Source organism: Arachis ipaensis, chromosome B3 (assembly GCF_059453495.1).
Source record: "Arachis ipaensis isolate K30076 ecotype BB chromosome B3, ASM5945349v1, whole genome shotgun sequence".
Lineage (NCBI taxonomy): Eukaryota > Viridiplantae > Streptophyta > Magnoliopsida > Fabales > Fabaceae > Arachis > Arachis ipaensis.
The window spans coordinates 20,636,676-20,753,245 of record NC_142438.1 but is presented as its reverse complement, the minus strand read 5'-3'; the positions used below and the strand labels follow the sequence as shown (position 1 = coordinate 20,753,245).

The 116,570-nt window shown below is 33.7% G+C and overlaps 5 protein-coding genes, 1 long non-coding RNA gene and 1 other non-coding gene across 10 annotated transcripts; 4 read left to right on the top strand and 3 right to left on the bottom strand.

Moving 5' to 3' along the window:
* The first annotated feature begins 16,392 nt into the window (after positions 1-16,392).
* LOC148569999 (small nucleolar RNA R71) lies at positions 16,393-16,500 on the top strand. Its single transcript, XR_015908711.1, has one exon. It is a non-coding gene; the product is annotated as a small nucleolar RNA R71 (small nucleolar RNA).
* A 13,795-nt stretch (positions 16,501-30,295) lies between these two features.
* On the bottom strand, positions 30,296-32,229 carry LOC107632655 (protein FAR1-RELATED SEQUENCE 2-like). The gene is made up of 5 exons (XM_088506778.1): positions 32,197-32,229; positions 31,859-32,094; positions 31,597-31,688; positions 31,030-31,149; positions 30,296-30,978 (listed from the first exon to the last, which is right to left on the bottom strand). Exons 1-5 carry the CDS (start codon positions 32,227-32,229, stop codon positions 30,296-30,298), a joined length of 1,164 nt encoding a protein of 387 aa, XP_088362904.1.
* A 15,088-nt stretch (positions 32,230-47,317) lies between these two features.
* On the top strand, positions 47,318-52,066 carry LOC107629900 (external alternative NAD(P)H-ubiquinone oxidoreductase B1, mitochondrial). The gene is made up of 10 exons (XM_016332844.3): positions 47,318-47,623; positions 48,166-48,436; positions 48,608-48,811; positions 48,990-49,240; positions 49,811-50,030; positions 50,227-50,331; positions 50,548-50,811; positions 50,893-51,014; positions 51,610-51,729; positions 51,827-52,066. Exons 1-10 carry the CDS (start codon positions 47,529-47,531, stop codon positions 51,912-51,914), a joined length of 1,740 nt encoding a protein of 579 aa, XP_016188330.1. The 5' UTR covers positions 47,318-47,528; the 3' UTR covers positions 51,915-52,066.
* Positions 52,067-55,051: 2,985 nt separating this feature from the next.
* On the top strand, positions 55,052-61,382 carry LOC107629901 (external alternative NAD(P)H-ubiquinone oxidoreductase B3, mitochondrial-like). 2 transcript variants are annotated; one of them, XM_088509405.1, is made up of 10 exons: positions 55,052-55,143; positions 55,947-56,199; positions 57,374-57,580; positions 57,783-58,033; positions 58,123-58,342; positions 58,614-58,718; positions 58,797-59,057; positions 60,148-60,269; positions 60,351-60,470; positions 61,150-61,382. In XM_088509405.1, exons 1-10 carry the CDS (start codon positions 55,052-55,054, stop codon positions 61,235-61,237), a joined length of 1,719 nt encoding a protein of 572 aa, XP_088365531.1. In that variant the 3' UTR covers positions 61,238-61,382. The 2 variants fall into 2 exon arrangements, with proteins under 2 accessions (XP_088365531.1, XP_088365530.1); XM_088509404.1 differs by having other exon boundaries at positions 55,944-56,199.
* Positions 61,383-62,111: 729 nt separating this feature from the next.
* LOC148569998 (uncharacterized) lies at positions 62,112-63,083 on the top strand. Its single transcript, XM_088508490.1, has one exon. The coding sequence runs from the start codon at positions 62,112-62,114 to the stop codon at positions 63,081-63,083; it is 972 nt and encodes a 323-aa protein (XP_088364616.1).
* Positions 63,084-84,225: 21,142 nt separating this feature from the next.
* LOC110270021 (uncharacterized) lies at positions 84,226-87,333 on the bottom strand. 3 transcript variants are annotated; one of them, XR_015906935.1, is made up of 10 exons: positions 87,080-87,333; positions 86,678-86,717; positions 86,479-86,592; positions 86,004-86,376; positions 85,822-85,902; positions 85,332-85,435; positions 85,090-85,160; positions 84,795-84,840; positions 84,585-84,663; positions 84,226-84,480 (listed from the first exon to the last, which is right to left on the bottom strand). It is a non-coding gene; the product is annotated as an uncharacterized LOC110270021 (long non-coding RNA). The 3 variants fall into 3 exon arrangements; XR_015906934.1 differs by lacking the exon at positions 84,795-84,840 and having other exon boundaries at positions 84,288-84,480; XR_015906933.1 differs by lacking the exons at positions 84,795-84,840; positions 85,332-85,435 and having other exon boundaries at positions 84,288-84,480.
* A 4,917-nt stretch (positions 87,334-92,250) lies between these two features.
* LOC107629902 (uncharacterized) lies at positions 92,251-92,874 on the bottom strand. Its single transcript, XM_016332846.3, has one exon. It carries the CDS (start codon positions 92,684-92,686, stop codon positions 92,405-92,407), a length of 282 nt encoding a protein of 93 aa, XP_016188332.1. The 5' UTR covers positions 92,687-92,874; the 3' UTR covers positions 92,251-92,404.
* Positions 92,875-116,570: the final 23,696 nt, after the last annotated feature.

The following is a 116,570-nucleotide window of genomic DNA, read 5'->3' as shown; positions in this document are numbered from 1 at the left end:
CACTATTCTCATTACTTGTGTTTTCTACTCTTTAATTTACTATTTAATGCTTTTGAACCCCAAAACATCACTTTCTGCTTGCCTGACTAAGTGAATCATTCGACTATTATTGCTCAGTCCATCAATCCTCGTGGGTATTCGACCCTCACTCACCTGAGGTATTACTTTATACGACACAGTGTACTTGCTGGTTAGTTTGTGAGTATTCAAAAATCCACATTAGTCTTGCCTAATTTTTTTATATTTTTTATATATTTGGTTATTTACTTAATTTAATATTATTTGTTAATTAAATTTATGTTATTATGCGTTAGTTTGTAGTTTTTTATTAATTAACTATTTAATTACAATTTTATATTATTTATACCACAACGCTAGAATTATTGTTCTGAATTTTAATATCTTATTTTGAATTAAAATATAATTTTTATATTTTATAAAGATTATAGATTGTAATTTACACTTTTTGCTAAACATATTTTTAATTATAGGAACTTATTTGGCCATTTGAATTATGGGTAAGTTCAAAATCATTGATACGTTTTTTAAAAGAAAAGACCAAGGGAATGAAGATGCTTCTACTATTACTAATCTAATACTTGAGAGGTTATCAAATTTCATTACTTCAAGTTCTGCATTGAATAGCTCAAAGCGTATCCACAACTTCTTCCTAATCAACTGGATGTTTTTTATTTGGAAAGAGATCCTGGAATGCGACCAATGATTTGGAAGTTTCCTCCAAATCAAAGAGATGAAATCCGTCGGGCTTATATTAAAGCTGGGCCAAATCAACCAATTCTTGATCACTATCCATTTTCTGGTGATAAAAATCATTGTCACTTTCAAGCTTCATAGTTAAAATTTTTCCCATCTTGGTTAGAATATTCTATAGAAGATGATGCCATATATTGTTTTCCATGCTTTCTTAAGGAACCTTTGATCAGCACAGGTTCAAATGCTTTTATTGAGAATGGTTTAGGAATTGGAAGAAAATAAATAGTGAAAAAGAATGTGCTCTTTTGAATCACATTGGCAAATGTCCCAACTCATTCCATCATAAGGCACTAAAATCATGTGATGATTTGATGAAACAATCACAACATATCGACAGACTTCTTCATAAGCAAACATCAAAAGTGGTTGAAAATAATCGAATTCAACTAGGAGCATTTGTAGATTGTGTTAGATGGTTGACATTTTAAGATTGCGCTTATAGAGAATATGATGAAAGCCACAGTTCAAGCAACAGAGGTAACTTTTTGAAAATGTTAAAATTTTTGGGATCTTACAATGAAAGAATGAAAAAGAATATTTTGAAAAATGCTCCAAAAATGCTAAGTATACTTCAAATGATGTCCAAAAAGAAATTCTACATATTCTTGCTATTAAGGTGAGAAATTCAATTAGAGAAGAGATTGGAGATGCCAAATTTTGTATTATTATTGTTGAAGCTAGAGATGAATCTAAAAAGGAGCAAATGGCCATTGTTTTGAGATTTGTTACTCTAGATGGTTTTGTTAAAGAGAGATTCTTTGATCTTGTGCATGTCACTGATACTTGTGCAATAACTTTAAAGAAATAATTGAATTTCTATCATTTCTCATTATAATCTCCAATTTGAAAATATTAGGGGTCAAGAGTATGATGATGCTAGCAACATCCGGGAGTGAGTAGAATAGTTTGCAAGCTTTGTTTCTTAAAGTTTCTTCACAAGCATATTATGTACATTATTTTGTTCATAGGTTATAATTAGCACCGATGGCAGCTTCAAGAGAGGTACTTTAGATTCATAAATTTTTTATTCAATTAAACTTTATTGTCACTATTGTTAGTGCTTCTTCAAAAAGACATGATCAATTACAAGAAGTTCAAGCAATTGAAAATGTAAACTTGATTGCTCAAAATGAATTAGAAACAGGCAAATGTGTGAATCAAATAAGCACTTTATAAAGAGTTGGGGATACTCGATGGAGCTCTTACTTTAATTGTACGAGAAAGTATGGGGAACCAATGAATTTAGTGTACAATGTATACAATAGGGGTAAAATTGAAATTAACATCAAATGATAAATAAATAATTAATTTTTAATAATTACCAATTTGAAATTCAAAATAAAAAAAATTTGCAACGGTTACGTAAACTCCAAAATCGCCTCATTCTCCCCCATCTGATGTGATTATCTTCTCGCCCAGTCTCTTCCTCTCTCACCGGTGCCGCGCCGCCACAGACATTAGCCGCCGTCGCCCATAGCTCATGCCAACGTGCGCACCACGAACATCCAATAGCACTGTCGCGCAGTTTGTGTTGTTCCTGCAGTCCCGCATCGCGCCAGTCATGCAGCCCCTCTCCCATACCGACGGTTTCTCCCTCTCTACGTCGTCATTCACGATGTATAGGGGACACACACAAGTGTGTTGTTTTCATAAATGGAGACCCTCCCTTAACACACATTGCGTCCGTCACACAGCCCAAGACCGCCATGGCCGCCGCCGCGAACGACGTCGCATCCCCCTACATAAGTATAGGTCCAAGATCAACGTAGAATAGCACAACAATAATTGTTCAAGCAATTAGTTTAGTTCATAATGCTCCTGTTTTTGTACATGCAAACGTATCCCACTTAAAAAATGTCATGTCTTGTGTGGCCAACTTGGTTTTTTTGGATTTCGCTTCTCTTACATCTTCAAGGTATATACATCAACAGATGAATTTAGATGCTAGATGTTCAATTCACTAGGTATGTAGATGGCTATTTTAATTTTTAATTGGATGGTTATTTTGTTTGATTCAATTTAAGTATATACAATTAACAAACGTTGGATGTTCATTTCACTAGGTAGTCGGATGATTATTTTAATAACTATATGAATGGTTGTTTAATGGCCAGTGAAGGAGCTTCTAACGTGGGAGAAGTGGGATGATTAATGAGGATGGGGTAGCAGGCGTTGGGGGAGAGGGTGTTTGGATAAATTCTATTGGTAAATTAGGGTTTGGATGGTTAATTTTTTGAAATAACTATTTAGATTTCTTTTTCTTCTTTGTATTGGGCTAAATTTAAAACCCATTATACACATTGTCAAGATTCTTCATTGTCTTCCTAGTGGAATTCTAATTCTATTTGCAGTTTGGTAAAAATGTTCACTCGGTCTCCTTTAACCAAGTTAAATCATCGTAGCCTCCTATGTTTTTATCAAAGCTGAATGGTTGCAACAAATGATTTATTTATTAGAGTAGTGCTAGGTAGCCAAAAAATAGTGTATAATGTAGATATAGTACAGAATAAATGCCAGTTTCATGATAAGCGAGTGGAGTACACCTGCTTATCAATAACATACTTATCACTCAACCTTCTTCTCCATGCCTAGAGTAATTAATTTCATTCCCAAAATTAATTTCAGTTTCCTCTAAATCAAATCCCTAAAATCTCTTATCTACATTTATATCAATTAAAATGCAATTTCTATCTAGTGGATTAACATACGAAAACACTACGAAATTAACCCGAGTGAAAGATCAAGACTTTTTTCCCCATTTTATTCGATCCATAAGCCCACAACCGAGAAAAACAAAAAGACGCATAGAGGAGGAAACCCAGCAGCTTCGTCATCAGAGCATCGCATAGCCTTGTCTTCGACTCCTATAGGTATGTTATCTAGTTTCATGTTTCGATTCATTGGCATATTGGGGCTCCATTATCTGTTGTTGCATATGGCTGGATTCAATGTTAACGATGAAAGTTTTGGTCTTTATCTCACATTGATGGGTTTGGAAAAAGGAAAAAGCTTGCAAAGATGGCATTTTGGGGGTGGAGATGCAGGGAAGGCATCAAAAAAGGGTTTTTTTTTTTCGTTTTCATAAGCAGCCATGATTACGGTTCCCCTGATTTTTTATCTGTTCAACCGTGGTTTGAATTGCTATTTTGCGTGCTTGGTGTTGTGCTTTCTTTCAAGTTATTAATAATGTGACAAATATGAAGCAGCCATTTCGTTCAAGTTGCCTCCATACTTCGAAGGTCTCTACTGGAAAAGCCGAGCATCGCATAGCCTTGTCTCTAACTCCTATAGGTATGTTATATAGTTTCATGTTTCGATTAATTGGCATATTAGGGCTCCATTATCAGTTGTTGCATGCGGTTGGATTCGATGTTAACGATGAAAGTTTTGGTCTTTATCTCATGTTGATGGGTTTGGAAAAAGGGAAAAACTTGCAAAGATGGCATTTTGAGGGTGGAGATGAAGGGAAGGCATCAAAAAAGAGTTTTTTTTCGTTTTGATAAGCATTCATGATTTTTCTGGGTGTTACGGTTCCACTAATTTTTTATCTGTTCAACCGTGGATTGATTTGCTATTTTGCGTGTTTGGTATTGTGCTTTCTTTCAAGTTATTAACAGTGTGACAAATGTAAAGTAGCCATTTTGTTCAGGTTGCCTTCATACTTCGAAAGTCTCCACTGGAAAAGTCGCGATTGTGTCTCTAAATGATAAAGTTGAGGCGAAGGAGTAGAGCAAGAATGAAATTGCTTTCATTCTAACTGCTTTAGGTACCTTTCATTTTTTTCTCTTTGTCAATTCTACTATGAGACAGAAAATAATATGAATAAAGTATTTTTTTCATGTCTGTCACTTAGATTATGTATTTTTTAATAGTTGACTGATTATGGTAGTTAACTATAGTGGGAGTACATTAGGAGTACTTAAGGTTAGTAGCAAATTATTTTTTTTCATATTTCTATTTTTATTCATGTAAAAATAATCCTTCTAGATACGGATGCAATAGAGATGTTATGCCTTGATATTTTTTTAGTGTGAATTGCTTTATCTTTATAAAAGGTTGCGTTGGAATAGATTAGTACACATTTCTACATAATTGGTGTCTGCTAAGAACTGAACATAGATACATATATACATATATGACTATTTAAATAATGGTATATAGTTAAACAAGTTAATTCACTCAATTTTGATTAGTTACTTTAGTGAAATGTTTATGAGAATGATGGATACATAGTAAATAATCATGATTTTTGTATTGAACTAACCTAACTAGTGTGGTTAGCACAAAAATCACGGTAGGAATAGAGAATGGGATATGAGGGAGGATCATAATTTCATATGTAATCTCTTGATATCATAGTTTTGTTTAAAGTTATTTGCAAGCAAAGTTGTTAGTTCAGGTGGGTATCGAATTTAAAATTTTCTAGAAATTAACAGTAAACTCTCAAAAAGTTGGACATATAAATGGTATTTTGAGGGGCCATTGTGATAGTTTAATGATAGAGCAAGATATGTTTCAATCATAGATGTTATACTAAGCAAAGTTATTAGCGTATCTATGCTATTGATAAACATGTTGGTATGTTATGATTAATTTAAGTGGGTTATTTAAGTATATATAGCAGTTGCTTGTGAACAAGTGTTCAAAAAACAAGAAGTAGGCATGGCTCGTATCAGGAGCAAAAAAGAGACACATAAGAATAACACTCCCAAAAGAGGACCGCAAAAAAAAAAAAAAAACTAGTGGACCAAAAAAGGTACGTTGAACGGTTAGCGGTGAATTAATTATAAACTCGGGATATTGTGTTTTAATAGTAAATGTTAAAACTGACATTCTCCTTCGTTGTCACTTTGTGCTGATTATGAATGTTTGTGTAGAAACCACTGGTATCTAGGTGCTCGCCATGTTGCGTGGCTTCAGTTATGAAGCAATTAGGTTTAGACGCGGGCAGAGAGAAAATAATGGAGGTGCAGAACATGGGATTTGGCTGGCTGCAATATGTGCCTGAATGGGCTGTCAACCAAGATATGATGGTGGCATTAGCATCATCATATAGTCGGGATGAGAAGTCTTTGATCGTCGGAATAAGAAAAATCCCATATCGGTTCAATCCATTGCGCGGTGTTTTGGACTACCGAACCATGGTAAGCAATCTCCCAAATAAACTAGGGAGAAAAGGAAAAAAAATTATTGATAATAATCTTGTTGAGTATATGTTTTCGGTAAAATTAGCCATTAAAGATTTGGACTGCATTGACTCATTTTGTGTTTGGCAGGGAATAGTTTCAAAATTTCAGAAACACCAGCAGAGCACCGACTTTTTAACAGCTTCACAGGAAAGACACAAGCAGATTTAAAAAGGGATGTTATCACATGCTCGATGCAGTATGATGTCGATAGAATCAACTTCCGGAGACAGTTCATCATGTTAATAGCGAAGCGTTTGTTCTTTCCCTCGCCGAAGGCCTGATAAACCCATATTTTATGATGTATTTTGTGCTCAATTTAAGTGATTTATTCAATCCTTCACCCACTTATTCATGTAAATTGCATGGTTTTACTTTCCCTTCCTTATTATGTGATATATGTGAAAAACATGTTTCCTATGCTTTAAACATATTAATTTTAATTACCCTTTATTACTATTCGATGCCGTGATCTGTGTGTTAAGTATTTTCAGATCTCCTAAGGCAGGAATGACTTAAAGGATGGAAAGAAAACATACAAAAATGGAAGGAAAGCACAAAATGGAGAAACTGGAAGTGACGTGTCTGCGTAGACGACGCGAACGCGTGCTTTGTGCAAACTGGCATACGCGCGAACGTGCGCATGACGCGGACGTGTGACTCGCGCGAAGTACAACTGATGTGGAAGCGTGCCTGACGCGACCGCGTGGAAGAGCAGAACTCCAGATGACGCGGCCGCGTGACCTACGTGGATGCGTGACAGACGCCACGTGCAGAAACTGCAGAAAACGCCCCCAGCGATTTCTGAAACCTGTTTTCGACCCAGTTTTCGGCCCAGAAAACACATATTAGAGGCCATAAAGTGGGGGAATCCATTCATTCATAATGATAAGCTCATAATTCACAATTTTAGGATTAGATGTAGTTTTTAGAGAGAGAGGTTCTCTCCTCTCTCTTAGGATTAGAATTAGGATTTAGGATTTCAACTTCTTCTCAGGTTCAATATTCCTTTTATATTTTTATTTATTCTAATGCTTTTATTCGTATCTGACTCATGTTACCAATTTGGCTTATGAACTCTTTATGTTTGGATTGATTTTCTTTTATTAATGCAATTGAGGTATTTCAGATTTATGATTCTTATTTAGCTTTTTATATTCTTGGCTTTAATTGATTAACTGGAGGCTCTTGAGTTATCAAACTCATCGTGATTGATAATTGTTATCTTTGCTAATTGACTTGAATTCTACTAACTCTAGTCCTTAACCTTAAGGATTGACTAGGACTTGAGAATCAGACTAATTAGTCCACTTGACTTTCCTTGCTTTAGTAAAGGTTAACTAAGTGGGATCAAACTTAATTCTCATCACCACCGATAAGGATAACTAGGATAGGACTTCCGAATTTTCATACCTTGCCAAGAGTTTATTTTATAATTATTTATTTATTTTTCTTATCATTTAAATTACCTGTTCCTTACTTTCAAAACCCCCGATTTACAAGACTCATAACCAATAATAAGAACATACCTCCCTGCAATTCCTTGAGAAGATGACCCGAGGTTTAAATACTTCGGTTATCAATTTTAAAGGGGTTTGTTACTTGTGACAACCAAACGTTTGTATGAAAGAACTTTTGTTGGCTTAGAAACTATACTTGCAACGAGGATTTATCTGCGAATTTCTAGACCACGCAAAAGTTCTCTCATCAAAATGGCGCCATTGCCGGGGAATTGCAAACGTGTGCCTTATTATTGGTTATTGTAAATATTTTCTTTTACTTGTTTTCCTGTTTTTATTTTTAATTTATATTATTTACTATGAATTCTCACCCCCATCGCTTTGAGTTTGGTTCTAATGCTGTCATAAGGAATGGAAGTTATAACAGGAACATGCATCAAGGTCGGAACAATCAAAGATAGATGGAGCCACGAGGATCTGATCAACCCTTTAGGCAAAAAAACCTTCCAAACTACCATGGACAACAACCATTTACCAATGCATGTCGAGACAACAGTTATGGTGGACCCCCTTGTAATTACCGACAAGCCCCACCATACACCTATGAACCACCTCCTCCATACAGCTTTGAACCACGACACTCACAAGCCAACTACCACCCTTCAACTCTACAATTCCAATCCAATTACTCCCAAGAAGAACCACCTCCGTATTATGAGCCTTCTCTCCCAACCAATGAACCCTCATCCACCCCAATCTCCAATAGATGAAAACCTTCGTGTTCTTCTTCAAGGGCAAGCGAAGATGCAAAGGGACGTACTGGAACTCACTACTGCCTTAACCGAGGTAGTAAATATAATAGCTTCCTGGCATCTGAGCACTCAAAGTACTCCCATGGCTACATGTGGAGAATCAAATGAAGAGCGTAGCATGAAGGAGACACTAGAAACTTCGGTGGATAATGAGGAGCATGGCTTTGTATTGGAACAAGTGGAGGAAGCCATAATAGTTGTAGAAGAAGAAGTGGTTGAAGATTTAGGAGATGCTGAACCTCCATGGGAATCAAGAACTGTAAAAGATTCCGCCGAGAAGTCCGAATTTGACGCCAGGGAGGATAGTGCAAAACTTCCGAAGCATATACCTTGTGAAAAATTGGACAGAACAGACCAAAAATTTGATTCCATAGGCAGTGATGATCATGAATTAAGCTCTCCTAGTCATGAACTTGCACCTGCAACTGAACCCCTTGAGCCTGAAGAACCTTATCCAAGTGAATACGAAGATGACGTCGAGGTAGATTTCTCTCAACCTCCAACGTATGACTTGAGTGACGAGGAAGACATAGAAGACTTTGATCAGGACGCAGTTGCAGTTGAAGAATTTTGCAAAGAAGTGGAGGAATTCACAGAAGAATATAAGGGAGTAGAGCTTACAGAACCACTGGAAACACCTATCCCAAGGCCATTACCACCTAATACAAGCTTCAAGTGGGTACAACCCTTAACCTTTATCTTTACTTTTCCACTTGAATACGGTTTGCTTGAAACAGATGGCCAGCTTAGAGCTCTCTGCGGCTTTAAGAGTAAGAGGAAAATGGCTCGTACTCAGAGCTGGTGTGCAAGATTCAATAAGGTTCCACGCTTCAATTCGAAGTGCATGGATTGGTATCAAGTTCAATTGAATGGGTCTCGGAAGATGTTTGGTCATCTTGATGAGAATACATTTTCTATACTGCCCGGATGGAAGAATATAGATCAAGACAAAGGCGGATTTAAAAGCAAAGTTTGGGATCCTAGAATCTACTCTGACATTCAACACCCCGGGAGCCTGAGAATATGTTTACAGCTGCTCAAAAGCTTTACATGCCTAGTTTGGGACTACGGAGGCTGTTGGAATTCCAAACATTGGTGGAGATTTCTGGATGAATTTAAGCACAAGCCACCATAACAGGAAGCTCATCAAATATCCAACTTAAGGACTTTAACTAAAAATGCTAGGTGGGAGACAACCCACCATGGTATGATCGTTCCTGTTTCAATTTTATTTCATTTTGTTGTTTTTATTTTATTTTTATTTTATTGAACCTGGATATTTTTCGTAGCATTTGCATTAGCATTGCATACTGCATAAAAAAAAAAGAAAAACCCCCACGCGAGCGCGCAAGCCACGCGTGGGCATGAGAAGGAAATCGGCGTAAAGATCCAATGCCTAGAAAGTTGGGCTGGAATCGTGCAGCTGTTGTGCGTTTAGCACACACGGCCCACGCGTTCGCGTCCCTGACGCGAATGCGTCACTTGCAAAACACTCATCCCACGCGAAAGCGTGAGCGACACGTCCACGTCGCGTGGATACTATGGCCCCTTAATGGAGATAGAGAGTTGCGCTGAAACGACGCTGGAAGTGTGTGTTTAGCACAATTTTCAGCAACGCGGTCGCGTGCCTCACGCGTCCGCGTCACCCATCTTTTACCCAACCCACGCGATTGCGTCAATCACGCAACCGCGTCGAACCTATTTCACCCTAGTCACACGATCGCGTGCCCCACGCATTCGCGTGGATTCGAATCCACTAACCCCAAGTCACGCGAACCCTAACCCCATCGCGTCGCCCATACCCCCTTCTCCTTCTCTTCTCTGCAACCCCTCCCTCCTCTGCCACCTGGTGCATGAAATTGTGATCATCAACAATGGCACCAAAGGACTTGGAGCTCTTAAACGTGAATCACACTTTGTCATAATTCCGCACAACTAACCAGCAAGTGCACTGGATCGTCCAAGTAATACCTTACGTGAGTAAGGGTCGATCCCACGGAGACTGTCGGCTTGAAGCAAGCTATGGTCATCTTGTAAATCTCAGTCAGGTAGATTCAAATGGTTATGGAGTTTAAGGTGATGAAAATAAACATAAAATAAAGATAGAGGTACTTATGTAATTCATTGGTGGATTTCAGATAAGCGTATGAAGATGCTTTGTTCCTCTTGAACCTCTGCTTTCCTATTGCCTTCTTCCAATCATTCATACTCCTTTCCATGGCAAGCTGTATGTTGGGAATCACCGTTGTCAATGGCTACAATCCCGTCCTCTCAGTGAAAATGTTCAACGCACTCTGTCACAGCACGGCTAATCATCTGTCGGTTTTCGATCATGTCGGAATAGAATCCAGTGATTCTTTTGCGTCTGTCACTAACGCCCAACACTCGCGAGTTTGAAGCTCGTCACAGTCATTCAATCCTTGAATCCTACTCGAAATACCACAGACAAGGTTTAGACTTTTTAGATTCTCAAGAATGGCCGCCAATGGATTCTAGCTTATACCACGAAGATTCTGATTAAGGAATCCAAGAGATACACACTCAATCGAAGGTAGAACGGAGGTGGTTGTCAGGCACACGTTCATAGGTGAGAATGATGATGAGTGTCACGGATCATCACATTCATCAAGTTGAAGAACAAGTGATATCTTAGAGAAGAAGTAGGCGTGAATTGAATAGAAAGAGAGTAGTAATTGCATTAATTCATGAGGAACAGCAGAGCTCCACACCTTAATCTATGGTGTGTAGAAACTCCACCGTTGAAAATACATAAGAACAAGGTCTAGGCATGGCCGAATGGCCAGCCTCCAAAGGAGGGTTCAATCATCAAAACATGATTCCAAGATGATCAAAAGATGATCAAAAGATGATCAAAAGATGAAAATACAATAGCAAAAAGGTCCTATTTATAGAAAACTAGTAGCCTAGGGTTTACAGAAATCAGTAATTAATGTAGAAATCTTCTTCCGGACCCACTTGGTATGTGCTTGGGCTGAGCATTAAAGCATTTTCGTGTAGAGACTTTTTTTGGAGTTAAACGCCAGCTTTTGTGCCAGTTTGGGCGTTTAACTCCAGCTTTTGTGCCAGTTTTGGAGTTAAACATTAGAATTCTTGAGCTGACTTGGAACGCCTGTTTGGGCCATCAAATCTCGGACAAAGTATGGACTATTATATATTTCTGGAAAGCTCAGGATGTCTAGTTTCCAACGCAATTGAGAGCGTGCCAATTGGGCTTCTATAGCTCCAGAAAATCCACTTTGAGTGTAGGGAGGTCAGAATCCAACAGCATCTGTAGTCCTTTTTCAGCCTCTGAATCAGATTTTTGCTCAGGTCCCTCAATTTCAGCCAGAAAATACCTGAAATCACAGAAAAATACACAAACTCATAGTAAAGTCCAGAAGATTAATTTTTATTTAAAAACTAATAAAAACTAACTAAAATATACTAAAAACATACTAAAAATAATGCCAAAAAGCGTATAAATTATCCGCTCATCACAACACCAAACTTAAATTGTTGCTTGTTCCCAAGCAACTGAAAATCAAATAGGATAAAAAGAAGAGAATATACAATGAATTCCAAAAATATCTATGAAGATCAGTATTAATTAGATGAGCGGGGCTTTTAGCTTTTTGCTTCTGAACAGTTTTGGCATCTCACTTTATCCTTTGAAGTTCAGAATGATTGGCTTCTATAGGAACTCAGAATCCAGATAGTGTTATTGATTCTCCTAGTTAAGTATGTTGATTCTTGAACACAGCTACTTTATGAGTCTTGGCCGTGGCCCTAAGCACTTTGTTTTCCAGTATTACCACCGGATACATAAATGCCACAGACACATAACTGGGTGAACCTTTTCAAATTGTGACTCAGCTTTGCTAGAGTCCCCAATTAGAGGTGTCCAGGGTTCTTAAGCACACTCTTCTTTTTGCTTTGGACCTCGAATTTAACCGCTCAGTCTCAAGTTTTCACTTGACACCTTCACGCCACAAGCACATGGTTAGGGACAGCTTGGTTTAGCCGCTTAGGCCAGGATTTTATTCCTGTGGGCCCTCCTATCCACTGATGCTCAAAGCCTTGGATCCTTTTTATCACCCTTGCCTTTTGGTTAAAAGGGGTATTGGCTTTTTCTGCTTGCTTTTCTTTTTCTTTCTTTTCTCTTTTTTTTTTGCCTCTCTTTTTTTTTCGCAAGCTTTTCACTGCTTTTTCTTGCTTCAAGAATCAATTTTATGATTTTTCAGATCATCAGATAACATTTCTCCTTTTTCTATCATTCTTTCAAGAGCCAACAATTTTAACATTCATAAACAATCAAATTCAAAAATATGCACTGTTCAAGCATTCATTCAGAAAAACAATAGTATTGCCACCACATCAAAATAATTAAACTGTTTTAAAATTTGAAATTCATGCACTTCTTTTTCTTTTTCAATTAAAAACATTTTTCATTTAAGAAAGGTGATGGATTCATTTTCATAGCTTTAAGGCATAGATACTAATGATTATGTAATAAAGTAAAGAACAAGGAAATTAAAGAACGGGTACACCTTAGTGATGGCGGCTTGTTCTTCCTCTTGAAGATCTTATGGAGTGCTTGAGTTCCTCAATGTCTCTTCCTTGCCTTTGTTGTTCCTCTCTCATGGTTCTTTGGTCTTCTCTAATTTTATGGAGGAGGATGGAATGCTCTTGGTGCTCCACCCTTAGTTGTCCCATGTTAGAACTTAATTCTCCTAGGGAGGTGTTGATTTGCTCCCAATAGTTTTATGGAGGAAAATGCATCCCTTGAGGCATCTTAGGGATTTCATGATGAGGAATTTCCTCATGCTCTTGGTGAGGTTCTCTTATTTGCTCCATCTTTTTCTTAGTGATAGGCTTATCCTCATCAATGAGAATGTCTCCCTCTATGTCAATTCCAACCGAATTGCAAAGATGACAAATGAGATGAGGGAAGGCTAACCTTGCCAAAGTAGAGGACTTGTCCGCCACCTTGTAGAGTTCTTGGGATATAACCTCATGAACTTCTACTTCCTCTCCAATCATGATGCTATGGATCATGATAGCCCGGTCTATAGTAGCTTCAGACCGGTTGCTAGTGGGAATGATTGAGCATTGGATGAACTCTAACCATCTCCTAGCCACGGGCTTGAGGTCATGCCTTCTTAGTTGAACCGGCTTCCCTCTTGAATCTCTCTTCCATTGGGCGCCCTCTTCACAAATATCCATGAGGACTTGGTCCAACCTTTGATCAAAGTTGACCCTTCTAGTGTAGGGGTGTGCATCTCCTTGCATCATAGACAAGTTGAATGCCAACCTTACATTTTCCGAACTAAAATCTAAGTAATTCCCCCGAACCATTGTAAGCCAATTCTTAGGGTCTGGGTTCACACTTTGATCATGGTTCTTGGTGATCCATGCATTGGCATAGAACTCTTGAACCATTAAGATCCTGATTTGTTGAATGGGGTTGGTGAGAACTTCCCAACCTCTTCTTCGGATCTCATGTCAGATCTCTGGATACTCATTCTTTTTGAGCTTGAAAGGGACCTCGGGGATCACTTTCTTCTTAGCCACAACTTCATAGAAGTGGTCTTGATGCACCCTTAAGAGGAATCTCTCCATCTCCCATGACTCGGAGGTGGAAGCTTTTGCCTTCCCTTTCCTCTTTCTAGAGGTTTCTCCGGCCTTTGGTGCCATGAATGGTTATGGAAAATAAAAAAGCTTTAGCTTTTACCACACCAAACTTAGAAGGTTTGCTCGTCCTCGAGCAAAAGAAGAAAGAAGAGAGTAGAAGAAGAAGAAATAGAGGAGATGGAGGGGGCTTTGTGTTTCGGGCAAGGGGGAGAAGTGGTGTTTAGGTTATGTGAAAATGAAGGAGTGAAGATGGGTTTATATAGGAGTGGAGAGGGGGGTATGGTGAGGTAGGTGGGGTTTTTGAAGGATGGATGTGAGTGGTGAATGGGTGAAGAAGAGAGAGAGAGGTGGGGTAAGTGGGGATCCTGTGGGGTCCACAGATCCTGAGGTGTCAAGGATATTTTATCCCTGCACCAATTGGCGTGCAAAATGCCCCTTTCTGCCAATCCTGGCATTAAACGCCAGGCTGCTGCCCATTTCTGGCGTCTAACGCCAGCTTTTTGCCCATTCCTGGCGTTAAACGCCAGTCTGGTGCCCATTTCTGGCGTTAAACGCCCAGAATGGCGCCAGACTGGGCGTTTAACGCCCATTCTGCTACCCTTACTAGCGTTTAAACGCCAGTAAGTTCTCCTCCAGGGTGTTCTATTTTTTATTCTATTTTTCATTCTATTTTTGCTTTTTCAATTGTTTTTGTGACTTCACATGATCATCAACCTACAGAAAACATAAAATAACAGAATAGAAATTTAACATAGATAATTAAATATTGGGTTGCCTCCCAACAAGCGCTTCTTTAATGTCAATAGCTTGACAGTGGGCTCTCATGGAGCCTCACAGATGTTCAGAGCAATGTTGGAACCTCCCAACACCAAACTTAGAGTTTGAATGTGGGGGTTCAACACCAAACTTAAGGTTTGGTTGTGGCCTCCCAAAACCAAACTTAGAGTTTGACTGTGGGGGCTCTGTTTGACTCTGTATTGAGAGAAGCTCTTCATGCTTCCTCTCCATGGTGACAGAGGGATATCCTTGAGCTTTAAACACAAGGGAATCTTCATTCACTTGAATGATCAATTCTCCTCTGTCAACATCAATCACAGCTTTTGCTGTGGCTAGGAAGGATCTGCCAAAGATGATGGATTCATCCATACACTTCCCAGTCTCTAGGATTATGAAATCAGCAGGGATGTAATGGCCTTCAACCTTTACCAAGACATCCTCTACAAGTCCATAAGCCTATTTCTTTGAATTGTCTGCCATTTCCAGTGAGATTCTTACAGCTTGTACTTCAATGATCCCTAGCTTCTCCATTACAGAGAGAGGCATGAAGTTTATGCTTGACCCTAGGTCACATAGAGCCTTCTCAAAGGTCATGGTGCCTATGGTACAAGGTATTGAGAACTTTCCAGGATCTTGTCTCTTCAGAGGTAATCTCTGCCTAGTCAAGTCATCCAGTTCTTTGATGAGCAATGGAGGTTCATCCTCCTAAGTCTCATTACCAAACAACTTGGCATTTAGCTTCATGATTGCTCCAAGGTACTTAGCAACTTGCTCTTCAGTGACATCTTCATCCTCTTCAGAGGAAGAATACTCATCAGAGCTCATGAATGGCAAAAGTAAATTTAATGGAATCTCTATGGTCTCAGTGTGAGCCTCAGATTCCCATGGTTCCTCATCAGGGAACTCCATGGAGGTCAGTGGACGTCCATTGAGGTCTTCCTCAGTGGAGATCATTGCCTCTTCCTCCTCTCCAGGTTCGGCCATGTGAGACGTGTTTATGGCCTTGCACTCTCTTTTCGGATTCTCCTCTGTATTGCTTGGGAGAGTACTAGGAGGGAGTTCAGTAATTTTCTTACTCAGCTGTCCCACTTGTGCCTCCAAATTTCTAATGGGGGACCTTGTTTCAGTCATGAAACTTTGAGTGGTTTTGATTATATCAGAGACAATGGTTGCTAAGTCAAAGTGGCTCTACTTAGAATTCTCTGTTTGTTGCTGAGAAGATGATGGAAAAGGCTTGCTATTGCTAAACCTGTTTCTTCCACCATTATTGTTATTGAAACCTTGTTGAGTTCTCTGTTGATCCTTCCATGAGAGATTTGGATGATTTCTCCATGAAGGATTATAGGTGTTTTCATAGGGTTCTCCTATGTAATTCACCTCTTCCATTGCTGGGTTCTCAGGATCATAAGCTTCTTCTTCAGAGGAAGCTTCCTTAGTACTGCCTGTTGCTACTTGCATTTCAGACAGACTCTGAGAAATTATATTGACTTGTTGGGTCAGTATTTTATTCTGAGCCAATATTGCATTCAGAGTATCAATCTCAAGAACTCCTTTCTTCTGAGTTGTCCCATTATTCACAGGATTCCTTTCAGAAGTGTACATGAATTGGTTATTTGCAACCATTTCAATGAGTTCCTGAGCTTTTGCAGGCGTCTTCTTTGGATGAAGAGATCCTCCAGCAGAGTTATCAAATGACATCTTAGATAGTTCAGACAGACCATCATAGAAGATACCTATGATGCTCCATTCAGAAAGCATGTCAGAAGGACACTTTCTGATCAATTGCTTGTATCTTTTCCAAGCTTCATAGAGGGATTCACCTTCCTTTTGTCTGAAAGTTTGGACTTCCACTCTAAGCTTACTCAATTTTTGAGGTGGAAAGAATTTTTCCAAGAAGGCATTAACTAGCTTTTCCCAAGAGTTCAGGCTTTCTTTAGGTTGTGAATCCAACCATGTCCTAGCTCTGTCTCTTACAGCAAAAGAAAAAAGCATAAGTCTGTAGACTTCAGGGTCAACACCATTGGTCTTGATAGTGTCACAGATTTGCAAGAATTCAGCCAAGAACTGATGAGGATCTTCCAATGGAAGTCCATGAAACTTGCAATTCTGTTGCATTAGAGAAACTAATTGAGGCTTAAGCTCAAAGTTGTTTGCTCCAATGGCAGGGATTGAGATGCTTCTCCCATAGAAGTCGGAAGTAGGTGCAGTAAAGTCACCAAGCACCTTCCTTGCATTGTTGGCATTGTTGTTTTCGGCTGCCATGGTTTCTTCTTCTTTGAAAAGCTCTGTTAAGCCCTCTAAAGAGAATTGTACTTTAGCTTCTCTTAGCTTTCTCTTCAAGGTCCTTTCAGGTTTAGGATCAGCTTGAACAAGTATGCCTTTGTCTTTGCTTCTGCTCATATGAAAGAGAAGAGAACAAGAAAGTAGGGAATCCTCTATGTCACAGTATAGAGATTCCTTGAGGTGTTAGAGGAAAAGAAGAATAGAAGGAGGAGGTAGATGGAAGAGAATTCGAACATATAAAGAAGGAGGGAGTTCGAATTGTACCTTGAGGAGGAGTGTTAGTCCCTTAAATAGAAGGATGTGAAAAGAGGGGAAGAATTTTCGAAAATAAATTAAAAAGATTTTGAAATAATTAAGAAGAAATTTGAAAATTTGATTGAGATTTTCGAAAATTAAGATTAGGAAAGAAATTAAGTGATTTTTGAAAGAGATTTTGAAATTAGAAATCAAAAAGATATGATTGAAAATTAATTTTGAAAAGATGTGATTGAAAAGATATGATTGAGAAGATATGATTGAAAATCAACTTGAAAAGAGAAAGTTTTTGAAATTAAAGTTGATTACTTGACTAACAAGAAATTAGAAGATATAATTCTAAAATTTAAAGTTTGATCCTTTCTTAATAGGCAAGTAACAACTTGAAAATTTTGAAGTAAATCATTAATTTTAGCATGGATTTTCGAAAATAGTAATAAATAAAAAAGATGGAAAGAAATTTATTTTGAAGATATATGATTGAAAAGATATGATTTGAAAAAGATTTGAATTAAAAACAAAATCTTCCCTGTAGTGTCATCCTGGCGTTAAACGCCCAGAATCCATTCTGGCGTTTAACGCCCAAATTCCTACCTTTTTGGGCGTTAAAAGCCCAGCCAGGTACCCTGGCTGGCGTTTAAACGCCAGTCTTCCTTCTTCACTGGGCGTTTTGAACGCCCAGCTTTTTCTGTGTAATTCCTCTGCTGAATGTTCTGAATCTTCAATTCTCTGTATTATTGACTTGAAAAGACATAGTTTTGAAATTTTTTTGAATTTTTAGTAATGGTAAACAAATAAAAAAATGCAACTAAGATCAAATAAACAATGCATGCAAGACACCAAACTTAGAAGTTTTGTATTAGAGACTCTAACAAATTGAGAATGCATAAGAAAAACAACAAAATACACAAAACAAGAGAATTTAAAGATCAGAGCAAGTAAATCATCAAGAACAACTTGAAGATTAATGAAGAACATAATGCATATATTCGAAAAATGCAAGAAGAATAAAGACATGCAATTGACACCAAATTTAAAATTAGACACTAGACTCCAACAAGAAACATAAAATATTTTTGATTTTCATGATTTTATAAATTTTTTTTTGTGCTTTTTCGAAAATTATATGGAAAAGAAAATAAAGGGATTCAAAACTTTTAATAAGAATTCAGGGAATCATGCAATGTTAGTCTAAAGCTTCAGTCTAAAAAGATTAGACATGTTTGGCCAAGCTTCAGCAGGACATTACATTCAACAGCTAAATTGATGGGAATCAATCAGCTTTTGTGATGATAAAAACATCACCTTGAAACTCTAGAATTCATTCTTAAAAATTCTGAAAAGTACCTAATATAAGCAACAAGATGAACCGTCAGTTGTCCAAACTCGAACAATCTCCAGCAACGGCGCCAAAAAGCTTGGTGCACGAAATTGTGATCATCAACAATGGTGCCAAAGGACTTGGAGCTCTTAAACGTGAATCACACTTTGTCACAATTCCACACAACTAACCAGCAAGTGCACTGGGTCGTCCAAGTAATACCTTACGTGAGTAAGGGTCGATCCCACAAAGACTGTCGGCTTGAAGCAAGCTATGGTCATCTTGTAAATCTCAGTCAGGCAGATTCAAATGGTTATGGAGTTTAAGGTGATGAAAATAAACATAAAATAAAGATAGAGGTACTTATGTAATTCATTGGTGGATTTCAAATAAGCGTATGAAGATGCTTTGTTCCTCTTGAACCTCTGCTTTCCTATTGCCTTCTTCCAATCATTCATACTCTTTTCCTTGGCAAGCTGTATGTTGGGCATCACCGTTGTCAATGGCTACAATCCCGTCCTCTCAGTGAAAATGTTCAACGCACTCTGTCATAGCACGGCTAATCATCTGTCGGTTCTCGATCATGTCGGAATAGAATCCAGTGATTCTTTTGCATCTGTCACTAACGCCCAACACTCGCAAGTTTGAAGCTCGTCACAGTCATTCAATCCTTGAATCCTACTCGGAATACCACAGACAAGGTTTAGACTTTCTGGATTCTCAAGAATGGCCGCCAATGGATTCTAGCTTATACCACGAAGATTCTGATTAAGGAATCCAAGAGATACACACTCAATCGAAGGTAGAACGGAGGTGGTTGTCAGGCACACGTTCATAGGTGAGAATGATGATGAGTGTCACGGATCATCACATTCATCAAGTTGAAGAACAAGTGATATCTTAGAGAAGAAGTAGGCATGAATTGAATAGAAAAAGAGTAGTAATTGCATTAATTCATGAGGAACAGCAGAGCTCCACACCTTAATCTATGGTGTGTAGAAACTCTACCGTTGAAAATACATAAGAACAAGGTCTAGGCATGGCCGAATGGCCAGCCTCCCAAAGAGGGTTCAATCATTAAAACATGATTCCAAGATGATTAAAAGATGATCAAAAGATGATCAAAAGATGAAAATACAATAGCAAAAAGGTCCTATTTATAGAAAACTAGTAGCCTAGGGTTTACAGAAATCAGTAATTAATACAGAAATCTTCTTCCGGGCCCACTTGGTGTGTGCTTGGGCTGAGCATTGAAGCATTTTCGTGTAGAGACTTTTCTTGGAGTTAAACGCCAGCTTTTGTGCCAGTTTGGGCGTTTAACTCCAGCTTTTGTGCCAGTTTTGGAGTTAAACGCCAGAATTCTTGAGCTGATTTGGAATGCCTGTTTGGGCCATCAAATCTCGGGCAAAGTATAGACTATTATATATTGCTGGAAAGCCCAGGATGTCTACTTTCCAACTCAATTGAGAGCGCGCCAATTGGGGTTCTGTAGCTCCAGAAAATACACTTTGAGTGCAGGGAGGTCAGAATCCAACAGCATCTGCAGTCCTTTTTCAGCCTCTGAATCATATTTTTGCTCAGGTCCCTCAATTTCAGCCAGAAAATACCTGAAATCACAGAAAAACACACAAACTCATAGTAAAGTCCAGAAGAGTGATTTTTATTTAAAAACTAATAAAAACATAATAAAAACTAACTAAAATATACTAAAAACATACTAAAAACAATGCGAAAAAGCGTATAAATTATCCGCTCATCACCACCCAACCACCAACACTTCCAGCCACCACCGCCGACCACCGTGCCATCCCCACCACCCCACCCCATCGCTGATAACCACCCTCTCTCTCCTTCTCTTCTTCCTCCACCGAGCTCTTCCACTCCCCTCCGCCACTGCCGCCCCCATCACCGAACACCACCACCGCGGCCACCACCCCCAACCACCCAGAACTGCCGCCAACACCCTCGCCCCCTTCATCTCACCATCACCGTTCCCCTCCACCATTAAACCCTACCCGAGCCCCTGCCACCGAACCGCCACCACCGCGCCGCCGTGCCCCTCCCCAGCGCCGCCGCATCACCACCACCATCTCTCCACCCTCACCTCTGTTCATACACATAACAGGTTCCGCCGAACACTGATTTCCCTATCATCCGTAGTTAATTGCATATTTTTCTGATTTTGTTCAAATTAGGATAGTTAGAGATGCATGTTGTAGTGGACTCTAGGTGGTTAGGTAGCTAGGATGTGGTTAGTGGATTTAGGCCTGATAATTGCGCCGTTCTTGTTACTTGTTTTACCTATTCTGCAATTTTGATCTGGCTGTGATGTTCATATTATTCATACATTGTTCTTCCATGTTTCTTGCTGCTGTTACACTGCTCTTTCATGTTCATGTTAATTGTGTCTAATTGCAGCTTTATTTGAATTTATATGAACTATTTTTCTTGCTGTGTATTACCCAGGAACATCCAATTTTAGCCGGAATGCTGCCCAATTTTCTGCAAGTTGTTCCATTTTTACATTCATGAATTGGTTTTGGCAATTTTAAATTTTGCACTACTTAGCTCCCACTAAACCAATTCATGAATGCACGGGATAGCATTTTTATTCCTTTTTGATTCCCTGGTTAATAAATTACATTATTGATGATTTCATTTTACTTTTAGCTACTCCTGTATCTATATGAATTATCATCAATAACCCGATATCCTTGCTTGAATATGAGTTGACTGTTCTTTAAATTTGTGAATTCCTTGTTACCTAGGTAACCGATTATCATGCCACTTACTTTAACTTTCTTTTACTAACTCACTGCTTTCACTTTCTAACTTCCTTTACACCTATTACCCACTTTTAACTTTCTAACTTTTCTCTTTGCTTTTTAACTACCTACTTTAACTTTCTAACTCAAGGCATGATTATTGTTTTTCCTAATTAACATGTATTCTACTTATATTATATTTTGGATTGTGATTTTTTCACCTCAGATTTTTCACTCAAATACAGTCCAAACTGTACATACACTTAAGTCATTTCATAATTCTACTGCTTGTTTGCCTTTATGCTTACATTGATCAATCCCATTTGCCTACTTGTTTTTCTGCTTTTGTTCTTCAATTAAATCCTGGAATTTCTGCTTTTCAGGATGTCTGACCCTCAGCGCAAGGGAAAAGGCAAAGCAACCACTGGCAAAAGGAAAAGAGGCGAATCCTCTATGGCCATCATCGACATGTTGCATGATGACTCCTGGTGGAAAAAGAACTTTACCGCGCAGGAAAAGGCTGACCAGCTCCTCAGTGCCACAGATCCGGTAAAATTTACAAACAGATACTGTGAGCTGAAGTATCCCGTGTTTGCCACTTCCAGGAACCTGTACCTGGAGAGAACTCTAAAAATCCCAGAAGAACTACAGCAGTACACCTCCGAACAGATAAAACACAGAGGCTGGTTCTTCTTGGAACGAAACTTGACAGAGGTCAATGCCTCCTGGGTCAGAGAATTTTACTGTAACTATTTCAAGACTTCCCTGGATACAGTGCACCTCAGAGGGAAACAGATTTTGGTCACTGAGGAAGCCATTGAGGATATTCTACAACTTCATCCTAAGTCAGATCAGCCTGATGGTTACCAAAAGGCTGAGGAGGATATGCGATTTATGAGATTTGACTGGGATGCTGTGAAGCAGAGGATAGCCCTTGATCCGACTGTCCCATGGGTCATGGGTAAGAACACAGCGATGCCTAAGGGAATCAAGCTGATTTATCTGAATGATGAGGCTCGGCTCTAGCACCAGATTCTGAGCAACTATGTGATGCCGAGCACTCATGAGACGGAGCTGCCTGCTGCTATGATCACCCTCATCTGGTGCGTGATAGAGGGTAAGGACCTGTATCTTCCACGATTCATCCGGTATTACATGGCCAGGGTCCATGTCAGGGGCACTCTTCCCTTCCCTTATCTGATCACCCAGCTCGGCCGTCGAGCTGACGTGCCTTAGGAGCTTGCTGATGAGAAGCCACCTGCTGCAGACTGCAAGAAGATTATCCCTCACAGCAGGAAGTTTCAGGCTTTCGATTACAGACCCCATTCCTCACCGCTTCTGATGAGACCGCTACACCTTCAGCTGCCCCTTCTTCATCCACTGCTGCTCTAGCTACCACCACTGCACCTCCACCTGCCTCAGGGCCCATTTACCACCTTGTGCACCGCCTATTCCAGCAGCTAGACCAGATGGAGCGCCGCAACCAGCGGCGATATGAGAGATCTGAGCGTCGCAACAAGCGACGCTATGAGCACCTCAAGTTGATGATCCGATCCGGCAGCGACATCCCCTCCGAGCCTGACATCCCTTCTGATATATCTGAGGTGGAGGAGGATAATCATGAGGAGGAGGCACCTACCCAGGCTGAGCAGGCAGGACCAGAGCAGGCTGCGCCACATTCTGAGGAGCCACACTAGATCCAGGCTGCAGACCCGGAGATTCCTCTACAGTCAACGCCTCCACTGCAGCAGACAAATCCTCCTACACTCATCCAGCCTGCAGATCCTCAGGCCACCACAGAGACACCAGCAGCCCATCCTTCCGGTGATGACACTTCTTCACACCCAGCTTGAGTGAGCATCGAGGACGATGCTATATTTTAAGTGTGGAGAGGTCGCCATCCCTGGCTTATCTTTTTTGGTGAACCACTACAGACTCTTTTTATCCTATTTTGTTTATTTTTTTGTATTTTTATTTTTATTTTTATTTTTCATTACTTGCACATTGTGATTTTGCTGTATTTTTACTTTATTTCCGCATTTTGCACTTTAGTTTATATCTTAGACATTTAGTTTAGTTTGCAATTCTGAACTTATTAGTTATAAAATATGTGGATTAATTAGTATAGTTTACCCTTTTTAGCATATAATAGTTTGGTTTAATTGAAAATAAAAGGAGTAAACTAGAAACTTTAGTAAATTAAAACAATCCACACACCTTGTATATATAGCATTACATGTTAGTTAGTTAACAACATTTCATCAAGGAGAAACACTAAGATTTTAAGGGCCACCCTAATATTTACATTGAGAATAATGGGAATTCTTGATTTCTACTTGCATGACATACATAACTGATATATGATTTTTGAGCTGGAGAACACACAGCCTGTGAGTTTTGAGCTTAATTGTATGGTTACATTCAAATCATAAATTTCATTTCTGTGTGTTTTGCCCTTCTTTTTCATTCTGATGTTCTTTACTTTATTTTAATCTATATGTCCAATATAGAATATAGATACATACCAAGAGATGATTGAGGCCATCATTTGAATTTTTCCTCACTTATCCCAAATTAGCCTACCTTTTACATCACCCTTGTTAGCCCCCTTGAGCTTTTTAATCCTCTCTTGTTCTATAACCATATTACTAGCCTTAAACAGAAAAATAAAATAAAAATCCCAAGTTAAATCCTTGGTTAGCTTAAGATAGATATTGTGTACAATTTAAGTGTGGGAAATTTTATGGAAACATGGGATGATAGAAACAAAGTAGGAATTTAAAAAGAATAAGTTGTTTCAAAAACAAAAATTTGGGAAACATGCTCATGTGAAATCAAAACAATTGAATTACCATGTGCATAGATTAAAATAATAATAATAATAATAATAATAATAATAATAATAATAATAATAATAATAATAATAATAATAATAATAATAATAAATAAATAAATAAATAAATAAATAAATAAATAAATAAATATTTTCACTATTTAAATGAGGGGATACAAAAAAATTCCCCAAATGCAAAATAAAAAGAATCAATGCACATGGGACAAAATTTTGAACTTAAAGTTAATGCATGAGCTTGTAATACAAAGTGGAAAATTTTGGGTAAATAGGTTAAGAAACTTTAAATTATATAAAGTATGTATGTTAGGTGAGATCTTAGACTAATCAAGGATTCACTTTGTTAGCTCACTTAGCCTTATACATATACCCTTACCTTTACCTTGACCCCATTACAACCTTGAAAAAGATCTCATGATTTTTGTATGTCTATATTCCATGATTGTTGATTGGTTAGATGAAGAACAAAGTTTTAGAAAGCAATGATAGAAAAAGAATTGAGTGATTAACCCAATAAACACTGAGTGACTAGAGAGTAAACACTAAATCCGGTGAGGGTTCAATAGCTCATCACCATATATCTCTGCTTAATTGTTAATTGTCTTGCAAGTTTGTGAAATACTTTTCCCCATCTCAATTCTAAAAGTGCTTTAACACTATCTAAGGTTTGGCTATGCATATATGATTCCTTGAGGATATGAATTAATTTAACTACATGTGAGTTTTATATACAAGTGAATAAAAACTAGAATTGCATGACTCATTTAGGTAGCTTGCATTTAGAATAGATTGCATTGCATAAAATTCTACCACCTTACCTTATTCTTTATCTTGGATTTAGCATAAGGACATGCTAATGTTTAAGTGTGGGGAGGTTGATAAACCCATATTTTATGATGTATTTTGTGCTCAATTTAAGTGATTTATTCAATCCTTCACCCACTTATTCATGTAAATTGCATGGTTTTAATTTTCCTTCCTTATTATGTGATATATGTGAAAAACATGTTTCCTATGCTTTAAACATATTAATTTTAATTACCCTTTATTACTATTCGATGTCGTGATCTGTGTGTTAAGTATTTTCAGATCTCCTAAGGCAGGAATGACTTAAAGGATGGAAAGGAAACATACAAAAATGGAAGGAAAGCACAAAATGGAGTTTTTGAAGAAACTGGAAGTGACGCGTCCGTGTAGACGACGCGAACGCGTGCTTTGCGCAAACTGGCATCCGTGCAAATGCGCGCATGACGCGGACGTGTGACTCGCGCGAAGCACAACTGACGCGGAAGCGTGCCTGACACGACCGCGTGGAAGAGCAGAACTCCAGATGACGCGGCCGCGTGACCTACGCAGACGCGTGACAGATGCCACGTGCAGAAACTGCAGAAAACGCCCCCAGCGATTTCTGAAACCTGTTTTCGACCCAGTTTTCGGACCAGAAAACACAGATTAGAGGCTATAAAGTGGGGGAATCCATTCATTCATAATGATAAGCTCATAATTCACAATTTTAGGATTAGATGTAGTTTTTAGAGAGAGAGGTTTTCTCTTCTCTCTTAGGATTAGGATTAGGATTTATATTAGGATTTAGGATTTCAACTTCTTCTCAGGTTCAATATTCCTTTTATATTTTTATTTATTCTAATGCTTTTATTCGTATCTGACTCATGTTACCAATTTGGCTTATGAACTCTTTATGTTTGGATTGATTTTCTTTTATTAATGCAATTGAGGTATTTCAGATTTATGATTCTTATTTAGCTTTTTATATTCTTGGTTTTAATTGATTAACTGGAGGCTCTTGAGTTATCAAACTCATCGTGATTGATAATTGTTATCTTTGCTAATTGACTTGAATTCTACTAACTCTAGTCCTTAACCTTAGGGATTGACTAGGACTTGAGGATCAGACTAATTAGTCCACTTGACTTTCCTTGCTTTAGTAAAGGTTAACTAAGTGGGATCAAACTTAATTCTCATCACCACCGATAAGGGTAACTAGGATAGGACTTCCGAATTTTCATACCTTGCCAAGAATTTATTTTATAATTATTTATTTATTTTTCTTATCATTTAAATTACCTGTTCCTTACTTTCAAAACTCCCGATTTACAAGACTCATAACCAATAATAAGAACATACCTCCCTGCAATTCCTTGAGAAGATGATCCGAGGTTTAAATACTTCGGTTATCAATTTTAAAGGGGTTTGTTACTTGTGACAACCAAACGTTTGTATGAAAGGACTTTTGTTGGCTTAGAAACTATACTTGCAACGAGGATTTATCTGCGAATTTCTAGACCACGCAAAAGTTCTCTCATCAAGGCCACCATTTCAGACATACATATATGGGTTGCCATTGATGTATCGAACCCAAGGAAGATATATTGGATGAGGTACATTTATGATTTTCTAATTGAGGGAGTTATGAGGTTTTAGGATGTAGGGAAGAAGACAGTGAATGGATGGATGTTCGCATTACTGGTGAGCCGTATATCCCTAACCTTTGATTTGTTGTTTGTTATTCTATAGTATACCTTGTTTATAGCAATTACTATAATTTTCATATTATATATCTCCATGCTAACAAGAATGGATATTTAGGAAGATATAATGGGAGAGAACCGTGGATCAAAGACTGGTCGCTTGCTGATCTGAAGAAGATGGATGAAGAGGAAAGCACATCTCACCCGGTGAGGCATATAATAGATATATAATCTTTTAATAGTGATAAGTGTGAAAGATATGTTAATCGGAACACTTCTTTTAAGCTCTAATGAAAATAAAACTTATACTTTGTCCACTGTAGGGGCTTCTAAATTTAATTGGAAAGATGTCTGGGTTACCGAAAAATCACAACCGTGTATCAAAGAGAGGATGCATTAGGAAAAAAAGAAAGTCTAATAGAAAGACTCGTAAAGAAGCTCCCACGGTAGATGAAACTGAGACCGACATACCGGCTGATCATGCATCACCTGCTAAATTTGATGAACATCCTTTAAAAAAAAGGTAATTCAATGATTTTTCAATTTTGTTATAAAATTTTATTGCTCTAACCTATGTCTTTTTAATAGTATTCTAGTATAAATATTTTTTAGTTTTTGCGTCTTTTTAATCGTATATAAAGTTTTACCATATATAGAGTAATTAATTATTTATCTAATTTTAGAAGTGTGATATCAATGCTGTAACTTGTAGATCTATCTTTAAAAAACTGTTGGAGCTACTTATCTTAAGCATGGCAATAGACCTTACACATGTAAATACATCTTTTTGTGTTTTAGCATCCACTTCATAAAATAATAACTTTGAAAACTATGTGTACTCTCCCTTATATGCATAGCTAAAAACTAAGCTGCTTTGGTTTTAATATGCAACATGGATGACAGTTTGATGAGCGTTATTCCAATTAAATAAAGATCTAAGTAATACCAATACTAGTTACTTTAAATAGTATTTCGAATAGCTAATTTTTGTCTTATTATTTTGGATGTTATGTATGCCTGACACCTGATGTTATCCGTGTGGCCTTATGGATGTTAAGTGATTGGAATTACGGATGTTATTGTCTATTCTGTACTTTACTCGGCACGAAGCAGCCATGGGTAAACTTTCGAATTAAACTCATTTATATATTTAGGTGTACTAGATTTACTTGATCGGATTATATTTGTGCTAGGTGACCTTTTTTATTATCACTTATAGTTGTTCAACCTCTAATTTATTTAAACAGAAATTGTAGCCAAGATTCACAAAACGAATGCATTAGTGGGGATAAAGTGTGTATGAACAAGACATGTATGGAAACGCTCACAGGGGAGGAGACATTGGCCGACATGCCAATGGTAAATGCAACAGATGATAATGTTGATCAAGGTCCTTACGAGGAAAGGCAAGTTACTGATTTTTCAGTTATAGTATGAAATTTTAATGCTCTAACATGCCTCTTTTTAATAGTATACTAGTATAATTTTTTTATTTGGGCATCTGCGTTGACATAATTAATCATTACATTTGTTTGTATATAAAATTTTACCATCTATAAAGTAATTTTAATATACATTACCTACGTATAATATTCCCAGCTGAGGGCTATGAGTGTTGCTATGCAACAAGGCTCCAAAAACAGCCAAATTGGTAAGTCTAGAGATGAAAACGAAGAAGGGTTAAAAAATCAACCCACACAAAAATTTTAATATGTTGGCACAACTTTTTGTTGTTTGCGTTGCATAGGTGGGACTGTGATGTATATGTCATTAAATGGATGGAAATGTGGGATCCAAAAAGCTTGGTAGAGGATGAATTGAACATGCCTATTAGGACGACGGTTAGTGAAATCCAAAACATATGTCGATGCTTATTTGCGTATTTAATAATTGATAAATAACTTTTTTTAGATGAATTCTAATTATGATGGCTGGATTTATATTTGCTTCTTTAAAGTATTTTATACCAAACACATATACATCTGTTTGTCACCATAGGCCCAGCTGCAACAAATTCGGAAAGAAATTGTAACTGACATACTAATTTGCAAAGACAATATCTCTAGGAGTGTGGTAGAGGGTGTACTCAATGTGCCATGTCGTCATGTGGAGGATAGGGGAAAGAAGAAAAATATTGAAGACCCTTGGACGAATCCAAGGACAAGATCACTGGTTCGAAGGGCGGAACGGGCTAAGAAAGCTAAACAGAACTATAAGCCATAAATTAGGATTAGAGTTGGTCTGTATGTGTTTTCTGTTCATTTGATTTCAGAATTTAATGGATGTTATCATGGAATACAGATGGATGTTATTAGACTTAAACCAAAAACGGATGCATCTTTTTTAAAAGGTCACCTATACTAGACAGCAGGATAAATATATCTACAAATAATTAATTATGACTAGAGTTGCTCTGTGTATTTACTGTTAATATGGTTGCAGGATTTACTGGATTTTATCATGAAATACTTGCGAATGTTTTTGGACTTGGACTGGAAAAAAAACACAAGAATTCAATATCACAGTAAAAAATTATGTATGAAAAAAATTGTTTTTAAATTCTTAGTTTTTTTTTATATGTGTTTGGCTTATTTTTTCTCAAATCGAGAATACGTTGATTGAAGTTTGAACTTTTTTTCGTATATCTACTAAAAATTTTTTAATTGAACTTTAAAATTATCCATACTTAACAGCCAGCTAAAAATATCTATGCCCAAGTAATAAATGCTCGATCGTGGTTGTTATTCTAATAAATTAGAGGATATTATTGGATGTAAACAAAATACATGCTTGGATATGCCTTTTTGATGCTAATTTTTTAAATAATAAAATAAAGACCTTATTGTGTACGAATACTTTTAAAATTCAAGTTTAAACTTCATGTAATGCACTAAATTATCATAATTATTAAATTATCAACTGAACATTTATTATTTTAAATATTAGTAAGAAATAATAACGATAAAAAGGAGTAAAAGAATAAAAAAATTGTATATTAGTTGCCCAAGTCTGTTATTATATTTTGTTTAATAATGGTATATGAAGTTGTAGCAAGGTAAAATAAAGTTGAGTATATTAAAATATATAAAACCAACCTAATAAACCACCAAATCATGATAACGTAAAATAACGTTAAAGCATGGGCAAAGTACAAAATAGTTGCTAAACTCTAATGCTTATGATATGTAGTGTTGCTAAACTTCGAATCCTCCAAAAATGCTTTTTGTGGAAAAAAATTTAAAAACAAAACAAAGAGAAAACAATAAATAAATGGACATGACATTAATGCTATGAAAAATACACTAGGTATACATACACAATTGTTCAGCATTATAGAATGAATTCAATAGTGATATGAAGGAACCTGAGTGCGTAGCCAAATTGTCTGTCATTTCTGAACAAGCCCGTTGCGTATCTTTGTAGGTTGATGACACATTGGTAGGAGATGGTTGTGCATTACCATTAGGTCACTTAACACACAAATCATATTGAAAAATAACATCATAAGTTATCATCCATTCAACACACTTAAAATAAACAAATGACATGAAAAAAAGGTAGATCTCATATTTACCTTGTTGTGATTGTGAGTGTTCTTGTGTTTGCGTGTCCTCTTTTTAATAGATTTTTCTAGATCTGTCCCAAGTCTGGTGGACGTTGGACGACCTCGCGTAGGAATACGACGTGGGCCCTATAGCTCATCCATGCTAACGGGACACTCATCATGTGTATGTGAGTTAATTGCAGTTGGTACATGTGTAGCTTGATGCTCGGATTCCTTGTGTTCTTTGAGCTTGTGCCAAGCACTGTCCATGGCATCACGCAATATAGCAGCAACCTCTAGAGTAGCCACAAATTCCTGAGCAACGTTGTAAAAATCATAACACAATTTCCTAAAAATGGTCATGCTTTCATCAGAATGGTCTATGTCAATGCTACTCCTGATGTATGTGTGTCTCTGACTAATATTCTTACTCCATTGGGATAGAATGTATTGTGAGGACACTGCTGTTACACGAAAATATAGAAGAACAGCAAGACTGTGGCAGCATAGAATACCATTCGATTGGAACATAAAGCAATCACATTGAACTTCTGATAACTGCGAGTAATACACGACTTGGTATCTGCTATACACTAACATGTCAAACACCATCTTTTGTTGGTCAACTTCACAAACTATACTTGTGCCATGATGGTTGATTGAGGAGATGTCACAATCGGCCTTTTTTATAAATTGATCCTGAACGTCTCGAAACATGGAATTTGTATATTCTTTCTGGAACTGCTTCTCTATTAGTGAGCTGGAAACACAAGGGATAATCCCCTTTAAATCAGCAGCATCGTCACACTCAAGCTCCTTTTGTTCCTTGTCTATAACACAGTTTTGGTATTGGTGAACAAATTACAACAAAGAGCTCTTACTGTTTAAGTACTTATCGAAAACTGAATGCATGCTCTCACTACGCTGTGTGCTCCTCATGCCAGCCCAGAATTCGTCCTTGAAAAATACTGGCACCCACATATGTCGGTCAGCAAATATATCTGCCAATGAATAGAAAAAACAAAAAAATGCAAAAAAATAGCGTAAGTTAATCCATAAGTGCAACATCCATATTGACTATAAAATAACATCTATAAAGAAAGCACACAGAGCCAGCAATAAACCGGAAGATTATACTACCATTTAGCCACCTAGAATTGTGGAGGTCATACTCTTCAATAAAATCATGCCAATCTCTCTCAAATGAGTCCTTAGATTTGGATTCAAACACAATCCTCTTCATGCATGTGTTGAGTTGATCGAAACAACGGTAACCTACTAGCTTGTTTGATATCTTCTTTAGGATATGCCATATGCACCATCTATGGCGTGTGTTTGGTAATGTGGTCTCTAGCGCAGAACGCATCTGCAGGGATTGATCTGTTATAACACATATGGGGCATTACCCATGCACTTCAACTAAGTACGAAAAAGCCATTGGAATGTACGAGTGTCCTCATTCCGCAATAATGCGCACCCAAGAAGCGTAGACATCCCATGGTGGTTAACACCTACGAAAGACCCAAACGGCATATCGTACCTAAACAATGGAAATATAAAAACATGTAAAGTAGGTGTAAAATCCAAATGCCTTAGATGAAAAAAAATCTAATTAAGTCGAACAAAAAAATAATAATTTGGTACCTATTAGTCTTGTAAGTAGTGTCAAATGTCACGACATCACCAAAATATTCTCATGCAGCTCTACACCGAGCATCGGTCCAAAACACATTTCTAAGGCTATGGTTTTCGTCCACATCTATTTCAAAGAAAAAGTTCGAATTGAGCTCCTTCATCCATGAGAAGTGCGTAAGTAACTCTTTTGGATCCGTCTCATCCTCAGAAATGCGTAAGTAACGACTAATGTAATTTCTAACATCCTTCTCTGTAAAGGTGAGGTTGGCAGGGCCACCGGCAACATTGGCTAGTGCCTGGTACGTCTTACTCTGTCTAATACCAGCTTAGTCGTTTTGCTGTATCAGGTTCTTCTGACGGTTTGTTGAGAATATTCCAGATAGCTTCGGATTAAGCGGGTGTGAGTGGGATACCTCTACTCGAGAAATCCTCCACTGCCCTGTCATCTTATCTAATGCCAAATAGTAACGGGCTTTGCAGTTTGTTGAGGCCACCGTTTTCCTTCTCTTGGGTGCCTTTACACGGGATGTGCGGTATCCATCTCCATTACAATGCAAAGCCTGATTAACAACCACCCTCTGACCGTTTTTAGTCTCCCAACCGGTGGTTTTATTTTGACGACAAAATCAGTCCTAGCCGCATATCGGTAATAATATGCACGCGCATCTTCTAATGTGCCGAAGCACATTCCCTCCTCGGGCTCTAGCTCCTCATCACCAATAGCTTAGTTTATGACCTAAAAAAAAAAGAAGAAGAAGAAAATAAATGAAACTCTACCTAATAGTTAACTATACAAAAGTGGCTAATTTCACTATCGAGTTAACAAATAAAACACACTATTATAATTTTTAGGTGCTAATTTCATGCCATTATATATGTTAACGTGGATGTTAACTTCGTGTAATTATGGATGTTATTCATATGAACTTATTGATTGCATAAAGTATGAAGTTTACACGAATGTTATGCATATAAATAAAGTGTTAAAATTGACAATTCACTAAATAGTACAATATAAGTATAAATGAGGATACAATTAGTATCATACTCGATACAATGAACATTGTATGATTGTGCTGGTGGTTGAAATAATAATAACAATAGAAATAATAATTTATATATAGACATAAAAACATGATATGTCTGTTTTGATTTTTTTTTTGTCTAATAAAAATTTGTCCATAAATAAAATAAAATGTTCCAATCTTTTAAAAAAATAATATAAAAATTTTATAATTTTTTTTATAGATTAATGGGCTGGTCATGATAAAATAATTTTTATATATTTATTTATTTTAAATTTTCTAAAAAAATTATTATTATTAAGCAAATTAAAATAAAAAAAATTCATAATTTAGTAACTAATTAATCATAAGAAGAAGGAATTAAAAGCATGATTAATTATATCAAAAATAACATAAATATTTATTTAAATAAATATTATTTCTTTCGTCCACGTATGCAAAAAAAAATAAACAGAATAAAAACAAAAAAGCCATAATTGGCAGGATTTTAGACCAATAAACTATAATGCTTAGTTTTTTCTTCCTGTTGTCTTATTTGTTTCCTTTTTCTATTTAACAAAAAAAAATTAGTGAGCAAATTCAAAAGATTTAAATACTAATTACCAACAAAAAAATTTAAATACTAAAAAAAATACTTCTTATTTTAGAGATCAACATGATAAAAATATTTTTAAAAATTAAAAAAAAATAACAAAAATAATAAAAAATTTTATTTTTCTTTACATAAATAGCAAACAAATAATGATCAAGAATGTTATGCATATAACTAAAGTGCTAAAATTAGCAGTTCACTAAATAGTACAATATAGGTATAAATGCGCGTAAAAATACACAAAAAATAATTCGGGTTATTACTATACCTCATCAGAGCTAGTGTAGTTTTCCATATTCTCAGAAATTGATTGCCTGACAACAATCTCGTCGGGTGAGTCCGTCTGTTATTCAAATTCTTCAGCACCTTCTGCCTAGGTACTGTATTAAGGTCGAATTCAATTGTCATACAAATTGCAATGATAAAGACGATTTCTTGTAAAATTTTCTTAGTTTATACACTATTGTGCTTATAATATTCTTATGATTTTTGAATGAACATGATTGAATTAACATAAGGTATATATTAGAGTAGATTTCATGTTTCATATCTCCAATAATTGATAATAAATACCATAACGGACAAAGAATCAATTGCAATTATTTAATGTAATTGATATTATAATTACCGTTTTTAATTATTATTATTATTAATCTTTATTGTATTTTTATATATAAAAATCAAATTATAAAAAGAAATATTAAGTATTGATTACAAGAATACCTAATAAAAAGGGATATGATTTTATAATTAATATCATTAATAAGTGGATTTGATAAGAATATGATAAGTGGAATGATAAGAGAGTAGGATAAAAAATAAAACTGTTATTAAGTGATGTAAATAAAATAAATTAAAAAAATTTAACTAATTATAGATAAAAAATTTTGATTACCAAACTTTTCCCTATTTAATATACTCCAAGTAACTTAAATCGTGACCGTCTCGCACAATTTACTTGAAAACCTAATTCGTTGTTAGCTATAACGATTTACATAAATTAAATTAGGATAAAAAAATAACTAATTTGATATAGAATATTTGTGTAATATTATGATCGGTTTATTTTATTTATATGATTTATTCTAAAAATTATAAAAAAATAATTAATTTTTCTTTGTCATTGAAAGTGAAGGTAAATATAGAATTTACATATTATTATTATTATTATTATTATTATTATTATTATTATTATTATTATTATTATTATTATTATTATTATTATATAAAGATTTGACACTAATAAAAATAAAAAAATATTATGTGTATATAAATATGTGTTATTTAATTTAATTTTAATAAATATTTTATATTCTAATATATATTTTATATCATAGACCAATTTGATAATTAATTTTTAATATATACATAATATTATTGATAAAAATATTAGTCTGTTTACTAAGATTAACATGTATCTTTTAAGTTACTTTAAAAAAGAAAAAATGTATCTTTAGGTTCAATGGAAAAATATTTATATATGACTTATCAAAAGAACCTTTGAAATAACAAAAGATTTAGATCCGCATCCTCAATCTAGTTTCCTAATAAAATGGAAAATTCAATTTTTGTTGAAATATCAAACTTGCTAAGAGACAATAATGAGCACAAGATGAATAAATGGTCCTCCTCCAGCTCTTTTGTTTTGGACAAAATCAACATTACGAAAAAGAAAAAATAATACTCACTCTCATTCATGAGATCTATTCAACACAATCACACGACCTGAAAGCTGATTGTTCATACCATATCCCAACACTAAGGTCTAGGTCCAACTTAAGGCCCAATTCAAAGATTGGCCCTCATTCGACACCGACCTTCTCTCGAGAAGTCGGATTTAACCACGACTTGCTCCAAGGAAGTCGGAGGTGAAGATTAGCTGGCAGATAACACTTATTTAAATAAGTAACTGCCCCTAAAATCTCTCAACCCACTTCCAGGAGCCATATTCCAACTTTCCTAAGATAAAGGGACGGTTATCCACCTTAAAAGGTGGAACTACTCTAATGATGGTTATTGGTTCACCACTATAAATACACTGACACCTCTCAGGTATCTCTAAGTTCCAATACTTTCTAAAAAACTTGTTTAGACCCTTGCTGACTTAGACATCGAAGTGTCTTTGCAGGTACCACCCCTATTTTCGCACGTACACAAGTCGGACGGAGGCTCCCAGACGCGAACCTAGTCAAAGGGCTTCCTCCCTCAGACGATTGGGCCAACCTAACAAATCCATCCCATTAATCTCCAGTTACCCATCGTAACATTGGCGCCATTGCCGGGGACCCGAGAGATCAACCAGTAATGGCAGACAATTCATCCGAAGATGGCCACACAGCGTCTGATTCTGAGCAAGAGAATCTGGACGTTGGAAACAACAATGAGGATGTCGACGCTCGCCAAGGGGTGACCAATCAGCATAAAGAAGGCACCTCAGGACTGAAAAATCCCAAAACAAACTCTTCTGTGAAGGGCGCAAATCAGGAAAGGAAGGACAACCCCACGCAGCTGATTTCATGGGATTGTTCCACGGCCACCAAGGGCGCCTGGAATAGTTGGAGCAAGAGCTGGAACGACAGCGAGAGGCAGAGAGAAACTTGAGAAACGAGATAGAGCGACGAAAAGAGCTAGAAGAAAAGCTCTTAAGGCTGGAGTCTGCTCTCAAAAATTGAAGCTCCCGTAGCGACCGAGAAGATTCTCCCTTAGGGGAGAAGACCCATTCAGCGAGGACATAATGAGGGCAAAAGTTCCAAGGAACTTTAAAAGCCCTGACATGGACCTCTATGATGGAACCACTGATCCAAAGCATCATTTAAGCAACTTTAAAAGTCGGATGTACCTGACTGATGCTTCTGATGCTACTCGCTGCAAGGCTTTCCCGACCACCTTGTCGAAAGCAGCGATGAAATTGTTCGATAACCTTCCCCCAAGGTTGGTCACTAGCTTCGATGACCTCTCGCGAAATTTCCTGATGTGATTCTCCATCCAGAAGGACAAAGTAAAGCATGCACCGAGCCTCTTGGGAGTAAAACAGGAGGTCGGAGAACCTTTAAGGGACTACATGAAAAGGTTTAATAAAGCGTGCTTGGAGATTCAATACCTGCCCACGGAGGCAGTGATTATGGGCCTGGTAAATGGACTTCGAGAAGGACCCTTCTCCCAGTCCATATCAAAAAGGCACCCGACCTCCCTAAGTGATGTACAGGAGAGAGCTGAGAAGTACATCAACATGGAGAAAAACGCCAGGCTTCGAGAGCCAAGCTGGCGACCTGGGCACTCTCACTCATCAAAAGAGAAAGAAAGAGAGCCCAAGAAAAAAAGAAGAAATCGGCCCTGAAAGGCTTAGGAGATATCACTCCTATACTCCTCTACGAGTTTCCCTGGTTGATGTCTACAGGGAAATTTGCCATACTGAAAGACTACCACCCCCTAGACCCATCAAAAATAAAAAAGAGGGGGGGGAGTCGAGGTGACTACTGCGAGTACCATAAGATATATGGTCACTCAACGAACGAGTGCTACGACCTAAAAAATGTGATAGAAAAGTTGGCCAGAGAAGGTCGGCTGGACAGATATCTCGTTGAAAGGTCGGATCATCATGGGAAGAGGAAGCGAGATGATGAGGACCGAAGAGATCCACCACCACAGACCCCGGAAAGACATATACATATGATCTCGGGGGGATTCGGTGGAGGTGGCCTCACAAAGTCATCTCGTAAGAGACATCTGAAAGAGGTCTACCAAGTCGGGGGTGAAGCTCCCGACCTTCCTACTATCTCTTTCACTAAAGAAGACGGGCAAGGAATCGTTCCTGGACATGATGATCCAGTTGTGATAACTATGATCCTTGCCAATGTCCATCTTCAAAAAACCCTGGTGGATTAGGGAAGCTCAATCGACATCCTGTTCAAACCGGCATTTGATAAGCTGGGGTTGGATGAAAAGGAGTTAAGAGCTTATCCTGACACCCTGTATGGACTGAGGGATGCACCAATAAAACCACTAGGATTCATACCCCTTTCACACAACTTTTGGAAAAGGGGCAAAATCCAAAACTCTGAGCATCGACTTCATAGTCGTCGACGTGGGGTCAGCCTACAATGCCCTAATCGGCAGAACTACCCTAAATCGGCTCGGAGCAGTGGTATCCACCCCTCACCTCTACATGAAATTTCCAACACCAGAGGGAATAGCAACGATCAGGAGAGACCAGAGATTGGCAAGGAGATGCTACAATGAAAGCCTGAACCTGAGAGAAAAACGCAAGGAGGTGCACACCATTGAGCTCGGAGGGGTCCGAGCCAAGGAAGAATTGTGACCACAACCCGGGGGAAAAAATTGAGGAAGTACAGGTCGGAGAAGAGGAAGGAAAAAACACAAACATAGGAGCCAACCTGAAAGAAGATTTGAAGAAAAAGCTTATAAGGCTCCTACAAGAAAATTCCTACCTCTTCTCCTGGAAAGCTTCCGACATGCCAGTGATAGATCCCGAACTCATGTCGCATAAACTATCAGTATACCCCAGTTCGCGACCTGTTCAGCAAAAAAGAAGGAAACTTGAACCTGAACGAGCTCAAGTAGTGGAAGAACAAGTGCAAGTCCTCCTAGAAGCCAGGTTCATCAAAGAGGTCAAATATCCGGCGTGGCTGGCAAATGTGGTGCTAGTCAAAAAACAAAACGGCAAGTAGAGGATGTGCGTCGATTACACTGACCTGAACAAGGCGTGTCCCAAAGACCCATGTCCACTCCCAAGCATTGATACCCTAGTAGACTCCAGCTCAGGGTATCAGTACTTGTCGTTTATGGATGCATACTCGGGATACAATCAAATCCCGATGTACAAGCCGGATCAAGAGAAAACATCATTCATCACGCCTAGAGCAAACTATTGCTATGTGGTCATGCCTTTTGGACTGAAAAACGCTGGAGCCACATATCAAAGGCTGATGAATAAGGTGTTTGCACCTCACCTTGGGAGATTGACGGAAGTCTACATAGACGACATGCTAGTAAAAACCAAGGATGGGGCCGACCTCCTGGCTGACCTTTCGCAAGTTTTCAGCACCATAAGGATGCACGGGATGAGGCTAAATCCTGCAAAATGCACCTTTGCGGTGGAGGCAGAAAAATTTCTAGGATTCATGCTAACACAAAGGGGAATTGAAGCTAATCCCGACAAGTGTAAAGCAGTCTTAGAAATGAAAAGCCCGACTTGCTTAAAAGAGGTCCAGCAGCTGAACGGCCGACTTGCCGCCTTTTCCAGGTTCTTGGCGAGATCAGCATTGAGATCCCTACCACTCTTCTCTCTACTAAGAAAAGGATGCCAGTTCGAATGGACCCCTGAGTGCGAAGAAGCATTCCAGGAGTTCAAAAGGTTTTTAAGCCAACCTCCTATTCTGACCCGACCTAAAGTTGGGGAAGAACTCATCTTGTATTTGTCCGTAGCAGACAAAGCGGTGGCATCAGCTTTAATACGGGAAGACGATGTCGGGCAGCATCCTGTATACTTCACCAGCAAAGTCCTACAAGGCCCTGAATTAAGGTATCAAAAACTCGAGAAGTTTGCGTATGCCTTAATAGTAGTCTCTCGAAGGTTACGGCCTTATTTTCAAGCTCACATAATAAGAGTTCGAACGAACCAGCCCATAAAGCAAATCCTCCAGAAGACGGATATTGCGGGTAGAATGGTTCAATGGGCAATAGAGCTATCCGAGTTCGACCTACAATACGAAACTCGGACGGCAATAAAAGCCCAATGCCTCACCGACTTCGTAGCAGAATATGCAGGGGACCAAGAGGAAAAATCCACTACATGGGAGCTATATGTAGATGGATCCTCAAACAAAATAGGAAACGGTGCAGGCATAATACTGAGATTTAACTTAAGGCCCAACACTAAGGCTTAGGTCCAACTTAAGGCCCAATCCAAAGATTGACCCTCATTCAACACCGACCTTCTCTCAAGAAGTCGGATTTAACCACGCTTGCTCCAAGGAAGTCGGAGGTGAAGATTAGCTGGCAGATAACACTTATTCAAATAAGTAACTGCCCCTAAAATCTCTCGACCCACTTCCAAGAGCCATATTCCAACTTTCCTAAGATAAAGGGATGGTTATCCACCTTAAAAGGTGGAACTACTCCAACGGTGATTATTGGTTCACCACTATAAATACACTAACACCCCTCAGGTATCTCTAATGGTGTGTTTGTTTGAGGTGAAAATGGGAGGAAGGAAAAGGAAGGGAAAGAAATTGGAAGGAAAATAGTTATTTTCCTTTGTTTGGTTGAGGGGGAAATGGGAGAGGAAAGAAAATGAGATAGAAAAATATTAGTGGGACCCACCAATTTTCTTTCCCTCCAACAATGGAGAGAAAATGGAGAGAAAACTAATTTTCTCTCTCTACTTCCAATATTATCCCTTTACTTTTTTAATATATTTTATAACATAAGGGTAAAATTATCTTTTTATACTATTTCTTTCCTTCTTATTTTTCTTTCATCCAAACACATCTAAAGAAAATAAAAATCCACTCAATTTCTTTCCTTTCATTTCTTTCCTTTCTATTTCTTTCCTCTCTATTTCTTTCCTTCCAACCAAACATAGCCTAAGTTCCAATACTCTCTAAAAAATTTGCTTAGACCCTTGCTGACTTAGGTATCGGAGTGTCTTTGCAGGTACCACCCCCCATTCTTGCACGTACACAAGTCGGACGGAGGCTCCGAGATGCGAACCTAGTTAAAGGGCTTCCTCCCTCAGACGATTGGGCCAATTTAACGAATTCAACCCATTAATCTCCGGTTACTCATCATAACACTGAGTAATTAAATATTTTTTTCCAACACTTTTGGTCTTAAACCTTTCTTTTTTTTTTCAATTTATTTGTCTTAAACTATTCTTTCGTTTATTTCATTTTCATGTCACTGTTTGCAAACGGGGATTTTTTTAAATAAATAAATTAAACATAAAAATTACAGACATCACATGACCCGCGTTAAAAATTTTACGTTTTTATATTTTATTATTTATCTCGTTTTTAAATAGAACGACCAACGTATCTCATTTTTAGTAAAACTAAAATAGGTAAAAAAAAATAAATACGTATTTAGTCCATAAATAAAATAAAACACTACAATCATTTTATAACATATTTCGTTTATAATGAGGACAATATATATATATATATATATATATATATATATATATATATATATATATATATATATATATATATATAACTATCTTGTAATAAATATGTATTCGATCTTAAATGAAGGACGAGATACGTAATAAAATGAACTATAATTCAACATTTTTATTGAAAATATTTTATAGTTCACCTTACTTAGTAAATAATGATCTAGATGTTAGTTTTTGATAAGTGATCTAGATGTTAGTTATTGTTGTATATACTTTATGTATGCATTCCTAACATCTTTATAATAAGATATTTTTAATACAAATATGCTTGTGTTTTTTTTTCTTTGTCCCACACACAGATATGAGTAAATATTTTTATTGATATATACCTTGGTTATTATGTCTAGATTTAATAGATCTTTTTGAATGTGTTTATATTTTAAAGTTTGATGATTGAGTTGTTATTAATGAAGTTTAAATGAATAAAAATACAATAATTCGATGTCTTTCTATATATATATTATAAAGATAAGTATATATTTTGTTAGTTTAGGTTAGATAAAAACTAAATGATTTTATACGTATTTTGTCCTCATTAAAAGACAAGATAATTATATATGTATTTCATCTTTATTATAGATTAAATACAAGTATAATAGTCTGTGCCATGCACGTGATAAGATTAAGATTATAATTTTAAATTTTTTTGTTAAGATTAATTTGAATTATAATAATTTGATTAACAAAAATGTAACATATTATGTATTGTTTATTTTTTTTCTTAATCTAGTATTAAATGTATTAACTCCAAAATAGTTATTAATTAGTTTTAGTAATTTACTTTTTTCAATAAATCAAACATATATACTCAATGTGACCATAAATAACCTAGTAATACTTAGACCCACCAACATTTTTTTATATGTTGTTTTACTGTCAAGTAAGAACTATCAAAATCAGCTCAAAATAAATAATAAATTATTAGAGAATTCTAATGCACAAAATTCTCTAATAAACAATAAATAATTTAAACCCACTAAAAAATAACTCAACACTTTTTTTTTATACCTGCAAAACATATACCTGAAATAATATTATATCAATGTTAGTATATAGTTTTACAATCATCAACCGTATTTACTATATGTAACTCCTTAAAAGTTATTCTACATACGTGTGCAGTCGAAATAGAAATTACTGGACTTTATTTTATTTTTCTGAATTACTATAATTATGCCTTATTCATTAAATGCTACTTGTAATATAATTATAATATTGTAATATAATTATAATAAAGATATTTTTCTAAAATAAATTTAGAAGAGAGAATAGTGCTTTCATTTTAGAGGGAAAATGAATTTATGAGGAATTGACACTTCACTTTTATTAGTTGATAATGTATTAAATATTGATTTTATATAATTATAATAAAGATATTTTCCCAAATTAGTATAATCATGCATTATTCGTTAAATGTTAATTTTAATATAATTATATTAAAGTTATTTTTCTAAAATAAATTTAGAAGAGAAAATAGTGATTTCATTTTAGAGGAAAAATGAATTCATGAGAAATTGACACCTCACTTTTATTAGATGGAGAAAAAATCTAGTTTTAGTATATTTCTCGTTATTATATATTTTTCTCTAATCATATATCCACTGTTTTCTTTCCTTCGTTTCAGCATTTTGAATCTGGGTTTAACTTGTCATAGTTCTCACTTCTCAGTCATTTTATTAGATGTAGTTGATAACTATTGAAATTCTTTGATTAACATAGGAGAAAAATATATTATTATATGATAGAATTAATATGAGTATATTTTGTTATTAAATACACAAAGTTAATGTAAAATAAAATTACACAAAAAAAGCAAAGAAAATAAAATTAAAACAGCAAAAACGATAAAAAGATTATTTTTACAATTTTATTTTGTCATTTTTATGTATAGAAAATTAGAAAATAATAAACTTTTGACTAAATTAATTTTGTATTTGTTGTATTCAAATTAAATAAGTAATAAGTTATATTATTTTAATTTATTCCTTAAATTTATATATCATAAAAATCAAATTAATATACATAATTTTAAATTGTGTGATACTTAAATATCTAATCAAATCAATTAGTTGATATAATTAATGCATCATAATTAATTGTATTTAATGAGTTAAACAAAATAAATTAAGAAACACTCTCAAAAACATGCTACTTTGACTCTATCATTAAATGTAAAAAATCGATTTTTATATAATAGAATCGATAATATAATAGACGGTGAGAAAGAGAAAGATAAACATTTTAGATCTTAGGTTGTTTCATTTGGATGTTGTAATGTGGGTATCACATTATTTTATTTATTCTACCCTATGGACCTTTTTATAACTTTATTTCAGTATCAATAGAATTTCATCACCTTTTAGTAATAAATTAAAATTCAAAATAAAATTAAAAAAAATAAAGAATATAAAATTATTGATTGAAATTTTATTTTATTTTTTGTTATTATAACAGGTATTTTTATTTAATATACCAACACCATACAAAATTAATCGTAAAAAAAGTATAAAATATAAATAAATATACTGAATTAAGAGATAAAATTATATTTGTTATCTCATTTTTACTTTTAGCAGCACAATAGAATATCATGTACTCAACATAATTTAAGATGCAAATTATAATTAATTATACTTTTTATTTTAAAATATTTAAAATTAATCTTAATATAAATAAAAATAATTTAATATATTAAATAAATTAATAGAATAATATAAGTTAACTATTTTTTATTAATTTTGTTGTTTTTTTCTGACTACTTTTAAAATTACGACTTTTTTTTAATTTGACCGTGAAATAAAATTAGAGTTGTTGGTCTACACCATTGAAAAAAAAATACTATGTAATTACATTTGTACATATAACATGTTCCTAAATTTTTATATGCTAAACTTAAGATTCTGTATTTCTTTGTTTATGCCATAAATAAGTATTATTTACAATAATTCGTATTGATTTAAAAGCTTAAAAATTTTTGTATGTATTAATTTTATATTTAATATTAAAACATGAAAATTTACTATGTTATTTTACTATTAATGTATGTAGTATTACATTATAAAATATAAAAATTAAAATAATTATTATATAATTTAGATAGATTGAACTAAATATAAAAATATAAAATAAAATTGTATTATTAAATTTTAGTAATTTTAGTTAGTTAATAATATAAAATAAGATAGAAGTGACTATTTATAATTGAATAGTTTTGGTTGATTAGACTAAAAAGATCAAAAAATATTCTAAATAAAAAATCAAATTAACTTTAATATTAAATTCATTAATACGATTTTAATTTTATATAATAGTTAGATAATAAATTATTAAAAGCAAATGGAAGGATGGCTTTAATTAGTATTTGAAAAAATATTCATTTAGAATAATTAAAAAAAGTAAAAGTATGATATTATTAAAAAGAGTAAAGTATCGTTTTTGTCCCCAACGTTTATGGTAAATTCTATTTGTGTCCCTAACGTTTAAATTGTCCTATTTGTATCCCTAACGTTTGTAAAAGTGATTCAATGTTATCCTGTCGTCAATTACACATCATGAGCGCTTTAGTTTGAGTTTTAAAAATCTCTTCTTGAAGTTAGAATACAAATGTTTGAGATAGAATCGATGATCTACTTCGAAAAATAGCTCATCAAATCTTGAAACTAATTCCTACAACATTTACATAATTCACTTTTCTAGGGACATAATTGAATCTAAACACAAATAGTGGATATAATATTAAATCGAACACATCCAAATGAGACCTAATTGAGAATGAATACATCCAAGTGAGAATAATTAAAAAATATAATCTAATTTGTTAGTATAATTGATAGTAGGATAACATTGAATCACTTTTATAAATGTTAAGGATACAAATAGGACAATTTAAACGTTACAAATAGGACTTACCCCAAACATTGGAGACAAAAACGATACTTTACTCTATTAAAAATAATACATTTTATGTTTAAAATACATTTAAACAAAATATTTATAAAATATAAAATTTAGAATAACATAGCTTCATAAATATTAATCATTAATCAATTATGAACTAACATAAAATTATAATATAATTTATTGAAAAAAATAATCAACAATTAATATTAATAAATATAAAAATCATCCAAACACTTTGATTAAAAGTATGAGTGGTTAATTATCATTTATTATTAATAATATTTTGTTCATAACTAAAACTAAAAATATAATTATTCATATTTAGATTTTAGAAGAATAAACGTATAAGTAACAAATAATCTATTTTATCATGCATATTATAAATTAATGAATTAAACTAACTGATATAATGAATTATAATTAATTAATTGGTATAAATTATAATAAATTATATGATATTTAAAAAAATAAAATGAATAAGAAGAAAATAAAAAGAAATAGAAGAGATAAAAGACTACAATAAAATAAACTAAGTGTGAGAGTTTTATTTTTTTTTTTTTACAAATTTTATATCACATCCGTTTCAATAATAATAAATAAAAATACATCAACTTGATATCTAAGAGAAAATGATGAGATAAAATTATAACACAGTTCTAAAACAAAAGCTTAAATTAGACCATAATATCATTGCACAACACAAATTGAAAGTAATTTCACACTATAATATACCACACAAACAGGTAAATGACTTAAGCTTAATTACGGAATTTTTTTTATTTATGCATACATGATAACACCATGGTCTATAAATGCTTCATGGATAACATATCATATATTGCTTTGAATGATGAGCACGGGAGTTGAAGAGGGTGTGGTGGTTTGTGTCCACGATAGTTGACTTCTTGCGACGAAGCCTCATAGGAAGAAAAAGAATTATTGTAAAAGCTACCTAATGAAAGAGTAATTGGTAAAAGAATGATATTTTCTTCTAGCATATATGGTCTTTTATAGTGGTAAAATAAAAATAAAAAGAATAAAATTTTATATTTTTATATTCGAAATAGAATTTGATATTTATCGTAATAAAATTAAATAACTAATCAGTTATAATTCATGTATTTAAATAAATAAAATAAAAATATTTTTAAGAATTAATCAAATCAGTTAGTTGATACAAATAATTAGTATAATTGATTTTATTTGATTTATTGAATTCAAAAAAATAAATTAGGAAATAATTTATTAAATTAATTAGTTGATATAATTAATTTATTATAATTGATTGAATTTAATAAATTAAAAAAATAAATAGAAAAACATATGAGACAATGATTTTTTTAACTAAATTAATCTGTATTTATTGTATTTAATCATTATAAGTAACAAATCATCTATGCTATTATGTACCTTATAAATTAATGAATTAAAATAATTGATATAATAAATTACAATCCTTTGATTGATATGAATTATAATAAATCGTGTGATATTTAAATATCTAATCAAATCAATTAGTTGATATAATTAATTTATTGTAATAAATTGTATTCAATGAATTATAAAAAATAAATTAAGAAACACGCTCAAAAGTAATGACGGATCCAAAAATTTTAAATAGTAGGAGTAAATATATAGCATATAAAAATAATAAAAAATATTTATAAATATATCAAAATATATAAAAATAAATAATATAAAAATATTAAATATTAAATAATTTGTATGTAATCATTATCAATATTAATATATTGATAAATAATAATATGGTTATTAATTTATCTTTCTGTAAATTAATAATAATAATAATAATAATAATAATAATAATAATAATAATAAATGAAATTAATCAAAATATAAATAGGTTATCTTCTAATCAATAATAAAAGTGAAGTATTTTTTTTATGAAATATATACAATAAATGATATTTTAAATAAATGATATTTTTTATGTTATATTTTTTCAATAAATGATATCACGGGTAATTATCATTATTATATATTATTATTATTATTATTATTATTATTATTATTATTACTATTATTATTATTATTATTAAAATGATTAAAAGTATTTTTAATTGATAATTGATAAGTAGTTTAATAATGTATTAAATATTGATTTGATATAATTATAATAAAGATATGTTTTTAAATTAGTATAATTATGTATTATTCATTAAATATTAATTATAATATAATTATAATAAAGATATTTTGTATAAAATAATTTAGAATAGAGAATAGGAAAGTTTATTTTAGAGAGAAAATAGAATCACGAGAAATCAACACTTCACCTTCATTAATTGGGAGAAAATCCAATTTTAGTATATTAAGTAGATAGATATTTAAAAATAATCATAGTATCTTAACTTTCTTTAGATCAGATACTTGTTCATTCTTTCTTACTTATTTCTTATTCTTCAACGACTAGATACATTTGTAAAAAAATTGTCGACCGAGAGCATAAATAATAATGTGTAAAGAGTAACAACGTAGCGCGTGTCTATCTCTATATAATTTTAGAGAAAGTTTAAGGATTAATAATTTGTGTTTTGTGGTCAATATTTAATCATTAAAAGAAAAATAGGTAATTTTTTATTATTGGATGTAATCTCGTACCATTAAAAATATTATTAATGACTAATTAATAATTATAAAATAATTAAAAACACTATTAATAATTAATTGATAATTACAAAACACAAAAATTAGTAATCTTCTAATACTATTTATTTTTTAAAAATCTGTTCGCAGACTATCTGGGAACAATAATAACTCCAATACGAAAAATTATTCTGCAAGTCAACTTTATTGCCAAGCGGTTACGTCCTTGTTACACGTGTCATAGAATAATCTATGTCAGTTTCCAAATCTGAAAAGTGAGAGAAACTTTCTAAACAGAAACGAACTTTGAGAGATCAGAAAGTCGCTTTTGGTGTGAGCTATCAAATTCTGAACTCTTTCATATTCACCTACCTGCTGTGACTCCATTGAAGAAAATCTTCATCAACTACTCAACAAACTAAGATGAAGATGGGTTCCTTCTTCATGAGGGCCTCCAATGCTCTCAAAGGCTACCCTTCATCCTCCAAGCTTCTTCTTCTCTGCACTCTCAGCATCAGGTCCCTTTCTCTTTGACCCTTCAATACTGTTTCTTTCTTTCTTCTGCTTTTGATGAAATTAATGTTGGAGTATTGCAAAGAAATGGGGAATCTTGGACTAGTGAACTTTATTTGTGTGTCTCATATTAGGAAGATAGAACCAATCTGAGATCTTGAGAATCATAGAAAGAAAATTACTCCATGTGTGTTCAGGCTACTGGCCCTGTTGACCAAGTATTGACTTTTTGACCTTCACTCTTGTGCCATGGGTTGTCCTCCTACACATGTAAGAAATAATTATTGTAGGTGAGAGTGGGATGAATACTATGTGCAATTTGCAAATAAGAGGATCTATTTCACAGAATTGGATCTTCCACTGTGAGTGTGACATGGTATGGTACTTATTTTACAACAATATTGTGGATGTATGTGTAGTAGCATTTTGGAGGGTCATTTGTGTGGATGAATCCATCAATGTATTTCATTATTCTTTTTATGCATATGTGATGTGTTCAATAGTTTCATTGAGTGTGATTGAGTCTATATGCCCTTGGAAACTGCAGTGGTGGAGGTGTAGTGGCATACTCAGAATCACGATCAGAAAGCGAACATCCTATTATTGATGCTCATGTAGCCCCAAAAAAGAAAGTAGTGGTTCTTGGAACAGGATGGGCTGGTACCAGTTTCCTTAAGGATCTGGATGCCTCACGATACGATGTTCAGGTTGTTTCGCCTCGGAACTACTTTGCATTCACTCCCTTGTTACCCAGTGTCACTTGTGGAACAGTTGAAGCTCGAAGCATCGTAGAGCCAGTTCGGACCTTAATAAAAAAGGTGGAGGAAACAAAACCATAGCTCTAAGAGTTACTACTGATATGTTAGATTGTCATGTGTCTTGACATTGTCTTCTAATGATATGAAGAGTATGTTGAGTAGTTAATCGATGACTAGTGTGGTTTTTCTTTTTTCTTTTGTATAAATTTTCTTTCTTTTTTCAAATTGTAGAATAAAGGTGAAATAAAATATTGGGAGGCAGAGTGTGTCAAGATTGATGCTGCAAACAGAAAGGTCTTTTGTAAAGACAATATCAACAACTTAGTGGGAAGGGGCGAATTTTCGTTGGACTACGACTTCTTGGTTTTAGCAGTAGGATCACAAGTAAATACTTTTAACACCCCTGGAGTGAAAGAGAACTGCCACTTTCTGAAGGTAAATATATTTTCTTATGCAACATCTGATCATTTATGGTTCCAAAAAGTTCTGATTGTTGATTCAAATATTCGGTAAATCTTTGAAATTGTTGATGACAAAATGTTATTATCAGAGTTCTTTTGTTTTTCTTAATCTGTCTCTGACTAATCCAAAGTGTGTATATATATATATATAGGATATCGAGGATGCTAAGAGGATCAGGCTGTCTATCACAGATTGCTTTGAGAAGGCTGTTCTTCCTAGTCTATCTGAAGAAGAGCGAAGGTCGAATCTTCATTTTGTAGTTGTTGGTGGGGGTCCAACTGGAGTAGAATTTGCTGCAGAGCTCCATGATTATGTCCAAGAAGATTTGACGAACTTATATCCAGCCGTTAAGGATTCGGTGAAGATAACATTGATTCAATCAGGAGATCACATCCTGAATACGTAAGAAAATCATAAAATTGAAACACTTTATCTTCCTCAAATCACATTTTTTTAGGTAGTCTTTATCTTATTAGTTGTGCTGTTATATATTACATCCCAAAATCACTTCTTTTTTTTTTTATTTCTAACATGGCATACAAAAATAGTGGAATAACTTTTGAGTGTTTGTTTTGGTATTATGATTGGTATTTAGCCTCTGCTTCATTATCAGGCATCATAAATCACTTGGGTTATCAACCAATTAAACTTTTAGATAAGTGCTTTTGATTCAAAAAGGACTAGTATGATGAATTGGTGATATATTCCTTGTAACTTTTCTACATCTCGGTAACTGACACATGAATCGCGTAGCCCATCCGTTTTCTAATTATAACATGTAGTTGGTCCTCTTTAGCTTTGATGGAAGATTGTATTTACTATTTGAAACTTATAACTCAAGCAACAACATAAGCCTTCTATCATTTGATGCATTCTGCCAACATTAATAATTTTCTTAAGTTTCTGGTATTACTTACCTCATAAAGCATGTATTTTCCAAGACTCATCAAAATGTGATCTTTGATCCTGTAGGTTTGATAAAAGAATAAGTACATTTGCTGAGCAGAAATTTTCAAGAGACGGTATAGAGGTTCAAACAGGATGTCGTGTCATCAGTGTTAGCGACAAGGAAATTACAATGAAGGTGAAATCAACAGGAGAGATATGCTCTGTGCCGCATGGATTGATTGTCTGGTCCACTGGCATTTCAACTATTCCTGTTATAAGGGACTTTATGGAACAAGTTGGTCAGGTGCTTCTCCATTCCATGATTTTCTAAAACACAGCCCCTCTTTTCTTCTTCACTACTTGTGTTTGGGGTAAGATAGTCTAGAATATTCTATTTACATGCGCATGAAATATCGGTATTTTTTATTTTACCTTGCCTTCAAATCATAATCAACTGTTATTCGGGTATCCTGTATAAGCTAGACTTGCTCTATGTGCAGGGTAAAAGACGTGTACTAGCAATCGACGAATGGTTGCGAGTAAAAGGATGTGAAGATGTGTATGCTGTTGGTGATTGTTGTACAATAGATCAACGAAAGATCATGGTATCGTTTTGATCCTAAGTGTATTCTTGAATATTAAGCATATATTGTCAATTGTAATTTTCCTTCAAATTAATACACATTTGACCAACTTATAATACAGTTTTGCCTTTCAACTTTTGGATGAGAATGGAGGAAAATACAAGACCTTCTTTAGACAGATATAAATCGCAGTTGAGTTTATCTATGTCATAGTTAACTCATTGCCTTTGTTTTTAGGATGATATCTCAGCCATATTTGCGGCTGCAGACAAAAATAACTCCGGTACCTTAACCCTGGAAGAATTCCAAGATGTGATGGATGACATCTTATTAAGATATCCACAAGTTGAACTTTTTATGAAGAAAAAGCATCTTCTTGATTTCACCTCTCTGTGGTTAGATTCACAAGGGAATGAAAGAAAAGAGATAGACATAGAAGGGTTTAAGCAGGCTCTTTCTCATGCGGATTCACAGATGAAGAGTCTTCCAGCTACTGCACAGGTTTGCATTATGTCACCACACCAGTAACCCAATGCTTGTTATCAAAGATTCCTTTTTAAAGGTTTGGTTTGGTTTGTTTAGGTTGCTGCCCAACAAGGTACCTATCTAGCTAGATGCTTTAACCGCATGGATCAATGTGAAGAGAATCCTGAAGGTCCACGGCGATTTAGAGGAACCGGACGTCATAAGTTCCTTCCCTTCCGGTACACCTTATATTCTGTTGTGTTATGGTTTTGTCTGATTTGTGTTCCTATATATATATATATATATATATATTTTGAAAAAAAGAGTTCAACACAATAAAATAGAGCTTACTACAAACTAAGAAAACACAAAGAAAACAAAAACAAAGGTACTCAACACGGTATTCAACTACTAACACGTACTCTACTCCTACATTGCCACTAGCTAATACAACACAAAAAAGCTGAATGAGATACAAAAGAAATATAGTAGTGAGTAGTGTTTGCTTCATAGTTAAAAGCAAGGGACACTTGGAAACAGTGCAAAACAAATGCATAAGTTTGCAAAAATTCATATATAAATGTCTATTTTATTTGTGCTAATCTAACATGCAACCTGGTTAGATATGTAATTTCATGATGGAATATGAAGAGTGAACTAACCAAAAAGTAAGGAACCGCACAAAATAGTTATGAACTCATGATTCACAATTGATAACCAAGTGGGTGAATAAAGATATATAGATTAGCATTTTGCTCACTTAAGATATTTATGCCATTTCCTTGCTTTAAACTCAACTAATCAGTGAGATGTTGGTGGATTGTTGTCACAAAGGTATAAGCATTTTGGGCAATTCGCACCGTTGGGTGGCGAGCAAGCGGCCGCAGAACTTCCCGGGGACTGGGTTTCCATGGGTCACAGCACTCAATGGCTCTGGTATTCTGTATATGCAAGGTAATCTTCAAGTACAACCATGCTAAGTGTACACAAAATATCGGCTACCAACTCAATCATGCTATGTATTAACTAGTTTTATTTGAACAACATACAGCAAGCAAGTGAGCTGGCGCACAAGAGTATTGGTCATATCTGATTGGACTAGAAGATTCATTTTTGGAAGAGACTCAAGTCGTGTTTAATGGGATTAACAAATTAAAGTCTGAATAAATTTGTGGCAGTGTATCTGTTCATTCTTATACATGTATAGTGTGATAACTTTTGGAGGCACAATTATTAGTAACATTTAGAGAACTGCCATGATCTTTTGGATGAAAATTGCTTCTTCAGCTTCCACTTAATTTGTCACCGATGAGTTTGAAAAACTTAAAATTATTGTGATGATCAAACATTGTTAAAAATATTAATTAGAAAAATTATTTATTTGATTTTTGCTTCCAATTGTTTGTTTAATGATTTTGTCTAGTGTGCAGATTTTGATTATTGGGCTAAAAGTAACATAAGCCCAATATGTTGAGAAAATATTTAGTCTTTGTACAAAAAGAATTCTAAACATTGTAGCTGAATTATTTTGCAAATGTTATTTGGGCCAAGTATCATGTGAATAGCCCAAATTAATTTTTGTTGTGATACCAACAAGCCTTGGTCCGAAATTGAAAGGAAAAAAAAAGTAGTGGAGCATGCTTTCCACGCTTACCTTTCTCTATGGGTTATGAAATTCAAAGTTTAATTAAATTGAATGCATGCATTGGTAACAGGAAAGAGAAAATTTAAATTGATTTGATTGCATTAAATGTTCCACACGTTACTATGCATAGGGGAATGGAAGTGGGATTTAATTTGGTTTAATTTCATTCATTGCTTCCAAAGTTTCTTCTTTCTTCTCTCTCCTCTCTCTCTTCTTCATTCATGTCAGCAGGAAAGAAGAAGGTAAAAGTTATCAGAGAAATTATCAGAGGAGCTAGGAAGAAGAAAGAGATTAGGATGATGATGGCCTTGAGAAAAGAAGATCTAAAGCATGGCTGTGGCAAGATTGTTGCCACTAAAGGCAAGATGTGAAGAAGAAGATTCAAGATCTTCATATCAAAAATAGAAGCAATAAGCTCGGTCAGAGAAGAAGATCTCTGTGGTATGGCTCGATTCCACTTTTGTTCATCCAAGACAGAAGGTAGTTACTGTAGTTACGTGGAGGAAGAAGCAAAAATGGAACAGATGGAGCTGTCAAGGATCAAAAGTTCATCAAGGGTCAGAATTCTTTCTTAGGGACAAAGTCAATATGAAAGGCTCAGATTGATGAAGTTTGATGAGAAGAGATGAGAGAGAGGTAAATACATGTTGATTTGCTTTCGGTTTCCTTCTCTCTTCTCTCTGTCCGAACCGGTTTTGTGTGATGGAAAAGATGTTGGTGGCTTGGTTGAACCAGTTTCAACCTTGGAAGCTTCCCCTTCTATAATAAGGGTGCACGGCCAAGGGTTGAAGTAAGGAGAGAAAAGCACAGAGTTCTCATAGCTACCCAAAGTTTACAGAGTTCTTCTCCTTCAATGAGTTTTATTTTGTATTCTTTTCTTTAGTTTTGTCTGTTTGAGTCTCATGGTGAAAAAGGCAAATAGAGTGAGGTTTGTAAGAAAAAACCAGTGAGAGAAAAAAGGTAGAGATTTCAAAATTAAAGAAAAAGCTATAGATGTCTAAGAATTTCTTTTTACATTTGTATGTTGTGTTTCATGATCTTGTAGGGATTCCCTTACAAGTTGGGTTAGCACTTTGCAATTGAAAGCTTGGTAGTTGTCTAAGTTAAGTTCAGTTTTGGGGATAGATTTTGGACTTCTCCCGGATAGGAATGGGTAGTTTCTAGGGAAGAATTGGTGTATGTAATCTGTTGATTATAGTGAAATTCTGTCACTATTGTAATGGAGATTGGACGTAGGCTGCATTGCACTTAGCAGCTGAACCAAGATACTTCTGGGTGTGATTCTCTCTTTCTCTTCTACTCCATTTCTATTTCTGTTGCGTATGAGACAAAATTGAAAAATATCTCCTAACAGGTTACGAGACAAAAAAAAATGTCTCTTAACTTGTTATGAGACAAAAAACAGAAATATCTCCTGAAGCTATACTAAAAGGCAGAAAGTAATACTCAGAAAAAATGGGCTAAGATTCAACCCCATTTCTCTTAGCCACTAATTACCATCAGTCACAATTGGAGATAAGTAATTTTTAGTATTTTTAGTTATTATTTGGCCAGCATAAACACTAAATTGTTTTTAACAAATAAATTTTATTAATTCATATGTACAAACTCTGAAAAATGTGAGTGCAAACTGTATTTGTTTGTGTGTAAAATTAATAGTAAATAGATGTGTAAATTTATGTTTCTTGTGTGCAAAACGTCTATAAATATAGGTGTAAATTATTACTAGTTAATAAATACGAACAAAAAATAATAATATTTATTGACTATGTAGCATTGTAAAAATATCATATCTGATTGAAAATTTTATTATTATTATTATTTCTAACTTTTATGTCAAGCATAATATGATAATTTTAGTCTCCCTAGTTTTTTAAATTGAAGAAAAGTTAAAGTAGACTAAAATTAGGATGGAGGAAAATAAAATATTGGCCAAAAGTGTATATTTTGTCGAGTCCAATATTCTAATAGAACTGGATATTCACACTTATAATGAACATTGAGTCAATTTATTCTCCTTTATTATTAGATGGAGTATGTGATTTAAATTAACTAAATATAATTTCTCACCCTATCCAAGATAGGAAAACGTGAATACAAAACTAACATTGATGTCAAAGATAGACTATATAGTCTATAGTATCACAAATTCACAATTTTGTTTGTTGCATGATTTATTAAATGAATGATCCGTGAATTAAGCCTACAAAGTGTAATGTTTTCTTAAAACATGAAGAACCCGATTCAATAGACTACTGTTCCACTTCTTTTTTCTTTTCTTTTTTTTAATTATTATTATTTCAAACATGATCCAATCCAAGTCCTCATATATTGGAGATCTGTATCTCTTACAATAGGCAAATGTCCTAATTATGTTACAATAAAATAGGCAAGTGTATGTCTTAATTAATCCTTTCAACTTGACAATGTAACCGAACAAAATGCATCATACACTACGTGGCATTAACACTTTCAATTTGACCAGGTGCGGGGTGCCCCAGTATTTAAAACTGTACCTCAAAAATCTGTTACTAGTTTTTGGTTGCACTCATTTGCAAGGAATGAAGATATAGAAGCAATCACAACAAACACAAAGGCACAAGAGAAGAGAAATTAATCAAGGGATTCAGAATGCGTTGGTCATCCTTCTATCACACAGCATCAAGGGTTTTTAATGAGTATCCCAGTTGGTCCAAGTCTGCTATTGTATGCACTGTTATCAGGTCCTCACACCTTCTCAATTCTCTACTTTTGTTTCTTTCTGTACTCTTTTCCTTTTCTATCTCATGCTTCTTCTTTTTCTCTCTCTTTTTTTTAATGTTTTAGTAGCCATAGTATTGTATATTTGTATCTGAACAAATTAAATATGCCGAATACAAAAATGCATGAAGCGAAAAGTGATTGTAACAGATAAATAAATAAACGAAGACTACTCCTTATTGTTTTTTTTTTTGTTTTTTTGGTGACTTGACTACTCCTTATTTGATTTAGAATTTGATGCTTTTATGGTTCAAATAATTAGAAATTTGTTTTCTTTAAACATCTCGAGTTATTTGTGATGACAAATCCAAATGTAACAAGTTTGAGTCTTGATGAGTTCTTGACATATTATGATTGTATTTGGATATGTCTCTCAAATAAAAATATAAAGACAACAGATAAAAAAACGAGTTTATGTTTAAATTGGTTCTTGAAAAACTATGTTAGAGTCAATAGAAAATCTCTAAAAAATCATGTTCTTGAGAGAAAGTTAACAGAAGGATATATGTTTTCTAACAAAATTGAGTAGTTGAATTTTTTAAAAATTAAATCAAGTTGACTCTTGTGCGTAATTTTTTACAAACTATTTTGAACATTAACCCTAAAAAATTGTTTGATTATGATTATAAGTAACAAAACTTCAAAAAACACAAATTTTGTATGCCTTAAAAGATCAAAACAGCAGAATGGATCAACTCTAGCAATTAATGATCATTTCTTATTTCCTGTGATGATTATATTATTTTGTTTTGGGGGTTTGCAGTAGTGGAGGCCTAGTGGCATACGGTGAAGCGGTACAAAGTGAGAATGTGAAAGAAGCCCCAAGAAAGAAAGTGGTGATTCTTGGAACTGGTTGGGCAGGAACCAGTTTTCTTAAGAGCATCAGAAGTTCATCTTATGATATCCATGTTGTTTCACCTCGTAACTATTTTGCATTCACCCCTTTGTTGCCAAGTGTCACTTGTGGCACTGTCGAAGCACGCAGCATTGTTGAACCCATTCGCAACATCTCAAGAAAGGTACTCTATTTGGGTACGTTTTATTGGGGCGTAAAAATTGATAAACAATCGCATCTTGTAGACAGGGACGGATCCAGAAATGATATTATAGGGGCCAATAATACATATAATATTAAAAATTATGTAAAAAAATTATATAATATAAGATGTATTATAAAAATATACGGATAGAGAATATATTTTAAAGTAAAAAAAATATGTGTATACTTTTTACTAACGAAGTGGTCGATTTTTTGTATCATAAAATTCACCGATAATAAAATTTGTGTCAAAATTTTCAACAATTTTCTTTTCAATATAATTAAAAGACAATTAGCAAGAAATTCATCTTTTATTTTGTTTCTAAGTTATTTTTCACAATATTCATAGTTGAAAAAGATCTCTTAATTGTAGCAGATGAAACAGAGAGAATTAATACCAAACGAATAAAAAAACGGCCACAAGAAGAAAAAGAATTCACTTTATGAGATTTAAAAATTTTTATTTAATTAAAAAATATTAGTAATAATATATTTTTCAGATTTTTTTAATATTGTTACTTATTTTTTAGATATTAAAAATTATTAATATTTAAATTAGATTGAACTTTTATTTATATTAAATTAAATACTAAATATTTTTTTTAAAAAAAATAAATTATACATAATAACTTATTACTATTAAAAAAAGTTGGGGGCCGAGTCCGCCACTCCCCTTATCCCCCCTTATGTCCGTCCCTGCTTGTAGATAGTACAAAAAATGTCCTTTTTTCGTGTACACCATTTGTTCAAACCGTTATGGTAAGAAGACAAAAAATTAAAAAAAAATCAGATAAAACTGGTTTTAGTTAATTTTTATTAATTATTATAATAATTAATAAATAAAAAATAAAATAAATTTTAGTTGTTTCTTATTAATTTATTTTAGTTATCAAACATTTTCAATAAAAAATTAATTACTAAAATCAGTTATTAGTAAAAATATGTGTTGAAATATAAAATACATATTAAATAATAAATAAATATAAATATAAATATATAGATACACTTAATATTTTTGTATTTTCAAACGTGCATGTTCGACTTTTTGTTGCTTCATGGTAAAGTAAAAATAGCATGATTAAAGTGAAAACTAGTGATCGAATATGGAGTCATGAGATAAATAGTGATTAGTACACACCTTTAATTTGCAACAGAGTGGTGTAAATATTGAATTCAGTGAAGCTGAATGCTATAAGATCGACCCGAAGAACAAGAAAGTTTACTGCCGTGCTGATCCAGAGAAAAAGATGGGTGGGATTGAAGATTTTTCCCTTGATTATGATTACCTTGTAATAGCCATGGGAGCACGTTCTAATACCTTCAACACACCTGGAGTTCAGGAACATGCTTACTTCTTGAAGGTATATATATATATTATACATCTTTCTTTCCCTTTCACATTTTCAACAAAAGCAATCTCTTTAGGTAACACATAGAGATTTACCTCTCTGGTTTATAGTTAGAAGTATAAAAATTACTTTATAGTTATGTCTTTTGTGTCTTTATTTTGGAATCATCGAAATTATGTTAATAATTATTCTTTGGATTTGAATGTATGTGAAGGAAGTGGATGATGCTCTAAGAATCCGGCAAAAGGTGGTTGATCTTTTTGAGAAAGCAAGCATTCCATCCATATCTGATGAAGAGAAGAAGAAGCTTCTGAGTTTTGTGATTGTTGGAGGAGGCCCAACTGGGGTAGAGTTTGCTGCAGAACTTCATGACTTTGTTCATGAGGATCTTTCTAAACTCTATCCTTCTCTACAACGTTATGTCAATATCACTTTGCTGGAGGCCGGAGATCATATCTTAAACATGTAACATTTTCTTTCTTTTCCTATTTGTTACGTTGTTTTGTTCCAATCACATAATGAGTTTAAAAAGAGAAAGATGACATTTTTTGCAGGTTTGACAAGAGAATCACAGAATTTGCTGAAACAAAGTTCAAAAGGGATGGCATAGATGTGAAGTTAGGATCTATGGTTATCAAAGTAAGTGAGAGAGAAATCTCGGCCAAAGACAGAGTAAGCGGTCAAGTTGCTTCCATACCTCATGGAATGGTAGTTTGGTCCACCGGCGTCGGTCCTCGCCCAGAAATAATTGAATTTATGAAACAAGTTGGCCAGGTTTGTCGCTTCGTATTCACAGAGTGCTAGGCAAACAATGACCATCTTGAACAACATGAACAACTACCAATCAAATAAAAATACACTACATCCTAATTGAATGCTACTAATTAAATTTAAGATTAATTTACTCTTTTAATCCTATTAATTCATATTGTTCACACATTGTTCAAAAATGTTGATGATTATCTATACTTTTTCTATTTTTAAACTAAGAAAAAAGTGTTGGTTATTTAATTGTTTTTGTTGGTTGGAATTGTTTGTGTTATAGAGTAATAGACGTGCATTAGCCACTGATGAATGGCTAAGGGTGGAGGGATATGACAACATCTATGCTTTAGGTGATTGTGCCACTATAAATCAGAGGAAAGTTATGGTATGTGCATCCTTATATGCATTAAGCTGAGAAGGATTTATTATTATTATTCCAAGCTGAGATAGTTGAATTGAACAGGAAGATATAGCATTGATATTCAGCAAGGCAGACAAGAAGAACAGCGGGAAGTTGGATCTGAAAGAGTTTCAAGGCGTAGTGGACGACATAATCGAGAGGTACCCTCAGGTGGAGATTTATTTAAAGAAGAACCAAATGAAAGATATTGCCACCTTGCTCAAGTTTTCTCAAGACAGCTCAGTTACTGTTGACATTGAATCCTTCAAATCTGCACTTTCCAATGTTGATACTCAGATGAAAAATCTCCCTCCAACAGCTCAGGTAAATTCTACGAGCTTCCCTTATAAATCAAAAGAGCTTCTATGTAAGATACAAGGTTTTGAAAACCCAATGCTCCTTAATTTCGAACTAACAGAATTAGAAATTTAAAAATTTAATTAAATTTTAATTGAAACTGAATTGGATATAATAAAATAATATATTTATATATAAAATAAAGTATATTTTTTATTTTTAATGTTCGTAATTTTTTTTAAAAATATTTTTAATATTTAGTTTTATTTAATTTTATCTCGAACATTTTTAATTTGTATCAAAATTATTTTGGACGTTAATTTTATGAAAAATTTTAAGGGCAAAATTAAAATTTTAAAGACAATTTTGATACAAATAAAAAATATTAGTGATAAAATTAGATGAATCCAAAACGTAAAGAACAAAATTAAACGAAATTAAATATTAAGGATATTATAAAAAAAATCAATATTTGAGACAAAAAAAATATATTTTATCAAAATATATATTTTTTTAAAATAATTTTTTTATTATTTTAAATTGACTAACCATTAAAAAATTGCATCAGTTCAACCGATTAATTTTTTTTTTTTTTTGAATTTTAATTTATTACTAAACAATCTTTATCTTAAATTAAAGAGTAATATTACACATTTAAATTTTTTGTATGAATTAAGTACAATTAAGTTAAACAATAAAACTTAGAATAATATTAATCATAACCAATTTTTGTTATGTTAGACTAATTTAATTAAGAGGTTGCAGGTTCGAGTCTCCTATTTTTGGTAAAAAAAAAGACTAATTTAATTAAATTTAATTAACAAAAAAACTTAAATGTGAACATTATTCTGCCAATGAGTAATAGTTCAAATAGCATAGTCTTCCTATACTCAATTAAGAGGTTGCGGGTTCGAGTCTCCTATCTTTGGTAAAAAAAAAAAATAATAATGTGAACATTATTCTAAATTAAATCAAAGAATAGTATCAGATATTCAGTTAACCGAATGGAACCAACTAATTCAATTTTATTCTCGTAACTATATGCCCTTTCATTTTTGCGTTCCCACAAAATATATACTAGTATTTAAAGGTACTTACAAATTTGAAGAAATTATAGGTAGCTGCTCAGCAAGGAGCGTATCTTGCAGATTGTTTCAACCGTATGGAGATATGCGAGCGGTATCCGGAAGGTCCTCTTAGATTCAGGGGAACCGGACGCCATCGCTTTCATCCCTTCAGGTACCAATTCAAGATGCTTCGCCCTTTCATTTTACTTAATCAAACCACATAATGACATCAACAACTTCATCAATCTTCAAGGTACAAGCATTTTGGACAATTTGCTCCTCTAGGAGGAGAACAAACTGCAGCTCAACTTCCGGGAGATTGGATTTCAATTGGCCATAGCACTCAATGGTTGTGGTATTCTATATATGCTAGGTAATTTATTTTAAACAATTTTTCGTCATATTTTTATTTTCTATGTTTATTTTACTATTTTTTATTTTTAGAATTTGATAAAAAATAATAAAAATAATAAAATTTTATTTTTTTCTTGTTTTTAATTTTTATTTACAAAATTCTAAAAATAAAAAATGATAAAAATAAAAACAAAAAATATCAAATATACAAACTAAGCTTACACTAATTATTTTCTATGTGGGTCATAACTCATAACAGGGTGATATATTCTAAAACAAAGATGACATGTCAATTTTAAAAAATCTGAGGTGCTTCTAAAAGTTACTATTAGTGATTTGTTTTTCCTTCTAAAATTATCATTGGCAATTTAATAGGATAAAAACACATAGGAGATAGAGCTTGTGTAGTGTTGAAAAAAATACTGCTTTATAGTTGGAAATTTGCCAGGTCCATATTCACAAAAAAAAAAAAAAAAAAAAAATCGTTTGTTGAGCCATTTTGTGGAATTTCACCAAGTTGGATCCATATTCAAATGGTTGAGATACTAAACATACCTTAAATTAAAGTATTACTCATGGCATTTTGTTTGAATGTTATTCTTATAATTTGGTACAATATATATCAAATGACAAGTAAAAGAAATGAAGTCGTGTATATGATTTAATCCTCTAATACTTACTGAAACATATATATGCAGCAAACTAGTGAGTTGGAGAACAAGAGCATTGGTGGTATCTGATTGGGGAAGGAGATTCGTATTTGGGAGGGACTCAAGTCGAATCTGAGATTATCACATCTAATCCAAAACCATGCATGTAGATTTGTTGGCACAACAGAGCAATAGAAGGAACTCGAAAAAAACCAACACGGTGTTTAATTATTTTTCTCATTCAGAAGTAGTTTCTTATTATATAGTATGTACTAGTACTTTGATCGGTAACCTTTTTCCTTTTTCGGTCTTGATTTATTTAATTTTTTTTTTTCAGTTTTACTCTTATATAATACAAGCTATTACCATAAGTTTGTGATAAATTCAAACCAAAAGCTGATCAAGTAGGATCAAGAGATCATCCAATTGATGCTTACATTATATTAATTTGTCACCGCATAACTCAATAAGTAGATGGTAGAAGCAATAACAAATCCTTATCACACAGTGATAAGTTTAAAAATGTGATGAACATTATGGGCGGCTGATTTTTCCTATGAAAAAATAAAGCCTCAAGACAAATTGAGATTAAATAGAGTTTGAAAATGTCAATACTTTACCTCTATAAATAGTGAGGTATGAGAAAATTGACGTACAACAACAAAACATTAATAAAACAAATATTTTCTCTTTTTTTCTTATATACATTACAATAAAAGCACTTCTTTATTTTTCCTTTCATATACTACTAATATAACATTAATATATTATTATCTTTATAGTAGTATAATAATATTGACTTTTATTATTTCTCCTTTCATATACTACTAATATAATATTAATATATTATTATCTTTATAGTAGTATAATAATATTGGTAAATATTGATAGTAGTACTTTTCTATTCATATTTTATTTTATTACCTCTTCTTTATTTATTTTACAACACGTTATTAGCACGAGACTCTAATCAAATTTTTTAAGGAAGACTCAGGTAACAAATTTTCATTATGTCGAAACTCTCTCATCTTGAATTCGATGCTCTTGATATATTTGGAAACAATTATTTATCATGGATACTAGATGCTAAAATTCATCTTGATTCAATGGATCTTGGAGATACCATTAAGGCTGAAAATAATGCATCCCAGAAGGATAAAGCCAAAGTTATGATTTTTCTTCGTCGTCATCTTGATGAAGGATTGAAAAATGAATATCTCACATTAAAAGATCCTGCAGATCTTTGGAAAGACCTTGAAGAAAGGTACAATCATAAAAAAACGGTGATACTGCCTCAAGCCCAATATGAGTGGACGCACTTGCGTCTGCAGGATTTTAAATCCATAAATGAATATAATTCTGCAATGTTTCGAATCACCTCACGAATGAAATTATGTGGGAAAAAGATAACTGATCATGATATGTTGGAGAAAACTTTCTCAACCTTCCATGCCTCGAATGTGCTCCTGCAGCAGCAGTATCGAGAAAAAGGGTTTAAAAAATATTCTGAGTTAATTTCTTGCCTTCTTGTTGCTGAACGCAACAATGAGTTGCTCTTGAAAAATCATGAAGCGCGCCCAACTGGCGCCGCCCCATTTCCTGAAGTAAATGCGGCAAATTACCTCAGAAGAGGTAAATGGCAAGGTTTTAATAACAAGAAAAATTATGGAAGGAAAAAGAATTATATTCAAAAGAGAGGATCTCACCAGAAGTGGGATAAAGAAAGAAATTCTGGGCAAAATAAATCAACAGAGGATAAGTGTTTCCGTTGTGGTGGAAAGGGCCATTTGTCACGTACCTGTCGTACCCCAAGGCACCTAGTTGATCTTTACCAGACATCTTTGAAAAAGGATGACAAAGAAAAGGAAACAAATTTTGTTTCAAATGATGCTGAAAATTCCACCACTCATTATGATGTATCTAATTTCTTTAAGGATTCTGAAGGAAATATTGGCTATTTGATCAATGATGGAATAGTTTGATATGTATATGTGTTTGTTAAGTATTCATGTAAATAATTTTACTGTGCATGTACTTCTACTCATTTTATTATTATTATCATTTGTCTTTGAAGAAAATGGCAAGGATATATAATGAAGATATATGCCTTGCGGATAGTGCAAGTTCGCACACCATTCTCAAAAGTGATATATATTTTACCCATCTTGTGCCAAAAGAGGAATATGTTAATACTGTTATTGGCTCAGGCAATGTGATAGAAGGCTCCGGAAGAGCTATAATTTTGTTTTCTGGAGGAACAAAATTTATAATAAATAATGCACTATTATCTACCAAGTCCTTGAGGAACTTGTTGAGTTTCAAAGATATTCGCCGAAATGGATATCATGTTGAGACAATGAATGAGGGAAATCATGAGTATTTATGTATTACAACTTATGATTCAAATAAGAAAGTTATATTAGAAAAATTACCCTCACTTTCATCTGGGTTGTATTATACCAAGATTAGTGCAATTGAATCACATGCCATTGTAAACCAGAAGTTTACTAACCCAAATGAATTCATAACTTGGCATGATAGATTGGGTCATCCGGGAACAACCATGATGAGGAGAATTATTGAAAACTCTCATGGACATTCACTAAAGAACCAGAAGATTCTTAAATCTAGTGAATTTTGTTGTGCTACATGTTCTCAGGGAAAGTTAATTTTAAGGCCATCACCAGTAAAGATTGGATTTGAGTCTCCTGAATTCCTAAAAAGGATTCAAGGTGATATATGTGGACATATTCATCCACCATGTGGATCTTTTAGATATTTTATGATCCTAATAGACGCATCTTCGAGATGGTCACATGTGTGCTTATTATCTTCTCACAACCTCTGCGTTTGTGAGATTACTGGCTCAAATTATTCGATTAAATCCAGAAAATCCAATCAAAGCAATTCGTCTTGATAATGCTGGTGAATTTACTTCCCAAACTTTTGATGCTTATTGTATGGCTAATGGAATAAGTGTTGAACATCCAGTAGCTTATGTTTCATACACAAAATGGGTTAGCAGAATCACTTACTAAGTGTCTCCAATTAATTGCTAGACCCTTGCTTATGAGAACAAATCTCCCAACCTCGGTTTGGGGGCATGCTATTTTATATGCCGCAGCACTTATTCGTTTGAGGTCAACGAGTTACCATAAGTTCTCTTCTATGCAATTAGCTTTTGGCCAGCAGCCAAATGTTTCCCATTTAAGAATATTTGGGTGTGCGATATATGTTCCCATTGCACCACCTAATCGCATCAAAATGGGACCCCAAAGAAAATTGGGGATATATGTTGGATATGATTCTCCCTCTATAGTGAGGTATCTTGAGATACAAACTGGAGATGTATTTAAAGCCCGGTTTACGGATTGTCATTTTGATGAATCAAAATTTCCAATATTAGGGGGAGAGAATAAGCTTCCTGAAAAGAAACTTAATTGGAATGCATCATCGTTGATGCATTTAGATCCTCGATCAGGCAATGTGGACTAGAAGTTCAAAAGATTATACATTTGCAAAGAATAGCAAATGAATTGCCTGATGCATTTTCCGATACAAAGAGGATAACCAAATCTTATATACCAGCGGAAAATGTCCCAATTCGAATTGATATCCCAGTAGGACAAGTAGCCACTAAAGCAAATTCACGCCAGAAGCGTGGCAGGCCTGCCGGTTCCAAAGATTAAAATCCTCGAAAGCGAAAAGAGGTAAATATTATTCCTGTTGGAAAAGACATAGTAGAGACACCTGTAGTTGTCCAAAATTCTGATATAATTTTAACTCTAGAAGACGTTCAGGTACCTCAAAATTGTGAAAATGATGAGATCTTGATAAATTATGTCTTTATAGGAGAGAAATGGGACCGAAATAAGACAATTGTCAATGAAATATTTGCATATAATGTGGCATTAAATATCATGCATGAAAGTAAGGATCTTGAGCCAAGATCAGTCGAAGAATATCGACAAAGGAATGATTGGCCAAAATGGAAAGAAGCCATGAAGGCTGAATTAGACTCACTTGCAATACGTGAAGTCTTTGGACCTGTAGTCCGTACACCAGAAGATGTAAAACCTGTTGGATACCGATGGGTATTTGTGAGAAAACGAAATGAGAAAAATGAAGTTGTGCGCTACAAAGCCCGACTTGTTGCACAAGATTTTTCACAAAGGCCCGGTATAGATTATGAAGAAACGTATTCCCCTGTAGTGGATGCGATAACATTGCGTTAGTTGGTCAGTTTATATGCATATCATAAACTGCATATGCATTTAATGGATGTGGTAACAACCTATTTATACGGCTCATTAGATCGGGATATCTATATGAAAGTCCCTGAAGGACTAAAGATATCTAAACCATCCAATGAATATTCACAGGGATTATACTCAGTTAAATTGAAAAGATCTTTATATGGTCTAAAGCAATCTGGACGAATGTGGTATAATCGTCTTACTGAGTATCTGGCCAAAAATGGATTCAAGAATGATGATATCTATCCATGTATTTTCATAAAGAAATCTGCATCTGGATTCATTATAATTGCTGTGTACGTTGATGATTTAAATATCATTGGGACTCCTGAAGAGATTTCAACAATTATAAAAACTTTAAAAGAAGAGTTTGAGATGAAAGATCTTGGAAAGACTAAATTTTGTCTCAGCCTGCAGATCGAGCATATAAAAAATGGGATCTTTATTCATCAAACAACATACACAGAAAAGATCTTGAAAAGATTTTATATGGATAAGTCACATCCATTAAGTACCCCAATGATCGTAAGATCTTTGGATGTGGAGAATGATCAATTCCGTCCTAAAGAAGAAAATGAAGATATCATTGGTCCTGAAGTACCATATCTTAGTGCCATTGGAGCGCTAATGTATCTTGCCAATAATACACGACCCGATATATCATTTGCCATGAATTTACTAGCAAGATATAGTTCATCTCCAACCAGAAGACATTGGAGTGGAATCAAACAAATCTTTTGATATCTTCATGGGACGGTTGATATGGGATTATTTTATCCCTATGGATCCAAGTCACAACTAGTTGGCTATGCAGATGCTGACTACTTGTCTGATCCACATAAAGGGAGATCTCAAACAGGATATCTATTCACATATGGTGGTACAGTTATATCATGGAGGTCCACAAAATAGACGATAGCAGCAACCTCCTCTAATCATGCTGAAATACTCGCGATACATGAAGCTAGTCGCGAGTGTTTTTAGCTCAGGAGTTTGATCCAATATATTCTGTCATCATGTGGACTGATTGATCATAAGATAGCTCCAATTGTCCTGTTTGAAGATAATACAGCATGTATTGCTCAACTTAAAGGCGGATACATCAAAGGTGATAGAACAAAGCATATTTCTCCCAAATTTTTCTTCACCCATGATCTTCAAAATCAAGGGACAATTGATGTCCAACAGATCCGCTCAAGTGACAATTTGGCAAATTTATTTACAAAGTCACTCCCAAAATCCTTCTTTGAAAGATCGGTACATGAGATTGGGATGCGCCGATTTCGAGATATTAAATAAATTGTACTCTTTTTTCCTTGGTCAGGTTTTTTTCCCATTGGGTTTTTCTTGACAAGGTTTTTTAATGAGGCAGTCCCTATCAAAAAGGATATTGTACTCTTTTTCCTTCACTAAGATTTTTTTCCTACTGGGTTTTCCTTTAGTAAGGTTTTAATGAGGCAATAATCCTAAATGGTCATCCAAGGGGGAGTGTTGTAATAAGTTCAAAAATGTGGATGACCATTATGGGCGGCTGATTTTTCCTATGAAAAATGAAGCCCCCAAGACAAATTGAGATTAAATAGAATTTGAAAATGTCAATACTTTACCTCTATAAATAGTGAGGTATGAGAGAATTGACGTACAGCAACAAAACAATAATAAAACAAATATTCTCTCTCTCTTTCTTATACACATTACAATAAAAGCACTTCTTTATTTTCTCCTTTCATATACTACTAATATAACATTAACATATTATTATCTTTATAGTAGTATAATAATATTAGTAAATGTTGATAGTAGTACTTTTCTATTCATATTTTATTTTATTAACTCTTCCTTATTTATTTTACAACAATCACAACATAGTCAAGTTATTTTTCTTTTTCCCCTGAAAAAGACATATGTGAAAATAAAAACCATAAACTAAACCTACAATTTTTACTAGAAAAGATGCTCTAATTTTCAAATTCTAATGTGATTGCTAAAATTATCGGTGCTCCATGTACATATTTACATAAAAAATTTGTACATGATGTCAATACGGGTTGAGAGATGGATTGGAAATTTGTAGGTTGGGGTGGATGTCGGATCTTTCGACTGGAGTAGAAAAGGGAGTGGTACCTGCAAAGACACTCCAACGCTCAAGTCAGAATAGATCTCAGAGGTATAAGGTGTGTAGAGTGAATGTCGTACATGAGGAGTCTGGGGCTTCCCTTTATATAGGTGGTGGTCATTATCTTTATCTTATCTTATTTGGTTAAGATAAGGGAGATATTTGAATTTGATTGTTGGTTAGAAGCTCTTAGCAGGCCGGTTCCAGGCCTTCTAGAAGGGTGAGATGGGTCGAACTGGATAACCGAATTTGGAGACTATTCCGGGTGTGGAGTCCGTAGGCCGAATTCGTAACAAAATTCATAATATATATACAGTTCTACAAGAGAAGATCAGTACAAAACCATGACTTATCCCCAAAAAAATATATAATAAATAATAAAATGATTACATCATAAAAAAGACAAAATAAACTTTAATTATTTAGCAGGTCAAAACACATTAATAAATTTTTTGAATCACAAAATTACATGAATCTCCTAAAGAAAAAAATATTACGTGCATACTCTCATAAATATTTTTATGTAAATCAAATTGATTAAAGTTGATTTAGCCATTATACTGGTACATCGAATCAATCAAATTCGAACTACTAGGATTATGCATAGATCGAGTGGACTAGATTCGATTTAGTTGATTTTGAAATCCATCCATCATAAATTGAAACCATTGACTTCGAATTACACACACAGTTTTTGTCCCCTAGTAATTCGAATTGAGTGGATTCGAATTAAGCACTAGTAAATTAAATGGACTTACTTCGATTTACATTAAATGAAAGCTAGTGGTAAATCGAATCTACTAGTTTTGATTTAATGTTTATATACCTATATAAAGAATTCGAATCTACTTATTTTGAATTATATTTCACCAAACCACATCCCCCCAAAAACGAATTCCAGAGAAAATTTGCGCCAAAAAAGCCATAGGATTGAAACTGTGGAAACGGAAGACTACCTGAATCATATCTATCGGTTAGACGGCATCGCCCATATTACTGGTTCCATCCATGAAGAGGTTAGTTTCCAAAATTGAATATCTGTAAAAAAAAAAAAAGGTAATAATTTATGATGTTAAGTCACTTAGAATTTTGTTATATGCACTTCTGAGATTTTTAAACTACAAATGGTAGTTGGAGTAGTGGTTTAGTGTTTTGCTAGATTTTTAAAAGTAAAAATGCACAGTGAAATAGTGATTAACAATGCTTATTAGTTAGAGTAGTGATTAACTAGATTAGAAGTTTTTTAGGAGTTTAGGTTAATCTAATTTAGGTTTCTAATGTTAGATTAAATAGGCAGTAGAAGTTTAACAAAAATGTAAAATAGTTTAATTTTTTAGATTTAATATAATTCCTAAACGTTAGGTTAACGGACCAGTAATTTAGTTTATTTTTAATTTATTTAAAATTAATTTAGTTTGGGTTATTTAAAATTTTTATTAATTTAATTTAGTTTAATTTATTCAAAATTAATGTAATTTAATCTCTAAATGTTAAAGATTAAATTAATGTAATTTAATTTAGTTCAATTTTGTACTTTATACTTTAGTGTAATCGAATTTGGTTGAATGCAATTTAGTTAAATTATTGAACGTTAGGTTGACTATGTCTAGGGTTGCAACATAATTTACATTAAAGTTTATTTTTAGTAGAGTTGTCCATTTTAGGTGATTTTTGATATAACTCGGATATGATTTTGTTGAAAAGGATCTGTATTATTTAATGGTTTTTTGGTGAATTGATTTGTTACTTGTGATGGTTCTAAAGGACATTTTTTCATTGTGGTGCAGCCATATCGATGTATCACCAGCATGAGGAAGCAGCATGATATGCCCTTGGATGACAGGATCATACCATACCTGCAGACGGCCGGCTTAGCCCACCTCGCGAGACTCAATGACCACTAGTTTATGTTGGATGAGCTGCTAGTCAGTGCATTTGTGCAGTGGTGGCGGCCTGAAACTCATACTTTCCATATGCCATTCGCGGAGTGTATATTATGCTTCAAGATGTTGCATACCATTTAGGCCTTCCCATCGACGGACATTACGTTAGCGGATGCCTAACGGATTTTCAGCAGTTCATTGATGGTGGGCAACCTGTATGGGATTGGTCCAAGAGTTGTTGGGTGTGTTGCCTCCGGCGAACTGCATTGACAAGTTCACGGTGAAGTACACCTTGATGCAGGAGACGTTCAGTCACCATACCACAGCTTGGTGGAGTACAGCATCATCCAGCACTCAACATTGATTTTCTGATGTTGAAAGATGACAGAGGCGGAGACCGATGGTTTCCGGAAACTCTACAGAGTTGGTACATACATTAGACCAGGCAGGCCGACCATGTGCTACGATTTGATGTGGTCGCAGACCCAGGACCATCACAGGCTTACTTGAAGTGGTGGCATCAGTATGGGAGGAGATTCTTATTGCCGGAGCTCTTTCTCGGAGACCCAAGAGAAGATCCTATCCCGACCAAGGCGACGCAGAGAGGTCTAGGCTGAGTACCTGAGATGGATCAGGTGCCAGATGTTCCTGACAGATTTGAGTGGATAGAAGATGTCGTGTTGGTACACGAGCCAGTAATTGTGAGTGGAGGACAAGATCATACCATACCTGCAGACGGCCGGCTTAGCCCACCTTGCGAGGCTCAACGACCACTAGTTTAGGTTGGATGAGCTGCTAATAAGTGCATTTGTGCAGTGGTGGCGGCCTGAGACTCATACTTTTCATATGCCATTCACGGAGTGTATATTACGCTTCAAGATGTTGCATACCATTTAGGCCTTCCCATCGACGGACATTACGTTAGTGGATACCTGACGAATTTTCAGCGGTTCATTAATGGCGGGGAACCTGTATGGGATTAGTCCAAGAGTTGTTGGGTGTGTTGCCTCCGGCGGACTGCATCGACAAGTTCACGGTGAAGTGCACTTAGATGCAGGAGACGTTCAGTCACCATACCACAGCTTGGTGGAGTACAACATCGTCCACAGCCCGCACTCGACATTGATTTTCTAATGTTGAAGGATGGCAGAGGCGAGGACCGACGGTTTCCGGACACTCTACAGAGTTGGTACATACATTACACCAGGCAGGCCGACCATGTGCTACGATTTGATGTGGTCGCAGACCCAGGACCATCACAGGCTTACTTGAAGTGGTGGCATCAGTATGGGAGGAGATTCTTATTGCCGGAGCTCTTTCTCGGAAACCCCAGAGAAGATCCTATCCCGACCAAGGCGACGCAGAGAGGTCTAGGCCGAGTACCTAAGATGGATCAGGTGCAAGATGTTCCTGACAGATTCGAGTGGATAGGAGATGTCGTGTTGGTACACGAGCCAGTAATCGTGAGTGGAGGTGGCTCGATGATGCAATTGACGCCATAGAGGGGAGGCATCGAGGTCGTCGACGAGGTAGAGGGCGCGGTCGAGAGGGAGAGATGGGTGGACGTCGAGGTAGAGGTCGACATATTAGGAGAGCCGAGTATGACGGTGGTGATGGTGGGGATGATGGTGGAGATGACAGTAGTAGAATTGATGATGAGGGTGGACCTGGAAGTGGTGGTGGAAGTGGTGGCGGAGGCGATGATAGTGGGGCGGTGGAGGTGGTTTAGAGTTTGGATCTGATGTCGGTAAAGGTGATGGGGTTTATGGAGGTGGGGGTAGGGGTGGTCTTCGGTGTGGTACATTAGGGTTAGTGGATGGTGGAGGGGTTCGGGGTGATGGGAATTTGGCAATTATTTTGTTGGTTTCCCTTACTGTGATATGTCTATGCATGAGAGTCAGACATTCATGAGCACGAGTGAGCTCCTTTCGAATTTGCTAGCTAGCGATGGCCTTGATAGTGAGTTCGGAGGATCCATCTTCCTGGAGGAGATTAGCGTTATTATCCAAGAGGATGAGGCGGCTTGACGTGGTTCAGATGCCCCCGGCCACCAGACACCCTTTGATATGGACCTGAACGAGCCTCTGTCAGGTCTTGTGGACGAAACATTTACATTGGGTGGCACTCCTCCCTCAGCAACTCCAGCTGCAGCCCCAGATCGTGCAGGTCCATCCGCCCCCTCCCCTGGACTGACCCAAGACGATGAGGAGGTACTTTTAGCACAGAGAGCACAGAGGATCAAGCGCCCACGCTGCTGCTTCATAGGGTTACATCTATTTTAACTGTTCAGATGACTGTTTGATTGTATGTTATTATGTTAGCTACCAGATTGTCATTGTGTTGTTGTATTCAAAATTATGTTAGTCCGCTATGTTATCATGTTATTAAGTTACCATCCTATGTTATCATGTCTTGTATGCTATCATGCTATGTCATTATGTTTTACTTGAAACACGCAGAAAAATATAACTTCAGGATGTTATTGATTGATGACTGTTGAAATTTCACCGTTAAAAATAAAAAGTAAAGGCAACACCATTATGAGAAAGAAAATACCATCATATTAACAACGACAGTTCGTCCTACTAGATAATAAACGCAACAACTACATACATCTCGATAACAAAACATAGAATGCCACAATCATCTCTAAGCAACAATAAAGCGTAATACGGTGGATAACCGATAAAGCAATACAATAGAAAGTGATACAGGATACAAAAGTGAAGGCAAAATAATACAGAAAACACTAAACTCCACTGCCTGCGGCAGAACCCCTGGCTCCTCCTCCCTGTGGACAACTCCGCCTAATATGACTAAGCTGTCTGCATAGCCCACACCGCTTTAGTCGATTTGGATCGACCTCGTCCATACTAGTGTGAATTCTAGTGCTCCTCAAACGACCTTTAGATGTACGTCTTTTACTAAGATCAGAGATGATGTTGGCCCATCATATAGTGGCCAGAAACCTTTTGGAATCGGGGGATTGAATCCCATCATGTAGACATTAAACATCGTGCTGAGGCGATATACGTCGTGGACATAAATTGCCCAGCTCAAGCGAAAATATGCATAGCAAGCAACTGCATAGCGACATGGGTAGTGAAGACCCAATTTAATTTCTCTATCTGTTTCATTCCTTGCAGACTCAATTTCTGTAGAACGGTATTTTGAAAATCAACGAGACTCATAGAAGCTCTAATAAAGACACTCAATAGATCTTTGTCAGTAAATTTTATATCCGATCATTAGATAACTCTCTTTGCTAGCCATTGTGAATTTACCTCAATTTAACACTCTAATTCTATTTATATAGCACATGCTCCTTAAGTAAATCGAATTAAATCAGTTCGATTTAATCATATGCCTTGCTTTCTTAGTAACTCTTTATGTAAATCGAATCATATAGATTCAAATTATATGTATTGGCCTTCCATAGCGTAAATCAAATCATAAATCAAATCATGTCGATTCGAATTGCATAATTCCCTAATAAATCGAATTATATTATTTCAATTTATGCGGAGTGAGTGTAAATTTATTTCGATTTACATAGAAATAGGACATACACATAATATTTTTCATTTTAAAAATTCCAAATAATTTTCTCCTCCAATTCATTTGTTGAAATAATTTGCCCTATTTATCATCTGAAACAACTCATCTTTTAAAACATTTACGACTATTCAATACTCCAAAATTACATCATTAGAAAAATAAATTATATATCTCAGATAATGAATGATTAGAAAATTTGTGTTGGATATTTACTAAAAAATAAATTGGTTAAATTATTGTTAATGATAAACTGAATTATAAAGTCAAGTCAATTATTGAATCACTTGATCCTTCACAACTCTGTTATATTTGCATTCAATTTTTACAAAATTACAAGATACTGCTAAGTTATTGTCTATGTATATAATTTACAATTTACACGACCAAACCTAAAAACATTCGAGTTACGAACGAGTGAAGCAGTGAGTCAGCTCAGCCCAGACCCCAAATGTTCAAGTACATAACTTTGCGGAGGGAGTCGTCAGCTTGTCCAACCCGAAGACTGTTAGTCTCGTTTCCGATGGGAACGAGCTCTGGCGCTGGCGATTCTCCGGCGAACAAGAACCTCATCTGGTTGTGTTTGCTGTTTAGAGAGTGAGAGTTGCTCTGCGTTCCAGCCACGGTTCTGGCCATCCAAAAACGGATCAAGTTACTCATCCTAACTGCTTTTTGTTTCGGAATCACCGATTATGAAAAACGTTGCTCTTGGTGTTGTGGACCTAGGGATTTGGAAATAGGATAAGTGTGTTTTGGGGAGTGAGTGTTTTTTATAGAGAAAACCAGAGGCTGTAGGCTGTAGCAACTAAACAAGTGGTTTTCCTTATGAGAGAGTAAAAATGTGGCTAGAGGCTAAAAGGATATTGAATAGTTTGAATACACCTAAATGGTTTTGGTGATGGGCCATTGTGGTGGGTCCCATTTGTTTATCTGGACTTTGGAAATGCTCTAATATTAACAATGTTCTTATTCTAAATCTAAAGTTGTATTATACTATTATCTGACCCCAAAACAAAAAACTAAAGTTGTATTGAATAATTTTACTAAGAATTTATTTAAAAAATTAACTATAAATAAAAATCCAAGCTAATCATTTGTCATTAAAAATATTTAACATTTAATAACTATACCAATTAATTTTATATCTTAGTAGGTAGCTGATTGTTGGGATTTGGGAAATTTGAGTGAAAAATGGAGGTTACATAAACTTGGGGTCTGGTGAGTGGTGAGTGAGTTCCGGAAATGTGTGAGAGAGGGTGAAAGGTCAAAAATCAAAATACAGGAATAACAGGATAGCATAGTACTAAAACAGGTGGCGGGCTTATCCCAAAACACATGCATCATGGATGACTGGGTTTAGATTTACAAGAAAAAATATCAAAATTTATTATTTTAATATTATTTTTAGTTTAATAATTTAATAATATATTTTAATTTATATTTTAAATATTAATAATTAATTAATAGATAAAAATAATAAATTTTTATAATTTTCTAATATTTTTTATTTATAATGCAAAAATTTAATTTTTCTCTTTTACTTTATTTTTTTGGTATTCTCTAGTGATTTATATTGATCATGGTATTTACTATTTAGATTCTATAACCGACTAACTGTTATTTAAAAGAGAATTAGATGAGTAAATAGTTAAATTAGTCCTTAAAAGATTATTATATTTTAAATTTATTCTCAAAAGAATTTTTAATTAAATTCGTTTTTAAAATATTTTAAATTAGTCATGTTAGTCATTTAGTCAATTTCATTGCTAATGGTGTTAAAATTTGTTAATATGATATATTAAGTAATATCACAATACACATCTAGTAGTCCTAATTAACTATTAACATAATTAATTTATAAAATTAGATCAGATTAATTCCAAATTGAGGAATTCTAATACCTCAAATTCTCCCTTTAATTAGGTTTTAATTTGATCTAATTTCATAAATTTATTATCTTGATAGTTAATTAAAATTTTTAGATGTGTGTTGTGGTGTCACTTAATGTGTCACTTAGTAAATTTTGACACCATTAACAAAAAAAGTGACGAAATGACTAACATAACTAATTTAAAATTTTTAAAAGAACAAATTTGATTAAAAAAATTTTGGAAACCAATTTAAGAAAGAGTAATTTTTTAGAGATTAATTTGACTATTTATTCAAATTTATATATAACTGAAAGAATTTATTAATTTTGACAATTATTTTTAATATTAATTTAATTTTTTTAATTTAATAATTTAGTAATATATTTTTAGTCTATATTTTTAAATATTAATAACTAATTAATAATTAAAAATAATAAATTTTACCAATTGTCTAATATTCTTCTATTTAAAAATCAACACTTAGTTAATGAAAAAATAATGTTTATTAATATCAATAAATAAATAAATAAATACATTGTTTATTTTTTATAATTTAATATTTCTTCTTGCCTGCTTCATTTGTTGCACACTTTTTTTTTAATGATTCTGTCGATATATTTGAGTTAATATTTTGATCTCTAAAATTGAATTCGTATTTTAAATTTATCTAAATTTAATTTATTTAATTTAATTCTAAATTTGATATTTATAATTTACATTAATTCTTTTAATATTTCTTTTAACAATATGCTAACGTAACATACTGTAGAGAAAATTTATTTGATAATTATTAACAATTTAAATTTTTCGTTGCAGAAAATGTTTCATTTTAATAAAGATAGTAGAAAAATTATCAAACATGCAATATTAAAAAGTATAGGGAGGTTCTGGAAGGAAACGAGGAACAGATTGTACTATAACTATTACGACTCAGAAAAGATGATTAAACAACATATTGAAAAGCGCCTACCGAGAATTAGTGCGGATCATTGGAGATGGTTCTTTCATTATCACAATAGTAATGACACACAGGTATAGTATTTTTAATTCGTAATAAACTAAGTCTATTTATATTGCATTGAGTTGGTAAAAAATGTGTCTAGTAACTTTTACTTTTGATGATATGATAGGAGAAGTGCAGGAAAAGCACAGTGAATCGATCGAAGCAATTATACACTCACACTGACGGTTCGAAAAGTTTGGCAAGATGTAGAGAAAAAGAGGTAATTTACGTTTGAATTCATTTTTTGAACAATCTCTTCGTCTATATATTCACTTTTTAAACTATGTTATTATAGTCGGAACTACAAGGGAAAAAAGTTGGTAGAGGAGAGTTATGGATCTCAGTGTACGAACGACGTGATGGCTCCTATATCCATGAAGAAGCTCGGACCATTGGTGTAAGTAATACGCTGAGAATCATTATGTTGTTTTTCGTTGGTTTTAATTATAAAATTGTGGTGAAAGTCTATGTGGTTGTGCTCTAGCTCGTAATGCTTATGTTTGCTTATCTATGTGTGTAGGAAAGAATTGTAGAGATTGAGTAATATGATAAATCCTCTAGACTGTTGTCTCAGAATGATTCGCTTGCTCAAACTCTCAGAAAAGAGCACCCGAGTAGAGTACGTGGTGTGAATTTCGAACCAACTTCTAGTCAACTCTTTGGTACGACTTCGCATCAGCCGGGCAATGGAGTTCAAAGAGAAGAGACCCAAAGGGTGCTGCTTGAACTACAAGCAGAGCTGGCGACCGAGAAATTAAAAAGGAAGGTGATGCGTGAGCATCTTTTCTATATTTTCATAGTAATTTAGATGTGGATTTGTGGAGTTTTTATGAGATTTTGGTGTTTTAGACCATCATGGATGCTACTTTGAGTTGCACTGTTGTTTTGATGATTTCAGGAAAAATTCGGATAAGTTTGACAGAATTCGAGTAGAAAAAAATGAAAAAAATTGATGCTCCTAAACGCCACTGCTCGACATTTAGCGCCATAAGCCTAGAAGTTCATGCAAGCTCTCTGTTTGGTGGCGCTAAATGTCAGGACGCGACGTTTAGTGCCAAATGCTTCGTAAAGTGTGCCAAGATCATGCGCTAGTGGCGCTAAACGCTCCTACCTGGCGTTTAGCGCCAGGTACCCAGAAACATTGAAAAAGTTCTCTATCCAGCGGCGCTAAATACCACTACTCGACGTTTAGCGCTAGTAGCGTGTCCTCAACTCTCCACAAAAGTCTTAATTTAGTTTTTAATTAATTTTCTTATATAGTTTTTAAGGTTTTAGCTTTAAAAATTTTAAAAAATTAGGATTAGATATAAAAGAAGACAAGATTCAGACCTGCAAGCTCTCTCTTTTCTCTTCTTTCTCATTCCGCACTTTTACAATTTTTACTCGAGGTTTTTCTCTGAGTCATGAGCAACTAAACCTCTACTGTTAAGGTTAGGAACTCTGTTTATTTTAATGGATTAAATCATTCTACTCTTAATCAATGCACTTATTTAAATTTAAGGATTGATTTCATTGTTCATCCTAGAAATTAGAGTATATTAGAAGATAATTCTTTTTCTAATTGAATTCTTGTTGAATCTTGGAAAAGTTAAATCACTTGCACAACTTGAAATCAATTTCTCATCATTCTCTAATTTATCTAGATTTAACGAGATACGTGACATATAATCCCCTTATTTTTGGGTATTTAGGGTTTGTGTGGTTCATAAACTAGAATTAGACTTAATCTTCTAATTTAAATTAAGTGACCAAGGAATTGACGGTTGATTAAATTAGATGATATTAAATTACTAAGGGATTAGGATTTAATCACTTAAAGTTTACCATGACACTACAAGAAAAACACCCATTCAGGTACACTTGAAAAGTGTAGCCAAAAGTGAAAAAAAAATTATGCCTTAGGCTACGGCTACGCTTTCTGGGCTACGGCTACGTTTTTTGGGGTGATTCCTATTCGGCCGTTACCTATTCTCAAAGGCTACGCTTTTCTACACCAAGGGCTACACTTTTCTGCACCAAGGGCTACGCTTTTGGCGTTTGGGAATAGGGTGCACTTTTCAAGTGATGCTGTCCAAGACTAAAGGCTACGCTTTTCAGCTTCCATTTTTACCAGAATAGGCTACGCTTTTCAGGGCTACTGCATCACCTGTAAAGCGTAGCCACATTATATACCATGGCTACCGCTTATAAGTATAGCCTTAGGTCCCTTTTTTTTGTATACCATAGCTACTGTATATAAGTGTAGCCTTAGGTCTCTCATTTTTTTTTCTGTATATATATATATATATATATATATATATATTAATAATTTTTTTCTAAAACCTAATATTTAATAATATAATTATATATATAATCCTATATTTTTAATTAAATTAGTAAAATATTATAAAATAAAAATAAATACATAACAATACTATGTAATATTCTTTAAATAATAAAAATTATCCTTAAACAAGATTTAGGTTGTCATAATAAATTAGCAGCCATAAAATCTTCTATTTGAGAATAATACAAATTATTTCTCTAAAAATAAATTACTTCAAACATAAGATCTTCTATCTCGGAATAATACAAATTAGCAGCCATCATTCTAGCTAGTAAACAAATATCCCTTGTCACTTCAAGAGTCACTCTCTGATTACCCGCTCATTTATCCCTATGTTCTTCATTTATGGTGGAAGTATCCCATTCCTGCTCTCATCTCATCTTGTGGAGGAGTTCTCCTGATTTCGTCCGTTCGAAATGCAGTTTGAATCTACACAAACAAAAGTTACATAAGAAGTTTATCGGAGATATAATTCTCTGCATAACAACTTCAAACACGGATGATTAATAAAAATGCTTCACCATGTGAAAAAATAAATCTTGGAATTACTTTAGTTGTCTTTGTTTCTTTTTTAAATTCTTCAATTGTAATAAGCTCCACTATAAGTGTTGAGCTCTTTCTTTCTTTCAAAAAGAAAAAATCTTAGAATTATAAAAAATGAAGCACTTGATACCATTGTCTATACTCTTGATTGAATAAATATCTTAGGAGTATATTTTCAGTACTTTAAGTACACAAATTAAGAAAGAAAAAGAAATCACCAAATTTGCTTTCTAGTTTGCATTGTTGAAATGTACTTGTCCTGTTCTAGTGTAAAAGATCAGATAGCATATGAATGACCAATTTACTTTAAGTGCGAAAATTGTAATTTCATATCTAAAGGTGTAAAAATTGAATTACCAACTTACCTCCTGCTGCAAAGCCTCATCAAGCTCTTTCTTATCATCAGGAGTGATGTCTTTGGCGTACAGCTGAGATAAACAATTTCGGATCCTAAAGAAAGCATTAAAATTCAATTTTAACCATTCTAAGTAATTAAAAATGTTGTTTCCTTAACGTCTAGATGCAACATTCAAAAGTGGTTACATTGGTTTAACAGAGAACTTGGCTATGGCTTCAGAACAACAAGCACCACAAAGATTAGGAACATGAAGCTCAAATCAAAACACATGAAATTAGTTAATAGATAGAGTGAAGAGGAGGTACTTGTCACAAATTTGAACCTATTCCATCATGGAGAAGAAACTCAAACCCAAGGAACAAAATTAAAACCAGTTAACCAATAATAATATAGGATGAAACTAAAGACCAAAAAGAAATAGAAAGCAAACAAAACTTAACTAAAGATGAAGCAGAAATTTGTGCAGAAGATGAAGCTAAAGACCTTGTAGTTCTTCTGGGAATTTGTACAGCTTCCTCTGATAAAATCAACAATGCAATCATCAATTTGGAATCAAAAGTGATCAGAAGCACTAATAAAAATTAAATAAGCAAGAGTGATCAGAAGCACTAATAATATGCCTTATAATAAAAAATAATATGTATAATAAACTAAATTCACTAATGAAACCAACAAGAGTGATCAGAAGCACTAATGAAGCAGAGCAGTTTTTTTAAGAATTAGCAAGGAAAGGAAACTAGAGATGATAATAACATAAAAATTAGCCATTTTTTTCTGGTGAACTTTCATCATTTACAGTGTTGAAATAATAACATACGTTCAAATTTTGCAAGTAATAAAATTAAGAAAACAACAATAACAAAGGCAGTTTCAAAAACAGAACTAGAAAAACTAGCAGTACTATGTAAGAAACAGGACCAGCAACATTGCAACAAAAAAATTTTGCAAGTTACAATGGTGGACACAGTAAGACAATTGATGATCAACAAAGAAGCCATACAAGGTCGATGTCTAATTGTCAATATAGCCCGCAACAAATGCTTTTCAGCCATATGCAAACCAAACTCCATAGAAGCTACTATTCGAAAAACTAATCCAAGTTAAGAAAGACGATACAAGTGACAAAATTGTTTGTATAGAATTAAGCTATCTAATTCAATATACAATATTATAACTATAGAAACAGAGATCATTAATCTGATCAGTACTTTTTTTTTACCCAGTTTCAGTTACAATCTCTCTAGTGCATAGCAATACAAGGAGTAAGGAAAAGATGGTCATACCGTCATACCATATTTCGCAATATCTACTCATGCATCCACTCCCAAAAGTTACTAAATAAAAAGACAGTGAAACTATATATATAATGGTAAGTTTTGGTAAAAGTATAAAATCTCTCTTCATACATAGTTCTTGAATCTTGACTCTCATTTTTATAGTTCAGGCTACAAGGGCTAACCTTAGTATATAGTTTCTCTAGAATGACAAGGGCATTTCGATGATAGGCTCTCTCAGCATCAACCTATCAAATGGGAGAACAAATGAGAAAGGAAACACAAGGCTTAGGATAGGAAAATACATGAAAATAATTTTTCTCAACTATAAAATAGTGCAAACCAATCAATAAATGACAACTAACATCATATAAGAAGAACTAATTATATGATGAGAAATTTTACCATTATAAATTTAGATTTTCATAAAGGTTTTAACCCATGGTAGGATAGAAACCACAATTTATCACTATTTCACTATCATGTCAAGTATACACTAAGGGAAGAATGGACTATGAATATAAAAGGAATCAAAGCAAGTACAAAAATTATTATTTCTCTCTCTACAGAACCTCTGCTGCTTTGATGAGACTTTAATCTGCCAAAAAAAATTGTCAGCATAACAAACCCAATGTTCAAAAAAATACCACATCAAAAGCAGAATTTTAAATGACTGAATCTGTCAACAAGAAATTGTCAAATAAAAAGCCAATGATCAGAAAGATGCCACATCAAAATAGAACTAGTTCTAGTATTCAATCAATGTACATGTGCACCATCAAAGTCACTGATGATTCCTTCTCTGTGAACAAGAATGCTCAGATATTTAATACATAAATTCCTTCATAAACCTTGGATCAAATAACAGCTAATCTATCCGTATGAATTAATGTACCAACATTCTGTAGCAATATTAATTACCTGTATGAGATTCATCGTGTTAGCAGAAAGGACACTAATAACATCAAAATCGTGTGACTGCACAATAATTAAAAAAGTTAAAGTCATTCACGCATGGCAAAGGATTCATGGAAAGCATTTTGTTAAACAGATGCAGAGCAAAATTAAGGTTCTGGAGATTCCTAATAGAATCTACGAGATACGGTCTGTCCCTAATTAAGGGCATGAATATGAGTGGCATAAGAGGGAGTAATGGAAAAGCGGAAGGATTTGGGACTAGAAAGAATACCTAATTGAGTATACTGCCGAAAGAAACGCAGAAAAGCTCTTGCTGAAGAACGCAACATCATTGATGGAATTCAATTGAAACCTTGTTTCTTTCGGTAGTAAATTTAATTTTATAATGAAACTCAAATCTACTAAAATTACCAGAGAACCACAAATCATCCACTTTTCTCCGCCCAAAACCGCCATCACAAAATCTGAAGTGCCATCATCGTAGCACCGCAGAAGCTCCCTCTCTCTTGGTGGAAGCAGAGTGTAGGAGATGGGTGACGAAGTGTCGTGGAGCAAATGGAGCAGGGTGAAGTGTTGTTGAAGCCGAGAAGAGGAAGGGAAGCCGAAGACGCAGGAACAGCAGGCGAAGCCGAAGGGAGGCGGCGGCGAAGGGTACAGCATGAATTGAATCTTTGCTTGACTAAAGTAGTTGATAAGAATTGTTAATCCAAAAATTTAAACATCTCCAAAGCCTTAACTATTTTCTCATATTAACTTCACCAACCATTCACTATTTGCTTTCTTGCACTCTTTGAATTACTATTTTATGCTACTTAAATTTGAAACCAATCAATTTAGTTTGTCTGACTAGTCTAATCACTCAACTATTGTTGCTCAGTCCATTAATCCTCATGGGATCGAATACTTACTCACCTGAGTTTATTGCTTGATATGACCCGGTGCACTTGTCGGTAAGTTGCAGATTAAATTTCGCACCAGAAGGCAGTAGAGGATGAAGGAGCAGCCGAGAAGACAAAAATGCAGGCATTTGAGGAAGAAATAGCAATCGCGAAGATAAAGATGCAGGTAATGGAGAGTACTCTGAGATGTCTAATTCAAAAGCAAGGTGGAGAGCTGCCACCAGATATCGCTGCATAGATGAATTCCTTGGAAAGACAGAGTGAAAAATAGATCTTAGAATTAACTATTTTTTTTTAAAAAAATATACAATTTTTTAAAGTTGACTATGCAACTCTTAGTAAGGGATACACTTTATTGATATTTATATAAATATATGAATTTGCTTCGTATTTTTTTAATGCCATTTCGCCATCAATTTAGATTTTTAGAGACAAAATAATAAGATTTGTAATATTAAAAAAAATTCCAAAAAGTGACAAATAAAAAATATACCTAGTACATTAAAATTAAAAATAGTGGCGATTTGTGATGCAAAATGCAATAATAGTCGAAATAAATTTAAAAATTCTGCGGTATCAGATAGCGGCAGTTTCTAACCGGCCCCAAATCAATTTGAAAAAAAAATAACGGTCCTCAAATAGTGGCGGTTCATGATCGTCGGTAAATATTGCCGAATTCAAGGTTTGCCATATAACAGTAATTCAAAACTGCCGCAAAATCAAATATTCATGCCTAAACTGTAACATTTATCGAACCGCTGGTATACCATTTTGTGGTAATTTTTTCCAAAAAAAATGCCGCTATTCGGCATGTCTCTTATAATGAACATGTCGATGTGAAAAAATTATTGCATGACAGGCTACAATTTATCCACATCAACAAGAATAATTAATTTTAGAATTCACAACTTAAAAAATATATAAACATATGAATTAATCATCGTCAATATGAAAATTAAACTCATAATATATATGTGTGAATGTTATTAGGGGTGGCAACATGCACTACAAGAAACATTGTTAAAATCGACGGCAAAATCGACGGCTAAGCCGTCGATAATATTAAAAATCGACGGCAAAATGGACGGCAGAGATGGTCGCTATTAAGTTTGTCGATTTTTCAAAATTCGAATAAAATCGACGGCTTTCTTGGCCGTCGATAATAATTTAATAAAATCGACATCATTTCCGTCTATAATATGAGGTTGAGAACTTTACCTTCTTACTAAAATCGACAACGTTGCTGTCGATATTATTATATAAAATCGACACCTTTTTTGTCGATATTTGATTCAATAAAATCGACAATATTGCCGTCGATATTATTATATAAAATCGACGCCGTTTTCGTCGATATTTGATTCAATAAAATCGACATAACTGCCGTCGATTTAATTATTTAGATACCGACAAATTCTTTGTCTATATTTTTGTTTTTTTTGTCTATTTTAAATTTAAAAAGCGACAACGCTACCGTCGATTTTAATAGCTATATGTTTTTTAAATATTTTTTTAATTAAACCGCCATTTTTACCGAGTAAAAATGACATTTTTTATCGTTTAAAAAAGTAATTTTTACCGTCGTTTTTATCGCGTTAAGCAAATAATTTCTTGATTAAAATTTCACAATAACAAAAAATTAATATCCATAAACAAAATATTATATAACTCATAAATAAAGTATTAAACATAATATATAATTTTTTAATATTGAAATAAAAAAAATAATTCCTATACAAAGTTTCCAATTCCAACTCGTGAAGCACCCTATTCATTAAAATGTTTCAACAATTATATATTACTATTCACAATATTTCAATCTAAAACCATACATATAAGTAGTTATTGCAGGTCCTCCTTGTAAGTTGTAACCACAGAATAATTGGCCATGATTTTGATGGATCTTTCACTCTATAAGGACTCTTGTAAAGCTACCAGAACATGTGAGCTTCTGTAATATAATAATAAATAATAAATAAAGAAATTACAAATTCAATTATTAATTTGGAGATGATGAGAGAGTATGGAATGAATTGAAGAATTTATAGACTTACTGGGTCTGACAAGTTTCTTCTTCATTATTCTTACCTGCAATTAAAATATTGTCAAGACAACACACTTTGGGAAGCACATTTATAAATAAATAAAAATCATTCCTAACATACAATATGTCATTCATTCATGTTACTAGAATGTAAAGAGTTTATAATATTAGCTCTCTAAAGAAAATGTTCTAACAAAAGTTACTAAAATATCATCAAATCAAAATATCTCGGTGGTGAACTGAGTATGAGCAAGCGGTTCTAAGAACTTGTTAAAAGTCTTCCTGTAGAATTTATTGTACTCTTCCTTTTCGACTTCCTTGGGGCTGCCTCATCTACAAAAAGTGGCTATGAAGTCAATATAAAAGGCACCATCAAGAATATGTTAAATGCATGCCATTGACTCCCTAACACCATGCAAAGCAGATATCCAGCTCACCTATATTGGGTTTGTTTCATTGGCCAATTCCCAGTCCCAATACTTTTCAATTTTTGTATTTTGTCTTCTTTTTCTCACCCTGAAACAAGAGTGCAAGACACATTTGGTATTAACAACATATTTTGAGAAAGATACATGTTGTTAAAACATACAGTTGTAGGATAACAATAAAGAATAAGTTGTTGTTAAGACATATTTTGAGAAAGATACAATGTATTTTGAGAAAGCTATCTATTTCTTTGTCTTCTTCTTCCACCTGTGTAGGAAAACAATAAGGAATAAGTTGTTATTTCATTTGCAAATCCTTTATGCTACATGTTTTAGCTCTTTATACAATCCAATAGCAAAGTAAGATTCAACGTGTATGAATTGAATCCAAATAGAATGAAATCACCTTAACATAACATTCAGTTCTATTGACAGTTCTAATAAAGTGAAAGAAATACGAAAAGGAAAGAAGCTTAATTTCTTTCTATACAGGAAAACTTTTGAAAAGGAAACTTACATGTTTATAAGAACTATATCTGAGACCGCTAGAGCAAATTGAGAACTCTGTCTTTCAAATAAAGTATCACCCTGCAATAATAATAATTTTAGTACACAAGGAAACAATCAAATTTCAAGATTTGTAACTATATATTATTTCTGCTTTAATTTTTAAATTTCTCTTATTTTATAACCTTCATCATTAGTTGTAAGATGAATCAATAAGGCTAATTTAATGAGAAATGATATTTGCAACTTTACCATATGCAGAAATCATCAATGAATCCAAGTACGGCATTAAGGTCCAAATCTAACAAATGGCATTCTTTTCCTCTCAAGAATGCTGCCACAATCTCACTTTCCACCTTTCAAATTTTGTACGTGTAATATTAAATCATAAGGACAGACAGTATGCACAATCAAACCAATATAAATATAAGTAATAATCCTCTCACAAAAAATCAGCACACATGTTACAAATTACTTATAGCAGCAACTATTTAGTCAAATAATCATGAATGATTTTTAGGATGGTAGTATGGTAGTGAACCATTCAACCGGCGTGACTATGAAACAGTGAACAATTAGTTTTCATAAGATGAGGCTCACTACCTAGATATGCCAAGTTCCAATATCCGATTAGCAGTTTTAATCTTGTTCTTTGATTCCAAGTGCAATCCATAGGAAATGTAGAAATCAGAATGATTTGTATAGGTAATATATTCTCAGCAAAGGAAAACATTTAAAATACCTGCAATTTAGATTCGAAATCCTCTGGCAACCAGTGCATCAAACTGCATTCATGATTCAGTTCAAGCTCTCCAGCCACAACCTGTGAGCAAGGAGAAAAGTCATCAACATGTCAACATGCCAATCTAGAATCTACAATAATATGAGCAAAACATAGCACTCTGAATATAGCAAACATCGTACCCCTCCAGTGCCAGCAGCCATTGCAAGAGCAATGAGAACACTAGCTTTCTTTAGAAAGCTTCATGAATCAGATCCTGATATGCACTATATTGGGAGGCAATGGCTTGAGAACAAATTCTTGCAGTGTGAACCAAACTACCATGATTGTATAGTTAGTCATGTTCTCCAAGTAATCAATGCACAACAGCAAACAATTCACAGCAGAGTCAACTACACATTTTCCAACCAAAGCAAAAGAGAACGAGATTGGGAAAGAAGCCAGCAGAAAAAATTACAATTGAAGTTCCGTTGCTTCATCCTGATTGGCAAAACAGAGGTCTATATTGCCAGACTCCAATAACTTCATAAGTGGTGGCTTAAATTTCCTCACCATCTTGTCAAAGAAAAGAAGTATTAGAAAACAATTAGCTTCATTAATTTTTTCATGGAAGAGAATAATAAAAGAAGAAGAAAAACAAATTGTGGTGGTTAGTACCTCAAAACTGGCCAAATCCAAAGAAACAAGAAGACCTTCCTGTTTGGCCAAAGAGATTGCTGCTTGAATAACTTCCAAATTGAGAATTGCATACCTCAAAACCAGCCACAAGTGCTACAAAAAAGAAATAAATGTGATTGCTTCTTTATAATACAGAGACATTTTAGGAAACCTGTGTAGAGAATCAGTGAAAACTTACTCTTGAGAAACTTCGATGCATTTGGAAATGTCTTCAATAGCTGAGAAGTTTCAGAAATAAATATATGAAAAGGATTGATCACATATATCATTGAGAAAAGTAGTGAATCATCTACAAATGCTGAGCAAATTTTTTATTGATGAAAAAAAAATCAATTGAAGAACGAAAGAATGAGAGTAACTGATTTTGATTGAGCACGGTCAATTGAAGGCAGCAGCAACAACGGCACAGAGAGATGAAGCGATTGATGAAATGTGATGAATTGATTATGCTAATTAGGTTTCAGTGATGCGATTGTTATTAACAAAAGCAAATTCAGAATTTCATTATGAAAATAGTAGATAGTAGATACAACAACCGCAAAAATAAGTATAATAATCAGAGAGACTGAGAGGAACTTACATGAACAGGATGGCGCGGCGGCGGGTTCGGCGGAGGAGGAGAAGAAGAAGAAGCTGCTCTGCTCTCCGACGGAGGACGGCGGATTTTCTCAATCGTCGGAGAAGAAGAAGCTCTACTGATCTGCTCTCTGCCTCTCTCTGTGACGGTGACTCCGTCTCTGGTCCCTACTCTCAAGCGTTGGAGAAGAAGAAGCAGCAGCAGCTTCACTCTGAACTCTGAGTCTCCGGAGGTTTGGGGTTAATGTTTGGGAAATTGATCGAAACGAAGGACGCGGGTAATAACGTGGGCATAATTTTTTGTTGATAAAAATCGACGGTAAGTTCGTCGATTTTAGTTAAAATAAAAATCAACATATTCACCGTCTATTTTATATAATAAATTTATATTTTTTATTTTATTTTTTAAAAGGCAGATCTTTATCGTTTAAATTTATCGACGGCAAAATATGTCGATATTATAATTATTAAAATAGACAACAAATCCGTCGATTTTAAAGAAAAACAATTATCACTCACTATCTTGTTGGTCTATTTTATATAATAAATTTATATTTTTTATTTTATTTTTTAAAAGATAGATCTTCATCATTTAAATTTATCGACGACAAAATATGTCGATATTATAATTATTAAAATAGACAACAAATCCGTCGATTTTAAAGAAAAACAATTATCACCCATTACCTTGTTGGCAACGTGACGATTGGAGGAAGGGGTTAAAAGTTGCCAAAATAATAGACAACATTATCGTCGATTTTAATATTTTATTTTTAATAATTTCTTTCTTTTAATTTGAAAAAAGCAATCTACACCATTTATTTTACTTAAAAAAGCAATTTGAACTGTTTAAATTTATCGACGGAAAGGTTGTCGATATTTTAAATATAAAAATAGACGTCACGTTCGTCGATTTTAAAATAAAAGTATTTTCGCCCTCCGATACGTCGACAATATGATGATAGTTAATAGGAATTTAATGCATCATAAAAAAATCGACGAATAGGCCGTCGATTTTATTATTTTATTTTTATTTTTTTTTTTAAAAAATATCGACAGCAAGCCGTCGAAAAATATCGACGGGAGAGATAGCCGTCGATTTTTTACGTCGATAAATACGCTTTTTCTTGTAGTGATATACCCTACCTGCGAATACTCAACTCGACCCAATCCTATCGGGTAGGGTTGTCAACCCGATCCGCAGAGAATATGATAGGATGCAGATTGAGTCTCAATTTTACCCGACCAACTTACACCCTATATATGTATATGTTATATACTTATATAAAAATATGTTTCAAGTAGATGTTGAACCAAAGACCTCTTACTAAATGCAAAAGATCCTTAACCACTAAGAAAAGATCATTAATTGATAATTAAATTTTTTTTACATAAAAATCAGTTTTAATTTAATTTATTATCAAACTATATAATAATATTGCATCTTTTTTGTAATCTGCAGGTATAGTCAGGTACCCGCGAGTTAAGAATAGATAGAATTAGGGTTGAGAACAGATAAAATAGAATTGAGTTTATATAAAAATTTCAACTCGCGAATAGAATTAGGGTTGGATCCAAATCTTATCATACTCATTGTCACCCTAAGTATTGTGTAATAATGATGGTGCTAAAAACGGGTTCGAACCGACTAAAAAAAATAACCCTAATGTTAGGAACTACCAAGCAAAATCAATAGAAAACTATATTTTTTGGTTTGTTTCAATTCTTTTATTTGGAACTATTTTTTTAAATATATATACATGACGTCTCTATTTAGACATATGTACCAAAATATATACTAGACGTAATTTAAACTATATACATAATAGTATTTGAGTTCTAACAAGCCATAAAATCAATAAGTAGTTTATTAGAATTACATAAAGGATTTTAATTATTTTATAACTTGTTATCTTAAATTTTTTATCTTTATAATCTAATCTATAAAATTAAATATATAAATATTTTATTTTATTATAATCTGTCAGTTAATATAATTGAATTTGATTAATATCGGTCAATGTCTTTTGTTATATAATTAAATATCTTATTTTGATTTTTTTATTATTTGACTATTGTGTTATAATTTAATATATATATAATTAATTATCTTTGTTATAATCTAATATGTATAATTAAATATCTTATTTGTTTTTTTTTATTTGACTCTTGTGTTGTACTTACATGATTTTATAAAATTTTGGTTGATGTTATACTCTTAACTATGTATTTTTAAGATTTACATTAGAGTATAACATAATTATGTCTTTTTGTGTTTATTTATAATTTTATAGATTAGTTTATAATAATTCAATTAAACCATAAATAAATTTATAAACCAATAAATAAGAAGTTAGAGTGGTTTGACAACTGATTCGATTTTGAAAATCTTCCTAATAACTCAATCTTATCTAGATGAAAAACTAAAGTTTAAAGTTGTTTAATTTCGGCAATAAATATACTTTTTTTTTTTGGGTAAACTATTAAAAATACTATGTAAAAGATCATATTGCTAACAAATAATTTAAAAAATTGAACAAAAAATAAATTACAGAAGATTTAAAAATGTGGCATACGCATACGAATATATTTAAATAGGAATTTAAAATAGTCACCAAAAAAAAAAAAATAGGAATTTAAAATTTGGTAATTTTATGTCAACTATTCTTTTTTAATTCTTTTGTAAAATATGAAATTTAATTTTTGTATTTACCTTCTTAATAATTATCTAAATATTTTTGGAAAAAATCAAATCAAATGTATAAATCATTTTCTAAATATAAAAATGTTTGTCACTTATAAAAGATATATCTTTTTTATTATTTTTATTATATTTTTAAATTTTCTAAAAATTTATTTATTAATTATTGTATCTTTCAAATTATTTTTGTGAGTGACATAAACTCTTAAGAATATTTTGATATTTTATGCTTTATTTTTCCACTTAAGTTGCATTGAAGAGTTGAGACTTTAAAGTGCTTAGTAATTGTTTTTTTTTAAATGACTAAAATAATACGAAAAAGTTCGTACTGTTCACAAAAATAATTCAAAAAATACAAATAACAAAGAAATCTCTAGATAATTTAAAAAATAACAAAAATAATCAAATATTATATTTTGAAAAAACTTATAGAGAGAAAAACCTTATACATTTGATATAAGTTTTTTAAAAAAGAGTTGAATAACTATTTGAGTAATAATAGGTAAATAGATGATTAATTGTTTTCAATCATCATTAACTAACTTTTTAAAAATTATTTTACTTATTTTAAATTTTAAACTCTAAAAATATATCTTTAATATTAAATTCTAAATTAAAAACTTAAATACTAAAATTTAAATAATATTAACTAATTAAAAATTAATTCCTAATAATTTTTGCTAACTATTTAAAAAATGTATAAAAAATGCTAAAGTAAAATTTGATTTCTAACCCTCATTTTCCTTTTTTTTAATGAGACACCAAAGGCCCCACCCCAGCTGATGGCCAGATGCTAAATTCAAGTTAACGATAGGAATAAAACGCATAATTCTCTATTTACAAGAATTAGAGGAGTAATAATATCCATTCATAATAAGTATTAACATCAGCACAATAATATTCAATAACAGTAGAAAAATCACATAAATAAAAAATTAGAAACAAACTAATACACCAAAATTTTTTAACGTGAAAAACATTTTCAATGAGAGAAGTAAAAACTACGAGTCACCAAAACCAGGATATAGCTTCACTATGATGAAAATAGAGTACAAGAGAGTCACAAATTATTGCACAAAACGTGCATACAACAAGCCAAACAATCCAAGCTTCAAAACTTACAAAACAAGAACAAGAAGATAAAAATATCACAAAGCCAGAGCTATAGTGTGTGGCCAATATCTCTAGCTACAGACATTAAATCGAAGATTCGAATGGTGAAATCAAAGAACCAGATGTGTAGAACACACTGTCCAAATTTGAGCTCGATCAAACGGTTAACAAATCCGCAGCGACCAATTTACAGAGACAGCTTTGTGTATGTGCGAAAATAACTTTCTCTCTTTTTTTTTCTCTGATGTTTGATGTTCTCCTTTCAAAATAACATCTCTCACTCAACCCTAACTCACCTCAGTCACTTCAACTATTCATGAGTTTGGATATTAACATTTGGACTTTTTCTCCACATAGGAAGGGAGCCCAAAAAACCCATCAGTTAACTAGATCCAACTTTGGGCGATCCAACTTTGGGCGAAGGAAATGACTTCAATAGACCAATTAAAATATTAGATCTTAAACCAAGTTGGATTGGTCTAGTGGTTAGCTCACTAGTCCGCTTAAGCAAGTGTCAAGGATTCAAATCCTGCCCTGTGCATGCAGCAACTCATTGGCCAGCGGCAAACCCTTAAATGGAGCTCAGTACCGCGACAGATTAGTCCTTGACCTGGCCAGCGGCAAACCCTTAAATGGAGCTCAGTACCGCGACAGATTAGTCATTGACCTGTCGGGTTGGGGGATACCGTGGAAAACAAAAAAAAATATTAGATCTTAATGGTTTTTATAGAAAAAATTTAAAAAATATAAAATAATTTTGTAAGATATTTTTGTTTACTTTTTTCTATCATCTCTTCCATTAAATCTCTTATAAATTTCTCCATAATCTTTTCAGCTGTTGTCGTTGGCATCGGTGAAAATTCCAACGCTATGCATCTTCCCGGCAGTGAACTGTCCTTTATACGACCCATTCCTTGATGGCACTCTATCACCTTGTTACCTGTATCCGTAATTAAGAATTACAAACAAAATGGGATTGGAAATTTTGGGTCTTCTTTTTCTTTAAAGTTCCAAGTCTGTCAACTAGAAGTTGAGTAAAAATTTTACCTTCACACTAATTGGAGCCGGAAGGCTTGCTAGTTGCTACTCTGGGTGTTAATGACGACTTGGGGGTTTGAGATTAAAAGATTGAACAAGACATACAAGATCTAAGAGTCTTTATCTTTTGTTGTGTATTTTGTGTGACTGCTTTATTTGGAATAGAAGTCATGGAATGAACAAACAGAATTGAATCCAGATGTGGTATAAAAGAGAAATAAACTGATCTAACTGCTAATAATAGATAGAGCCATTTAGTCGAACACCTTGTGTGCAACACTAATACTGACCCTTCAGAGTTCACATCACATTAACACACAATATTGTGGAAAATGCTTAATCCTTTTTTCATTTATCAAAATTTACATCAATATATCTATCTGTGACAAACCAAAACGGTTCAATACTATAGAATATTATATGGCTCCAAAATTGTAAACCCTAACAATGAAATTGAAAGAAGATCTAGAAGGTTCTTTAGTTAGGACCCCAAGAACTTAAGTACATGACTGTCCTGAGAGACTCCTCTGATTGTTTCGCCTTTTCTTTTCTCAACTTTGCGGTGGCCACCATAGCCGAGGAAGAAGAAGAAGAGAGTTTCTTTGTCTGAGAGAAAGAACCAACACGATTCTTGACGTGCTGTTGTGCAGATCTGAATGCGTAGTTCCACCTGCATATACCTAATTGATCCTTCATGGCCTCCACAACTCCAACACTAGCTGCCACGCTCCATGCTCTTGCTCTGATCGAAGTACTCATGTTTTGAGATTAATTGTTGTGGTTTGTATAGTGAAGATTGTTATTGTTCAAGAACGGTGAGATGTAGTGAGAATTAGAGTAATGGGATGGTTCCTTATATGTTATGGAAATAGCCGGAGATTCGGGAAAACCCGAGGCACAAAGCTGCTGGTTTTGGAGAAGGCTGTGGGCTATTGGAGACATAGTTGTATTTTACACCGTTGAAGTTTGATTTTTTTTTTTTTAATATATAAATTAGGAAGACTTTTAAATTTAACGCAGAATTACAATTTACCCACATTGCAAATTCTGATTTGAGATTTTTAAGATAGCGTTTGTTTTGAGGTATTGAGACAGAAACTGAGAGATTGAGATTCAGTATTATGTTTGTTGGTTCAGAGACTGGTACTAAAATTTCTGTCTCTGTCCCTAAAATTTCAGTATTTCAGTACCTTCAAAAAGTAGGGACACAGGAGACTTAAATTTTTAGAAATGGAGACTGAAACTTTAATAACATTTTATACCTAAAATATCCTCATTTCAATTAATTAATTCCAATTTTACCCTTTGTGCAAATTAAATTAGAATTTCATTCTTGTTTCAATTTCTGTCTCTCAGTCTCAGACTTTCGGTCTCTGTCTCTCCACCAAACGCTACCTTAGCGCTCTCATGTAAGCCAAGTATTGCTCCTGGTTTGCGGTAGGGGTGTGCATGGGCCGGGTCAAATCGGGTTTGATGTGATCCAGATCCAGTTCGAAATATATACTGGGCCTATTTATTAGACCTGAACTTGGTCTTAGACCCGATAAAACATATACACTTTCGGGCACGATTATACTGGATAAAAATCGGGTGAAAACCGGGCCGTTAACATTACATTATCTTGATACCTTCTTATAAGCTAGTATGTGAAAATATCCAAATTTCCAAGAATCCAGCCATTATTTGACATGGTAAAATTCATTTAGAAAAATATAACAAGAACCAACTATTTTCTAAAATTAAAGCATAACCATAATCAATACTAATATTGTCTAATAATACCAAATATTTAAATCAATACAAATAACACAATATTATGCATTAGTCTAAAATCTTATGCATTTTAAACATAAAACATTAACTTATAGTCTTATAATAACGAATAACACAAAATATTAAGGTTTACAATACTTAAATTCCACATAAGAATAGCCATCATTCATCACTAATAATACAAAATATTAATTGTGTATGATGACCGGGTCGAGTTCGGGTGACCCGAGCCATAACCCCGACCCGACCCGAAATAATGACCGAGTCTATTTTTGAGATCCTTACCCGCCCCTAGACCCGGTGAAATCACACTAAATTAGTCCTTAAAGTGTTCGGGGTCGAGCTGGGTCTTCGGGATGGGCCGGGCCATGCACCCCCTAGTTTGAGGAATATATTAGGGTTCGTTTTCCTTCTTCATACTTGAATGGACTCATAAAATTAGCTGCCATATAACGGATACAATAAGAATGGTACGTCCCTAAAAGATATCATTCACTATCCTCCTTTTTTTATTGCGGTGTGTATGTGGATCTAATTCTTGCAAATTCTTTATAAAGAATGACCAAGATTTTGTTGACTCTAACTCAACCAATGCAAAAATAATGAGAAGAATGTTTGAGTTTTCGTCTTGTGTAGTGACCATTAATAGAATCACTCTGTATTGCTCATACAAATATGTGCCATCAATAGATACTAGAGATTTGCAATACTTGAAGGCTTTAATATAAGGAGAAAATGTCCAAAATATCTTATTAAATCTGCATAGGACCAAAGTCTCGAAGAATGCCTTCATAACGTGGCATAAACTTGATCATAAACCGTAAAAGACAAACATTGCTCAATCACATTTAGCAACCTCAGAAGCTAGTTGTACGGCTCTTCCCAACATAAATTTGAGTAATTGCTTTTTCCTTTAATATCGAACCTTCCTATCAAACATTCCTGTACGACGGCTTAAACCTGTAGCTCTGCTCCGTTGTCCCTTGTAATACTCTAATCGGAATGAAAGAATTACTTAAATTGATTAATATGTCAACCATTTTTAGAATTTTACAACAATAACATGATAAACTTGTAACCAATTTTTCTAAAAATATATGCAAAAGTTTATTTACCTTCTATTATGGAAAAAAATAACTTTGTAGATTAAATTGCTATCGAGATTTAACTGATCTTGGGACATTGTTGGTGTCAAGCATTTGTGCATAACCCATATTATTTATGAACCTTCCAATAACCAAGATTCTGTCGATATGCAACCTAATGTTCTAATAACCTACAACATAATATCTGCATCGATAATGATACTTTAGATTATCAGATTCGACCATCTGCTACTCTACACTTCGATGAATGTTGTAGTTTTTTATGGCAAGGTGAACAAACTCTCTACTATAGAATCTATGGCAAACTCTTAGCTCCACGCTCCCATTTGTGTTATAGTCTCCAATACTCCTAGACCAAGAGGCATCATCTCCACTTGCATATCATCTAGGTCCAATGTCGAACAATAGCTTGGAACTTGGGCTCAAGTAGGAAGTGATAACTGTGGTGGCAATATATGCCATGAGGAAGTAAAAGACGATAGTTGAGTTTATGGGACAAACTCTGTATCGTCATCGCTATCACTATCAAAACCAGAGTGGACCTACTCCTCGTTTGACTTGGACTCTTTGAAAACAAATCAATAGCGAGTTCAGCCATTGAGAGAGAAGACTGAATTCTTATGGGGGATTTAGTTCTTCCCGCCTAACTAGGTCTTGTCACACAACCTATTAGGACCAAACGTGAGGAAGAAGAACTAACGCCAATGTCCACCAATTCAATGCAAAGATCCATCACTTGTTCAATCACAATCTTTCCATGGCAATCGAACATAGCTCGCACGTGATCATCATCCTTTATCCAGAGTACCTTATACTAAAAATTACACATGGTGTCCAATGAAATGCATCAATGCCCAATTTTTTGAACGTGCTTAATTCTAAGAATTTCCATGTTGATCAAAATCAAAATTTTAAACTCTGCCAATGAATGTAAATGCTAAGTATATATAACAATAGAATCACTACATTCAAAATATGCACCATCATCTTTACGTGCTATTATCGCATTCGGATAATTAACAACAACTATATTCTCACTAGATATTTGGTGAATTTGTCTTTGTGGAAAAGAAGAAAGAATATATAAAAGGTGAAAGTTATTAGGAGGTGAAAGTTATTGGAAGGATTTGATATATATCAAATTATTCGTGACAATTTCACATGCAGCACGTGCGCTATAGTTTTCTCTCACGATTTTACTGTCAGCAGCTGTGCAATTGTTAACGTTCACCCAGGTAGTGTGTAGCAATAACATTATTAGTCTATTTTGCAGTCTTTATGAGAGAGTGTTAAAATGGTAAAAACTCCAAAAACATTTAAGGATTATATATGAGTATTTTTATTTATTTAAAAAAAATTCGTGTTATCATCCATTTTAATTTTAAAATCTTATTTTAACAATTTTTATAGCTATTTTTTTTAGTTGTTCCATAAATATAGGAAAAGTTAAAATAATATATATTAATCTAGCAATCAAATGATAAAATTTTGACTTTTCAGTTTCACTAGTCAATCTCTGAGTAACTTTAAAAGTTTTTCAATCCCTTTAAATTGATTTGGTAAATCAACCCCATAATGTTACAATTGAAATTTTAAAATAGTTTTTCTATACCTAAAAAAAATCACGAGGATAATATTTCTTTGTAAACTTGTGTATTTGCTTAATGTTAAATAATCTAAAGTTACCTCTAGGACTCAAAGCACAACTCAAAGTTAAAAAATTTACAATTTACTCAAAATCCCCATCATTCAAGAAATGAACAACTACTTTTAGGTTTCTACCTACAAAGAAATTGCATAAATAGGCTATCAGCTCATGACAAACACAATAACAACAAAATACTATAACAAAAAATAACTAGCAACTATGCTATTCATTATAAGTTTCAAATGCAAATCATCAAAGCATATAAAAAATAATTGGGAGAAAATATGTAAATAAAATAAATAGATTGAAAATCATACATACATAAAAAAAGATAAAAATAGGTTTATAAATTACAATATGTCATGATATATATTAGCAAAAACAATAAAATATTTCGGTTGCTAATTGTGAGAGTTTCTTACTAAGTGTTGCGTGCTTGTGTCGAAACAATAGAAGTGAAAAGAAAAGTGTTGCTTACTAATTTTATCTAGACCACTATTAAGGTTTTTACATTTTGCCTTATAAAAAAAAAGGGAAAGAAATCAAGTAGGTGTAAGATGTGACAAAAAAATTTAGTTATGAAAACTAAAATAGTAAACTGCACTCATATGCAGAGTGTGAATGAAATACGTAGATATGGTGGTGTAAAACTTCTCGCAGGATGCAGGTTACTCTTTTTTTCTCTTTTCTCGCTCCTTGCAAGCTACATTTTTTCTTTTTTTTTTTTCTTTTTTAACTCTTATTACTCCTTGCAAGCTTTTGTTAAAGTATATCTATGTCAATTTCTAGTATTAATATTACTATTTCTTATCTACTACCATTTTAATTATTATCATTATATAAAGTAGGAAGCCTTTCTGGTAGGACAGTATATCTGAGTTAATACTCAAAATGGCTCCTAAAATTTAACCCCCGACTCAATTTAACTCTCAAGGTTTCAATTGACTCTAATTGTACCCTGAAATTTTGACTGGTGCCTCAATTTGGCCCTTCCATCATTTTTCGTCACTGGAAAGCTGACCTGACAATTTTAAATGGCACCTGGCACGGTCAAAACGATGTCGTTTAACTCTTGGTGCCGAAAATATTTAGAAACGACGTCGTATGACATGAGAAAGGGGTTAAACCAAAAACCAAACGTTAACCACTTGAAAAGTGAAACCCCAATTGACCATTCTTCTTCCTCCTCCTCCCCTCGTATACGTACCTTCAGAGAAGAACCATGGTTGTCGCTATAACTGAGGTTTGAAGCTTTTCTTACTTGTTTCGCCCCCCATTGTGAAGACTAATTACGTGGGAATCACCATCTCTTCAAAAACAAGTTAGTAACAAAATCGTTGCTCTCAACATACGATACTCTGTTTTTTGCAAAATGTTGGTTGTGGTTTGTTTTTTATTTTTTATTTTTTGCTTTACTTCATCAGTGAATCTTTTGGGGACTGTGGTTGATTATGGTTGTTGATGATGGTAGAGTTCTTGTATGCTAGGGTTTAATTTTTTTGCATGTATATGGCTGTGATCAACTGAATCTTTTAATTCTTTGTCTATTTGAGCAGTCATTGATTCTTCATATTCTATTTTAAAATGACAATCTTACTCATTCATATTCCATTTTAATTTAATTATCTGTCCAGTATTTTTTGGTTGAAATTACATATATTTATTTACTAGAGCAACCATTGTTAGAACAATTGTATTACTCCTTGACCAATTTAAAAGGACAATCTTATTCTTTCATGTTTCTCTAATAGTATAACTGGACAATTTAAGGTCTGATTATAAATTGTATCGTTATGCATTTAGGATTAAGAAAGGTCATGAATGCTCAATGGTTTCTTTGATTTTGAATATGTTTTATGCAGTACTTGGAGGTGCTTATGGGATCAACCATCTTTTGTTGGGTTGCCTGTGGTGTAATCATAGTTGCGCTTGTTGAGGTAATTTTATCTCCCTGTTTAGTTTAGTACTTATGAGTTTTCTAATACTTGGTAATAACAAAACAAGAAAGCCTGCTATTCTTTAAAGCTGCTTTTTTATGCTACTCGATATACAGTGACATTGTTAAATTTTCTGATAATTCAAGGTGGAAAAATATGTGGATTGTTCGTTATAGATTTCTAATTGATGCATTTAGTATTCATGAAAATATTATTGGTAAGGTGACTGGAAAAAAATGGAGAATAATTTTCTGAAGTTTGGTATTCTTTCTATGTAATTGATGTTCTTCTTTTTCTTATTTTTGATGATTATGATTGATTTTGGTTTTTTTGGTTGTTATGGGTTCATTTTAGAAGGAACTCATGATTTAGCTAAGATCTTGATTTTGCTTGTGTTTATGTCAAAGCATGATTTTAATTTCTATTTTAATATTCTAATTTGGTGTAGTGGGATCAGAATGATTTTGCTGTTGATTTTACACTGTTTTCTTTACTGTGTGTTGATTGCACATAATTATATTAGATTCATTGATTTTTTTTTCTTTTGGATATTTAGATTCGTTGATTTAGTTTCTCCTTGTGTTGATATATTTCTCCTTTATGATTTTATTGTTTAATTTGCTACTAAATATGAAAGGTTAATATATACCAAAAAGAAAAATGAAAGGTTAATTACTAGGCTTTAGCTTATAGGGTGCTACTTTCTTACAACTTGTTTCTTTTTCTTTTGTTAAAATAATTAAAATTTCATGTTTTGCAATATGCTTTCCATTAATGTTTCTTTGATGAGAATCGTATTATTTTGTTATGCTGAAATTGAGTTTGCTTTCATAACTTACCCCCTCTTACTTTATTCATTTCAATATACTTACCTTGGTATATGGATCTGTTCTTGCCAATTGATGAGTTGGAACTTGTATAAGATAAATTTGTATCAATGTTCAACTCTGCATTTTAAGTTCCATTGGCAGCAAGTTGTAAATTGTGTTGGTAGAATTAATTTGTGTTGGAATGATTAAGGATTGCATGAGACATATTGAATTTAAATTAGACACCTTTAATAAAATAGTCTACTCTAAAATTCAAGTTTTAACACCTCTTGTTTTTAATGGTTGCCAAAACACTTAAAATTGATTAACTTATTCAATATATTGGAACGAAGCCCCAATTGAATTGTCTGAAATCTGAATTACTATTTTTAATTTATTAAAGTTAGTGTTGTTTTTAACCATTGTGTCTTTTTGAATCTTATTTGTAGATGGATGAAGGTATAACGATTGTGTATCATCATGGATGTAGTTTTATCACCAAACCAAATGGCAGTTTGGTTTATGACAATGATCACACTGATGAGTTGACTGGGCTGGATGAGGATGTATTAGATGTATTTTCATTGAGTGACTACTACAAGGTCCTAGGTTATGATAACATGGTTGAGTGTTGGTGGCTTGTTCCTGGTAGACCTATGAAGAGTGGAATGCGAGCACTAAGTCATGACAAAGAGCTGGTAGAGATGTGCTTCTATGCAAAAAACAATGGGAGAAGAGTGCACATATACTATGAGCATGGAGTTTCCCAAGCCATGGTAGAGGAAGAAGCACCTGAATTGATAGAGCTAACACCCAATGCCACTGGTGTAGAGAATGATGTCAAAGGGACCACACCTAGCCCAAAGAATGATACACCAACCATTCCTTCCCATATCAAATCACCCATCAGCAGCACAACTGAAGGCCCTTCTAATGCAGCATCCAAGCCCCCCACCTGAATATGCTTCCCCCCTCCCCCTCGGGTTGAAGGAGATACCCCAACCAAAACCAGCACCTAAACCCACACCTAAGCCTAGGCCAGCACCTAAAGAGAAACATAAGCCTACACCTAAGCCCAAACCCGCACCTAAGGAGACACCTAAGCCCACACCCAAACCAGCACCTAAGCCCAAGTCCACATCCAAACCAGCAACTCAGCCCAAGTCCACATCGAATACAACTAAGTCCACACCAAAGTCTGGACCCAAACCCAATTCAACACCCACATCAGCACCCAATCCCAATCCAACATCTAACTCAGTACCCAAATCTAAAGCCACTTTATCAAATTCAATTCATACTGCAACCAAATCCTCTGCTAGGCTAAAAGAAAAAGTAGTGGGACAAAAACAGGATACTTGCAGTAAGATAGTCTATGTAAGCCTCGATGACAACAATGGCAGTGACAGTAAGGATGTACAAAAATTAACCAAAATGTGGTTAACCGGTTAAAAAACTATAACCACATTTTTGTTAACCAATTTAATAAAATAATTTTAAAAATCATATTCATATTTTTTAAAAATCATATTCATATTTTTTAAAATTGGTTAACCAAAACCAAATTAAAAAAAAAAAGATTTTTAACCAATTAACCAAAACCAAAACCAAATTAAAAGAAAAACCTAATTTCAAAAATCACTCTTCATCTCTTGGAACCTCACTCTTCGCCGCTTCTCCTCTGTACGCTGCCGGCCGCCGTCAACAATTCTTCTCCTCTGCTTCTCGCCGGAGCTCGCCGGTGGTTCGTCGGACCTCTACCTCTTCGAGTCTTCACTTTGAGTCGCAACTTTGTCTCTCTACCTCGACCTCCCATTCTTGTATAGCAAGCCCCAGATTATAAGAAACGTTGAGGCTTATAAGGATGAGTTGCAAGGTTTGAACTATGTTATTGGTTATGCCATTAAGGCAAACAATAACTTGAAGATTCTTGAGCATTTGAGGCACTTGGGTTGTGGTGCTGTGCTTGTTAGTGGTAACGAGCTTAGGCTTGCTCTTCATGTTGGATTTGACCCCACAAGGTTTGGATTCGATTCGGACTTGTTGCATTGGTTTTTCTGTGGTTTGAGCTTTTTTTGTTGAATGTGATTGTTTTTTGTATTTGTTGATAACTTAGGTGTATCTTTAATGGGAATGGGAAGATTTTGGAGGATTTGACATTGGCTGCATAGGAAGGTGTGTTTATCAACATTGATAGCGAATGACTTGGAAAACATCATTGCCGTTGCAAGAATTGCTGGAAAGAGGGTCAAGGATTTGCTCTATTTTTTTCCTTCATTAGTATACTTATGACTTCTTCATTTCAATGGATCCTGTTGTAAGTTTCTTTATCAGTCAGTAATTTGGTTCCGTGGAATTGAAGTGTATTGATTACTTGGAAACCTAATTAATTTAAAAATTAGTGCTTTGATTATAACAACAGTTTGATTTGAGCTGAGATTTTCTGCTTACTCTTCAATTTTTAGTTTTGGATTTTATGTCTCTATATGTGTGTGATGCTTTCTCTCTACTGTGACTGAATTTGATGTTGTTATTGAATCATGATTGCTGTTTATGTGAGAGTAAACTGGGATTTGTGCAAGAACTTTGTTACTCCCTTGTTTATCTTTGGTGATGGATTTTAAAAAAAATAATTTTATTATAAATGACCTATTTTTCAATATATAGAGATTTTTACTTTTTTTTGGCCCTTTTGTGTTACTTGTGTGCTGATTCCTGAACTGAATTTTGTTGTGATGATGGATTGAAGCAAGTTTTTGTCTTACTGCACATGAATTTTTTATTGGAATTATTGAATTGGACAATTGTTTGAGGAATACATTCAATGTCACAGAGTGGTTTGCATTTAGTTACTTGCTTTTTTTTTCAACTTGCTTTTGTGCCTCAGAAATCATGATATGATCTAAAAGAGATACTCAACTAATTTCTGCACTAGCAGCTCTCTGTTCTTAGTCCTGAGTTACCCTTTACTGGTAATTAGTGTTCTTATGTGCTTTTATATGCTGAATATAGCCTTAATTGTCTTCTAGAACAACAAAAACAACAACAAACTGTATTTGATTTGTCTCTTCTTTGTTGTGATATAGTATGATCTCTCAGGAATATATACGATTTTGTGAATTATATGATTTATGCATGGATCTCAGCCCGAGCTTCTGCATTTCATTATTTCAATGTGTTGGATTTGCATGAAACTAAATTACTTTTCATAGTTTTCAAGCCAAAGTCATCTTTCTACGTTTTATAATTATTTCATTGTTGTTGTAACTCTACTGTTCAATTTGACGTTTGCTTCTGGAGTGGAGTGACTCGTGAGGAAATATAACATGTCAATTTAATTTACAACATGCCTAATGAGGGTGACTGACAGGAATTAGTATATTTAGATACATGTTAAGATTTTTCTATATGTTTTATTAAATTATTCCATTAGTCTTTATAATTTTTTTTAAATTTATAATTATAATTTTTTTTTGTAGATTCGATTTTATCAGAGGACATTACTTGTTCAGTGGGTCTAGGTTCAATTGCACTTGAGGATGACTAGAAAGTCTTGATTGTTTATATTTTCTTTAGTTATGTTCTAAACACTTAGGTGGTAAAGATATTAGACTTGCTTTTCCATATATGATTAGACTTGCTTATGTTTATGTTGGTTTGTTTGAGGCACAACTTAGTAGTGCTGCATACTAACTTCTTGGTATGGACTGATTTGGATTCATACCAAAAATATTTGGTGATAGATCAAAGAAATTCAATGCTCCTTGGATGGGGATATTGGTATCAACAATTATAGCAGTTGCAATGTCATTTTTTAGCTTCAATGAGATTATATCAATAGTGAATTTCTTGTATAGTTTGGGGATGATGTTGGAATTTGTATCATTTCTTTGGTTTAGGAGAAAATTGCCATCATTGAAGAGGCCTTTTGAAGTGTCATTGGGAATGAAGGTTTTGATCCTAACGTGCCTTATACCTTCTTTGCTTTTGGTGTATGTGATAAGTGTTGCCAACAAAAGTTTAGAAAAGTAATTATTATTTACAATGGAAGGGATTTCATTATTTACAAATGTTACTTGTATTATTTAAAAAGAAAAAAAAATAATTTTTAGATTAAAAAATCAATTTAAAAAAGGTAAAAATTTGGGTTTTTTATGTAAAATAATTAATTTTTGTGTAAAAAATGGTTTTTAGGTGTAAAAACCAATTTTTTGGTGTAAAGACCATTTTTTTAGTGTAAAAATCAATTTTTTAGTATAAAAACCGATTATTTTTTTAAAATCGATTTTTGTTTTAATAATCGGTTAAAAATCGATTTTAAATTTTACTAACCGGTTAATAACTGGTTTTATCATGTAAAACCAATTTGGTTAATTAACCAAGACTATATTTTTGGTTAACCAAAAAACTGATTTGGTTTTTAGATTAACCAAACCATGAACACCCCTAAGTGATAGTGACTCACATGACTCCTACGAATCTGCAGAAGACAGCTTATATAAGCCTGGACCACAAGATAGTTCTACTGAATCAGATATTGAAGGTGGTCTTTCTGCAGCAAAGTTGAGGGAATTTAAGCTGGAGCATGCTCTAGGTGCTGCCTGGAAGAAGAGAAAGGAGAAAATAGTGAAGGAAGATGACAGTCTTGTTGTGGAGAATTCAGATGAAGAAGTGGATTGGCTGCAAGTGTTGGACAACAGAGGAAACAACCAAGAATCTTATGATGCATATGATCCAATTCACGATGACTCTGATGGAAACGACTCTTGGAAGTCTGAAGAATTAAAAACACCCCCCAAACTCAGATGAGGAGTGGACTGATGATGATGCTGATGATGTTCACCCAATCTTCTTTGAGGGTGGCCAATTCGGTGAACTAACGCTCCAAGTTGGAATGAAGTTCAATAACAAGAATGACTTTATGGATGCTGTCAGGGAATTCACCATTCAGAAGGGTAGGGAGATTAAATTTAGAAGGAATGAGAGCTACAGAGTCAGAGCTATTTGCAAGTGGACAACTAGAGAAGATGAGGATATGGTTAGATCTCCATTAGCACCACTTCAAGCTATTGATGATGCACACGCTTTAGAGATTGTACTCACCCAATCCACTTATTCACAGCCAGAAAATCAAGAATAGGTAGTGGTTGGTTTCTAATATTTGATTAACTGTTGACTGATTTGTATTGGTTAATCATACACGATTAAATGTTGGTTAGATCCAATTGATTGATACTATTTGATTATATATTGATTGATTTTTATTGAGTTGTGTTGGTCACTAATTCTGTTAATAATTTCAGTAGGTCCCTCTATCAGACCCACCTCCACCTCCACAACAGGTGACAAGGCCTGACAAGCTGCAAACTAAGAGGAAAACAACTTCCAAGATGGACCAAATTCAAGGAGCAAGTTCTAGGACAGCTGCACGCTTGGCAGAGTTCATGAAATTCGTCCCGACCCCTGGATTCAAACCACCAACAACAAAATACAAAATGATTTGCAATGTTGCCTATCAGTTGTGTAGGACATATTTTGTAGAAAGTATTTGATCAAACTATGCTCTTTTTCTATTTTGATACTCTGTTATGAAGGATAATATGTTTTGGCTTAGGGTTTTTTGAAACTGTGTTATCTAGGATATTTAAAGTATGTTACAGAGACTGCTATTGCTAATGCTGTGATATTGACAATGATTAATGACTATGAATTACTAAATGAATGACTATCTTTTGTTTTTTAATAACTTATTTGGTCAAATTTTATACCTCCTCTTTCATATAATCTCAGTTTTGAAGAACTTTCACAGGATACATCATTACTCAAGAGAACATAAAACCCCATTTCTATTTTGTCATTACATACATAACAATGTTTCATTCACATAACTGATATCACAGTTACATATATTTCATCCCACCTAATCCATAAGCTATAATCACAAATCCAAAAATAATAACAAACATAGACAACATAATTTTCCACATTTTTAAGATTCTAATTTCAGCTTCAACTGCACTAATTTTCCATCCCAAAGAAAGTTTCCAATAGTCTTCACTAACTGAAATTTCATTTCTGCTAACCATGGCTTCTTCTTCTTCAACATCTGCCCATTTAAAAAAGCTGCACCATCTCTTACCAGTAGTCTACAATACCAAAAATCTAAAAAAAATTGAGAGGAAGAATGACAAACCCCAATTCGAGGGTCGATCTCGTGCTGATTTCAGGGGTTTTATCAATGATTCCACACACTTTCTACATGAAAATACAAGATTTTGCATTCCTTTCCTAGTTTTGCCTCATGAATGAAAACATGCTTGTTTTGCACTAAAATAGATACATTTCTAATCTTCTCTTGATGCCATTCGATGCCGTGACTTGTGTGTTAAGTGGTTCCAGGATATAGAGTAGGAATGGACCGAAAGAGAGAAAGAAGACGGGTACGAAGAAAGGAAGCATGAGGATTAAGCCTTGGGAATTTCCGCATAGGCGCGTGCGCGCACCTGGCGTGCCCGCGCGGATACGGCTACGTGGAGCCGAAGCCAAGAGCCGGCTTGAGAAGCGGCTAAGCCAGGATCTTCATGGGCGCGCACGCGTACATCACGCCCCCGCGCACATTGCAAGACGTCTCAACGGCGCGTGCGCGTACCTTGCGCGTGCGCGCCGATTTGCGAATATGATTTTTTAAAGAAGTCACGTGACTTAGGCGTGGAGGCAGTTGAGGATTCCACTCTTAGAGAAGCACCTTGGCGGGAAAAGCTTAAGAAGACAAAAGGAACAAGGGTTAAGGACACTTTTAGTTCATTTCTTCTAGATCTAGATATTTTTCCTTTTTTGGAGAGGAGAGAGAGTTAGTTACACTTTTTGGGAGAAGAAGAGGGAGATTCCAAGCTTCACTAGGGTTCATCCTCTTCTAATTTCTGAATTTTCAATGACTTTTTGGTGAGATCTACTACAATTCTCATTCCACTTTGTTCATGTCATAGATTTTCTTCTCCAATTTCAAGTAGTAGATGCAATTGATCAATTCTCATAGATCTAGAATTCAACTTTGTAATTTTGGATTTCATCTCTATTTTGGATTTTCATTGCTACTCTTTGAGACTTGTTGTTAGATCTTTGTGTTGCAATACTTTCAATTTGACTTTTCTTCTCATTTTACTATGCCTTTCCTTCTTGCTCATCACATGTTTGATAAAATGACAACACTAGCTATGGAGTAGAATTCTCACACTTGGCATAGGGTTTGGTCTTTGGAAGAAGTTGAATAGTGTATCAATAGTTGATTTGGAATTAGGGATTGCTAGTTGGCTTGGAGTGCACTAAAGCTAGACTCCCATAAGGTGAAGCTAGGACTTGTGACTCAAGTTGATTACTTTCATTTGACCTTCCTCTATACCTAGGGGATAACTAAATGAAGCAAGGCCTAATTGTTGTCAACATTGAATGGACTATAAGGATAGGATTTCTAATGCCAACCCTAAGCCAAGTCTTTTGATAATTAATTGTTTGTTTTTCATAGCTTTGCTAAACCCTTCAAAGAATTCCAACAAGGCTTACTAAATCAATGAGATGCACACTTTGGCAATTCCAAGGGAGAACGACTCGGGAGACTAGTACTCTCGGATATAGATTGTAGATTTGTTTGATGAAGGATTTTGCGTCGGTTTAGACTATACTACGATTGATCATTTGATAATTTCTATACTGGCAAAAATCATTTTGTCAAAGAACAACTACAAAACCAACAAGAATTTAAGAAATAAGACACACAATCAACTTGTAACAATTCAACTAACTCACATTATAGTTAGGTTATCCATAAAACGGTCTCTTTGGATTGGAATCCATCCTAGACCACCGAAGAATAGGACCCGACCCACAACTATATTAATACGGAACCTTCCCACCTCTGTCACGGTGTGCGTTCTTCACCTAGCCACCATACGAACGAGCTCTGCTAGAACTACTTGAGCCTTGGTTGCTGCTCCCCAACATCCTTTCCAACTCTTGGAACGACTACTACGATTTGGGTGAATTGGGGCTGCGCTAGGTTTTATTTTCATACATTGTGAGGGGTTAATTTGATGCCTTGAAAAATTTGGCCACGTCATCTAACCGCTACAATGCCAGGTGTCATTTAAAATTGCCAGGTCAGCTTTCCGGTGATGGAAAGGCCAAATTGAGGCACGAGTCAAAATTTCAGGGTACAATTAGAGTCAATTAAAATCTTGAGGGCTAAATTGAGTCGGAAGTCAAATTTCAGGTACCATTTTGAATATTAACTCCAGTATATTCATTAAAAAAATACAAATTTGTAGGAATTTTATAATAGAGGTTTTAAAAAACTCTCGCAAATTAGTTAAGAAAGACATATTTTCTTTCTAGTGTTTTTACTTCTTATTTTATGACAATTTTAATCTCAAATAACAGGAGTTACAAAACTCTCCCCAATTAAAATCTTATTACTCCAAAACTCTTCTCCTATTTCACTCCTTTTCTTATTTTCCACATCCTACCAAATTGAATTCTCATTCCCGCAAAACCTTTCTCATTCAGTTCATCACTTTTCGCAGCCCTACTCTCCCTTTCTTCTTCTCCACTCACCATCCTTGATCCCAAACCTCACGCTCATTAACTGCCTTGTCACAACTCTTAGTTAATTTCTCTAACCTCTAGCCTCAACGTCCCCAACTCCAGTCTCGTCGTCTCCTCCTTACTGGTATGTCATGTCCTCTAATCTCTTCATTGTTGGTTCGTTGCGTTCTCATCTTCTCCTCCTCGTTGGTCTTCGTCTCTGATCAACAAGTCTTAGTTTCAGATGGAGATGTCTCAGGTAATAACATTTATTTTGGGTTCTTAGTTTATGATTTTGGTTTATGGCTTTAAGTTCCTGGTTTATTCTAATTTTGTTCTATTTTTGAGTTTGTTCTTATTTAGATTTTAAGGTTTATTCTGGATTTGTATAAGCCAAACCCTAGCCGCCTAGGCCTTTCACTTTTTAGCTCTTTGCCCTTCGAAGTTCAACTTTATCAATGGTCGTTGTGCTTATTGAAGCTCGTTGCTGCGTTATGCTCTGTTCCATTCTACTTCTGGTAGTTACTTGCTGGTGTTGTATTTTACCTCATTTGATGAATAAATATGTCTATTACTAACTGTAGTGGCCTAAGTATCATTGCAGTTTAGCATGTAGTGCCGACACATAGCCATTACTAAAACCTAGCTATGATGAATAATGCCATTGGTCAAACTATTAAGGAACCTTGAATCTAATTGCTTACTAAGATATAACAATAAACGGGTATAGTTGAACATGGCATGAGCATAATTTTTTAAGGTGATTTCTTCGATACCCAACTAATTTGAGGGTATTACATACCCTTTTTACATGTTCTAATTAATTGGTGACAAGTGTATTCATTAATTCCAATCAGCAAATGAATTTTAATTTTTAAAATAAAAAATAATGAATTTAATACATATATTAAATACTTTATATATACATATCTTAATACACTGTACATACATTTAACTCTGGTTAAATTAAACCACCATATGTGGTAAACTTTAAATAAATTATTTAAAAGAAAAAAAAGAAAGAATTAGAATTGGGCCGTTGTATATGCTGCTGGAGAAAGAGGGAAGAACATAGAACCCTAATCATTTTCATCTAATTTCGTCTTCCCTTTTCTATATTCACAGAAAAAATTTGTTTTTGTCTTCTTCCCTCTCCTTTGCTCTCAGGATATACCTTCTTTTTCCTCCTAATTTTCGAAAGTCGTCGGTCTTGTTGCTGTAACCCAGAACAATCTTCTTTTTACTGTTCTTCAGTTCAAAGTCGTCGATTTTGTTGTTGAAACCCAGAACAATCGATCGTTCTTTTTACCGTTCTTCCATTCAAAGTCGCCAACATAACAAATCTCTCTGTCTCTAAACTAGATACTGCCACACTCTCGGCATTTGTAAATTGTTACAAGTAAGTCACTCTTTGTTCTCTTGTTTCATTCTTTCCATTGATTAAAATTAGTACTATTTATCTGCGACTAATAATTGGTACAAGTGTGTTTATTCTTTGTTACTGTTTATCATTTACATAATCTATTTTGAAGCCTATTATCTTTGATTTTTTTCTCCTGTTTTCCTCCTTCAGTAGCAATACTATTTCATTAATTTAGAATCACCAAAACAAAGAGTACTTCAAAGAGTACTAGAAAAAAAATTAATAGTAGCAATTCTTAATAATCCTACAACATAGATACATATTATAACTCATATAAAATTTCGGGAATTGATGATTATAATCCCTTGTCTATGAATTCTTAGTTTATACTTGATTTTATAGGTATAAAGTAGAATTAGTTCATTTTTAATATTATACAAATTAATTAAAAATAGAAGAGCTAAAATTTCTAGAGCCCAGTCATCCAAAAAAAAAATACATGATAAACAATTTTGTGTAGCAGATACTCCAACAACTGATATTGTCAAATCATTGCTGAGTAATGCATCTCCTAGTGGTTATCATATCAACCAGAAGATTCCAGGTTTACAAAACTCCAATCGAGAAATCTTGGGGTTGAAGCTCCATTTGTGTCAATTGCTTAAGTTTTATTCGTCCAAACACTTTTGAAGATTTTCTAATTCTTGAGTTATTTTAAATTTGGAGACTTAATTTTTGTTATCTTTTATTTTTCTTAACAGTGGCTACCAGTATTGTTTGCACCGCCAACTATCATGGAATTAGATGACACTGAAATCATGATTGTAACCTACATATTTGGAACAAATAAAGATAATGAGTTTGAGAGGTAATTTATTTTGAAAAAATATTATCTTTATACTTTGTCATCTTACAATCGTATGAGAAGAACAATGATAGATTATTATTTTTATATTTAATCAATTGTAGGCAAGAGATATTAGCAAAAGGATGCAAATTTGATGACCAAAGATTTTTTTTTAAACTTAATTCCAAAGGGTTGAATTGACCAAAATATAAGTTATTTTAGTTGATTTAATTTTGGATACTAATCCAATCTCATGATTATTATCATTATCTAACCATGTGACCATGTCTAATATGCATTTAGATATTGGACGTATATGCTCATATGCTAAACGATGAGAAAAAGACTACAAGACATTGGTATATGCCCACGATCTTTTTGGTAAGCCACGTGTAACTTATAATAAATTTTTTTAATCAATATTTCAATAATTATCAATATTTGTCACACTTGCTTGTATAAGGTAATATAAGTGCTCCAAATGCTTATATTATATAAATGAATTGAAATCTTTTGCACCAAAAGAAATATATAATTTTTATCCCCATTGAGTGCAATATTTATATGTAACATTAGTTTGGCAATTTAATATTGACAAAATTATATTCTTCACAATGTATAGCAAAAGGCATTGTCGGGAACTATTCCAGGTAGTCAAGCTCGAGAGGATTATAAAGAGGCATTCATGGGCAAAGTTAAAGTCCTTAGAAAGGTAAAATCATATGATACAATTTCATCTCTACCAAATAAATGTGTTCCTTTATTTGTTATGCATGCTTAATAAATAAAATAATTATCTTTGGTTTGACAACTTTTTTCATCAAGATGTAAAGTGTTGAATCTTGTTATAATAAGTTTATTTTGGATACTAAGTCTTATGATTATATGAGACTTCATATTAAAGTCACTCCCATGATAGAAGTTTTAATACTCTTCATAAATAGAATTATATTTTTTAACTATCACAAATAAAAAACAATTAATTTTTGTATATATGTACAGATTTATGTGCCGTTAATGAAGATAATCTTCATTGGTATCTTGTTATCTTCAACATGAATCAGTGTCAAGTAATTTTGTTAGATTCCAACCCAGATCCTAAGAAGAAAGCATGTAAAATATTCAGCATTAAGCAATTGGTATATCATTTCTGTATTCAAACATTTATAGCATCAATTTTACATCTTCATTTATACTATCTTTACCATTTATAAAAACACTAATTCAATCTTAACCACTTATTAGGCCTTGTACCTTGAAGGAATGCTTCAACATGACTTTTGAGAGTACAATTAGGCCTAAGGTGTCTGAGTTTTCTATTTTGAAAGCTCTCGGAATAGAAAGACAAAGAAATGACTCGTAATTTTCTAACTCTTTATTTGGTTTGTCAAGCAATCTTTTTTATTTTGTCACATTGTCTAACTAGTACTTTTTTTTTATATAAAATTTAACATAGCTTTGATTGCGGTATTTGGGTAGCAACTTGGATGAAGAACTGCATTTAAATTGATGATTATAACATTTATGTAAGTTACATTACATGATAAATTTCTAATTGTTTAATTTCTAATTACATAAGTGTGACTTACTACTGGTTTTATCATTTGAAGGTTGATGACGCAACTAGGATGCGCATTGCTATAGATTTGATCATGAAGTCATACAATCTGAAAAAAATACCATTATCAAGGCTGCTAAGAAGAACTACAAAAAATTTGAGGAAAAGAACAAGAATTTAGTTAAAAAATAAGAGTATATGTTACTTCTTAATGCATCAGTTAGAAAAGTTCTAAATAAATTATGTTAACTATATATAATATAAATAAGTCATTTTGGTGCTAGTACTTTATAATGCGACTTTTTTGTGGTAGCTATCTATTGAAATATATCCTATATATTTATATTTTGAAATATTGAATTTTCTTTCTTTTGTAAGAATGGATTTTGTTATGACAGATTTTTTTATAGAATGTGTCAACAATTTTTATCATTCAAAGAAATTTCTATTGATTAAAGACTATATAAAAATCAACAACAAAGAAGGGTATGTTTACAAGTTTTTAAGGTATATATCACTTTAAATACATACAAAAAAGTAGTCCCTAATTACATTATTTACAAAGAGAATTTCAATAGCAATTGGTTTTTCAAACATTGCAAAACAATACATCCTTTTCTTATACAACTAATTGAAGGAGTGACTGATTTTTAACTAATCAAATTTATAACTTCTTCATTACCTGCATATCATGAAACTATCATTAAATAAAAATCTAAAAAACCTCAAAGATATAATTTTGTATCACAAGTAATTACAAAAGATCACATATACAATAATTTTAACTCAATAATGATCACAATTACATAACTAATTTAAACCCGTATGTTCAAAGTAAATTTTATACAAGTAAATATTATAAAATACTTCAAATTAACTGCTCTATTTCTAGTAAATTTGTATACCCATTTTTATTGATTTGTTCAGCCGCTCAAAATGAACATCACATCTATATAATCAAGTATAAACTAAGAATTCATAAACAGGGGCTTATAATCATCAATTCCCGAAATTTTATATGAGGTATAACATTTATCTATGTTGTAGAATTATTAAGAATTGCTACTATTAATTTTTTTTCTAGTACTCTCTGAAGTACTCTTTGTTTTGGTGATTCTAAATTAATGAAATACTATGGCTACTTAAGGAGGAAAAAAGGAGAAAAAATCAAAGATAATAGGCTTCAAAATAGATTATGTAAATGATAAACAGTAACAAAGAATAAACACACTTGTACCAATTATTAGTCGCAGACAAATAGTACTCATTTTAATCAATGGAAAGAATGAAACAAGAGAAAAAAAAAAAAGAGAACAAAGAGTGAGATTTGCAAATGCCGAGAGTGTGGCAGTACCTAGTTTAGAGACAGAGAGATTTGTTATGTTGATGACTTTGAATGGAAGAACGGTAAAAAGGACGATCAATTATTTTGGGTTCCAACAACAAAATCGGCGACTTTGAATTGAAGAACAGTAAAAAGAACGATGGATTGTTCTGGGTTACAGCAACAAGATCGACGACTTTCGAAGATTAGAAGGAGGAAAAAGAAGATATATCCTGAGAGCGAAGGAGAGGAAAGAAGACGAAAACGAATTTTTTCTGTGAATATAGAAAAAAGAAGAAGACGAAATTAGATGAAAATGATTAGGGTTCTATGTTCTTCCCTCTTTCTCCAGCAGCATATACAACGACCCAATTCTAATTCTTTTTCTTTTTTTTTTCTTTAAATAATTTATTTAAAGTTTACCACATATGGTGGTTTGATTTAACCAGAGTTAAATGTATATACACTGTATTAAGATATGTATATATAAAGTATTTAATACATGTATTAAATTCATTATTTTTTATTTTTAAAATTAAAAAATAATTTGCTAATTGGAATTAATAAATACACTTGTCACCAATTATTTGGAACATATAAGAAGGGCATGTAATACCCTCAAATTAGTTGGGTATCGAAGAAATCACCATTTTCTAATTAACATATAACAGCATATGGAGATTGTTCAATATGGCATGAGTATAGTTTTCTATCTTGATTTTATTACTTTTTCAAGAAGCAGAGGCAATAGTGGAAAATTGACCCTTCTAACCTCATCATTAAAGGTGTCATAGCCCCTGAAACTTTTGGTACTATCCACCGTGGTGTCTATGATGGCCAAGATGTTGCTAGTAACCCCTTCTCTTCTCTTTCTCTTTTTACTACTTTTTATCAATTTATTATTGTTGTTGTTATTGATTACTTCAATTCAATTGGATCACTGCTAAGCATAGCCAATTTCTTTGATAGTCTTAGGTTTTGGAGCGAAATTCAGTTGGATCAAGTACTTGATTAAAAGTTATGGTTGTTAGTTATGTTGAATTTCTTTTATAGTGATTGGTGATGATGTGTAGCTTTGAATCTCTTTGCATGTTGGGGCTCATATATGAAAATACGTGTGATCCTGATTTGTTGTTTTTGTGTGGTAACTAGGAAATAAAATATATTCTCAATGTCATATTGAGGTTGGTTGTGCTTTTGATGGAATTATTGGTTTGCTTTTTTTTCATTCTTTTTTTTTTTTGCATTTCCACTGTTAACCAATCCTGTGATTATTACTTAATGATCAGTTAAAATGCTGGACTATGGTGAAGAAAGGCAACAGACCGATGCCGAAATCGTTACCTTGAGGTTGGTGTTTACACAAGAAGTTTCTATTTGGCATAAACTTGATCATCCAAATGTGACAAAGGTCAGTTTCATTTTTATTTAGTTAATTTTGTTGTTATTGGTTGAGCTTGTTAGTTGTTATAACAACATATCATTGGCTGCTGTTTCATGGAGGGCTAGTCAATTGACACCTCTAATGTCGATGCATAACTACTTTTAGTTTTACTTGTGACATCAAGTTCTTAAAGTTTTCAGATCATATAGCAGTTTCAAAGACTTTGTTTACTACATCAAGTCTGGTTAATTAGAGAATTCAAACTTTTAAGTGTTTAACTGATCGGATACTCTATTGATATAGGAGACACTATAACTTCATAGCAATTTATTGAAATTAGAGTCACTAAAAAATGGAAATGGATGTGAATAGGAACTTCCATTTGATTGGGCATGCTTATAAATCACCATACTTGAAATTTATATATCATGCATACTTTTGTGTTAATAAACTTATTTCAAGTTTAAAATAGCTTATAACCAAATCTTATTAAAATAGTTTTTGAACCAAAAAAATGGAAATCTTAATGAATCTGTACTTTGGAAGCATTGACATGTCACCATTTTCAGTTCTATTCTAACAGAAAGAAAGTTATTCTACATCTTCATTATATATATTTTCATTCACATTTATGCTTAATTCTAGATAATGTTCCACAAGGTCAGTCACTTGTACACCAGCATATATATGCAAAATCAATTGTGAAAATGGATGACTTTCTATTCCAATATTTTTGTGTAGAAAAAGTTATTGATAACCAAATTTGTCATCCAAGTACAATGACTTTTACATGTATGCCTATGCTGGAATTATTGTATTATTGTCAATGGCTTCTAATTTATTTATTTGTATTATTATTATTATAGCCTCTGCTACGACACTCTCTAGGCATACTTTAACAATAAACTTTATTATAGGCATTTTTATTGTATTCATCTCAATGCACTAGGTAAATTTATTTGTGATTGTTCATTATGATCATGGGAGCAAACAACACTTTTTCTTTTATGAGCTGGTTATGCACTGTATTATTTCTGCTTATTCATATATTTGTTTTATGTTAATACTATCTATTTTGTATTTTAGGGGTAAAAGCATGCATGGAATATATGAATCTTGTTGGAGAAGAACCATATGAGATCACTCTTGGAGAAGAAGAACCAAGGGTGTCATGGTGGCACAGAAGTGATCAAGCAGCATGTAAGTTTCAGCCTTGTGTCAGCTAAAATGCGTTGGAAAGCTCATATTTTCTTGTACAGATTATGAGTATTGTTCCTCAAAGTATGCTTGTCTGTTGCTGCTACTGGACATTCTACTTTGTAATTGTGCAACACAAGAGTCATCTGTTGATAGGGTGTTAAGTCTGCAACAGAATTGATTATTTTGAATGGATTTATTTGATTAGCTTGTTTGATATAATTTATGTCTGAATTTGTTGTTGTGGCTTTTATTTTTAATATTTGGTTGCTATTTTTTTAGGGTTTCTAACTCCTGCAATTTTTTTTTTTAAATTTTGGCTACCCAAATTGTGGGAGTTTTAAACTGCCACAAAGTCGAAAAATTGCTACTAATTACAAGGGTCAAAAACCGCTGCAATATATTCCAAGTAACGGGTTTTTAAAAAATCACCGCAATTAAATAGCAGGACACGTAACTGTGTCGATTTTCCAAACCGATGCAACGTTTTTTGAGGGAGTCAAAAATTGCCGTAATTTAGCGGCTTTTTTGTAGTGACATTTTCGAATAGCAAAGTTTCATGTATGGTTCAATCGTTGGTTTTGATCTTGTCGTTAAACGCAGGGTAAAGGATTAAAAAGTCCATGGTAATAGCCGCTAAAAGACATTAAAGGGTAGTTTATGTGGCTTTAGTGGAACGATTGGAAGTGATAATCGCCATAGTCGTTAGGGTGGCTTAATGGGATAGCGACGTAGGAATAGTGGGGGCCTATTACATGTTGAAGCTTCTGTCCAGCAGTCCAGGTATGGTGAAATTGTGGTCATAATTATTTTGAAGTTATTTTCGAAAAAAAAAATTTCAAGTTATAGGAGTGTGTTAATGGTGGAGTTTTCAGTCTGCATCTGACATCAGATAAGTGTACGGTTGAGAGAAGCATTGAATGGTGTGAGGGTGGTGAATGTTTTGCAGGGACGGCTCCTGCGTTGTAATGTTAGGGTTTAGGGTATTCTCAAAGTGACAAAGATTTGGTGGATAAGACAAAATATTTAGGAATTGCAATGGGTCAGTTTATGCGGTGCAATAAAAATAAGGAAGGATTGACCTGTAGTTATTTTGTTTGGATTCACTTTAGAGGAAACG

What these genes read in the sequence shown, in the direction of transcription:
- LOC107632655 (XM_088506778.1), bottom strand. Translation starts at nt 32,229, where the DNA reads ATGACAGGGCAGTGGAGGATTTCTCGAGTAGAG. An exon ending in GGAGGATTTCTCGAGTAGAG is followed by an intron (nt 32,095 to 32,196) that starts GTATCCCACTCA and finishes GGTATTAGACAG; the next exon opens with AGTAAGACGTACCAGGCACT. An exon ending in TTTCGATAAGTACTTAAACA is followed by an intron (nt 30,979 to 31,029) that starts GTAAGAGCTCTT and finishes ACTGTGTTATAG; the next exon opens with ACAAGGAACAAAAGGAGCTT.
- LOC107629900 (XM_016332844.3), top strand. Translation starts at nt 47,529, where the DNA reads ATGAAGATGGGTTCCTTCTTCATGAGGGCCTCCAATGCTCTCAAAGGC. An exon ending in CTCTGCACTCTCAGCATCAG is followed by an intron (nt 47,624 to 48,165) that starts GTCCCTTTCTCT and finishes TGGAAACTGCAG; the next exon opens with TGGTGGAGGTGTAGTGGCAT. An exon ending in GTCTTCCAGCTACTGCACAG is followed by an intron (nt 50,812 to 50,892) that starts GTTTGCATTATG and finishes TGGTTTGTTTAG; the next exon opens with GTTGCTGCCCAACAAGGTAC.
- LOC107629901 (XM_088509404.1), top strand. Translation starts at nt 55,052, where the DNA reads ATGCGTTGGTCATCCTTCTATCACACAGCATCAAGGGTTTTTAATGAG. An exon ending in TAAATCAGAGGAAAGTTATG is followed by an intron (nt 58,719 to 58,796) that starts GTATGTGCATCC and finishes TGAATTGAACAG; the next exon opens with GAAGATATAGCATTGATATT. An exon ending in ATCTCCCTCCAACAGCTCAG is followed by an intron (nt 59,058 to 60,147) that starts GTAAATTCTACG and finishes AAGAAATTATAG; the next exon opens with GTAGCTGCTCAGCAAGGAGC.
- LOC148569998 (XM_088508490.1), top strand. Translation starts at nt 62,112, where the DNA reads ATGTCGAAACTCTCTCATCTTGAATTCGATGCTCTTGATATATTTGGA.
- LOC107629902 (XM_016332846.3), bottom strand. Translation starts at nt 92,686, where the DNA reads ATGAGTACTTCGATCAGAGCAAGAGCATGGAGCGTGGCAGCTAGTGTT.